Below are 143,383 nucleotides of genomic sequence, written 5' to 3' on the forward strand. Positions count from 1 at the left end.
TGATAGCTAAAGGATCTGCCTCCCATTCTACTTTTAGAGACTCTAGGAACCACCAGCAGACCTGCAGTCTGAGAGCGAAGTGCTCTGTTAGGAACATACGGGGTAATCAGAGCTCTGATATATGATGGAGCTTGATTATTAAGGGCTTTATACGTTAGAAGAAGAATTTTAAATTCTATTCTTGATTTAACAGGAAGCCAATGAAGGGAAGCTAAAATTGGAGAAATATGATCCCTCTTGTTGATTTTCATCAGAACTCTTGCTGCAGCATTTTGGATCAGCTGAAGGCTTTGAACTGCATTTTGTGGACTTCCTGATAGTAAAGAATTACAATAGTCCAGCCTTGAAGTAACAAATGCATGGACCAGTTTTTCAGCATCACTCCTGGACAGAATGTTTCTAATTTTGGCGATATTCCTGAGGTGAAAAAAGGAAACTCTGGAAACCTGTTTAACATGGGATTTAAATGACATGTCTTGGCCAAAAATAACACCAAGATTTTTTACTTTAATACCAGAGGCCAAGTTAATGCCACCCAGATTAAGTGATTGATTAAGAAGTTTATTTTTGGATGACTCTGGTCCAAAGATTACTACAGAGCCCAAGAACTGACACGAGGGGAAAAAAGAGGTAAAGCGTGCGCACAAAATACTAATTTGTTTCCACGAAATATTAATTTGTAGCCACAAAATATTAATTTGTTCCCACAAAATTTTTACTTTGTTCCCACAAAATACTAATCTGTTCCCACAAAATATTAATTTGTGATATAGTGAAGTAATGTGCTGTTAGGATTAGGGGTAGTTATAGCCTTTGCATATAACAATGTAATAAAAGTACAAGAGCATTCTATTCCTAGAATCCAGTTCTGTTAGTGACCCCAGTATCTCAAAAACAGGCAGAGAGGTAAAGCCTTCAGTTACTGGGCTTCATAGCTGTGGATCCAGCTCCTTCTATGGGTCAGAGAGGCAGATATTCCAGCAAGTCCAGGCTTAAAATGTTTTAGTATGACAGAGCCATTCACCTAGAGCCGCAATCCACCGTAACGCATATCCTATATGGTTTCAGTTTGTCATATGAGTAAGTGCCACTCAAAGTTAGCTTCTTGAGCAAAATATTGCCTCCTTCTGAGACGTCTGGCCTGGCGAGCTTGAGAACCAATGGGGTCTAGCAGAGAGAGGAGGACATCCTCTTTTCTGACACAAATACCATGTTGTACGCACTTAGCATACATCCACCAATAACCGTGGTCCTTTCCAGAGCCTCACAGTTGGTCAACAATAAAGTCTATCCCAGCATCCAAGTTGTATATCTGCCGGTGAAGTGACCTGGCTCACTAATGAGAATTCCTTGAAACATCAAACTTCTCAGAATGTCTTTGTAGCTCATCCCCAGCCTAAAATAAAACTCCATCAGGCTATCTTTGTCCATCACGTTTTGTTCCTCTGAGAAGGTGTGCTGTGCAGGAAGATTGTGTTTAGTGTTTTGTGCACACGTTATATATGTTTTGTGGCCACAAATTAGTATTTCTTAGGAAGGAATTAATTTTTCGTGAGAACGAATTAGTATTTTGTGCACACGCTGTGTCTCTTTTTTTCCCCATGTCAGTTCTGGGGCTCCATAATTACAACTTCTGTCTTGTCAGAATTTAAATGCGGGAAATTTAAAGTCATCCAGCTTTTGATGTCATCAAGACATGACTGCAGTCGAAGTAACTGATTGGATTCATCAGGATTTATGGATAAATATAGCTGAGTGTCATCAGCATAACAGTGGAAATTAATCCCATGCAGTTTGATAATTTTGCCAACAGGACAGGACTGCTAACAGGACAAGTACAGACACAAGTCCATTATCTGAGGCCATGAGAATATCATTAGTGACCTTCACCAGAGCTGTTCCAATGCTATGATGAGCTCTGAAGCCTGACTGAAACTCCTCAAATAGGTAATTCCAGGCAGCCTAAGGTGATTTGAATCTGGCCCTGATTTCTTGTGTTACCCTAGAATAATGTTCAGAATCATTGTATCACCGAAGGTTTTCAGAGCTTGATCAGAACCTTTGAAACTACAGATCCCATGAGCCCTCAGTGCTCTTCTCTTCCTGCCCCAGTATAGGGTTGAGAGTGGGAGGAGGAATGGAGGAGCAGAGGGGGAGTTTGGGAAAGAATGTTTGGAATTCATTTCCTGTCGGGCAGCTCTCACAGTGAGGAGACCAGGAGTCATGGCCAAGTTTAAAGCTTTCCTCGGAAGCATGGAGAAGACACAGCGCTGACTCCTTCTACTGGAATACTGCCTCCAGAACTCCTGCTCTAAGAAGAGACCCATGACCGACTTCTGTGTCTTCTATTGGAATATTCACTCCAGGGCTCCTTCAGCAGGAGAAGACACATCGCTGACTTGCTTCTCTTGCTGAAATATTGACTTCAGGACACCTGCACCAGGAGTAGAAACAGGATTTACTCCTGCTTTTCCTGCAGTAATGCTGAATCCATGACTCCTGCTGCAGGAGGAGTCACAGGACTGACTCCAGCTGGAATACTAAAATCTTTACTCCTGCTGCTGCAGGAGGAGGACGAACAGGATGGCCGAACCACTGCTGCGAAGAACCTTCTCCAGACTGAGGGGCAAAGACAGGAGTCGTAGAAAGACAGACCCCAAACTAAGCGGTGAGGATCCCACTTGCCAACACTCTCAGACTGTCATTGAATGCATCATGATGGTCAGTTTAAATCAGAGTTTGTAAAGCTACCATGATGATCAGTTTAACTACTCTCGAGCTTCCCCCAGGGTCAACGAATGCATCTTTTTTGTTGTTAACTTTAGTCAGAGTCAGTGAATGCATCTTGTTTGTTGTTGACTTTAGTCAGAGTCAGTGAATGCATCTTGTTGTTAACACTAGAATTACCAGAGAAGGGTCATTTAACATTTCTACCTTTGGAGCCCAGAGACGGGTCGACTGACCTGAAGGATTTTAATTAGCATCCTATAAGCAGTTGTGAACCGGCGCTTTTGTTCTGTAAATAAGGCCATTACTGGTGCACCAAAGGAAGGGGGAAGCTTAACTCCCTACTAACTGCCAGGTACAGCTGTGAGCAATGACCAGAAGTATTTGTGTTGTTATACTTTAGTCAGAGTCAGTGAATGCATCTTGTTTGTTGTTGACTTTAGTCAGAGTCAGTGAATGCATCTTTTTTGTTGTTAACTTTAGTCAGAGTCAGTGAATGCATCTTGTTTGTTGTTGACTTTAGTCAGAGTCAGTGAATGCATCTTGTTGTTAACTTTAGTCAGAGTCAGTGAATGCATCTTTTTTGTTGTTAACTTTAGTCAGAGTCAGTGAATGCACCTTGTTTGTTGTTAACTTTAGTCAGAGTCAGTGAATGCATCTTGTTTGTTGTTAACTTTAGTCAGAGTCAGTGAATGCATCTTGTTTGTTGTTAACTTTAGTCAGAGTCAGTGAATGCATCTTGTTTGTTGTTAACTTTAGTCAGAGTCAGTGAATGCATCTTGTTTGTTGTTAACTTTAGTCAGAGTCAGTGAATGCACCTTGTTTGTTGTTAACTTTAGTCAGAGTCAGTGAATGCATCTTGTTTGTTGTTAACTTTAGTCAGAGTCAGTGAATGCATCTTGTTTGTTAACTTTAGTCAGAGTCAGTGAATGCATCTTGTTTGTTAACTTTAGTCAGAGTCAGTGAATGCATCTTGTTTGTTGTTAACTTTAGTCAGAGTCAGTGAATGCATCTTGTTTGTTAACTTTAGTCAGTCAGTGAATGCATCTTGTTTGTTAACTTTAGTCAGAGTCAGTGAATGCATCTTGTTTGTTGTTAACTTTAGTCAGAGTCGGTAGATGCACCTTGTTTGTTGTTAACTTTAGTCAGAGTCAGTGAATGCATCTTTTTTGTTGTTAACTTTAGTCAGAGTCAGTGAATGCATCTTGTTTGTTAACTTTAGTCAGAGTCAGTGAATGCACCTTGTTTGTTGTTAACTTTAGTCAGAGTCAGTGAATGCACCTGGTTTGTTGTTAACTTTAGTCAGAGTCAGTGAATGCACCTTGTTTGTTGTTAACTTTAGTCAGAGTCAGTGAATGCATCTTTTTTGTTTTTAACTTTAGTCAGAGTCAGTGAATGCATCTTGTTTGTTAACTTTAGTCAGAGTCAGTGAATGCATCTTGTTTGTTGTTAACTTTAGTAAGAGTCCGTGAATGCATCTTTTTTGTTGTTAACTTTAGTCAGAGTCAGTGAATGCATCTTGTTTGTTAACTTTAGTCAGAGTCAGTGAATGCTTCATCATGGTCAGCTTTAGTCAGCAGAGATTATTTTTATAGAATAGATGGCTTCAGCTCTATCAGATCCAATAAGAACCAGAATTCCCAGATTTCAGGACCTGGTCTCTAGACGTAGAGTCCAGCTGAGGTCAGGTTTTCCTTTCCATGGAGATGTGGCATTCAATGGTGTTTATAAGGAAAACAGCTCAAGATGTTTTACCAACAGACTGATGGTGTAATCTCTGCCCGTTCCAACCTCACGGTGACGTCCAGTGTAACCAGTAGAACTGACAGAATGTGGCATCTGCTGTAATTTCTTCAGTTATCGAGGACTCAGTGGTCCAGATCAAGTTTCTGAGAGGATCCATGAGCCAGAATGAATGAGTTTGACCAGGTGCTGCAGACCCATGAGTGCCTCTGTAGGCAGAATCAGGGACTGGAACTGGGTTCAGGCAGCCATGGTGGAGCTGGGGAGGAAAACATGAGGAAGAGGAGAGGCCCCTTCTGGTTCTGAAGCATCTGGAAGGAGTTCACTTGAATCACGGTGGACTTTGCCTAGAGATGGACGGAATTCTGCATCAGAATCAGAACTCTGGTTCAAGTAACAAGCAGCTCAGAAATGTACTCGGGTCATTGAGTGATGTAGAACATCCTGCAGATGGATTGGATCAGCTGACCACTTCCTGTCATTAGCTGAGTGTGTGTGCTGGGACTTCCTGTTTATGTGTCTGGGATGCTGCTGTTGGCTGGACAGATGGCAGAAATCCAATGGTTCACTGCCACACAAGATTTTGGGTTGGTTCTGTTCACATTAAAGCAGGATTGTTTAACAGTAGGACTGGGTCCTCTGGGTTCTGCAGCTTTAGAGGCACATAGTATTAGGTCAGCCCATCTTCTCAGGAAACCTTCAGATTTGTCCTGGAAAGGTTCCGATGGAGACAAACTGGAAGCGACTGCAAAGATTTTTCATTTCTGACAACAGCAAGAGTCAGAAACATGATCAGCGCTAAGTCACAACCTGACAGCACCAGCAGTGTAATACAGCCTAGCATTTTCTATACAACCCTGCACTGAGTGTGTGTGTGATGAATAGTGAATACTCAGCAGTGTGTGTTGAACACAGAAGCTCCTTTCACATCTGTGCAGCTGTTTATTCAGCCCTCCCCCTCCTGCTCAGCCTCAAATCAGGAACAGATGGACCATTTTTGGGTCTCAAACCCATTTAGATGACAGGAAGAGAAGCCAGCCTCTGGAGAGTGTCACTTCCTGTTTGGTCCTGTTTCTAGCTTCAGGAAGCAGTTGGGCAGAACCATCAGAACCATTAGACGGTTCCCTGCCCACAGCAGAATCGTCTTCTTATCGCAGAATATCTAAAAAAAAATTCTGATAAATAAACAGGAGGAGGAACAGTTTGTAGAAGCTTTGGTGTTAGTCAGGCTCCGTTTTTCAGGATGTTAGTTGGAGTTCGGGTTTAGGTTGGTGATTCAGGGTCAATGAGTTTGAGTTTCTTTTTCCAGTAAGAAACTTCCAGCAGAGCCGAGCTCTGTTGGGTCATCTGCTGTGAGCGGTTCTGGGGTTGAGAAGACAGCTCAGACACATAAGCACTGGTCCAGGAATATGTCCACATTAAATAAAAAGGTAAGGAGTTTGTTAGTAACTCAGCAGAAACCCTCCTGCAAGAAGAGGTCGCAGCTAAACGGCAGGCCAGAAACTTGTTAGAACTTAAATTTTATTATGCTTTTAACAACAGAGCAACTCACACAGTCACGCATAAATGATGAAGATAATAAAAGTCTGAACACTTTATGGTGACATACATAAAGTAAACATTACACCAAGGTGTTTTACAGAGTTACGTGAGGTTTCAGCATCACAATATATTCAGAGCTAGGGCTCTGAGCAACAAAGGGAATGAGAAAGAAATTCTAATAACTTAAATGTACTAATTCTGCCCTCGCTTATATAAAACATCTGCACAGCCCCACTGTAGATTAAAAGTGGGTTTTAATGAATATGTTATCTTTTCCATTTGGTACAGTTCCTGTACTTTTTGGACCCAAATGTTGTGGCTCCAATTGCATCCATTTAATTGTAATGCATTTCAGGGCTGCTGTAAAAAGGACATTTAAAAGATGAGATTTAGGCTTTTCCTGCACAACTGCTGGCTGGGACTATACCGAGTAAAGCAACCGTGACATCCTTTGGTATGACCTGTCTGAAAATCTGATTTATAGCTCTATACACCTCGTCCCAAAAGCTTTGTAGTTTAGGGCATGAACATAAAATATGTGGGATTGGGAACTGCTGTGCCACAATTTCTCCAACACAACCTTAATATTCTAGGGTCCATTTTAGCTACTACATCTGGTGTCCTAAAATGTCTGCTAACAGTTTTCCATTTAAATTCCCACCATGTATTTGAATTAGTAGTTTGATTTACCTTCTCCCACATTTTATCTGATATGTTTTTGGCCGTCTCTGCTTCCATCTTTGTTTTGTCTGAGTGGACTTATGCTGACTTATTGATAAGAATACCTTATATAACCTTGTTATCAATTTCTTATCCACTTCCCCTTTTTGAAATTGAGCTAGGAAGTTTTCAATCAGTGTGGGTCTAATAATCTTTCCTATTCTTTATGTGTTGTCAGAAAAGAGCATAATAGTAAAGAAAGAAATCAGTTTTCTGGAGTTGAAAATGTTTACGCAACTCTTCAAATGATACAAGGTTGTCTTTGTCAATTAATTGATGAATAAATACAAGCTCTGGATTAGCCCATTTAGCAAGAGCCTTGTCTAAAATATTAGGAGTGAAGGATTTCATGTCTAATGCACATACGCTTTTGGCAACTTAAATGCAGCTCGTACATTGTTCCAGATGCCTTTTATTCAAATATCTAAAGATGGCAGTACCTTTAACGGTTCAGGACACATTGCTTGTTCAAAGCTCAGCCATTGTGTGTGGGTGTCACTTCAAATCCATGAGATTAGTGCCTTTAATTGGGCCGCCCAGAAATAATATTTTAGGTTATCCAGGTTTTGATGTCATCAAGTCATGCCGGTAGTCTTCCAATCTGATCGGATTCATTAGGATTCATAGATAAATATAGTTGAGTATCATGAGAAGTTAATGCCATTCTGTCTTATCATTCTGATGAAAATCAACCAGAGGGATCATATTTCTCCTATTTTAGCTTCCCTTCATTGGCTTCCTGTTAAATCAAGAATAGAATTTAAAATTCTCCTTCTAACGTATAAAGCCCTTAATAATCAAGCTCCATCATATATCAGAGCTCTGATTACCCCGTATGTTCCTAACAGAGCACTTCGCTCTCAGACTGCAGGTCTGCTGGTGGTTCCTAGAGTCTCTAAAAGTAGAATGGGAGGCAGATCCTTTAGCTATCAGGCTCCTCTCCTGTGGAACCAACTCCCAGTTTTGGTTCGTGAGGCAGACACCCCGTCTACTTTTAAGACTAATCTTAAAACTTTCCTTTGTGACAAAGCTTCTAGTTAGAGTGGCTCATGTTACGCTGGTCTAGTGTTCTGTTAGCTGTGAAATCATCCAGGGGTGCAGGAGCTTTACTGTAATTGTCTAAGCTCTATTTTATTTTCTGGACCTGAAAACTGGATCAGAGTTTATCCGTTTTGTTGTGTTTCTCTCCTAGACACAACCACCTATGAAGCTAGTCTGCTATCATCTCATCATCCTGGGTCAATGTGAGCTTCTGTGCTTTCTGTGTCTCTGCTCTGTCTTCTCTACCATAGAAAGTACTCCTGGGTCAATGTGAGCTTCTGTGCTTTCTGTGTCTCTGCTCTGTCTTCTCTACCATAGAAAGTACTCCTGGGTCAATGTGAGCTTCTGAGCTTTCTGTGTCTCTGCTCTGTCTTCTCTAACATAGAAAGTACTCCTGGGTCAATGTGAGCTTCTGAGCTTTCTGTGTCTCTGCTCTGTCTTCTCTACCATAGAAAGTACTCCTGGGTCAATGTGAGCTTCTGTGCTTTCTGTGTCTCTGCTCTGTCTTCTCTAAGCCCCAGTGGTTGTAGCAAATGAGCGTTCACACTGAGCCTGGTTCTGGTTCTGCTGGAGGTTTATTCTAACCTGAGTCTCATCAGATGGGTTTTGTTCCACGGAGCTCCACACATCCATCTGTAATTGCTCCATTGGAGATGTAATCCAGAAGGAGGGGCCTTATCAAAAATCCTTGCATATGATTGGATAAACCACTTGTCCGTCATCTTTACTGACTCTAGCCAAACCTGTTCAGGAGAAGGGTGAAAACATAATTTGCACTAACAAACGCCTTCAAAGCCATTCTCTGGTGTTGTTTTAAAGAATTAATATTCGGTAGATTGGACAACGCTGATGAAATACTATCAATGTTAGCGCTTGTTTCCTCGCTGGGAGCCACCAGTGTTCTCTGAATCCAAACAGTCGCTTCTCTGATGCGTCACATCTACGATAATCCCACCCAGCGATCCTGAGAGGCTCGTCCATTTGATGTGGTTTTGAAATCCCTCCCAATGGCAGCGAGTCCAGATGGATGTGTAGCCGTGTGGAGCTAGGCAGAACCACGTCCATCTGGTGCACGTCAGGTTAGGTTTCTTCCTGTTAAAGGGCAGTTTTCCTCTCCATTGTCGCTACATGCATGCTCAGTATGAGGGATTGCTGCAAAGTCAGCAACTCAATGCTAGCAACTTTCTTCTGTGACTGCATGTTCATCCAGGAGGAGTGAATGCTGCAGGTCAACGACTGGATGCAACCTGCTGGATTTCCTTAGAGAGGAAACTTTGACTCAACCTGTCTGGAGGATTTTAATTACCTGACTTTATAACGAGCCTTGAGATGGTGTGTTGTGAGTTGGTGCTACATAAATAAATTGAATTAATTTAACTAATTGAAAGCATGTTTAGTAAAGAGAATAGACCCAAGTACTGAACCCTGTGGTACTCCACAAGTAACCCTGGAGTTTGAAGAGGATTTATGGGGCTCGAAAGGTTATTGTTACGTGAACACACCCTGACTCCTCCACTCACACATTTGTTTAAGATTATCTTAAGCCTGGCATCTACTCTGCAGTTATGTTGGAAATATGTAGGGGCTTATCATTTAACTTTATTTATGTAGCAGGGAATTTCTCTTAAAGGGTCTCCTTTATTTTGTTTGCATATTCCTGGAGGAGAACATCTCTTGAGGAAGTCCTGCCTATAGCCTTCTCTTTTCTTTCCCTGTGTTTAACCTCGTTTCTCTTTCAAACAAAGCAAGGAGGAAGTTTTTACTCCTGGCTCAGAGCTTACATGTTTAGCTGTATCTGGGAGCTACTGCTGTTACAAACACTTTACTTTTCTTCCAAGTAGAAAGTACTCCTGGATCGGATCTTCTTCTTTTTGCCATTTTCTTAAACCTGTATTGAGTTGAGGAAGATACCTTCTCAAACTTAGCCACGTTCTGGTTATGATGGAGCTTTATTTCTGTTAAAGTGGAGTTGTTCCTTTCTGCTGTCACTACATGCATGCTTAGTATGACGAGAGGAGTGCGTCGGTTTATACACATTTTGAGCAAAACCAATTGAATCTAGGATTATTTTAAAGATTACACATTCAGTGTCAACATGAATGTTAAAATCACCCACTATAATAACCTTGTCAGTGTTAAATTCAAATAAGAAGTCTGACAACTGATCCAGAAACTGAGTGTAAGGGCCTGGTGGACGACACAAAACAACAAACAGAAGAGGTTTTATTGCTTTGCAGTTTGGATGAGGGTTAACTGAGGGTTAAATGTTCAGAAGAACTGTAGTTATTAATTGGCCTGGGACTAATTAATAAATCAGACTGAAAGATGGTTGCTACTCCTCCTCCTCTTCCAATATTTAAAAAAATGAGAAATGTAAATAATTAGACTAAATTGATTCATTTATACTTACGTAGTCCTCTTGCTGCTGCAACGTTTCTGTGAGACAAAATCCATCTAATGAAGTAACAAAGCCTTGAAAGAGAGGGAGATGTTCTGTACAGCACTTTGACTCGTCTTGCTACTGAACAGTGCTGTATAAATAAATGTACCTTGCCTTATGTTCAACAATTACGATGTATTATTATTATTATTATTATTATTATTATTATTATTATTATTAATGGGGTAGTGAGAGGTCCAATACATTCGACTTCTTTCTAAGAAAAACTGTTCGACCCAAAGTGGGATGGATTCCACCTGTTCGGGTCAGACCAGGTTTCAGGTCTGGTTGGGTCATGGATGGATGGATGGATGGATGGATGGATGGATGGATGGATGGATGGATGGCAGACATCGTTGCCCTTTATTTTCCTAGTTGGTGAGTTCTGTTCCTTGTTTTTTGGATAACGAGAACAGACTTATGGATCCTTGCATTTTTGATGAAGACCCTCCTGAAATCACACTGGACTTAGTTCCTGATTCCCGTCCAATAAGTTTACATTAACTAGAAATCTAGCTGTGTCTTCAGCTTTAGTCCTCGATAAACTCAATTGTAGAACACGCCCCGCTTACATCCTGCTGGATGCGGTCCAGACCAGTCTAGTCTGATCCAGTACAGATTCAGCCCCACTTAAAATGTAACTATTGATTATAACTTGTCTCTCTGACATGTGGTGACAGTGGAGATGAACCACTGCGTTCAGTTGCAGTCAGAACGGGGAGATTCTGAACCAACCAGAACAGCCCCTAAAGTCTGACTTCCCTCTCAGAAAGTCAGAGAAGGGCGATTGTTGGAACCAATAATGTGCAGCGCTCTCCGTTCTGCACATTATCAGTCTGGCTCTCGCTGAATTCATTCAGGGAAAAGAGGGAATTTCAGCAGAATTCTGTGAACTGATTGGGCGAAGCAACACCTAGTGCCCGCCTACCAAAGGTTGGTTTTAGCCAATCAGGTTCTCAAATGAAAACGTAAGCAGCAGACATCCTGAGAAACCACATGAAGGTCAAGGCGCTTCTTGCGGTTCTTCTTTCAAAAGGTTAACTCGTGGATTCTGGCCAAACAGATGTGAGCAGCAGCTGCATCATGGCGCTGCCATGTTTTGTGCTTCAGCTGAGGTCTCAGCCGCTCTTGCTTTCGTCACACCGGTATGTCCCGCCTTCAACCATAATACTGCAACATGATTGGCCAACCAGTTTTGGGTCGCTTCTTGAACGGTTGAGGCCAGAGCGGGACAAGATGGATTCTTGTGTTTGTGAACGCACAGATATCGGCAGAATTCAGATTGCAGGCAAGGTTATCAACCGTAAGCTGTGTCTATTTTACAGATACCATTGTATCTGTAAAATAGCTGTGTCTAAAATAAATGTTACCTGTAGCAGCTGCGATTCTAAGCCGAACAAATTAAAAGTGGTGTTTGTATGTGGAAAATAGAGCTTTAAACGATGTTTATAAGAAGTACTGCAAACAAACTTCTCCAACCTCTCCGACTGTTTCGGGTTAGGTTAGGTTAACTGGAACGCTGTTGACTTTGGGTGTTGACCATTCCCAGCTCCTAGTTCAGACTTCAGCTCCAGCAGGAGGAAGCAGGCTCAGCGTGAGTCTTGACTGGCTTTCAGAAACTGGGAGGTGTCCAGAATCCTTAAATGCATGAATACTTTTAAGTGCGTGTTTTATTAAACATTTTATTAAATTAAAATCTTCTGATGGACCTAAAAGTAGGTCCATCAGAAGATGTTTTGAGTCCATCTCATTAAGATCCAACAGTTTCTGGGACAACTTCCAAGGTGCATGAAGAAGGTCAACGAACTGGTGGATGAAAACTGCAGCAACACTTGAAGGAGAAGGAGCAGACTTTATTAACAGACCAACGCCTACTTCAGACTTCAGAGTCATTGTTCCATCTGATTAGGAAACTTCCTGAAGCATAGTTTACAACCTGCAGAAGAGCCTCTGCTCTGGAAGACTTCATGTGAAATGAACCGTGCTCTTAGCGCTGAAAGCTTCCAGCTGAGGGTCTCAGAGCTTCAGCTCCCCTCAGATGGAGGCTGTGGAGGGCAGCAGGGACGAAGACGGAGAGCCCCCCAGACTCCTCAGCTAATTGTAGCAGCAGGTGAAGCTGAGGCACATGCTGGACATCATCCAAAGCCCACTGCCTGTAGTCTGTTCTGAAACCTCCACCAAGCAAAACTTCCACCCACTAGGCAGGAACCAGGTTCTGATAGACACACAAGGAGGAGTTGGTATTGTTCCCTATCTTTAAACAAGTTAGCATGTTTTTATTCTGGATTTACCAAAGTTCAGATGGAGATAAACAGACGAACCAATTAGAAAATAGGATGATGGTGTTTCTGTTTCATACAGAAAGATTCAATTCAATTTTATTTTATTTATATAGCAACAATTCATGAAACATGTCATCTCAAGGCAGTTTACAAAGTCAAATTCAATCATATTATACAGATTGGGTCAGATTATACAGATTGGTCAACAATTCCCTATATAAGGGAGCCGCTGAAAAAAAAACCCAAAGATCCAGAACACAGGAACCCAGCGGGCTGAGGTCACTTTCAGCAGAACAACTGTTTATTCATGCAGCTCCGTCAGACACTGTGCATGCTGACTGTCACGAGGATCCCACATTCACAGAGATGCAGTGTTTCTCTGAACTGAGCATGCTCAGAGTACCTCACTTTGTCCCTGGCCCTAAAGAACCAGAACTTTTCCCAAAGTCTGAACCTTCTCAGTCACAACAGAAAGTTCTGACCTCCTCATGCCTCCTTGCTTTTATTGATGGACCTCTTCAATCCTACGGAGCAGAACCTTCACTAGAACTGTTGTTCATGCAGAGCAGAAAGTTAGCCAGCCGACTGGTTCCTGGGCAGCAGAACTTCAACCATTTAAATTCAGTTTTCTGTTCAGTCCAATTTATTTATATAACGTCCACTGAACAGATGTTGTCTCTATCAAACAGAAATTTAAAGTCAGTCCAATCAAACTATCCAAATCCATTTTATTTATGAAGCACATTCGAAACAACAGGTTGAACCAAAGTGCTATGCTGTATTAAAACAGTTCAAACTACGGCACAAATAATGTTTAGAAAATGGAGTGAAAAACAATAAAAGCAGAATAAAACATTCCACAAAAAATGCAGTCAAATAAAAGAGAAACAGAAACTAACCACCTCTCAGAGTTTTTGAAACAGTCTTAAAGTCAGCAAGAGAAAAAACGGTCTAATATTTAATGGCAACTTGCTGCACAACAGAAAAGGTCCGCTCTCCTCAGAGCTGCAGCCTAATTTGTTGTCGCACCACCAGAAGCGTGTCAGCCCAGCTAAGGAACCGTGGAGAAACACCAGGCTGGAGCAGGTCAGACAGGTACCATCAAGGTGTTTAAAAACCAAGAGAAAGATTTTAAAATCACCTATACGCCACACTAGCAGCCAGTTGAGACAGGAGAGGTGTGGTGAGCTCTGTTCTGGTTTACTGGACCGGTTAAAGACCAGCTGCAACGTTCTGAAGGAGTGGAGTTTAATAATATATACTATATAATAATAATAATAATAATAAAAGCTGGATCATTATCTCCAGTTCATGCTTTTGACACAACTGGTATTGCTTTGGCAACCTGCGTAGCTGAAAGAAACGTTTCTGCAGAACTTTGCTGACCTGCTGGCTGAACTTGATCCAGGGAGACACCAAGATCTGTTCCCTGTTGCGTTATACGTGATACCAGATCACCCAAGCTTGAAAGGGGGGGGGTTGTTAATTGTTAGCACTGATTAAAACCACCTCTGTTTGCTTGTCATTATAGCTCAGAAACTTCAGGGCTTTCATGTTGTCCAGGCAGATTAGGAGAAGTTTGATTGGCCATGGACAGTTTGGCTTTAGAGGGAGATACATCTGACAGTCATCTGCATAACGGTGAACAGAGATGCCATGATTAAACCCTAAACCATATAGAAGGGCTGAAGGTTATATACCAGCAGTCTTCAGTTCTGGTCCTTGAGGTCCGGTGTCCTGGAAGTTTTTATGCCCCTTTTCCTTTTATTTGTGTTTTATAACTAAAACAAATACAAATAATGTTTGTATTATTGTATGTGCAAGAATGTCTTGAAAATGTTTTAAAAGCATAAAATAATCAACCGGGATAAATATCTGGATTACAGATCAGGCTAATTTAATGATGCAGGGTTGCTATTTACCTGCCCTGGACAAGGATTGGGATGTGTGAGAGACTGATCTGTTCCAAAATGCCTTACAGAGTTAACATTTAGGGCTTTTTATGTTTATAGGCTGAATATTGGGTATTTGCATTGTGCTGTGCTGATTCGGTGTTCTATGACTCAGATCCACCTCCGCTGTGGTGGAGCAAAGCTCCACAAGGACAGCAACAGCTTCTTCTCTTGGCAGCCGCTGTGGCATGGAGTGCAGCAGATTCCACGCCGCAACGGCTGCAGCAGTGGAAAAGTCCCATGTGTTCTGGTCCAACATTCCTGAATAAAATGGGTGAATTAGCTCCTCAGTCTGCAGTCCAGTTCTCCAGAGTCCTGCTAATGACGGGTTTATTTAACTTAGGGGTGTTGTAGCAGATAAAGGTTGTAGGACACTGTAATCGAGGACCACTGTTGCATACAGTCACTTCATGCCTACTTAAAGGGGACTTATCATGCTTTTTGGTTCCTCCTGTTTGTCTTATCCACTGCAGACGCAACATGCCCACTTACTGCTCGCAGTTTTTTTCTGTCCACGTAATTTAGCGCTCCTTATCTGGAAATCTTTGAAGATCTGGCCCTGAGTTGGGTAAATCAGTTTGGGACAGCATAATTCAACTAATTAGGGTGTATTTATTAAATTAATCGGACTTTCGGAAACGTTCCTTGAACAAATGCCGTGTCATACTTTATTATCCATATTTTCAGATAGGTAACTCTTGTTTGGATTTTTCTCACTGATTTTAACAACTTTCTAGACAGTCGGGCTGCACAGAAAAGATGATCTGCAAAGAAAACCATAGTTTACCAAATGTTCAGTTCCTTTGCTTTGTGGTGAGACCAAGTCTGCGGTGCCACAAGCCAGCTGCTCATGGTGGACCTGGTGCACCATGACAGACAGACAAAGCTCCTCCAACATCTAGCTGATTAAACCCTTCAAGTCTTTGTAGTTCTGAGGACTTCCATCTTTACCGTGACTGTAACAGCATGACTTCTTGAACTCTTCTATGTCATCCATTCTTGTTTCAGAATGACTGAGAAAAGATTAACAGATAGATCAGGAACATACAGCACATAATGCTTTATGGTGTTTTTGCATCATCAGAGACTTTGAACATCATTCTTGTTTTGAATCTGGTCTCAACCACCCTGTCATCACCAGCTTTTACAGACTGGGCTGTTTGTTTTATTGCTTTATGGCCTTCCCTGATCTTCTGGGCACAGAACCTGTTCAAATTTCAAGATATTTCTTCAGAACATCGAGAGCACATGAATACACAAGACAACACTCCTCATATTTCTCCTTACTGAACTATAATAGTGGAAAAACATTGGAAATTATTTAGGACGGTCCATTTTCCATATCACAAAAACCTGGTACTTTAGGCTTTTGAAGGACTCTATGGTCCACATTGTTTTCTAGACGCCATAGAGACAAATGGCAGGACTGGTTGAGCACAACTAAATGACTGCTTCATTACTCCTGTGGATCAGAATAATGGCCTGAGGAAAATATTCATTAGTTTGGATCAGATGTTAAAGCTGCGACGTGTCTAAAACTTACTGAACACTAGCCCAAAGTGACCCATTTTTCTGCAAAGCTAGCCACCAACAATCATATTAGTGACGTTTCATTACCGCCAGCGTGAATAACAATCTAACTGGGTCAGATTCAGCTGCTGCATCATTACCAGAACATCAGTCCCACAGCAGCTCCACTGGCTCCTGGTTAGATTCAGAACAGAAATGGTTCTGAACACATCTAAAGGTGTCCAGAACCTGGCTCCCCCTACGTTTCTGATGTCCTTCACATCTCTCCTCCCTCCTGCATCCTTAGATCCTCCTTCCCTCCTCAGCACCTTGGGGAGCAGAACTTTCTCCCGCTCTGCTCCCAGACTCTGGATCTCTCCCTCCAGACATCAGAACCACCGACACCTTCTACCAGTTCAGGTCTAAACTCTAACCATCAGTTCCAGGATGCCTCCTCTCTGTAACTTTTTAATGAAACTTTTTAATGTGTGTTGATTTTATCAGGATTTATTGTTGTTACCCTCTTGGATTTCTACAGCGTCCTTAGTGCTTTGAGAGGCACTTTTAAATAAAAATAAAATGTAATACTGTATTTATGCTTATTCTTCACCAGCATGTTGGGGTAGGATTTGAAGTAGCCCGGTCTGGGTCTAAGGTTGCTGATGGTGAACCGACAGCTGGGACCTAGAACTAACCTTTCAACTTCACATCACCCTTCTGATTGCCTGAGCTGCGTTAGCAGACCGTCTACAGGGATCTCTGTGTCAGATATTTACCAGGAGAAACAGAGAAGCCATGCTAATGCAAGATATGTCTTGTTTCCTTCAGAGACTCCGGTCTGTTCCGCTGCCATTCAGACGTCTTCGTCTTCGTCATCACTGATGATTACATCCGGTACTGCACCTGTAACCCACCCTGACCCCGCCTCACTTCCTAGAAATCTGATCACAGTTGCAAAGAAACAGCAATGGGCACGACGGGGAGCTTCAGCTCAGCCTCCCTCTCTCCGCTCCACCCACATGACGTCTGACCAGTGGTCCTCATGGATATCCCAGCAGGAATCTGGGCTGACCTGGAATGAAGGTCTGGAACACGACAAGGTATTCAGAGGAAGACGACTCTTCCATGTTGACTGATTCCAGCTCATCACCTTCTGAATAGTCAGTTCCTGTTAGCATCCTCATCCTTCATCATTATTTACCTGTTTTGTTTGGTTCTGGTTCCTCCCAAATACACCATTTCCTCCTGGTGCCCAGAGTTTGGCTCTCCTTTTCAGACGGTCGATCTTCTCAGTTTGGCTTCTTGGTGACAGGCGGACTTTTTCCTTTGAGTGGTTCTAACCATGTGTGTTGCTGTGTTCACAGAACCAGTCAGTGGCTGACACAATGACAGCGAGGGATACAATCAGCACACCCTGCTTTCCTGTCACCACCACACAACAGGAAGACTCTCAGCCATCAGGGGGCACCACTGGTCTTTCTATCCCCGTGGTTAGCACCAAGCTGTCCGGCCAGCGGTCCTACCTGCAGAGCCTGGAGCGGAGCAGCCGGGCATGGCTGCTGTCTTCAGGGAAGTCCCAGGCTGCAGATGATGTATGTGGTCCTCAGGAGGACAGCAGCAGGAACATCTGGTACAACCCCATCCCCGAAGAGGAAGATGGAGGCAGTGCACCCAGGGAGGAGGAGGTATGGAAAAAGAGGAATGAAAAGCTGGAGGTTGCTGATCCTACAGGAGACTGTCCACAGGAGGACACCAATCCAAGTGTCAGTCACAAGACTGATGAAATTAAGGAAGAAATCACAGGTGAGCTGTTTTTCCCCACCTGCTGAATGATTGTGAGGGTTGGCCATTCATTATCTTTCTCTTGCAGACACCCATGCTTCAGACTCAAGTCCCACCTCCCCAAAGAAAGGGGGAGGAGCCGGTAGCATGATGGACAGGTTGAGGTCCCCTGGTACTGTTAGGAAACTTTCTTTGAAGATGAGGAAACTTCCTGAACTCCGGCGAAAACTCAGTCTACGTTCATCGTCCCGTGCTCATCGGCAGGCTAACAGTGGCAGGGAAGATGGAGACGAGCTGACCAATAAGAGCGCAGCGTCATCGCCAATGCTGGCCAACCAAAATGTCATCAGCAAGTATCACCTGGACAGCTCCACGCCCCCAGAACGTCCGCTGCGACGATCATCCAGACAACGCTCTACCAGCAAAGGAGGTCTCCTTCCATCCTTCCATCCTACCACTCATTTCTTTATCCATCCATCTTGGTACCTTGTGAGAAATGTTTAATGAACCTGAACCACTGTTATGGATGAAGCAGGTAGTCCTGCCCTGTCAGCCACCACAGAAATGACAAATAATGTCTGATTTATGTACAGGAAATAGCAACAAACTGCAGCGTTTCATCCTTTGAGAACCCAGTGACCACATGAGAACCTGTATTTTCTCTCAGGGTACCTCAGTGACGGAGATTCCCCTGAGCTGCAGCCTCGGCAGCAAGCTACTGACCTCACAACCTTCCAGGAAGCCCCGTGGGATGTCAGCTCCTTTCGGCTGTACGTGGGGTCAGATCCACCACGATGCAGCCAGCGGGTGACGGGATTACTGACTGTCCACCTGCTGGGCCTGGAGGAGATGAAGAGCAGCAGGTAAAACTAGCGCTCAGTCACACAGTGATACAGCTTTCTGGTTTTCTTGGAGGTCTTTGAGATCCAAAGTAACTTCTGGATGTCGACCATAGAATGAAAAATGTGCTTCAAACTCCTTGATAGAGACATGAGTTAGGAAATTAATAGCAAATGGAGGAAATCAAGAGATTATTGCAATTTCATAGAATGTGTCTCTAACCCTTGTCAGATCTTATTGAGGCCAAAGCAAAGTACAGCAGTTGGGGGGGGGGCAGCAGCACAAAGACTCAGGACAAACAACCATCCACAGACAGGCTTAAATGGAGATAACTGGACTTTCACTCAGTTCTTTCTGAAATGTTTGACACCTAATCCTGGATAGGCGTCGATGGTGGGTCACTGGTTCCGGCCTGGACTGGTTCTGGGAGGATGCGCCTCCATGTCCTTAAAAACAGCAGCGTTCCAACTGCAGGTTGCTCAGAGCGAGAACCAGAACTGACAAAGACTCCTGGATAGGTGTGGAAACGTTTTCAGAACTAAGACAAAGTCCTGCTGCCTCCGATTTAAGCCTGTTTGCTGTTACTTGACACGGATAACTGAGAATTTGCATCGGCAACCATGCAGAGACGCACTCACTTCTGGGTTGGAGAAACTGTTTAACTTCCCAATTTTATATTAAAACTTAAATACAAAGAATAGAAGCAATTAGAATAGTTTACTTTGTGTGATATGTGTGTTTTAGTCCCAGGAAAGTCCGTCTCTCAAACATCTCCTAGCAGAAGCTTCATTGTCTCTTGTTTTGTTCCTAGATCAGAGGACAGTAAAGAGATCTTCTTGGCCATCCAGGTCGATGGGGTGACCAGAGCCAGGACAGCCCTCTTGACCCTGAGAAGCCATGCCCTGCCATTAAACCACACCTTTCACCTGGACTTGGAGAGGGCCCGGCAGCTCCGCATCGTAGTGCTAACACCAGGTACAGGGACCAGCTTTACACTGGGCTGACCAGGGGGACAGACCTGGCACAAGCTCCCAGCTGCAGAAAGCGATATAAACAGCTGGTGTGGAAATATTAACCTGGTCAGAGAACACTGATATTCACAGAAAGAGTAAAATGCCTGCCACTAATAGTGCAACTTAACACAATGAATGCTATTTTCACTAACAAACGCTTCCCCTGAGTAGTTAAAAATACAAGAACTCAAGAACTCACACACCCAGACAGCTCTCAATGAATCAATCCTTCCTCTAAACAATCTCTTGCCGGCCAAGCTGTGTTAGGCATCCACTCAACCTTGCAGTCCATTTATAACAACAAGATGATGCCCATATATGCAGAACAGCTTGGTGACTGAACAGCCTAGCTGTGCAAAGGAAAAATGTGGGAAAGGCAAAGCAACAACAACAGTCTGGTCAGTGCTGGTCTGGGTTTGATAAACTAAAAAAAAGCTGTTGTTACATAGTGTCTGGATAAACTTGTAGAGAAGCCAAAGTTTACGGTCTTAATAATATCAGAGATAGCAGCATCTCTCTGGGTCGCCTGTATGATACTATGAACATTTCAATTCTGTTCATTTATACAGCTCCAATTATAAGGCTTGTTATAAAGTCAGTTCATTAAAATCCTCCAGATGGGTTGGCCCAAAGTTTTCTCTCTCAGGAACCCAGCAGGTTGCATCCAGTCATTGACCTGTAGCATTCACTCCTCCTGGATGCCACAGAGGGTGGTTGCTGATATTGAGCCATTGACTTTGCAGCAATCCCTCATACTGAGTATGCATGTAGCGACGGTGGAGAGGAAAACTCCCCTTTAACAGGACGAACTCTGAAGCCTGACTGAAACTCTTCAAATAGGTCATTACTTTGTAAATGTTTACATACTTGATTAGTAAATACTTTCTCAAGAATTTTAGATAAGAAAAGAAGATTAGATATTGGTCTGTAATTCATTAAATCATCATTAAGTCATCATCTTAAGTAAAGGTTTAATAACCACTACTTTAAAAGCCTGTGGTTCGGGATGGGAAGTGAATTCGGTACTTATAGGTACCGACAGATCCCGTAGGTACTACCGGGTACCGATTCACATAAAATCAAGCAGTACCATGTTTCGGAACCTAAATGCATTGCTGTGACACTGAGGGAGCAGAATATGTTCGGCCGATTTTCCATGCCGAACATGAACACAGCTTTGCACACACAAGAGCGTAATGATGTCAGTAGCCTCAGATTACGCTGCTGTGATATTTGTGAGGGGAAGTACAATGCCAGCGGCATGAATACTTCTAATCTGAGGAAGCGCCTGGTCACTGCTGCCAATTTAACGAATTTCTCACTATATTTAGTAACTTTTCAGATCCATCCAGCGAGTGCTGCTGTGAGCCTTTTCCCAACTTCTCCAGGCCCTTCCTCACAGACAGACTGTGTAGCCTTGCATTGAAACCCTCTAATAGTTGTTTTTGGAAAAATAAATAGTTTTATATGCTGTGGATTCATGGAATGTATTAAAATTAATTAATTATTTAATAAAGTTTATTTGTAGATCCAAACAAGTTTATATAGTGAGAAATAAATGTGTTAAATTTAAACATTTTCAGATTTTATTAATAAACTAACATTTGTTACTATATAAACACACAAAGGTACCAAAAATAGGTACCATTAAGTACCGGTATTGATTCCCAGGTACCAGGTATCGGTACCGTATCGGTTCAAATGTGAATGGTACCCATCCCTACCTGTGATACATATCCATTTACTAAGGATAGATTAATCATGTCTAAAATAGGGCCACTGATCAAAGGGAACACCTCCTTAAATAATATACAAGTAGAAGGTTTAGATGAAGCTAAACTTTTAGATAACTCAGAAAGCTCTACTGCTGCTAAACAGTTCAGACACTGCGCAGGTTCTAAAGATTCCTCCAACGCTGCCTCACTTACTGAGGACGAGGTAATCATGTTTGGGAGGATGCCAATTCTTTTATTTTTAATGGAATCAATTTTATTTATGAAGAATCCCACAAGTCATCAACTTTATTGTCCAATGCAAAACGCAATGAGGAAGTGATGCCGTTAACAAAAGCGACTATTGGTGAAAGGGAAGAAACAAAATTGCTGCTATCTGCTGGGCATTTCTATGATACTGAGGATATTAAAAGGGGGACAGACTGTAAAGTTTGACACAACATTATCTAATAAATATCTACTATAATGAAACCTTCTTTTGGGGGTGGAGAACTCAGTTAAATTGAACTCAAAGATTACTAAAAATGGTCAGATAGGACAGGGTTGTGAGAAAATACTGTTAATTCTTCACAATCAATGTCATATGTCAGCACAAGGTCCAAAGTATGAAGGCAAGAGTGCGTCGGTGTATGCACATTTTGAGCAAAACCAATTGAATTTTGTGTCCTCACATACTGTGGTCAATCAGTGAGGTAATCTACTATCCCCTGGGACAGGTGGTGGTCCACTCCTGACTGCTCCAGCTCTTCCTCCAGGAGGTTGAATGGTGTTGAAAGCAATAGCAAAATCAAAGAACATGATCCATATGATGCTCCCAGGACTCTTCAGATGGGCCAGAGCTTAGTGTAGTAGAGAGATGATGGCATCATCCCCCCTGGTGCCAGGCAAATTGCAGAGGATCCAATTAAGACTTCATCGGGGGGAAGATGATTGAGGAGCAGGTCAAACCTCAGAAAGTGCTGATGTGGCTTATTCACCCAGCTCAAGTTGCCTCTCCTTACCTTGCCTCTTTAATTGTAAAATGTCCTGAGCTGCACCATCTGTTATTAACAAACAAGGCCACACCCCCTCCTCTTTTCTTACTGTTGTCTTTCGTTCTGTCGGTCCTGAACAGATGGAAGCCGTCCATGGCTTTGCTGGTGCTACTACTGAATTTACGCTTAGCCACAAGTTTCTACATTTGCTTATGCATATGCTACATTTATTACACGTAGCAACTCCTTACCATGCCGAGAAAAAAAGTCCCCAAAGTGCAGCAACAGCAAATATGTATTTTAAGCATGCTAATGTGTTATAAACAGAAAGGTGTCATAGTAAAGAAAATTAGGGTCAGATTGAAAGCATCTGCAACGGAAAACGACACACAATACAGCAGCAGAGCACAGGAAGTGGCGCAGTACCTTACCCAATCAGCAGCCAGTCTGTGAGCCATACTGCTGTACAACTCAACCAAATCATGTAAAATCAGATTTCTTTTTAACTCAATGACCTACTCATCTCACAATGATGCATTAGGTTCAGAAGTCTTTGTGTCATCACTGTTTTTTGTTTGTTTCTGCAGCTGCTCTGTCAGCACTGGGCAGAGTTAAAACAGACCAGGATAATTGTTCCAGTGGTCCAACCAGAAACCGGGTGTGTTGCCTGGGTGGGGTCTCCATCCCACCGCTTTTTAAAGGTGGACCACAACATCCTGCCTGATTCCCTTATTGATTATTGAAAGATGATTATGGGTAAGTGGGGGCTGAAAGTATATTTCTGTTTCAGGGAGTCGTAGTCAGCAGCTCTGCTTGAAGCTGGAGCCCAGAGGACTTCTTTTTGTCAAACTGACTCTACAGGAAAAATGGGACACACAGGTAAAAAGGGGTCCTGCAGATACTGCTCTTACAAAGTCCTAAGACCACAGTCACTGTGTGAACGTTTGTGTCAGCAGCCTGGAAGGGATCCCTCAACACCTGCTAATGTGTTTGGGGTTGAACTCCACCACCTGGTGGAGAAAGAAGGATCTGCATCTCCAGTTCCCCTGTTAATCCAGAAGACAGTGGCAGAAATAGAAAGACGAGGACTGAAGGTGATGATAACCCCTCGTATTACTTTGACAGCTCTCTTCCTGGGCACAGGGTACTAACACGAGGCTTAATGTGATTTGGGTTTGGGTCAGGTGGTGGGTCTGTACCGTCTGTGTGGCTCCGCTGCTGTCAAGAAGGAGCTCAGAGACTGCTTTGAGAAGGACAGTTCAGCTGTGTGTCTGACAGAGGACCTCTACCCTGACATCAACGTAATCACAGGTGAGCGAGCACAGCTAGCGACCAGATCCCGTCCTAGTCTAGTCCTAGGTCAGGACCTGAACCTTCCAGAACCTGAACCATCCAGAACCTAGTCCTAGTCTAGTCCTAGGTCAGGACCCGAACCTTCCAGAACCTGGTCCTAGTCAAGTCTTAGGTCAGGACCTGAACCTTCCAGAACCTGGTCCTCGTCTAGTCCTAGGTCAGGACCTGAACGTTCCAGAACCTGGTCCTAGTCTAGTCCTAGGCCAGGACCTGAACCTTCCAGAACCTAGTCCTAGTCTAGTCCTAGTTCAGGACCTGAACGTTCCAGACCTGAACGTTCCAGAACCTGATCTTAGTCTAGTCCTAGTTCAGGACCTGAACCTTCCAGAACCTGAACCTTCCAGAACCTGATCATAGTCGAGTCCTAGGTCAGGACCTGAACCTTCCAGAACCTGAACCTTCCAGAACCTAGTCCTAGTCTAGTCCTAGGTCAGGACCTGAACCTTCCAGAATTCCTTGTGTAGGAATTGGTGCAATATACATAAACTGAGTGAAGCTGAATCTTTGAGTCTTTAATCATCTTGGATGCACCCTGTTGTTGTTGTTGTTGTTTTCAGGTATTTTAAAGGACTACCTTCGTGAGCTTCCATCTCCTCTAATCACCAGGACTCTGTACCAGGTGGTCCGGGAGGCCATGACACAGCAACCCCCACCAGAGACTCCTGACCCTGAAGTGGCCCAGTCTACTGTTAAACTTCTATCTTGTCTGCCAGAACCAGAGAAGGTAACACAGAGCCCTACAGCCATTGCTGCAGTTCAACAGATCAGGGTTTAGACTGATTCTTGCTCTGTTGCTCATGAGGAGGAACCCATATTAACCAGCTTGAAGGATAACTGGCCCTGGTCTACCTATTTATAAAATACAATCACTGTACAAATAAAGGACATCTTCCATCAGTTCTTCACACTGGTTATAATATAAACTGACCTCAAATGTACAAAAACACACCACAGAATCCACACTGTCACTATTTACTGAACAAAGTCAAATCTAAGTAACCTAAGAATAAAACTAAATAAACCCCCAAATGTAAAAAATAAATAAATAAAAAACATACAAAAGACAAAAAATCAACAGAACGTACTCGTCTCATTGACCCTGTAACTAGTTCTGATGAAAGGACAGCTGACCTCTGCGGATGAGTGGCTGGGCTGCTGAAGCTATCCACTCATTTTAGGCAGAAATTGAGACTGTATTCACAGCAGGAAAGTTCTATGGCCCGCTTGTTTGGTCTGGACCAAAAGTGGTCTTTTTCATTTGGTGCGGTTTGCTTTCACATTGTACTTTTTGCAAATGAAGAATAATTTGTAAATAAAGGTGCGTGTCACTCGATGCTCCAGCTGGACAGAAATGACGAGTGTGGGACGCAGCACAGACCCAGAAATGGAGGAAAACTATCATGGAAGGCCTGCATGCAGCACCTCTGTTGTGCATGTTTGTGCTGTTATTACAGCTGATTAATCAACACAGGTCTCCAGACACTTTATTTGGACCAGAATCAGAGAATGCATCTTGCAAATAGGAGTCCCACAGCATGCTGGAGGCGGCATTGCTAAGCAACGGGTATGATTTCAGGTTGCTACGGTGGCTTGTTAGATCCAAAGAGACACATGTTTTCTATAGTTGGTTTGAAACAAAACTTTCGTATTCACACCAGAAGTAAACCGCACCAGAGTCCGTTTGGAAGTGGACCGAGACAAAGTGGGCCTCGGTTGGTTTCTTGGTCCAGACCAGGGTCCACACCTGCACACCAGGTCCGGACCAAGGAGGGAAACAAACTCTGGTGCATTTAAAGTGTTTTCGTTCAAAAAAACAAGGTTGATACACAGACCCTGCATTTTACCTATTCTCCAGCAGGAGGAGGGAAGCACTCTTCTAACACTGGCTGCAGCCAGGCTGAGGCCATGATGATGTGTAGCTAGTAGGGCGAGCTGCAAAAGGGTTTAAAAAGTGTAAATAAAACTTAGGAAGATTAGGAAGTAAAATGTCTAATTTAGATTTATAACATTTGCTTAACCACGAATAGAGCCGTTGTACTGAGTTCATCCACCAATATTGTTTAGAAAACAATGGGGGAGGCTCTGATTTTAAGGGTATTGCTGATGTTAATGCTGCACAACACCTCCTGTCATCCCGTACTGCCAACTCATAGCTGTGCTAGATAACGTTTCTTCTTCTGATTTATAAATGGCCAGAGGTGGTTCATCTCTGCAGGTTTTTTGTTAAAGGCTTAAAACACTAAGAGGTTAGAGATGTTTCTGAAAACATGACTTTGCATCGTAATACAACAACAGCTCTCATAGTTACTTTCACAGCTTTATCCAGTGCATGAGTACATTCATGTGTTCAGTTATTTCTCTTTTAGATTCAAATAAACACTAAAACTGTGCTGGTACCATAGAGTGAGCCATCTGTCAGCAGTTCAGGGCCTTTAGCTTCTCATCCCTGAGGATGATAGTTAGATATTTATTACTGACCTTTTAAACTCTGACAAGAGAGAAATTGTCATCTTTGGATCAGAGTCCTCAAAAATGAACTTCTTAATCAATCAATTAATCTGGATTGCATTAAATTGGCCTGTGGAACCAACTCCCAGTTTTGGTCCGTGAGGCAGACACCCCGTCTACTTTTAAGACTAATCTTAAGACTTTCCTTTTTGACAAAGCTTCTAGTCAGAGTGGCTCTTGTTACCCTGAGCTACCTCTATAGTTATGCTGCTATAGGCTTAGGCTGCTGGAGGACATCAGGGTCTATTTCTCTCTCTCTGCTGAGTTCTCCTACTGCTCTCCAATCTGCATTGTTTGTTGTTATTTCATCTTTTAACTTTTTGTTCTCTGTCATTTTTCTCTTCATAGAAGGTACACCTGGTCTGGTGTTCTGTTAGCTGTGACATCATCAGGGGAGGCAGATCATCCTCTATTACCATCTAACATAGAAAGTACTCCTGGGTCAATGTGAGCTTCTGAGCTTTCTGTGTCTCTGCTCTGTCTTCTCTAACATAGAAAGTACTCCTGGGTCAATGTGAGCTTCTGTGCTTTCTGTGTCTCTGCTCTGTCTTCTCTAACATAGAAAGTACTCCTGGGTCAATGTGAGCTTCTGTGCTTTCTGTGTCTCTGCTCTGTCTTCTCTACCATAGAAAGTACTCCTGGGTCAATGTGAGCTTCTGAGCTTTCTGTGTCTCTGCTCTGTCTTCTCTACCATAGAAAGTACTCCTGGGTCAATGTGAGCTTCTGAGCTTTCTGTGTCTCTGCTCTGTCTTCTCTAACATAGAAAGTACTCCTGGGTCAATGTGAGCTTCTGTGCTTTCTGGTCTCTGCTCTGTCTTCTCTAACATAGAAAGTACTCCTGGGTCAATGTGAGCTTCTGAGCTTTCTGTGTCTCTGCTCTGTCTTCTCTAAACATAGAAAGTACTCCTGGGTCAATGTGAGCTTCTGTGCTTTCTGTGTCTCTGCTCTGTCTTCTCTAACATAGAAAGTACTCCTGGGTCAATGTGAGCTTCTGTGCTTTCTGTGTCTCTGCTCTGTCTTCTCTAACATAGAAAGTACTCCTGGGTCAATGTGAGCTTCTGTGCTTTCTGTGTCTCTGCTCTGTCTTCTCTAAGCCCCAGTGGGTGGAGGCAGATGAGCGTTCACATTGAGCCTGGTTCTGGTTCTGCTGGAGGTTCTCCTCCCTGTTAAAGGGGAGTTTTCCTCTCCACTGTCGCTTCATGCATGCTCAGTATGAGGGATTGCTGCAAAGCCATCAACAATGCAGACGACTGTCCACTGTGGCTCTACGCTCTTTCAGGAGGAGTGAATGCTGCTTGGAGAGACTTGATGCAACCTGCTGGGTTTCCTTAGAGAGGAAACTTTCTCACCAATTTGTCTGGAGGAATTTGACTTTGTAAAGAGACTTGAGATGACATGTGTTTTGAATTGACACTATATAAATAAAATGTAATTGTATTGAATTGATCGGTTCTCTCACTACAACCTTCCTCCTCCAGGCCACACTCTCCCTCCTGCTCAACCACCTCAGCCTAGTAGCATCCTTCAGCTCCTTTAACAGGATGACACACCAGAACCTGGCCGTCTGCTTTGGTCCAGTACTCCTGACGCCGACGCAGGAGGCCTGTAGGGGAGGTGGAGAAAGAGCAGCAGGTAGGGCGGGAAGAGGAACAGGGAAGGCCTTAGGTCCTGTTGAGGACATTGCAAACGCGGTGGACTTCAAACGGCACATTGAGGCTTTGCACTACCTGCTGCAGCTTTGGCCAGGTGACACTCTACCCACTCTCTCTCACAGTTCTTTCAACTAAAATATTAATATTTTACCTTCCTCGTGTTTCTCCTCAGTGCCGACCAATCGGGTCCAGGCAGACGACCCGTCTCCTCCATCCTCCCCGACCCTTACCCAGCATTTTCAGGTTCAACAACACCTGCAGCGCCACCAAGGCTTGAGGCTGGCTCTCCACCCAAATGCGGAGGAAGTGGTGGTGTCACGTCGAGGACGCAGTGGACTGGCCCGGCTGGAGAGTCCACCACCCATCAACCGATACGCTGGAGACTGGACCATCTGTGGGCAAGACCTTCTTTCTGAGTACGAAGCCGACTACGACGAGGTGGCAGGAAGCGAGAGCGAAGGAGGTAAAATAGTGAGAACTAGGGAGGTTCCAGGTTCAATTCATGGCTTCATGTAAAAAAACTAAAATAAAAGGCATCTTTGCTTCAGATGCACTTTATGCTCTGTCTTGTTTCAGGCAGCAAAAAAGAGGAGGAGGACGACAAGGAGGCCTGGTCATCAGGAGTAGCAGGAGGAGGTCTGTTCGTAGACGAGTTCATGGATTTTGATGCTCCGTTTAACTGTCGACTCAGTTTGAAAGACTTTGACACCCTGATCCACGATTTGGACCGAGAGCTGGCCAAGCAGATCAACATCTGCCTGTAGGTGTGGTGGGGAGTGGCAACAAGAGCAGGAACACCAGCAGGAAGGACAAGGTTGTTCATCAATACATTTATAAACGTCAAAGTGATGACCTGGGTCGATAGCTGGCCCAGCTGATCTGCCTGGTGGGTGGGGGGGGGACTTCAGTTTGGCTGCAGTGAAGCAACCAGAACCGTTCTCATTCTCTTGCAAAGAGTTCAGATGCTAACATTTGATTATTTTTCTCAAAGGTTTGAAAGAGTTTTTTTAATATAAAACTTTTATCATGCACTGCTGAAGCCATAATTTTCTATAGCTGAATTGACCAAACTGCAGACGCTGTCTCTCCTGCTGCAGGCGTCACCGAGCCCACCCAGTCCCTAGCAGGCAAAGGACAATTTGGTGTCACAACCAAACACCGACCACATTTCAGTAGAAAGTCATTCCTTAAGACATTAGCTAGATATAACTGTCCTGCCCCCTGTTGCCTGGGAGCTGCGGTATAGTCACGGTTCTGGAGGACAGTGTCTGCCGGATATTCTTAGGGAGCGGGCCGAAAGGCGGGGATTTCAGGGTTTGTCGGTCGGTACAGTTTTTTTTTCACTGTGACTTTGTTCCTTGTTTGTACTTGATATTTCTGGCAGTATTATTTTATTTTGCACGCACTCAGTAAGCACTTGTGTTTTTATAATTATGTTTTTATAAAGGATGTAACCAAAGATTTAAAGCACAGCTGCCAAATAATAAACATTATTATTATTTCTTTATTGCTCATTACATTTTTTATATATTATACTATAGATGAACATGGGTGAGACGTTCATGTCTGACATCACTAGCTGCATTATAATTACAAATGAAAACGTTTGTTGATATTCTGCTAACATCAGGGTCTAAGTTATTTCTCTCACTGTACTGATTTCTACTGTTCTCCAGATTTGCATTGCATTGCATTGAAATGACTCTTGTCATTTCAGCTTTTAACTTTTTGCTCTCTCTCTTGTCATTATTGTGAAGAACTCCTGGGTTCAATGTGAGGCCTTCTGATGCTTTCTGTGTCTTGCTCTTGTCTTTCTCTACCATAGAAAGTACTCCTGGTCAATGTGAGCTTCTGAGCTTTCTTGTCTGTCTCTGCTCTGTCTTCTCTACCATCGAAGTTACTCCTGGTCAATGTGAGCTTCTGATGCTTTCTGTGTCTCTGCTCTGTCTTCTCTAACATAGAAAGTACTCCTGGGTCAATGTGAGCTTCTGAGCTTCTGTGTCTCTGCTCTGTCTTCTCTAACATAGAAAGTACTCTCCTGGGTCAATGTGAGCTTCTGTGCTTTCTGTGTCTCTGCTCTGTCTTCTCTAACATAGAAAGTACTCTGGGTCAATGTGAGCTTCTGTGCTTTCTGTGTCTCTGCTCTGTCTTCTCTAACATAGAAAGTACTCCTGGGTCAATGTGAGCTTTGGCTTTCTGTGTCTCTGCTCTGTCTTCTCTAACATAGAAAGTACTCCTGGGTCAATGTGAGCTTCTGAGCTTTCTGTGTCTCTGCTCTGTCTTCTCTACCATAGAAAGTACTCCTGGGTCAATGTGAGCTTCTGAGCTTTCTGTGTCTCTGCTCTGTCTTCTCTAAGCCCCAGTGGGTGGAGGCAGATGAGCGTTCACACTGAGCCTGGTTCTGGTTCTGCTGGAGGTTCTCCTCCCTGTTAAAGGGGAGTTTTCCTCTCCACTGTCGCTTCATGCATGCTCAGTATGAGGGATTGCTGCAAAGCCATCAACAATGCAGACGACTGTCCACTGTGGCTCTACGCTCTTTCAGGAGGAGTGAATGCTGCTTTGAGAGATTTGATGCAACCTGCTGGTTCCCTTATATAGGACATTTTTGACCAATCTGTATAATATGATTGAATTTGACTTTGTAAAGTGCCTTGAGATGACATGTTTCATGATTTGGCGCTATATAAAAAAATAAAATTGAATTGAATTGAATTGAAGGGCTTCCATAGGATCCTCCTAAAGTCAATCAAGAACGCTGTCCCTGCTGGCCTGGACAGCCTGCAGTTCACCTACAGGGAGAACGTCTCCACAGAGGACGCTGTCTCATCAGCACTCAGCTCTGTCTCACCTGCAGCAGAACATCACCTGTCAGGATGCTCTTCATGGACTTCAGCATCAGCACGGTGCTCCCAGACATGCTGGCTCTGAAGCTCCACAGCATGGGTTCTCCACCTCTCTGCTCCTGGATCAGTGACTTCCTCACCAGCAGACCCAGGTGGTGAGGATGGAGAACATCTGCTCCACTGAAGTTTGTGGACGACACCACTGTAGTGGGTCTCATCTCCACCAATGATGAGTCCCACCACAGGGATGAGGTCAGCAAACATCTATAGAACTACCATAGAGAGATTTTTATGTCTCAGTATAACTGTGTGGTGTGGAAGCTGCACAGTGCTGGAGAGGAAAGACTTCATTTCTCAGGAGTGCCTGATTGCACAGTTCTGTATATGGAAGCTTAAGATTTCTGCTTCGTATTTACTATGCATCATCGAAGGAGCTTTGAGGGATTAATTCATGCAACAACACATCAATTTATATCATTCAAAAAAGAGACTGATCAGACTTGCAGAACTCAGCACAAGTCTTAGCAGACCCTATAACGACTACTTTGCATGCTTAAACTTCTCAGGAAGTGTGTTTGGCCAGTGCAGCCAAACAAAGTTGATTCTGACATGATGGCTTTGATTTGTGTCTGTGTGTCTCATGTTAGTTTAGAGCTGACGTCTCACCAAACAGAGAAAGCCACCTGAGGTTCTGTTGGTCGTCAGCTGCAGTTAGATGACATCAACTAACCCGCCCTCATCATCATCATCATCCACTGCAATCACTATTTAACATGAAAGTGAAAAAAGAGGTGAAATATTTGGGAGTCGTGATTAAGAATAAATCGGTTTCTGATGACAAAAATGTAATTAATTTCTAACTAGATGCACATCTGGGTCTTTGGTAGATTTCTATTTACTAAAATGGATATTCTCTCGAGATTTATATACTCAGCTTGTTCTCTCCCCAAATCAAACAAGATGATTAAGACTGTTAATAAGTTAAACTTTAACTTAATTTGGAAGAATAGATGGCACTATATACATAAAGATGACCTAAGGAAAGCAATGGACTTTAACATTATGAATGGTGTTTTGAAGCTTAAATGGTTAAAATATAAATAATGAGCATTCAATTTGGTTGTGCAAACCCAAACTGTTTTAATGAGATAGGTGGACTTTATCTCCCTTTAGAGTAGATTACCAGTAAAATGTTCATAAACAGGTTCTCCTCTACTGGAAACTCCTTTTTAATCATAATTTTACATCACATGATCCTAGTGTAGAACAATGGATATTTTTCATTGATGAAGTGGTTTTCCCAAGGGTTGTGTGCGGTTTGCCATTTTTTGGACATGTGTAATTATACACTGTTTAAAGTTATTTAATGTGTAATAAACAACTCTCTGTTAAGTATTGTCTGGTGATCAGGACAATGGTTGAAAGGGACGAGCAGAGCAAACTCTGCACACACATAGAATAAGGAGTGACAACTTTTCTTCAAGTTCAAGAATTTAACAACAGAAATAAAATGAACATCCAAGAGAACATCACTATATAATGCTGTTTATCTGAATTAACACTATATTTCAATCAACAAATCCTCTCTACTAGGCAAGTGAACTTAATTCACTACTAAGCAAAATGAAGATTAAACAGAAGCTAAACTAAGGAACTATTTACATGCAAAAGAACACAATTGAATTGAATTGAATTGAATTGAATCGTGTTGTCATCTGATGACAGGAAGATGAAGCCTGGCTATCAAAATAACTAGTACTGAGCAGTATTTACAATAAAACTGATCATGACCAGGAAAATAACCACAAACTTATTTTAGACTAATTATTTGTTTAACTAGAATCATGAATCAGATCAGTTATAGAACTCTGATAGTCGAGTTTAAACATCTTCACTCGGACGTAAGTCTGCATTGCTACAAACCTGATCAGATGCAGTGACTGATATCCAACAACAATATCATATAAAATTTAAAGTTTTTAAATAAGTACTTTGACCGCTGCATTTTTTAAAACTCCTTAACAAAAAGTTTGTGAGAATGGAGAGAAGAGCAAAACAGACGAGAGAAGGTCATAAGCTGGTATAATATTAGAAGTGTTGGAACAGCCACTTATTACCAAGGGGTTAATTGTAAAATATTATTTATATTGAAAAAGTGCCTTAACAAGATGTGTAATTTACTTAGATCAATCAAATAATGCTTGTTTAACCACATGACTTAATGGAGAACACATGCAGGGTGAAGGACCCAGACCCTAACCCAGGTGGGTTGGAGGGGCGCCTGTAATGTGCCCCCCTGTTGGTGGCTTTACTGCATATTTTAATGTTCTGCCTGCCTCAGGCTCAGACCACCTTACGGATAAGCCCCGCCCTCGCCGGCTGTTTTCACTTCAGCTGCTCCCGTGGCGGTGAAAAGCATAGACATAATATAAGAGTAGACGCGTCATTGGGCGGGTTCTGCCTATGCTGCGATGCGTCAGAGCGTCCGCCATCTTAAATGTGGCAAATCTGCAGTTACTCAGTCACTTAAACAGTATCAGAGGGACTTTAATCTCTGAATATACTTTGTATTCGTAGTATTTCTTTTTTGTAATATTACAAGTTTATTTTCGTATCCCTTTAGCTTCATTCTCCTGAATTTATTCTCCTAAAGAATAAAAATAATTAAAATAATCTAACCTGGCCCTATTACTCCAGGAGTGAAATAATTCTGCAAACTGTGATTATTCTGGAAATGTTCCCCCTTAATTCTCATAATATGATGTTTTTATCATAACATTATCACTTTTGTGTTTGTTAGTTTATTTTTACTTTAGGACTTTTTTTTCCTCATATTATTAATTTTACCTCTTTAATACTCACCCAAAAAGTCTGTTCCTAGAGGTTCACATGTGACACGGGTTTATGAAATAATGAAGACCACAATGTTTAGATTTAACAAATTTATCCTTATATTCATAACACATAAACACACACACATACATACATACATACATACATACACATATATATATATATATATATATATATATATATATATATATATATATATATATATATATATATATATATATATATATATATATATGCGTGTGTGTGTATTTATTGCAGCACAGGAATGAGGCATCTTTTCTGATTCACGTTCACAATAACAGAACTCGACTTTTTTCTGCCACATACAATATGGCGGTGACGTTGACGTGCGAACCTGCGCCCTATGACGCGTCTACGTATATGATGTCTATGGTGAAAAGGATGTGACCCAGTCCAGGCTGCGTAAGCGGCTGACGTCTCTGAACCCTGATTGGTTGTTCTTTGCGCGTGTCTGAGCGGCTGACGGGGGCGTGCCGAGGCGCGCGCACAGGCAGAAAGATGGCTGAAACTCAGAAGGAGAGATAAGGGACCAAATAAAGTGCTAATTCTGCCAGAAGGTCCAAGAAGAAAGAGGAGAACCGTTCCTGTTGCTGTTGGGACCCGAATCTGCCGAAATTTAACGAGAAGCACCGGAAACATCCGAACGGAACTTCTCCATGAAACGCAGCAGGTGAGACACAATGTATCTGCGCCACAACAGAGCCTCTGACCTTAGAGCAGACCCAGTTCACCCTGACATCCAGAACCTCCGACCCAGACTGCACTACCCGGATCATAGGCGTGATGACAGCATGCATTGATATAAAGGAACTGGATCACTGGTTCTGGTTCTGCTTGGGTTCCTGGAGGCTGTTCCTCATTTGGACTTTTGACTCTGGGTGTTGGACCAGGGCACCATTTAAAAGCTGCAGGACTCAGACATCTGCTCTAACTTTATCCAGCTCCATTGCTCAGCTCCATATCTCATCCATCAGAACCAGAATTCAGAGTTTAAACGGGTCACGGCAAGTTGGACTTTACCTGACCCAGGTATCATTTTGAGCTTTCTGTAATTTTTTTCCACCATCACAGTTCAAGTATGAGATGTTTTCCCAGAATGTCTGGCTTAGGGTGTAATGATGGTTCTGACCCGGTAAACTATTCAGACCCTTTTGGGTTTTAGGTAGTTGCTCCATCCAAACGTAGGTATTTCTGTCTCCTTCCAGTCAAGGTGTCTCCCAGTGCTACAGCATGTCCTGTTTTCTGTCCAATCAGAGCCCAGAGTGCAGAGAGACCCGCCCACATTGTCATTCACTCCCTTGAGATTTCGCTTCTGGATGGTTCTGTAGAAACTGGACCAGGAGGTTCTATTTAATGGGCTATATTGTCAGGTTTGATATTCCTAACAGAGAATCCCCTCATTCACTGTTACTGGATCCTTATTGGACTGGTAACTGAGGTTCTGCCCATCCTGGCCCACTGTCATTTCCTGCTTCACCAGCCAATCAACACACAGCCTCTATAATTAGCAGGACCAGCTGGTGTCTGATTGGTTAGTTGTGGTGATCAGTTCATACGGCTCTTCTTTCCTACAAATTATTCTGGATTTAACCTTAAACAATAGTCTGGCTTTCCAGAACCAAGACTCACTGCAGAGAGGAGGTCCATCAGCTGAAGCTGTATTCAACATTGATCTCATTTTGAACACCACAGATTCAAAGAGGATCCTTTTGGACCCCAGGAGACCCAGAAACCGCTCAGGTCCAGAACAGAACCACTCTCTGGGACTAATACAGAGCGACATAATGTAGTTTGCCACAGTTTGTTTCTGGAAAACTGATCAGGTAAAACAGGACAAATAGCAAAAGGAAAAACAGCAGCAGAAATAACAGATACATAAGTAATAAGATACATAAGATAACAGAAGTAATCAAGTCGTGAATTCATCTAAAGTTGATCTTATTGATCAACTAATGAATAATTGATAAGGGGGAAGTTTTGTCTCATGTCACGAGGGTCTTTCCAAAACGGTTTTATAAAATATCATTATATTTTAACAATTATTTGTGCCACCTGCGTTAAAGCTAAAGCTGGTAATCCTGTTCAGATACACTTTTTATTATACAGGGTGAAATGGTCCTTCCATCCTGACAGTAGTCAATACATTATGTATTCACAAGAAGGAGGTTAAACATTTATTTCTGTGGCGCTGCAGACCTGTAAAAAGAGCAGGGATTGGTCAGTTTTGTTCCTGTTCTCTCCCCCCTCTGTTCCTCAGGTTCTGGAGGAATCTCCTCATCTCCAGGTTGTCCCACCCACCATCATTCTGACGCGTTCACGTAACGCCAGTGTTCGTGCTCGTTCCTGGGTAGTTTCTGCTTGCTGGCTGCGCATTTCTAATGTTTATGTATCCGGTTAGCTTAGCGGTTAGCTTAGCGGTTAGCTTAGCGGTTAGCTTAGTGGTGAGCCGTTCATTGTAGCTCCGCTGCTCTCACCGTAGACTCTGAACATGGCTAAGAGTCACAAGATGCAAACCGCGTTCATGTTTATGAGGAGAAGAGGAAGGCCCCAGTAGAAAGAAATAAGACCAGAGAGAATTTGGGAGATTTTTATCACGCGATCCCCCTGGAGAGTGAAAGAGCAGGTATGCTGGTCTTGTGCAGCGGTTATTCAAAAAGGGACTTGGGAATCTTCTGGAAAAATCGCAGGCCATAGCTTTAAATACCGACTGAATAAAACAAAATATGCGAACAACACTTATAATCTTCACCGACCTTGTCTCATGGCAGCTGTGGCTACTAACACAGCTCACCACCGTCAGGGTGTAAATGTGTGAATGACTGATTGTAATAAAAAGAGCTTTGGGGTCGTCGGAGTTGATAAAGCGCTATACATGTGCAAGCCATTTACCATGTTTTTTCCATTTCTGGTGGCTGCTTCATGATTATTTCCCTTACTTAAGAATGATGGATGATGGCCACATTACAACACTGAGAGACGGTCTGTCTAGCAGAAGTTATCAGTTAATAGGATGGAACAAACTTTAATCAAATAAATAATTAACCAACCACTAATCGTAAGTAGATTGTTGGTTTCCATCTCTAGAATCAATCCCTGCAGAGGAACACCAGAACCAGGACTCAGCATAACTGAAGGGATGAGCTGTGGGTTTTATCTGGCCAGAATGTTTTCTGCCTCAAAAACACAAACTCGGAAATTTGTGGAGTTTTTTTTTCACGGTTCCTTTTTTTAATATTTTTCTTTTTTTGTGTGTGTCCTGTCTGGCAGTGCAGCAGTAATTGTTGTCTTAATGCCAAAAAGAGCCCAACAGGTTTTTCTTTCACAAGTGGAGCCTTACTGCTTTTACCATAGTGCTCCACTTGATTTATATATGCAAGAAGCTTTATTAGAATTTATTCTGGAACTATCCATCCATCCATCCATCCGTCCATTTTCTAACACGTCTATCCCTTGTGGGGTCCTGAGGGGTGCTGGTGCCTATCTCCAGCTGTCAATGGAAGAGAGGCGGGGTTCACCTGGACAGGTCGCCAATCTATCGCAGGGCAACACAGAGACAAACAGGACAAACAACCATTCTCACACACCTAAGGAGAATTTAGAGAGGCCAATTAACCTAACAGTCATGTTTTCGGACTGTGGGAGGAATTATGCTGGGACTATTTCATGTTAAATGGACACTGAAACAGGAAAGTAGAAAAAGGAAAAAAGGAGGGCCCTGAGGAGGGCGGAGCCCCTGACCGAGCCGTGGGGGGGGGGCCAGGCCCCACGGAGCAGCCCCACGGAGCAGCCGCCAGGAGCGAGACGGTGCCCGCCCGAGCACCCAGCCCTGGACACCGAGGACCACCAACGAACCAGCGGGCCAAGGCACCAGCCATCAGAGGAGAGCAGGATGGGAGAGATGAGCTCCACACTTAGTGGATATCTGAGATGTCCTGGGAGAGGGGATGGTACAAACCCAACCTGACAAATAGACAAATAGAAATCCACCCACAGAGTCACTTTCACTCATTCCAGCCCCAGTGCCCCCACACGCAGACACTCCTACAAAAAAGAAAAGGAGATGCAATGCACACATTCGCACTCACCTCACACATCCTACACTCCCAGGTCCAGATACCGGCACCCCAGGGGGGATCCAGACCCTAGACCCAGGACGTGAACCTAACATCAAGATGGGTGGGGAGGGGGGAACCACCACAACCCGACCTACCCAGTTGATACTCCGGTCCTAACCCCCCATCCTGGTCTCAGACCAGACAACCCACAGGCCCACCCACCAACATGAACCGAACGGGCTAACCAACCAGAGCCCCTCCCCCCCAATATTCCAGAAGCCCCAGCTGATGTGGTCCGCTCCTCCTCCAGGCCTCAAACGCTGAATGCCGATTGGAGAATCGGACCAAAGACGTCAGAAGACAGCGGGCTCAGGAAATCGTCCCCATTCCCCAGCGACAACTTCACTCACCAAGGTCCTACATGTGTGGCAGCGTGATGGAGTAGGCAGATGGAGGGAGGCGTACGGGGATGGGGAAGAAAAGACTTGGGAGCCACGTGCCCTCCCAGGAAGCCAGCTCACCAGCTGACTCCAATAGGCACCCCTGTTCTTCAAAACCCACCCGGAGAGGGGGGGCATCACTAGCAGCACAACCAAAATATGTGGGGTCCAAGACTAGAGAGAAGTGCTGAGGCCTAAGAATCAACTGCAAACCGGAACCAACACCCCTCACATACCTGCACGCCTGATATAACAGTTTTCTTTCCTTTTGCATTCTAGCCTATCATGTAGGTTATTACTAGTCTCTACATCCTCCCAACCAATCACAATGCAGACCTGGGAACACTCCACACCCTTCAGAGAGTTCAGAGCACGCATTCTTTTTTTCTTTTTAAAAAGTTCCTCCTAAAGGAGGAAGAGACAGAAGCAGACTCGCTAGAGTGGCAATCTTCTGGACTTCCTGGTGATAAGAAAGGAGACACTTCTATGTAAAGACAAAATAAATTTTAAAACGTTACTATAGCACTGATGGTATGTAACAGATGATGGAAAGCAGCAGCAGAGCTGTTCTCTCATCATGTGACCTTCCTATGACTCCGACCCCAACAGCCTTCATGTCTTACCCTAATCCCACAGATAATGATGTGTAACAAGTTGTTGTTCTGTTTTCAAGACTCCATTTCCCATCATGCCTGTTGACATGGCCATCAGGATCTGCCTCGCCAGCTCTCCGCCGCTTCACTCCTTCCTCAGTAACCATGACAGCCACCCGTACGCGCCCGCTGGCGTGTCTGCGAGCTGCCAGCCGCTGCGTCCGTGCCTGTCCTCCGGATGCTGCAGCTCGGTCTCCACAGAGAGCCAGGCCTCTGCGGCGGAGCTACCGAGGAGAAGCCTGGGCAAGAGGGTGGTGTTCGCAGACTCTCAAGGTCTAGCGCTCACCACCGTTTACGTCTTCAGCGAGGACGAGGACGACCCGCTGGCTGAGCTGCAGTTCCACCTGACGGAGTTGGAGGGCGCCACTGAAGCATTGTGCTTGGAAGACATCAAAGGTAAGGAACAGCTGATCAATGACATAATCAGTCGGTCCGAATAAGCTCAACATTATTAATGCAGATGTTCCTGGAGGCAGTTCTTTGTGAGTTAAATCCTGTTTCCTGGTGTGTTCCTCTGGATCTATTCTCTCAAGACCTTCTGGGATCAGTTTGTCCAGTTTAGGCTGATTCCTAAACCCCCTCCTGATGGAGGAAGTTCAAGTAATCTGAAGTTCCTCCAGGTTCAGAACCTTGATCATGAGCTAAATTGATCCTCGGATCCAGGGATCTGGACTTCCAGATCCTTGGAGTTGTCGTGATAATCCACTCCGCAGAGGGAGAAACGTATAAACCTCCACCTGTGTGTCTCTGAGGATCTCTGTTGGGTTATTCTCGGAACATCAGTTATTATCCACTACCCGAAGCAGTCTTCATGTCAGGGTCTTGGAACGCAGATATCCTGACATGAAGACTGCTTCAGGACCATCCTAGTCACCAGTTTGTGTTGCTTCCTGAAATACAGGAATGATGGAATGACCAAAGTAAGCTGACAATCCCAGAAACATCTTCATCTTTATTTGTTCTGACAGAAGTGAGACTCCAAGAAAACATGAAATCTTTGAGTTTCTGCCCAAACCTTTTAGTTTGCTCCTGAACCCAGATTAACTATCGGGCAAAAACATTTGGAAACCGGGCTTGTCCCAGGCAGTTCCAGGTGAACAATCAGGTGCATGACCTGGCTTTCAAACATGTTTTAATGTTAACAGGTTGGGTGTCATCCTCTGTAGATCAGTACCATCACCCATTCTGCCTATCTTCATCTACACAACATCAGTCACCTTCGTCCCTCCTCATCACCTCCCGCATTGACTACTTTAACTCTCCTGGCTTTGGCCTTCCTCTAAAATCTCTATCAACTTCAAGTAGTTCAGAGTTCAGCTGCTGCATTACTAGCTGTTGTGCCATAAAATGGCCGATGAGACTACGGCTCCCACCATGCAACATGGTGTTGAACTCAAAGCCCAGATACCTGTGAGACCCCGCCCCTGCGATGATAAAACCACGGTGCGAACAGAGCTCGCCTCCTTCAGACAGTCGGCTGTATGGAAGAGACCTCGTCTCAGCTGAAGAGTCCTCTCGTTGGAACAGGTGTTGGAACACCTTGCCGGACAACGCCGAACACCGCCTTTACCCCGTTGGTCGTTGGATTGACAGAGGAGGTCCTACGACTTTATTCAGGTTGAGCGCCCAACCAAAGGAAGAGCAAGGAGTCTCTTGTCGCCTTTACTGTTTGTAGCCGGGCGTTCCACAAAGACCGCAGAGAGCCGCCGGTCGGAGCGACGCATGTCTGCCTCCACTGGACCAGGACAGAACCTGATTTATTCCCTATATAGAAACCGATCTTTGCCTGGCCAGAATTTCTTTAGAAAAAGGTTTAATGCCGATGTTTCTACTCCAGAAGGAGTTGTTGAAATGTCTTTGAATGTTTACATGCTATGACTGAAATCAGGCAATAAGCTGAATGCCACCGTGTCAATGGATGACTGTTATTGTGGATTTTGTCATTCTGGGTGGGCAGCAGCATCAGCGCCAGCTTCATTCTGAACTTTATTGTTAGAATCCCGATCGCCTCTTCTTTCCTTTTTCCTCTTCTCCCTCTCTCTTCTGCTGCTTTGGGTTTTTGGGCAGATTCTGTGTGACGCATTTGTTGGGCCGGCTGGTGGCCTTCGGGTTTAACCGGGCCTCTGTGACACCATTTGGTGTCTAAACTGTATATGAGAATATATGAGACATTATTTTCCTTTGCTTGTGGTTAATGATTAAATATAATCAAAGGCTATTACCATTTACTGTGGTCAAGTCTACTTCAGTCTTACAACTGACTAGACATCATTTTTTTATGGTAAATAAGTTTAATAATAGTTAAGTAATAAATCCAATTGCTAGGCAGAATCATTAAAGGCTGTTGGCCCTTAATCACAACCATTTGAAACATTTGTCATAATAAAATCGGTTAAAGTGCTCAGCATACCAGAACCCCTGATTTCACAACATCAGTCCCACAGCAGCTCCACTGGCTCCTGGTTAGATTCAGAACAGAAATGGTTCTGAACACATCCAAAGCCGTCCAGAACCTCGCTCCCCCTACGTTTCTGATGTCCTTCACATCTCTCCTCCCTCCTGCATCCTTAGATCCTCCTTCCCTCCTCAGCACCTTGGGGAGCAGAACTTTCTCCCGCTCTGCTCCCAGACTCTGGATCTCTCCCTCCAGACATCAGAACCACCAACACCTTCTACCAGTTCAGGCCTAAACTCTAACCATCAGTTCCAGGATGCCTCCTCTCCAAAACTGTTTAATGAAACTTTTGAATGTGCGTTGATTTTTATCAGGATTTATTGTTGTTACCCTCTTGGATTTCTACAGAGAGGCACTTTCAAATCAAATGTATTGTTGGTAGTAGTAATTCACACTGTTCTCTGGCTTTGTTTTGCTTCCAGACTCAGCAGAATCTGGTTCTGGCCTGGTTCTGGACTTTACTCCACCATCTGCAGACTACCTGGACCTGAGAAACCGACTTAAAGCACAGCAGGTTTGCCTGGAGACCTGCTCAGTACAGGACCACCTCCTCTCTGGTACCATCCAGGTCAGGAACATCTGCTATGAGAAGTCTGTCGTGGTCCGAATCACGTTTGATTCCTGGAACTCCTTCCAGGACTTCAAGTGCCAGTACCTGAACAACGTCTACGGCTGCCCCGACACTGACACCTTCACCTTCTCCGTCTCTGTACCGCAGGACCTGATTTCCTTCGGTGGAGTGGAGTTCTGCATCAAGTACCAGACAAAAGAGCACACCTACTGGGATAACAACCTGGGGAACAACTACCGGTTAACTACGGTGGATCCCACCGGCCGTCCAAACTGGATTTCTGAGAGGAGCACAGGGCAGCAAACTCCTAGGGACAGACAAAAGATGGACAAGATGGACTTTGATCCGTTTGGAAGTCCCAGGACATCAGCAGGGATCTTCCCTGAGTGGCAGAGCTGGGGGCGAGTGGAGACCAGTGCCCCCTACTGGTGAGACGTTTTAATTGGACTGATTTTTATCCTGCAGATATTCACCAGAGCTGACACGTTATACTGTAGACCAGAGCACTGCTTTCACGCCATTCCTTCACATGCTGAAGTTTTGAACCGCATTCAGAGGACTGCTGACCTCTGCAGTTCTAACTCCGTAACCTGGAAGGCAGCAGAACCACTAAAGGAACCTGTTCCAGAGAAATGCTGCTCTAGGCTGCCACCTAAAGATGCATCAGAACCAATACAAGACCCTCGGGATGAGTCCAGTTTCAGAGCCGTTCTACACTTGGCCCTGATGATACTGGAACAGGACCAATGCTGGATTCTCAGGAGCAAAATCTTTGGCATCCCTTGGTTGGAAATATGCAAATAAAACATTCTGGGGACTTTAGGAGAAGACCTCAATGATCCATCAAAGGTCCAAAGTGAGTTTGAGAGCTCAGAACTCCACGCTGTTCAGGAGAATTTCTGAATTGGACTTCAGATCCTCAGGACTTCATCCAAGTCTAACTTGTGCTTCAATGAAGCGTTCTGAACCAAGACTCCAAAGATCCATACTATGTTCTCTTCATGATGTCACGTCAGCTGGTTTGTGATCATCTAAGACCTTGGCCTCATCAGCATTGTGGATCAGAGCAGTCTTTTTGGGTTCAGGGTGCCAGGAGAACATCTTTGTGTCCCTTATCAACCTTTTAGAGGTACATCGTGCTCACCTTTGACTTCACACAGTTGGGCTCTACAACGGTCCTGATCCAAACCTAGCAGACACATTTCCAGTGAGGTTTGGGTCAGGATGCTGGGCATGTTTTTAAATGTTCTAGCACCAAACCTGCTCCAGAACCAGGTTTTGGGATTTTAAAAATCACTTTGGACTCTTATTGCTGTTTTGGACCATGAGTGTATCACAAGTTCACATGTTGGATTTTAGCTGATCCTAAAAAGTTAGTGTTGGTGTACTGATGTGGGTTCTGGTTTCCACCGTGACCAGCAGGTCTGTTTGGACTCGACTTTTATAGAAAACTTTGCAGTTTGAAACTTTTTATAGTGCAACTGTTTCTGGGAATGCTGCAATTTTGACCCATCAGGACTAAGGAGAACCTGTAGCTTTAATGTTTTAGATTCATCAACCACTGTGGGTCAGAACCAGCAAATCAGAACCAGTCAGAACCCCTCTTGGGGTCACAACCTGGAGATCAGAACCAGTATCTGTGCAGAAAGATTTGGACTGGTGGTCCAGGTGTTGCTCCACAAACCTCGTTAGATTTAGCTCATTTCCTGTTGAAGCTCCATTCCTTGCTGTCATGGTAACTACTGTACCTCACCTTCCTGATGCCTTTAATACCTGAAAACACTGCAGTGCTCTTACCTGGAAACGTGCGTGGTTGGGTAACGTTAACCTTTTGCTCCGCCTGCAGACACAGAGATGTTCAGGAGGGCGTTGAATGCCTAGTGCTGCGTTCAGGTTCCAGCCGCTGCAGCTTCAGGATGGGCAAAGTCACAGAATGTAGCACATGGATGACGTTTAACTTTGAGTTAGTTTTGTCACTGTAACAGACTGAGTATGATGAAATAATGTATTTCCTGTTGTAACAGGAAGTGATGACTGATCCTTTTGTTGTTTCTCCTTTCAGAGTAAAAGTTTAATAAAGTTGATTAAATGTCACTCCGATGTTCACGTTTTATTTCCTGTACAGAAGATTTGATTTCAGAAAACAATCTGTCAATGAACTGACTAGTAAACCTAGCTAATCAGTTAAGCTGTTAAACAACCACTCAGTTAAACCATTAGTGAGTTAGAAAATTAGCCAGCCAGCCATCATTTAGCTTGCCAGTTAGCCGTTGTATTAGTTAGATTAGATTAGATTCAACTGTATTGTCATTACACAGGTACAGGTACAAGGCAATGAAATGCAGTTTAGGTCTAACCTGAAGTGCAATAGCAGCGAGTGCAGGATAAACAATGGTTCCATAAGTACAGGACATGGATTATTATTGAAGAAATATAGATATATGTGTGTGTGTGTGTGTGTGTGTGTGTGTATGTATGTATGTATGTATGTATGTATGTATGTATGTATATATATATATATATATACATATATATATATATATATATATATATATATATATAATATTTTTTGTTGTTTTTTTGTTTTAGTTTTATTATAGACATAATTTTACTGATCGATTTGTCCTATGAGTATAATATATAGATAACTAGTATTGTGAACTAAATTTACAGCTGGATATGTACCGAGTATAATATACAGGTGGATATTACTATGAAGAGTTTTACAGATATTTACAATAACATAATATACAGATGGTTATTATAACAGAGTTTACATGTACTATGAATATACGTATATATGTAAACAATTGTGAATAAACAGCAGTGCAAATCAATATTCAGTCATAGTTAGTAGTGCAGGATGCTTGTGAACAGTTGTTACAATAGTAACAGTCAGAATCAGATATACTTTAATAATCCCAGAGGGAAATTGCTGTTTCAGTACCATTACATAAACATCACAAACATTTCAGGGGGGAGACGGTTAACTGAGGCAGTGCTGCCAAGGACAATACTGTCCACAAGGCGCTGCCCTTATCTGTTGAAGGAAGATTACTACAACATGGGGGAAGGGGAGGGAGAAAAAAAAGACAGATGCTTGACAATTTATGCTCTCACAAATAAAGAGTCAAACAACCGACAAAAAAAACCCTCATTGCACACAAAGCACAAATAACACAAGACACATATATGCAGAAGGTAAACATTTGAGACCCGTCGCATGTGAGTAAGTTCATCAGTTTTATGAGTATCAGTAATGTGTGTCTGTTTGGGTGAAAGTGTTTATATCTCCGTGAACGCTCTCCAGAGGCCATTGTCCTTGATGTTATCAGCCGGCCCAGTTCAGAAAAGCATCCACAGGTGTCCGCAGGGAAGGGGGGTAGCCATGGGCTTTTCTGAGCATTCTCCGCCATAACAATCCAGGAGTAGAGATAGGGAGGGCATAATCCAAATATGTTATTTGTTATGAGACAAGCTGCACTGCCTTTCCTGTCAGCTTTTAAGTCTTTTAATGGCTCCAAATGGTAAATCCAATTTTCCGAATTGTTGGGCTTTTTCGCGCTTCACTTCCAGATTTTATCCCATCTCCACTTGAGTTCAACCACCAAAGCCAGTCTGTGTTCCAGCACAGCCAGCCTTCGGCTCTGCTCCTTCACCTTCCAGGTCTGTCCATTCACAGCCATAGTGAGCGCCTCATTTGCTGCTGGCAGCCTGATCAAGGCCAAATGGCTACCAACATCCGCTGTATTTGCTGATACTTCAAAAATCCACAAAAACCAATAAGTAAATGTAAAAGTTTCAAACGTCCAGGAATGACAAAGTCGAAAGACGCACCGTTTTCCATCCAAGAATATAGGGTGTATCCCACAAAATGAGTCAAACCAGGACCGGACAGGTCCCCCTTTCGTTGCCTACCCGTCGAAAACAATGTATCAATAGTATTGAGAGACCAGCTTACCAGATCCATGTTTTTCAGCGTTGGGTTGATATGAAGAAAGTGCTCAGAAAGACAAGACAGCAAAGCAGGAGAGGGGTGGGGGGGGGGGGGGGGGGGGGGTGGGGTGGGGGGGATGAAAAGCTGCAGAGAGAAAAGACACGAACGACCTCGAAGAGAGATAGAACTGAAAGGACTGCAGGTGAACATTACAGTCTAGTAAATAACAGAATAACAAAATGGAGGTAGGTGTGAGGAGGGAGAGGAGAGTCTATCAGTGAGGGTTAGAGTTCAATAAAGAGACAGCTCTGGGGAAAAAGCTGTTCTTTAGTCTGCTGGTTCTGATCCGGAGGCACCTGAAACGCCTACCGGAGGGCAGGAGAGGAAACAGTCTGTGGGCTGGGTGGGATGAGTCTTTAAGGATGCTGGGAGCTCCATGTAGGCAGCGTTTCTTCTGGATGTGCTCAATGGTGGGTAGTGGAGTCCCAGTGATGTGCTGGGTGGCTTTCACCTGCCTTACGCTCTGCAACAGTACAGCTCCCATACCACACTGTTGCACAGGTGGTCAGAATGCTTTCTATTGAGCAGCGGTAGAAGTTCACCAGGATAGTCGAGGAGAGCTGATTTTTCCTCAGTGTCCTCAGGAAGAAGAGGCGCTGGTGAGCCTTCTTGACCAGGCAGGAGGTGTTGGTTGACCAGGACATGTCCGCTGAGATGTGGATCCCCAGAAACCTGAAACTGGAGACACGCTCAACAGCCGTTCCATTGATGTGGATGGTGTCGTGCGTGCCTCTTGAATCTTTTCTGAAGTCCATGATGAGCTCCTCCGCTTTGGTGGTGTTGAGGAGCTGGTTATTTTCAGTGCACCATGTGGCCAGGTGCTTGATCTCCTTCCTGTAGGCTGTCTCATCGTTGTTGGTGATGAGACCAATCACCGTAAGGTCGTCTGCAAACTTGATGATGGAGTTGGATGCGTACACAGGCTTGCAGTCGTGGGTGAAGAGGGAGTAGAGAAACGGGCTTAGCACACAGCCCTGTGGTACACCAGTTTTGATGGACGTGGAGGAGTTGGAGCCTGATTGGACATTCTGGGGTCTGTTGGTCAGAAAGTCCAAAATCCAGTTGTACATTGAGGTGATGATGCCCAGGTGTCGAAGTTTGGCTATTAACTTAGCCAGGATGACAGTGTAGAATGCTGTGCTAAAGTCAACAAACAGCATACCTGCATACGTGTTCTTATTGTCCAGATGTGTGAGCACAGAGTGCAGTGCCATGGAAACTGCATCCTCTATGCTCCTATTGCTGCGGTATGCAAACTGGTGTGAGTCCAATGTGGATGGTAGCGAGTCTTTTAGGCGTGCCAGGACCAGCCGCTCAAAAAACTTCATTACGATTGGTGTGAGTGCTACAGGGCGGTAGTCGTTAAGGCACTTTGGGCTGGAGTGTTTTGGCACCAGCACAGTGGAAGTGCATTTGAAGCATGTTGGTACAGCTGCTTGGGCAAGAGACAGGTTGAAAATGTCTGTAAAAACCTCAGCGAGCTGCTCTGCACATGCCCTTAGCACGCGTCCAGGGATGTTATCTGGTCCAGCTACCTTGTGCGTGCTGATCCTGCTCAGTGCAGACATCTGTGGAGGAGAGAGTGATTGGCGGGTGGTCGGCTGAGGATTTGAGCTTGGTGGCAGTTTCACTGTTGTCTCTTTCAAAGTAAACATAAAAGTCATTCAGCTCGTTCAGGAAGTTGACATCAGTGGCTGCAGAGGTGGAGTGAGTGGGTTTATAGCCACTGATGGCCTTAATTCCCTGCCACATGCGTCAGGGGTCAGTGTTGGAAAAGTGTCCCTCCATCTTAAGCTTGTAGCAGTTCTTGGCCTCTTTGATGCTCCTTTTCAGATTTGCTCTGGCTGAGCTGTAGGCTTGTGCATCTCCTGATCTGAAGGCAGTGTTGCGTGTCTTCACTAGGAGTCGCACCTTCCCGTTCATCCATGGCTTCTGATTTGGGTATGTGGTGATCTACTTCTGGGTTGTAACATTCTCAATAGTGGTATTAATATAATCCAGTACAGAGGAGGCGTAACAGTCAATGTCTGTGTGCGAGCCACTGGTGGCTTGAGAAGCAAACATCCTCCAGTCTGTGTGTAGAAACCTTTCCTGAAGTGATGAATCTGCTCCTGCAGGCCACACCTTGATGGTCTTCACTGATGGCTTCACACGATTGATGAGAGGTGCATATTTGGGGGTGGGGAACAAAGAAAGGTGATCTGACTGACCCAGGTGGGAGAGGGGTGTCGCGACGTAGGCTCCAGCCACATTTGTGTAAACGTGGTCTAAAGTTTTGTTTCCTCTGGTGTGGCAGGAAACATGCTGGTGAAATTTTGGTAGCATTGACTTTAAATTTGAATGATTAAAATCACCTGTGACAATAAACGCAGCTTCAGGGTGAATGGTCTGTTGTTTACTGATGGCTGTGTGAAGTTCTTTCATAGCAGACTTAGCATCAGCGTCCGGGGGAATGTAGGCTGCAGTGATAATAGTGGAAGTGAACTCCCGTGGCAAATAGAACGGTCTGCATTTAACCATGAGAAACTCAAGGTTAGCTGAGCAATGTCTCTCAACAATAGCAGAGTTTGTGCATCAAGCTTTGTTAATGTAAATGCACCTTCCCCCACCTCGGGTCTTACCGGAGCCATCTGATGTTATGTCCGCCCGGAATGCATGGCGCCCCGCTAGCTCAATAGCATTGTCCAGTATTCCGCTGTCTAACCATGTTTCCGTGAAAATTAGGACATTACAGTTCAAAAGTCTCTTGCTGCATGTAATGTTGAGTCGGATCTCCCCCATTTTGTTCAGCAACGACCGTACATTGGCAAGGAAAATGCTGGGTAAAGAGAGCCGGTGTGGTGTTAGCTTTAGCTTAGCTCTTAGTCCTCCGCGCGTCCCCCGCCGTCTGGAGCACTTCCGGCCGGCCGAGCTGAGTGCGAAGCCTCGGGTGTTCTGGCGATCTCAGGAAGGAGTCGAAGGTTGTCTACAAAACTGTCAGAAGTTTGTAATCCAATAACCAAAAGGGTGTACGATGTAAGGGAACAACTGTTCTACACGAACAGACCCGAAATGCGCAGGAAAAACACTGCAAAATTGCAGAACCTGGAGAGACCCTGAGCCTGCGATCTACTCGCGCCGCCATCTTGGTAGTTAACTAGTCAGCATGCAATCAATCCAGCAACTATTTTACAGCCAGGAAGCCAATGAGTGGTCAGTTACCCATCAGCCAACTAACCAGTAACAAGCTAGTTGGCCAGCCAATTAAACGACCAATTACCCAATCAAATGTTCAACCTGTTGGGTTTTAGGAGTCTGCCATGTGTCTGTAGAGCAGAATCAAACATCTACTGAACAGAACCACTGGAACTAGTTCAGTGAGAATCTGTCAGGTTCTGCTGCCCGGATGGAATCTGATCAGTTCTCTGTAGAACCACCGTCACACCAACCTGTTATGGGTCAGTACCAGCTCAGAGGGGAACAATCCACACACCTGCACTCATTCCCTGACCCTCAGAGGACGATTTCAGCGGTCCTGGGCTGAACTTCCTCATGATGATCAGTAGTTGAACAACTATTGATATTTCATTCAGTGGTGTTCCTTAGAGCAGTGGTTCCCACCCCTGGTCCTCAGGAACCCCTGCGCTACATGTTTAGATGTCTCTGGTCCAGCTCACCTGATTCAATTGATTGTTGGACCTCTGCAGCCATCCAGTGCTGCAGAAGCCTCCCAACCATCCTTTCATTTAAGCCAGGTGTGTGACAGCAAGGAGACACCTAAAGCCGGTAGTACCAGGACTCCCAGGGACCCAGAGGCCATAGGAATGAAATGCAGCAGGCAATAAAAGTGTTCTGGTCTGAGCTCTCTAGTTTCTGCTCACGTTGACACGGTAGGGAAAAAAAGGTGCAGAGTGAAATCAGAGGACTGTGAGAAAGACAAGTCTAGAGACGAGCTGGAAGGACAGACCTGAAGCTGGAACTAAATGCTTGAAACGGGTCAGTCTGAGCTCCAGAACCTGAACCAAACTGCTGGAAAACAGCAGAACTCCGGGTGGAGTCGGTGCGAGCGACAGGAAAACAGCAGCTGCAGATTTCCAACCAGCAGATTAACTTTTTAATCCTGCAGCATTCTGACCTTCGCCTCCTAATCCTGTCTCTGTTTTCAGATCCCGGTTACGTAACCAGTAGAGCGACCCGGCAGCAGGATTATCAGGTGGGAGAGACTCCGCCTGCCTGCATGAGTGACAGAACAGGAGGCTGATCCACTGCTCGGCTTGATCCTGGAGGTCACGTGACCTGGTTTACCTGCTGGTTCTGATGATGGATCATGATGTTTGTCCTGCAGCTGCTCTGATGGGGAACCATAAAGTGACCCCAGCATTGATCCGGATGTTGTGTAACTCCAGAGAAGCAGCGGACCCTGCAGGCTGGTCATGTGACCACGGATCGATCAGCAGGATCAATTTCTCTCCAGGATCGACCACCAAGCTGCTGCTGGTCCATGTGAAGCTCAGAATTCTGAATTTACTGGAAGACTTAAACACAAGGTGACCCTCCTGCTTTGGTCCAAATACTTTTAAACAAACGGATATCTTTGTGTTTCTATTTAATCTTGTAAATTGATCATAGGGTCTCCTGAGGAAAAGAGAAAACAGTTTCTACTTGAAGCAGTTGTTGCTTTTCTTTGCCATTTCTGTTTTAATGGATGGTTTGTTAAATCATTTAAATTATGACACTGATAGTTTGCTGCCATCATCACAGTTTGTGACGATGTTCTTCAGGCGTGAGTTGGCAGTAAATGGGAAAGGTTTTTATGGGCTGTGGCGGCTAAGTAGGCCCTGATGTGTCCGAGGCTACATCCGAAGATAAGGACTCTTTAGCCAAAGCAGAAGTGAAATATAATGTATGTATACATATGTTAACCTTAAGATTAAACTCTGATTATTTGTTCATGTTTTTTACATCATTTAGCATGTAATCTGTATTCACCATTTCTTGTTAAAAACAAAACTTATTCATAACATTCAAACAATTAAAATAAATAAAATTTAATCATTGTTTTGGGTGGAGCTAAAGCCACAACAATGGTGCCTATACCTCCACACAGGATCACTGTTTTACCCATCATGGCGGAAAGTTTACATAGACCACAGATTTTGAGAGGGGATAAAATGAGGAAACAAATACAGTACAATGACTGGAACACAGCAATGGTTCATGTAATAGAGAACTAGGATTCATCCTATAAAGTGCTGTCAGAATAAGACTTATTTTTGGGCTGTTTTCACATGTACTTGTTTGATGCAAACCCATAAAACATACTTTCCAGAGGACACTGAACCATATGATCATAACAGGTGTTTTCCTAAGGTAAACTCATTAGGAAAACCAATTATCTTTATATATAGATAAAGATATATATATATATATATATATAATATATATATATATAATATATAATCTTTATATATATATGTATATATATATATATATATATATATATATATATATATATATATATATATATATATATATTAGATCTATGCTTCTGATTGATTTAATTAGCATGATATTAATTTCCACTGTTAGTGCTGATGGACACTCTATATATAATTATAAATCTTTAGAGATATATGTATGATAGATATATATATATATAGATATAAAATATATAATATATAATACTTTATAATATATATATATATATAGATATATATAAAAATATAGACTGATATATCTTTATATAATATATATATATATATATATATATATATAAAAAATCTATAAATATATACTCTTTATATATGATATACTATACTATCTATATCTATATCTCATTCTACTATCTATATATCTATACTATATATGCTTCTGATTGATTTAATTAGCATGATATTAATTTCCACTGTTATGCTGATGATACTCAGCTATATTTATCCATAAATCCTGATGAATCCAATCAGTTACTTCGACTGCAGTCATGTCTTGATGACATCAAAAGCTGGATGACTTTAAATTTCCTGCATTTAAATTCTGACAAGACAGAAGTTGTAATCTTTGGGCCAGAGTCCTCAAAAAATAAACTTCTTAATCAATCACTTAATCTGGGTGGCATTAACTTGGCCTCTGGTAATAAAGTAAAAAATCTTGGTGTTATTTTTGGCCAAGACATGTCATTTAAATCCCATATTAAACAGGTTTCCAGAGTTTCCTTTTTTCACCTCAGGAATATCGCCAAAATTAGAAACATTCTGTCCAGGAGTGATGCTGAAAAACTAGTCCATGCATTTGTTACTTCAAGGCTGGACTGTTGTCATTCTTTACTATCAGGAAGTCCACAAAATGACATGAGATGACATGTGTTGTGAATTGCTGCTATATAAATAAAATGTAATTGAATCGTTAAGAACAGTGTGGCACTGCTTACAGAGTACATTTTTTTCCTTCTTTTGTTCCCGGCTTACAGTGGAATCCAAAACGTGTCCAAACGTTGGCTTTTAGCATTGGTGGAGTAGACTTGAACGGAGTGCTACTGTCCGCCATCTTGCTGTGCATCATGTACAATGCTGAATGTTCTCACTAGAGTGTTACCCATAGCACCACCGCTGGCCGGGGATCTGAATTGATTTGTAGGATTTCATGAATCGATATTGAATTGAGGAACAAATAATTGCAATGCATTGATCAATCGATATTCTTGCCCAGTACGAACAAATATGCACTAATCTTTCAAAAATAATAACCACGATATGTAGACAGTACTATAAGACAACTATGTTAACAGTTTATTGGAAAAAAAGTTGATTTGGGAGTGATTTACCCTTTAACAGAACATTTTAGTATGGAGGACCAATCCTGCCATAATTAAAAATACACACAGAAATAAATGAAGGACTTAATAATATAAAATGGCTTAAGAAAAGTGTCTAATAATATTAATTTGTGTGCCATTTAATGTGACAAAATAATAAAAATAAGATATTTCTTCAACAATTCATCAATTATTCATCAAAAAATATATATTTTAACTTACACTTTTATTTTTACTTTTCTTCTTGCTTTTATGCTGACTTATTTTTAACCCTTGTATTTCTGAAACAATCATTTATTTCTGCCTCTAACATTTCTAGCTGTTTTTTTACCCAAAGGATTTACTCCTGCCCTTTTATTTCCTTTTCCCCTTTTTCCACTTTGTGTATTTCTAGTTCTTGTATTTAAAGCAACATTTTTAAAGCATGTTTTTACTCCACCATAAATATTTCTTTGTATTTTATTTTAAACTTATATTTCTAAAACATATATTTATTTCTGCCTCTAACTTTTCTAGCTGTTTTTTTACCCAAAGGATTTACGCCTGCCCTTTTATTTCCTTTTCTCCTTTTTCCTCTTTGTGTATTTCTACTTCTTGTTTTTAAAGCAACATTTCTAAAGCATGTTTTTCCTCCACCATAAATATTTCTTTCTAATTTATTTTAAACTTATATTTCTGAAACAATCATTTATTTCTGCCTCTAACTTTTCTAACTGTTTTTTTACCAACCCAATTTTTGCCTGCCCTTTTTATTTCCTTCTCCCTTTTTTCCACTTCTTGTATTTCTACTTGGTGTTTTTTTACTTCCTCTTTTTCCACTTTGTTTATTTCTACTTTGCGTTTTACTTCCTCTTTTTCTACTTTGTGTATTTCTACTTCGTGTTTTTTTACTTCTTCTTTCTCCACTTCGTGTATTTCCACTTCATGTATTTCTACTTGGTGTTTTTTTACCTCCTCTTTTTCCACTTCGTGTATTTCTGCTTCGTGTTTTATTACTTCCTCTTTTTCCACTTGGTCTGACTGCAGCTGTTAATGTTAATACGATGGCAGGGAGGGAGGGGGGAGAGGGGGGCGGTGTCACCGGCAAAGCTTCACAACTATTGGCTAAGGCCTGCCTCCCCGGAAACGAGCCTGCATCAGCTGGCCGCTTTCCCAGAATGCACCGCGGCCGCAGCTTGCTTATGGACAGCGCTAACAGATCACAGTGGTAAGTTAAAAATTACCTTTTCTGCTGCTGTTGTTCTTTAAAAGTACGTTTGAGGCGACAGCATTATACTTTTAAGCTTCCCTATATGGCCTGTTTACAGAGTTGGTGTGTAATTAAAAAAGAAAAAGTCCGACATGAGTGGACCACAGTGATCTGCAGATTCATTCGGGAGCGTCAGAAAGCTATGGTGCGTTCAGGAGCATGGGACATTTCATATTTACAAGGAAAGAGGCATAAAACGGAACAGAACTTCACTCATACAATATTGTGTCTATCCAGAAACAGTGTGGGCTTTCTTACAATACTGAATGCTCTATAATTGTATTTCTGTTATTTTTTGATTATGCACACCTGCTAGCTTTTTATTCTGAAAATTCTAATGTCCCATGCTCCTGAATGCACCATAGCTTTCTGAATGCGCTGTGCTGTGTAGATAGATGCATGTCTGATCTTTCGCTTAAGACAAAGCTTTGCAGTTTCGAAACTCATGTCGGCTCTCACGGTTTACTGTTGTGTGAATGACAAGAGACCACAACAAATAAATCAGCCATTCCTCTAGGGAACGCGAAAACCTTTGCGAGGGAACGCAAAAGTATTCTGAGGTAACGCAAAAAAATATATATTTTCCCCATGTCCCCTAAAGGGCTCTGTATACACTTCCCTCGGCCTTGTCGTGTGTCAAGTGCTGCTGGTTCTGATGACGTTTTTTGTTGTTTTAATTCGGCAAAACGTTCATTTGTTTTGTGTTTATCTCACTGACTTGAGTTGCTTTGCTAGCCCAACTGTGCCAACTGGTAGTCATTTTAAGATTAACATGCCTAATTCCTACTTTTATCTTAAAAAAAAAAACATTGAGGATGGTATTGAACAAGTGATAAGGTTGAAATTGTGACCATTTCTCTATAACTCATGGATAAACGAAAACAATTTTAACATAACATTGCAGGGTTAGGGTACTTTGTTGTACCTACTGACCACAGCATTGATCATTAAGATAGGAAAAGTCATTTCTATGTCTGCCCACTTTTGCAGTGATTAATCTATAAATTATGTGCAGTTAGTTCAGTTCATTCTCTTAGTGAAATGGCAAAATTAATCAATACATCTTACAATGAGAATCTGTACATTATAAAAACACCAGAGAAGAGAAGCCATTTGTTACATTTGCTATACTTGACTAGTTTTACAGGACTATACATTTTACTTTTTCTTTCTTGAGAACTATATTAATTTACATGTTAACCAGGTATAGTTTTATGATATGAAAAGGTGAGAAATTAAAAACCAATTATGGTAACATTTGGCATTTTTTATTTACAGGAAGAAACACCAACAAAACATGTGAGGATAAGGAGAGTGCTGGTGACCCTCTTCTGGCTGGCCGGCGGTGCATCCAATAGGGAAACAGCCGACATCTTTGTGATGCCCTTGTGTGCCAGGTGGTGCACAGAGTCATGAACTCCTTGATGGGGATCATTAAAAAAAAAATTTCTTCCCAAAAAGACAAGATTTGGAGGGAGTGGGTGCTGGTTTTGCCCGCCTTGCCCGGATCGAGGCGCTCAAAGGAGCAGTCGGTGCCATTGATGGTTGACGTGCGAATTGTTCCACCTGCAGAACCACAAAAGAAATGTTATTTAAACAGAAAACTCTTCCCTTCAATCATCCTGCAGGGTGTGTGTACGACGGAGTATTAGGGCCACACATGAAAGGAATTTTTTTTTTGCCATGACAAGATTAAACTCGACATGTCGACTTTAAAGTCGCCATGTCGACATTAAACTCAACATTTCGAGAATCTCAAATTCAGAACTGCGAACCCGGGTAAGCATCACTAGGGAAAGACGTTACGTTATTGGTAGGCCACCGCTTCCAGTGATGATTATACAGTTGCAGCACGGCAAAGACTACCTTCACACTTAATTAAAACGCAGAGACTGCAGCTGTGGAGCGCGGTTGCTCTTTTCTCCAAACTTTGGAATGTCGAGATTAAAGTCGCCACGATATATCAACTTTATTCTCGAAATGGCGACTTTAATGTCGACAGGGCGACTTTAAAGTCGACACGTCGAGATTTAAGTCAACATGACATTTCAACTTTATTCTCGAAATGTTGAGTTTAATGTCGACATGTCGCCTTTAAAGTCGCCATGTCGAGTTTAATCTCGTCATGGCAAAAATATTTTTTCTCTTCATGTGTGGCCCTAATACTCCGTCGTAGTGTGTGACGCACGGGGAAAGATTTTGAATGTAAAATCATTTGTATAAAATAAATGTCTTTTTTTACACTGTTACAATTGTTTTCTTTCCCCTCTCAATTCTTTGTGTCCTTGCTCAAAAGAAACTCACTTAGATAAGAAAAACATTTATAGATTTTATTTAAAACTTGTCAAGTTTTTCTAAAAGGGACAAATATTTATTGGCCCTTTTGGTAGCCAAAATCTCACAAAATCACTAGTTGAATAGAAAACAAGTTTAGTGTCACAAGAGCTGAACATAAACATTTAGGCAGACATAAATAAAAATTACTTACTGCCATTCGGTTTTGGAGGAGTTCCTCCTGCCTGTAAATAGGCCCTCATTGGGAATACGCCAGTTGATGAGGGCCTGGGTTCCTTCTGTGGTCCCTGTTTAAAATATAAATGTCAATTATGTAATACTTCATAATAAAAGATGAACAGACAACAGAACCCATGTTAAACCTAAAAGCTAGGCAATATTACGACTGCTTCTGCTATGTGTAACTAACATGACACTCGCAGACCGAACATATTTTGTAACCTATATAATAGCTGATAACTAACTGCTTCTGCTTATGCGTTTTGTCCTTAATGCTGCTGTCGTCCTTGGGAGACATAATTTATTCCAGCAAGTATTGAGTTAATAAAGCAACTCAAGTCAGTGAGATAAACACAAAACAAATGAACGTTTTGCCGAATTAAAACAACAAAAAACGGCATCAGAACCAGCAGCACTTGACACACGACAAGGCCGAGGGAAGTGTATACAGAGCCCTTTAGGGGACATGGGGAAAATATATATTTTTTTGCGTTACCTCAGAATACTTTTGCGTTCCCTCGCAAAGGTTTTCGCGTTCCCTAGAGGAATGGCTGATTTATTTGTTGTGGTCTCTTGTCATTCACACAACAGTAAACCGTGAGAGCCGACATGAGTTTCGAAACTGCAAAGCTTTGTCTTAAGCGAAAGATCAGACATGCATCTATCTACACAGCACAGCGCATTCAGAAAGCTATGGTGCATTCAGGAGCATGGGACATTAGAATTTTCAGAATAAAAAGCTAGCAGGTGTGCATAATCAAAAAATAACAGAAATACAATTATAGAGCATTCAGTATTGTAAGAAAGCCCACACTGTTTCTGGATAGACACAATATTGTATGAGTGAAGTTCTGTTCCGTTTTATGCCTCTTTCCTTGTAAATATGAAATGTCCCATGCTCCTGAACGCACCATAGCTTTCTGACGCTCCCGAATGAATCTGCAGATCACTGTGGTCCACTCATGTCGGACTTTTTCTTTTTTAATTACACACCAACTCTGTAAACAGGCCATATAGGGAAGCTTAAAAGTATAATGCTGTCGCCTCAAACGTACTTTTAAAGAACAACAGCAGCAGAAAAGGTATTTTTTAACTTACCACTGTGATCTGTTAGCGCTGTCCATAAGCAAGCTGCGGCCGCGGTGCATTCTGGGAAAGCGGCCAGCTGATGCAGGCTCGTTTCCGGGGAGGCAGGCCTTAGCCAATAGTTGTGAAGCTTTGCCGGTGACACCGCCCCCCTCTCCCCCCTCCCTCCCTGCCATCGTATTAACATTAACAGCTGCAGTCAGACCAAGTGGAAAAAGAGGAAGTAATAAAACACGAAGCAGAAATACACGAAGTGGAAAAAGAGGAGGTAAAAAAACACCAAGTAGAAATACATGAAGTGGAAATACACGAAGTGGAGAAAGAAGAAGTAAAAAAACACGAAGTAGAAATACACAAAGTAGAAAAAGAGGAAGTAAAACGCAAAGTAGAAATAAACAAAGTGGAAAAAGAGGAAGTAAAAAAACACCAAGTAGAAATACAAGAAGTGGAAAAAAGGGAGAAGGAAATAAAAAGGGCAGGCAAAAATTGGGTTGGTAAAAAAACAGTTAGAAAAGTTAGAGGCAGAAATAAATGATTGTTTCAGAAATATAAGTTTAAAATAAATTAGAAAGAAATATTTATGGTGGAGGAAAAACATGCTTTAGAAATGTTGCTTTAAAAACAAGAAGTAGAAATACACAAAGAGGAAAAAGGGGAAAAGGAAATAAAAGGGCAGGCGTAAATCCTTTGGGTAAAAAAACAGCTAGAAAAGTTAGAGGCAGAAATAAATATATGTTTTAGAAATATAAGTTTAAAATAAAATACAAAGAAATATTTATGGTGGAGTAAAAACATGCTTTAAAAATGTTGCTTTAAATACAAGAACTAGAAATACACAAAGTGGAAAAAGGGGAAAAGGAAATAAAAGGGCAGGCGTAAATCCTTTGGGTAAAAAAACAGCTAGAAATGTTAGAGGCAGAAATAAATGATTGTTTCAGAAATACAAGGGTTAAAAATAAGTCAGCATAAAAGCAAGAAGAAAAGTAAAAATAAAAGTGTAAGTTAAAATATATATTTTTTGATGAATAATTGATGAATTGTTGAAGAAATATCTTATTTTTATTATTTTGTCACATTAAATGGCACACAAATTAATATTATTAGACACTTTTCTTAAGCCATTTTATATTATTAAGTCCTTCATTTATTTCTGTGTGTATTTTTAATTATGGCAGGATTGGTCCTCCATATTTTAGCAGTTGTTCAATAAATGTTGGCTAATTGTTGAATAAAAAGCCACTTCGCCAAACTAATAAAACCTGACATGAAGTTTTCCTTTTCAGTGCTGCTTTCTCTTCAACTGCTGTTATTTTTTAAACAACTTTTACTAGTTGATCTACAGGTTCCTCTCATCCCCTGGTGTGCTGGTTCCCAACAGAACCGTTTGTTTCCACTGTGGAGTTCTGATGAGAACTCGCCCACCACCCTGCCCTCTGACCACCGAACACCAGCAGTGTTTGAATCATAATCTGAAAGTCTTCTCATATTTCAGATTCAGCAGCATGTTTGATATTGTCTTCAAAATATTCAACCTCTGCAAATGTCATCCACAGAAATGTCCACCTTTTATTTCCATCTATTTGGACCCTGAACAGACTGATCATGAAGTGCTTCCACTGCCCCCTAGTGGCCCAGAGAGCAGCTGCAGCATCAGGCCTCAGCCTGGCTCTAGCGGTGCTCTCCTCCTCTTTTGGTGAGTTTTTCTCTCTCAGAACCAATCCAGGGCCATGGGGTAAAGTTCGGTTTCCGTCACTTGGAAAATGAGAGCAAAAATAGATCCAATTGGTTCCGTTTCGACATTTTATTCCAGGTATTAAACAGAAGCCACTCTCAACCAATTGAATCTGGCAGAGCAGGGATATTAGCCAATCAGAAGGAGAGTAGGGCGGGTCTTAGCGGACATCAGCCAGTCTGACGGTGTTCCGTCATTTTAACGTTTGATTGGAAGAAAACTTTAAACTGGCCACAGATGGCGTGAATGAAAGTAATGAAAGTAATGGTGAAAGGTTTCCTTTGGATATAAGCGAACCGGAAAGTGGAGCGGAGAACTTCTGAGAACAGCTTCCTCGGTAAGTGTGTCTATAGAAGCTCCTGCGGCTAAATTAACGAGTTATTTCCACCTGGGCCACCTCACCTGTCGCCACCTCACCTGTCAGCCTTTATTCCCTCCACCAGTTTAGCTGATTAGCGCCGGCGACCAACCAGGTGTCTCATCGGGGTTTGCTGTTACGTTTTTATTTAAAACAGGAAGAAGCTCAGGCTGTCTTTCTCTGCTTAAAGAAGGTATTCCATATAAAATTATTGAAAGGAAAGGGGATTTGGAGTATGTAGCAATTGAAATATGGGTAGAAGACAAGGTAATATTGATTATAAATTTTTACAATCCTAGTAAGAAGCTTGAGATAAGTAAACTTGACGAGATGGATATGAAAGGAAATATTATTTGGTGTGGACATTTTAATGCCCATCATTCATTATGGGAAAGTGAAAAAGTTGATTATAATGGTAAAGTTTTAGAAGATTTTTAGATAGTAATAATCTTGTATGTTTGAATAATGGTAAGAAGACAAGAATTGATATTAATTCAGGTAAGGAATCTGTATTGGATTTAACATTTGTTTCTAGTTGTTTAGCTCCATTATGTGATTTGGAAGTTAAAAATAATTCTTGTGGTAGTCATCATTACATTATGACCAGCAATTTAAGGATCGGTCAGGTACAGAGTCCTGAAATGATAGGAGGAAAGCGGATATTTGGGAAAGCAAATTGGGAAAAATGTAATAACTTACGTGAAGGTAAAATTTTAAATGTTCAGAATGATTTGAGTATTGAAAGTATGAATCAAGAGATCAGTCAGTGTATTTTAGTAGCTGCTGAGGAGTCTATTCCAAAGACATCAGGGAGAAATAGGAGAAAGTTCCATGGTGGAACGATGAGTGTAAAAAAGTAATCAGAGAAAGAAATAGAGCTTTTAAATTAGTTAAAAGGTCTCATAATTTTCAACATTTAATTGAATATAAAAAATCCCAGGCAAAAGTAAGAAGAACAATAAGAACAGCAGCAAAAAGAGCATATTGGAGAGATTTATGTGACAAAATTGGTAATAGTACAAAGATAGGGGAAGTTTGGGGAATGATAAAAAAAAAAATGGGAGGAGATAGAAGAGAATGGAGTTATCCGATAATTAATAAAAACAATATTGTAGCAGTAACTGACAGGGAGAAGGCTGATATTTTAGTAAGTACGTTTGGGGAGATTCATAGTGGGAAAAACTTGTCAGTTAATGAAATACAGGGAAGAGAGAAAACTAAAAGGGAAAATGCTGAAAGTTTAAGAAGGAAGGAGAGTAATTCTCATTATTTGATGAATTATCCTTTTCTCTATTGGAGAACTGAAAAGAGCTTTGGGTAGAACTGAGAATAATGCTCCAGGTAAAGATGAAGTGTGTTATATTATGCTAAGACATGTGAGTGATGATGTTTTAAATAAATTATTAATTGTGTACAGTAAGATTTGGAAAGAGGGGAGATTGCTGTGTAAATGGAAAGAAGCCATTGTTATTCCGATAAAGAAATCTGGGAAAGATCATAGTAATCCTGGAAACTACAGACCGATTGCTTTAACATCTAATATGTGTAAATTGATGGAAAGGATGGTGAATGAGAGATTAATATAATATTTGGAGTCAACAAATAGAATCTGTATTATGTTTAGAAGATGATATTAGAAAAGCTCAGATTAATAAGGAAACTGTAGTTGCTGTGTTTATTGATGTGGAAAAAGCGTATGATATGCTATGGAGAGAAGGGCTAATAATTAAATGACATCAGATGGGGATAGGAGGTAATATGTTTAATTGGTTATGAGACTTTGTATGTGATAGAACTATTAAAGTCAAAATAGGACCTCATGTTTCACAATCTCGTAAAATAGAAAATGGAACTCCTCAAGGATGTGTGGTAAGTCCAACATTATTCTCAGTTATGATTAATGTCATTTTTAAGGACTTATCGATTAGTTTTGGCAGATCACTCTTTGCTGATGATGGAGCATTATGCAAAAGGGGAAGAAATATAGAACATCTTATTTTAAAGCTCCAGGAAGGCATAGATAAAGTGGGTAAGTGGGGGATAGAGTGGGGTTTTAAATTTTCTACTGAGAAGACAAAAGTAATGTTTTTTAGAAATAATAAAAAAATGGGGTTGATTAAAAAGTTGTATTTATATGGGAATGAGTTAGAAAGGTTGATTGTTTTCGTTCTTTGGGAGTGGTTTTTGATAAGAAACTAACTTGGGGAAATCATATAGAACATGTTATTGAGAAAAGTAAAAAGGTTCTTACCATTATGAGGTGTTTAGCAGGGTTAACATGGGGTGCAAGTTTTGAATCACTTAAAAATGTGTATGTATCACTAATTCGGTCACAAATAGATTATGGGAGTGTGGTATATGGTGCAGCGGCTAAAAGTAGGTTAAAAAAATTAGATGTTATTCAAGCTAAAGCATTAAGAATTTGTTTAGGGGGAGTTAAATCAACTCCAGTATGTGCTTTACAAGTAGAATCAGGAGAAATGCCATTATGTATCAGAAGACAACAGATAATGGTTAATTACTGGATACATTTAAAAGGACATAATGAAGATCTTCCAGTTAAGAAAGTATTAGAAAGTTGTTGGGAAAGAGGAAAGGGTTTAATAGTTTTGGATGGATTGGGAATGATAGACCAAAAACATTTAATGTATATAACAAATAATTCAGTCTAGCAGTATTGTGGCCTTTAAGACCTACATGGAAATATATTAATATAGATAGATCATTATTAAATATTAAGAAAGGAAATATGACAGATATCTGCCATGAATTTTAATAATCAAATACAGATTAAATATAATTATTTGCAAATTTATACTGATGGTTCGGAAAATCCAAAACATGAAGCAACTATTGTAGCAGTAGTGATTCCTGAATTAAAAATTAATATTTCAAAAAGAACATCTAATTATCTTAGTATATATGCAGTTGAATTATGTGCTATATTATTAGCTTTAGAATGGGTGGAGAATACTAATATAAATAAAATAATAATTTCTAGTGATTCATTATCTGCATTATTAAGTATAGAAAACGGATGTACAAATAATCATAAAAATATATTATATGAGATCATGTCTGTTCACAGAATATGTGAACAAAATAAAAATGTAATATTATTTTGGACTCCTGCTCATGTAGGTATTTTGGGAAATGAAAGAGCAGATAGGTTGACTAAGGAGGCTATTAAAAAAGAAGACATTGATATGTCAGTAAAGTTATAAAAATCTGAAGGCAAAAGTATAGTTTGGACAGAAAGTAAGAAGATATGGAAAATTAGATGGGATAATGAAATAAATGGAAGGCAGTTGTATAGGATACAAAAAACAGTTGATGTAACAAGGATTAGAGGAATAAATAGGAGGGAGGAGATAATCATAAATAGAATAAGAACCGGTCACAGTTTATTAAATGACACTCTTTTTAAGATGGGGAAACATCTTCCTGGTTTTTGTAGTAGGTGTAGAAATATAAAAACAATGGAATACGCTTTTATTAGTTGCATAAAATATGTAAATCATTAACATTATTAAACATTATTAAAAACAGAATTAGGTGTTAATAGGGAATTGAAATTTGAGAATGTGGTTGAAAAGTTAAATAGTGTTGAGGGGAAGAAGATTTTTCGTTAGTTTTTTTTTTAATTCTGGGATCATGATGAGGATTTGAAGGAAATATATTAGGAACCAATAGATGGCAGTAATGCAACAACAATGGATGCAAGCTGCCGTTAAAACCTAAAGAAGAAAAAGAACAGCTCAGGCTAACGCTTTTTTCTTGAAGGGTCGGATATATGGACCGTTGACGGTGGTGTTGAGAATAAACGGAGGCTTGGCTGAGAGAAACGGACACGCAGGCGTGTTAATAATATGTCACCAAATTCCACCTCCTCTTTACCTGTGAAACAGCATCAGAACCGAAGCACCTGCAGTCATGGCCGACCGTGTTTAAGCAGAAAGTTCACACCTGGTCTGTAGTCGACCTGAGCTTCCCCTCAGGATGCCTGAGCCTCTGGTTGACCTGATCAGGGCTAGAAACTAGAACTCTGTCAGTATCAAACATGCACCTGTAGCATGGCTGGCCAGTATGAAACACTAAACCGCACAAAATGAATACAAAGCTACACATCTATAGTCATTCATTTGTATGATAAAATTATAAACTGTCAAACTAGCAAATAGCTAGAAAAACTATTCAATTTGAACATGTTAAAGGAAAATGGTTTTGAATCATTTCCCGTTGTCTTCAGTATTTCAGTAGTGTAATTCTCCTTTTATTGTAATTTTATTTATAAGCACCTTAAGATCACCCTATGGATAAACATGGTACTAAATAAAATAATAAAAAGACAAATGGCAAATACTTTGAACTTGCATTCACTTAGACAGATATAAAGTCAGAAATTTACTAAAGACAAGGTTGTGGTTGGCCTGAATGTGACAGGGAGCCAGATAGTTGATGTAGAGGTGGGAAGTAGATGATGTAATGATGCAAGCTACTGTCTTTTGTTCTAGCTGCACTTTATGGAGGTTTTCTGGGGGACAGGAAGGGAAGGAACCAGTTTGCAGCATCAAGTTCTCCATTCTCACTTTTGACAAATATGAAAGTTAACCAGGTAATGTTCTGGGTGTGGAAAGTGAAGGAGATGATGGAGAGGGATGACGCCAAGGCTGTGAAGCTGAAAGGTGGGAGACAGACAGGAATTGTCCATATTTTTAAACTGTCAGATTTGGTTAAAGCCGACTTTGCACAATAAGCAGGTGTAATGTGGCATGTCGTCCACGGCCCCGGGAATATATGGGCTGACTAGAGGAATGTTCAGTCAAATTGATTATTTGTGCTTTAAGCCCCGTTCAGGGGGAAGTTTAACGTTTGTTGATGAAGTAGTTTGTTTTCACGCTGCTGGTGTCAAAGCCTCCGATGAATTTACTCCGATGAATTTATTTAATTTTAGTAAAGGCAGGCATCATGTCTTTGAGAAGAGCATCTGCAGAACCAGATGCTGCAGATTCTTTCTAGGAACTAGTTAGGAGCAGTTTCTGTCCTGTTTGTGGACTTCAGCCCTTCCTGAGGAGATTCTTTGAAATAGAATATCAGTGAAGGTCAGATAAATGGATCAGTCAGAACCAGATGAGGGTGAGAGCAGTTCTGAGAATAAAGTTGATGTGGTCCAAAACACAGACAACTGGATCGCTGCTTGACTTAAAAGGCACAGTTATACGATCTCAAAAGGGTCTGAATTTATCTCCGCTGGTACTGAAGTTTTTAGAGGAAATAATAGTCGTGTGTCCTCTGGGTGTCACCTGCAGAAAGAATTTACCCATCCAGAAAATGTAGGGCCAGTGGGGCCTGATGTCGCTGTGGAGCTCTATGTTCACAATAATCGTTCTTTATAGAGTAATATTGTAAAAAAAAAACAGATTCCCTTATCAATAAAATTCTGTTATAAACATTTCTGTCTATATATATCTAAATCTGCCAGAAGACTAACAAGCTCAGCAGTTAAATCCTCCTGAGACGTCTTGATATTGGAGCCGGTCCACCAACGTTTGTTTAAATATTGAACATCTGGAATCTCACTGAGCATGCTCAGTACGCTCTCAGTAGACATAGTGGGGCACAAATCCTACAGCCCCACTGTCAGATCGTCCAATCAGAACGCTGGAAATGCAGACGTTGCGTTTATGTTCTGCTGGATAGTGTAGGACAATCTAGTGTTGGTTGTTCTTGTTGACTCATTGAAGGATTGATGTGAATATTTTCTGTTCCATAAATTAACTTTATTAGTGAGCCTTCGTCTGTAATTTTATCTATAAAAATTAAATTACATGTAGCTTAAATAAATAGGCATTTCTAGTGTGGTTTATGCTAATTCATCTGTTTCATTTAAAATTGATCAGTCAGGTTGTTCTAATCACAGAAAAATGAGCTGCTGCTCAAAGCTGACTTTTTGTACTGAACTTTTTAAACAGCGCCCCCATCTCTTATGGGACAATATTACAAAATAATTCAAAGAACACCACAAAAGAAGAATAAGAGAAGTGAATTTAGTCGTTCTGAGCAGACCCAGTTGTTTTCTGGGTATTTACAGCAGACATGCGTTGAGGTTTGCCATTAGAACTAGTTTTTACTAGAACCTGGTTCCAAAGTTCTTCCTGAGACAACCTGACCCATTTTGTTCAGGTGGACTGGACTTGCAGCTGGACCAGTCCACAGATAACTTCTTTGTTTCCAGTGAAAGAACATTGTTGGTGGATTCTCTAAGAATCCATTTGGGTTATCTATCATATTTTATAGAAGATGGACGATGAAAGGAATCTTCTGAACAAAGATCCAGTTTGGCTCTTTGCAGGTTTCAGTTTTAAAGCTGTTTAATGATAATGATACATTAGTTATTCTGCTTCTTGCTCTGAATCGGATCCTTTCAGTTCTGTTTCTAATTGAATCAGGGATCCAGAATGGAGCCACTCAAACACTCAAAGCAGGATCAGAGTTTGCTGGGATCTGTTCTGGTGGACTGGATCCAAGGTTCTTCTGGCTTTCTAAAGGTCTGTCAGAGACTCTCTCTGGACTTCCCTCAGGTTCTTGTACTTGACCGTGACTTGATGTTGGCACTGAGGGGAAACTGGACTAGACGTGGAAATGGTTTCAGTTCAACTTATTCTTTCCAGCAGAGTAATTATAGCTGCAAAGCTGGATCCAGTTCCTGATGGAGGATTCAGTTGGTTCCTCTACTTTGCCTTTATATTTGGGTCTATGTATGTGCTGTGACACGATCCATGTCTGCTTTGTCCCCCAGCTTTTCCCAGGTGATGGGGGACCCTCGGCCCTTGATGGAACAGCTGCTGGCTCTGGTTCAGCAGAGGATCAATATAGAAGAGAGCAGCATGGCTGTAGAGCGAGGTAATGTGACCATTCCCTGTTCTGGTGAAGTGGGCTGGTTCTGAGGCAGCCTTGTTCTGATGACTCTGGTTTCCCTGCAGAGTTCTGTGAAGTGGTGAAGAACTTTGAGGCAGTGAGGAAGAGCTGGCAGCAAGCAGAGCTGGAGCTGAAGAAGCACAAAGAGCTGCTGGTGAAGTCTGACGTGGCCAAAGCTACTCTAGAGATCAAACTCAAACATGCTCGGAACCAGCTGGACGTGGAGATGAAGAAGCGATACAAGATGGAGGCTGACTACCATTATCTGGTGAGAAATGAGTCTGTGCAGGAGGTTAAATGGAGACATGGAGGGGACTCTGATGGCTCTGACTCCTCTGCTTGCAGAAGAGGCAGATGCAGCTCATGTGTGACATCGTGGTCCAGGACAGGAAATCCAGCGCCTGTCTGAATGATGAGCAAAAATCCCTCTTGGCCACATTGGAGCACCGAGGAGGCAACACCACACTTCATAGAAACAGCAAGCGGTAAACCAGCCAATCACAGGGCAGGGTCGGGGCACAGCAGGCAATCACAGGACAGCGCGGTGAAAGATGAATATGTCTAACTTTCTAAAGTCTCCAGATTAAAAGTGAAAACATTGAGGGGGATTACAAAGCTAAATTAACTAATGAATATGTTTAGATATGATCAGTTAATGTGTTACATGTGTGTTACAAACACATAGATGGTTAATCATAAGCAAAGTTGGGCTTATAAAAGGTAGAGTTGGAAATTTTCTGGAAATGTAGGAAAGAAACGCCAAAGTCCCTTTTTGAACAACTGCGCCAGACCGTCTTACCTGCTCTTCAAGGGGATCGCGTGATAAAATCTTCCAAATCCACTCGGGTCTTATTACTTTCTACTGAGTACTTCCTCTTCTACTCATTCACATGGACGTGGTTCACTTCTTGTGACTCTCAGCCATGTTCAAGGTCTACGGAGAGAGCAGCGGCGCGACAATGAACGGCTAACACCAAAGCTAACCGCTAAGCTAACCGGATACATAAACACTAGGAGTGAGCAGCCAGAAAGTGAAAACTCAGAAGGAGCGATCATGCATACTGGCGTTACGTGAACGCGTCAGAATAATGGCATTTGGGACAATCAATGGCTAAAGTGATACTCCTGGAACTGGAGGGACAGAGGGGGGGTGGGGGAGCAGGACATGACATGAAGGCATCTGATTGGTTCTTTCCATTCGGATTGAATGGCAGAGATTGGTTTTTACAGGCCTGTGGTTCCCAGAGAGATCAAAATTTTTACCCTCCTTTTTGTGAATACGCTATGTATGTACTACTGTCAGGATGGAAGTACGATTTCACCCAGTATAACAAAAAGTGTTCAATTTTGTTCATATAGCATCAATTCACATCACATCATCTCAAGGTTCTTTCCAGAGTCAGCTTCCATCAGATCCTCCAGGTTGGTGAGAAAGTTTCCTCTCTAAGGAAACCCAGCAGGTTGCATCAAGTCTCTCCAAGCAGCATTCACTCCTCCTGAAAGAGCGTAGAGCCACAGTGGACAGTCGTCTGCATTGTTGATGGCTTTGCAGCAATCCCTCATACTGAGCATGCATGAAGCGACAGTGGAGAGGAAAACTCCCCTTTAACAGGGAGGAGAACCTCCAGCAGAACCAGAACCAGGCTCAGTGTGAACGCTCATCTGCCTCCACCCACTGGGGCTTAGAGAAGACAGAGCAGAGACACAGAAAGCTCAGAAGCTCACATTGACCCAGGAGTACTTTCTATGTTAGAGAAGACAGAGCAGAGACACAGAAAGCACAGAAGCTCACATTGATCCAGCAATCTGTTCTACATTAGATGGTGGTAGCGGGTGATCTGTCTTCTCTGGATGATGTCACAGTTAACAGAACGCCAGACCAGGTGTACCTTCTATGAAGAAAAAAGAGAGAGAGCAAAAAGTTAAAAGCTGAAATGACAACAGTCATTTCAATGTAATACAAACTGGAGAACAGTGGAACTCAGCAGAGAGAGAGAAATAGACCCTGATGTCCTCCAGCAGCCTAAGCCTATAGCAGCATAACTATAGAGGTAGCTCAGGGTAACATGAGCCACTCTGACTAGAAGCTTTGTCACAAAGGAAAGTTTTAAGATTAGTCTTAAAAGTAGACGGGGTGTCTGCCTCACGGACCAAAACTGGGAGTTGGTTCCACAGGAGAGGAGCCTGATAGCTAAAGGATCTGCCTCCCATTCTACTTTTAGAGACTCTAGGAACCACCAGCAGACCTGCAGTCTGAGAGCGAAGTGCTCTGTTAGGAACATACGGGGTAATCAGAGCTCTGATATATGATGGAGCTTGATTATTAAGGGCTTTATACGTTAGAAGGAGAATTTTAAATTCTATTCTTGATTTAACAGGAAGCCAATGAAGGGAAGCTAAAATTGGAGACATATGATCCCTCTTGTTGATTTTCATCAGAACTCTTGCTGCAGCATTTTGGATCAGCTGAAGGCTTTGAACTGCATTTTGTGGACTTCCTGATAGTAAAGAATTACAATAGTCCAGCCTTGAAGTAACAAATGCATGGACTAGTTTTTCAGCATCACTCCTGGACAGAATGTTTCTAATTTTGGCGATATTCCGGAGGTGAAAAAAGGAAACTCTTTGGAGTTGTAATCTTTGGACTCTGGTCCAAAGATTACAACTTCTGTTAGTTCAGTTTTCTCCACCTTTTTCTTTCTCCATTTCATGTCGGTCATTTTGCTAAATCCAGGCGATCCCAGTAAAATGCTGACAGGTGAGAGCGCATTAATATAAAAAAGTAGTGAAATGACTGGTGAGTAAAAATAAATAAGCAAATCAAAATAGTGAAGTAAAATAAGGTGTGTTCATATATTTTAATGCTGTGTGACAATCAGTTTGGCTAAGATCATTACCACCACTACTCTTGAAAGAAAGCGTTACGCTGAGCGAGGGGTCTTACTCTGATGAATTTCTCTGTCGTCTCCTTCCTCAGTCGCTCTGAAGCTCCGACTCCTTGGTGGAGTTTTAGGCTCAGATAGCAGCTCTGAGAGCCTCTGAGGATCTTGGTGAATACGGCCCTGATATTTATCCAGTGAATTATTTTATCCTTAAAAACATTAAGACATTCTTGCATTTACATTGTTTATATTTTTTGTCTTATTTTTATTTCTAATAATTTCTTTGTTTTTATACTAGCCTTTCTCACTATATTCAGAGTTAATGCCACACAGTAATGATCAGTAGCAGCAGGGGGAAACCCCCTCACTGGGTCTGGGAGCCTGGGCAGGACCAGTAGACGGGGCCATAGAAGGCTCCCCTGAGCTGCCCCGGACCGGGCTGTACCGGCTGTGTTGGACAGGATGGTCTGTGTGTCTGAGTCAGTTCCCACCAGGCAGATCGAGTGGCCAACACTGAAGCGGTGTTTCAGCCAGAGCTGTTTTCCTGACATCATTTGTCATGGAGGGCCTGGCAGTGCGGCATCATCACTGCAAGGATTTGTTGCTGTTCGCTGCAACAAATCCATTTAATTGATATTGTGGTGAACTGGTCTGTAGTGATTCCTTTTAATGAACAGATTGCACAGTGCAGGGCTGTTGGCAGACCTCTGAACTCCTTTAATGGTCCCAGAATGAATCACCTGAAGTTTGAGCAGTTGTGCCTGCAGGAGCATTGAGGCTTGCTGTGCATCAACAGCTACTGGACGTCCCCTTTTTGTCTGGGCCAGGTTCCACGGGGTCTTTAAGCTGCCTCTGTGCTTTTTGCTGGTCAAGCCACAGTTTCCGGTTATTGTTATACGTCTGATGCTCCTGTGTTTACAGCAGTTCTGAGTGTTTTTATGCCTCATTTAGGAGTGACTCCAGCTCACCATCTATGAAGTTCCTCCTTCCTCCAGGTGTGATCCTTCTGGCTCTCACCTGGAGGGCCTGGCTACATCTGTCTGCATATTGGAGTGCGTTCCAGTGGAGGACTCTTGTGTTGCCGTAATTCTACAATGACTGGAATGTGCCAAGGAGAAAAGTTTGGCCCCAGTCACCATTTCATACATGTGGAACTTGTATTAGAAATCCACACAAGTCTCTGTGCATGAGGGACCTTTGCAGAATCAGAACAGATTCTGATCTGATCTACCCTTTGGATGTTGTCCAGTTTTATCTCAGATGAGTCGCATGCCAAGGTCGACTGTATCAGACAGAAGAGGTCAAGCATAGAGAACGCTGGGGAGTCAGCTGTGTCCAGGAAGTGGGTTCTGACTGTTTGGGAAATGAGTCGTTCTGAGCCGAACTCTGATAACACAAGTGATGTTTATGTGCAGTTACATGGAGAGATTAAAACTGGATGAGCTTCCAGAACCAACAGCAGACACGATGACGGAGAACCATGTTTTAATTCTCCAGAGTCCTGAAGTTCACGTGCAAAGACCGAGTTCAGGTTGCAGAAGAATCTCTGACTTGGTCAGGATCTTTGAGTTTTTATTGTTCCACTGATTCGCAGCTCAGTCTCAATCCTCCTCGGTCAACCTGGACAGCAGGTAGGGATCAACTTCCAGAATCACTTTCTGCAGCGTTCTCCTTGGATCCAGGCTGGAATAACTGTGTTCCTTGGATTCTGCTTTAAAGTGCGTTCTCACGTTTTGAGTTCCTGAAGTCCAAAGTGTGAGAGGTGAGAAGGTGAGTTCTGCAGGTAACGTCAGCTCCTGTCTCTAATCAGCCTCCACCCATAAACTGGTTCCGGTGGAGTCAGGGCGCAGAAAAACAAACCATGAGGTAGAACCACAGTTAATGCTGCTGGTTTCCAAACAGAACAACTTTACTCAGATGAGATGTAGTTCCCAGCTCTGAGGTCCAAAAAGGTCTGACTGAGCCAGCTGCCAGTGATCAGGTTAAACGTGTCTCCCAGCAGGCTGTCGGTGATCGACGAGTCGTCCTTCCTGTCTCACTCTGACATCAGCTACGATCGTACTGACGACGACGTGGTAAGACGAATACGGACCCAACCGCCCAGCTGGGTCAGCTCTCTCTGACAGAACCTTGTCTTCACGTTTCAGGACTTGGACACAGCGATGATCAAACCTCTGAGGTCTCGAGCCCGAGAGCGGAGGGTGAGTCCTGTTCGGTAGTAAATCAGTGATCCTGATGTCTAGAACACATCTTTGAAGACGACTGTCCTTCAAACATCTGACGAGTTTCTGGTGTCAGTTGCTCACTTTCTGTTTTCGTTCTCCTGATGTTCTCCTGTCCTCATCCTGCACTCTCATGATGGATTCTCTTTAGGTTATTGTCCTGTCGGTGAACTCAGTTTTACTCGTTTCTTTCTCTGTCCTCTTGCTGCTTCCTGTCTGAAGCGCTCTTCCATGGGCCCGGGGGTTGGAGGTCCATTTGTGAAGCGGAGCAGAAGTGGAAATGTGTCTGCAGAGCTTCATGAGAAGAACATGGTTGAGAAGGTAAGAAGAACCTAAATTGGTCTGTTTTTCTGCTTGATGATAAATGGTTGATTCTTAAAGATTTAAACTCAGACTGGAAAAGAACTTCCTGAACACCAGAACTCATGAAAGCTCTCGTCCTGTTCAGCAGAACAAAGAGCATTGGCACTGACTGGACAGAACCAGCTTCTAGCTGTTGTGAATTGGTGCTATATGGAGTTTCTCCTCTCTGCTCGCTTTGCTCTGACTGCGGGCGGCTTTCAGGATGAGGCAGCAGCTGCCTGTGAGACGGCGCTGAGGGAAAATAGGAAGAGGCAGACAGTAGAGAACCATTGGGGCTTTCGCTGAACTTGCTCATAAGTCACTAGATTTGTTGACGGGTTGTGTTTTTAGAAAATGTTCATGGGAAGAATCTCTCAAAATATTTTTCATGAAATGTTCTGTCCTCAGTCTCAGTTCATTAAATGCAGCTGTGTTTAGGACATGCTCTTTATTGTTTGTGGAATAGTTTTGTTTTTACATGAGAATCTAGAGAGGTTGAGTTTGGGCTGGAAACTGTCAGCTGTAGCCACCCTGCCAGTGAAGCGCAGCACACCATGATTCAGTCTGATCCATTTATCCTTCTAGGCAACGCCAGGCTGCACATGTCAAGTCCACTGCTGTGACAAAATGACACCATAAGCAGCTGGACTGTCCATAAACGGTAGTCGCAGGCAGCTCACCCATTGCTTCTGTTCCCTAGCCTAGCAATACGCCATTATGCTCAACCAGGCAACCCTAAAACTTATAGGCAGTAACTGACTGGAGCTCTTTCAGCACCTGTGGCATCTCTGCATCTGGGGCCAGTTTGTCCCCAATAGACCGCGGCAGTTGGATCATCTGCAGCAGCAAAATTTTCATTTTATTTCTATAGTGCCAGTTCACAACACATTATTATCTCAGTCTCTTTCCAAAGTCAGCTTCCATCAGATCCTCCAGGTTGGTGAGAAAGTTTCCTCTCTAAGGAAACCCAGCAGGTTGCATCAAGTCTCTCCAAGCAGCATTCACTCCTCCTGAAAGAGCGTAGAGCCACAGTGGACAGTCGTCTGCATTGTTGATGGCTTTGCAGCAATCCCTCATACTGAGCATGCATGAAGCGACAGTGGAGAGGAAAACTCCCCTTTAACAGGGAGGAGAACCTCCAGCAGAACCAGAACCAGGCTCAGTGTGAACGCTCATCTGCCTCCACCCACTGGGGCTTAGAGAAGACAGAGCAGAGACACAGAAAGCTCAGAAGCTCACATTGACCCAGGAGTACTTTCTATGTTAGAGAAGACAGAGCAGAGACACAGAAAGCACAGAAGCTCACGTTGACCCAGGAGTACTTTCTATGTTAGAGAGTAATGGCAAATGGTGTCACAACTAACAGAACCAGGTTCTGACCAGAACATGCAGAAAATGGATTTAGTTGAAGGAATCCAACAGATGAACTGGGCTCTGATTCACAGGCACCACAAGGTTTTACAGCTACGTATCAGATTAACGTTGTTTCTGTGGGCTCTGTGTTCTGAATAAACTAACAGAACCCAGCTGGAAAATGTTGGTTCTGACTGATCTGAGAGCTCTGTCTCTCTCAGGAGGTAGAGTCCACTGTGAAGGCATCCGTGACCACTCCACATAGAGGACAGATCCACATGGTTCTGGGAATTACACAGGAGAGTCCAGAAGACCCGGTTCGATCAGTCACCCAGGAATGTGCCATCTCAGTCGGGGGAGGAGGAGGTGAGATGTTCTTTCTACATTTGGGTCACATCTTTAGATGTTGAGAAGGCGCTATGCCCACAGCTGCAGATTCTAGCATTGTATGAGAATTATTAGAATTGGATGTGTTTGTCTGCTGAAATTCCTTCAGATTACATTTATTGTGATTCTTGGCCCTTATTAACAAGTAGAACATCCGGAACCGCAGTAAACCCAGATTCTCTAAACTGACCTCTACCCATCAACTAGCTGCTGTAATGTTAGTTTTCCAACTGGTGGGTTCTGGACCAGCAGAAGAGTGCATTAAAATGTTGTGCATGAAAACAACCAGCAGCATTTGTGGAGGAGAGGAACTGTTCTAGTCAAAAACTGTGTAGTTAAAGATGACTGTGGCAGAACTCAACATTGTAGTCCAAGAAAAGCGTAAATAAAGGATTCTAAGCAGCTGTTGTTTATGTGAAACATTTTGACCAATCATGGAGCTGTGAATATTTCCCAGTAATCTTTGGCTCCAATAGTTAGTTAATGGTTTCTGGGAAGCACATCTGGAAAGTGCCTAGAAAACAGAGTTATCTCTAACTGGCAGCTAAGTGTTGTCTATCAATTATCTATTTGTCTCACTCTGAGTTCTCCTACTGTTCTCCAGTTTGCATTGTTTATTTCAGCTTTTAACTTTGTTAAAAAGCTCTGTTACTCACTATTTTAAGTTATTTAATGTTTAATAAATAACTCTCTGTGTGTTGGGTATTGTCCAGTGAATATCAGACCAATCAGCTGATATCAGAAAGGAATGATTCAAGCACTGGCGATCTTTTAAAAGCAAACTCTGCACACACATAGAATAAAGGAGTGACAACTTCTCTTAAAGTTCAAGAATTTATTAACAGAAATAAAATTAACATCACTATAGAATGCTGTTTATTTGAATTAACACTATATTTTAATCAACAAATCCCCTCTACTAGGGTAGTGAAACTTAACTAAAACTACAAAGCAAAATGAAGATAAAAGAAACTATGTACACACAAAGAAAGAGACAAAATAATAATGGTTGATCATCATCAGAATAATTCGTTAAAGAACCAAAGTTCGTATTAAAAAAGGTAGAATGAGGTTAAAGCATCTTAACTAATTCAGAACATCTGGTATGTGATTTAACCCATTCACAATGCAAATCCTAAGTTAAAGAATGATTTGCTCAGTAACATCAGTAAACTTTAGAATGCTTGATTTTATTAATGCAATTATTTCTCTAGGAAGCTAGGGGTCTCTGTAGCGATCGGCCACTAAATGGGTTAATCCTGAAGTTATACAAAAACATCGACATTAATGCGAAAACACTCGTAGAACTATCGAGCAATGGCGACGTGAAATGAAACAAACTTTATGTTTGAAACAAACCGTAGTTGAATGGTAGCCCAAATGATAATGGCACAGGAAACCAATAGCATTAGGCTAGCGGACATTCGGCGCTAATTTTAAAAAGCTTAGGCTTTATTTTGGTCATAATGAGCAGAGCGGATAACACAAACATTATCCTATCAATGCGTAAAACCCTTATGGAAATAATTGTTATAACCGTAAAACACACTCTAATTACATTAACATGGTTTCGAAAAATGCTAACGGGAGCTATGTCGGTTAGTTCCACATGTTTTAAAAACGCCATGAAAACGCATTAAGTAAACCATTCTAAATAAACCATTTAACTTTCCCTGTTTTTCTCTACCAAACCTGCCATTGCCTCTGTGTCAGTTCGGTTCACTTTGGGGATCCAGTTGAAGCAGTTGAATTACTCCAAGGCAAAGCTGGTTGTCTGATCAGCAGCATGCGGCTGGTGGGCGGTTATGCGACTAGCCGAAAGGTGACGGTTGGAAGCAGCTCTGGTAGCTGCTCTCGTGAGTCTTTGTGCCGGTTGCAGTGGGCGATTTCAGATCAGCTTGGCCTGGCCGCAGGCGAGGAGACCGCTCCGCGCCGTTTCCAGTCAACTTTCCTGCAACAGCTGAGCCTTGCCAAAATCACAAGGCTGGTTCCGGCATAGATGGATTCTTGTAGTTGGAGTTTCCCCTCCCTATTCTGCGTAGCAGCCAAAAATGAGAAATATTGTCTGTGGGAAGCAAGCCTTTAGACAGTAAGACGCCCTGCTTACGAGGTCTTTGCTTACAACTCAGTCTGAATTTTCCTCATGGTTTGATGGCACAACAACTTTGTCATTTCTCTCTTCATAGAAGGTACACCTGGTCTGGTGTTCTGTTAGCTGTGACATCATCAGGGGAGGCAGATCATCCTCTATTACCATCTAACATAGAAAGTACTCCTGGGTCAATGTGAGCTTCTGTGCTTTCTGTGTCTCTGCTCTGTCTTCTCTACCATAGAAAGTACTCCTGGGTCAATGTGAGCTTCTGAGCTTTCTGTGTCTCTGCTCTGTCTTCTCTAAGCTCCAGTGGGTGGAGGCAGATGAGCGTTCACACTGAGCCTGGTTCTGGTTCTGCTGGAGGTTCTCCTCCCTGTTAAAGGGGAGTTTTCCTCTCCACTGTGGCTTCATGCATGCTCAGTATGAGGGATTGCTGCAAAGCCATCAACAATGCAGACGACTGTCCACTGTGGCTCTACGCTCTTTCAGGAGGAGTGAATGCTGCTTGGAGAGACTTGATGCAACCTGCTGGGTTTCCTTAGAGAGGAAACTTTCTCACCAACCTGGAGGATCTGATGGAAGCTGACTGTAGAAAGAACCTTGAGATGACGTGTTGTGAACTGGCACTATAGAAATAAAAATTAATCAAACACAGTATCATCAATCAGGATCTTGGCAGATTCAGCATTTCCAAACTCCACTTCAGGAAAGTCCCACATACTGTTTTGACAGAACATTAATTCTTTGTGAGCTTCATAACAACGTCCCTTTTATTCTACTGCAAGGTTGGTGTCACAGAAACACAACAACCAGTTAATTAGCCTGTTTGGACCATAGGTAGCAGCTGTTGTTGCAAAGGATGATTCATAAATACCTAGGTTCAGAATCCAGTTTTTGCTAGTGACCCAAATTGCTAAATATTGGTACGCCTCATAATGACTTATTGTTCACTGAATATTAAACAAGGACAGATCTGGTTCTGATCCTCAGCACTTTGAATCTGATCAGCTAAACTGGTTTCTGCAAACAAAAGCAACAGATGCTTTAATGGAGAAACTGTTTAATCCTGATGGATCTCTAGTCTTCCTTAAAGAAATCAGCTCAGTGCTGCACAATTTTACACGTGTTGATGATCTCCATTAAATGATCATTGAAACTCAGGACTAGCCTGAAAGTGCACGGCAACGAGGCTCAGTAGCTTTCCTTCCTGGTGAATTCTGGCACATTTGATCAGAACTACAGGTTTGGTCTACGTCCTTCACCTGATCTGCTCTGTCCTGTCTGTAACTCACCTGTGATCCTGCTGGAACACAGAATAAACAGCTGATGGAAAAGTGATCGTCTGTCTGTCTTTCTGCTGGTGAGAAGCAGCTTCTGGTCTCTGACTGATCCTTCCTTCTCCTTAGATAAGACGTCCTTGTGGAGTTCTAACAACGAGGCCTTGGTGGCGCTTGATGTTCCTGTGAAGGACCGAGACATTTCAGCTATCGCTCCACAGAAGATCTCCGCACATGTGTTTCTGTCTAAAACGGTACAGAAGCTTTACCAGACCTGGGATCTTATTTATAAAACTGTGTGTAGAATCCATACTAAAGGAGTACGTATGCCAAAAAAATACAGATTTATAAAACAATGCACATGCCACTTCCCATTATAGATCACAGCTGTACCTGGTTCTGCCCTCCACACCCAGATTCAACCTTAAATGGTCGATGCGACGCACCTCATGGATGTTACTGTAATTAAAATGGGTCAGCTGATTGGTTTTTCAACTAAAACTGAAAAACAAATCAGAGGTTTAAAGCACATGTTCACATTAAAAGAATATTAATAGTGAATAGTAAACCTGATTGCAGTTTTTAAATCTGAATGAACGCCTCACACTGAGCTCATCTCAGGTGGTGCATTCAGCTCAACAATCTATGGAGGGCGGGAGACCAGGGCTAATTTCCCCGCCGATGACAAAGCTCCATCTTCCCACAGAACCGACCTTCCACCGCATTTGTCTGTCTACAGCAATTAGTAATTTCCTCACACCTTATCACAATAATCTGTTACCAAATTTTTCTGACCTTAAGGCGCACTAAATATTCTTACCAAGTGTGTAATATCACGCCGCCCCTTCACGTACGCAGCTCTCTGAACAATGAGTGAGCCTTTATTTATAATTTTAAGTATACAAATTTAATTGCATTTGGCTTATATAAACTGGATTTTCTAGTGTGTTGGTTTATGCTAATTTATGTTTTTAATGTAAAATTGATCAAAGTCAGGTTGTATTAATTACAGAAAATGTGTTGCTGCTAATAGGTGTTGACTATTTGTGCCCCACTTATCATGCCAGAGACGCCACTGGTTGGGAAGACTTTATTTAAGATGGAAGTTGGCTTATGGCCATTTTTAAAAATGCATTTATGTGAAAGGTCCTTTTGTTTATTTAAGTGTCACCACTGTGAATAACACCAGGGTTTTCAATCGTTAAGACTACCGTCTGATAATGAGTGAAATTGAATGTCTGAGGAATCAAAATGCAGTTTGGCTGCAATTCAGCACCATGCGGGTCACTAGTTCTCCTGTCTACAAAACGAGAGTACTCCTGGGTCAGAGTTGCCGTGACCTCCGCACATTTTCCTGTCAATTTCTTCTTTTTTGGGGGGGGGGGGGATTTTCGCAGCTCTAGTGGCTCGCTTTTTTTTATGAAAGTAGGCTGACAGGAAGGGGTTGGAAGAGGGGGAGAGACATGCGGCAAAGGACCGGGTCGGATTCGAACCCGGGTCGGCCGCGTCGAGGACTAAGGCCTACATACATGGGTCGCTCTACCCGCTACGCTACGATCGCGCCCCCTGTCAATTTCTTTTTAAAATAGATCCCAACCTTTTGGGTGGAAAGTGACGTACGCAAGTTTCTGACCCCAATATGTGTGTTAGCAAGCTTTAGAGGCTTCCAGGGGTCTTATTTCTGTTTCTGACCATCCTGTGGCTTCCTTCCAGGTGATCCGGACAGAGACATGCGTGCCGTGTGGAAAGAGGATTCGCTTTGGGAAGATGGCTGTGAAGTGCAGGAACTGTCGCCTGGCTGCTCATCCAGAGTGCCGACAGAAGTTCCCAAATGGCTGCTCTCAGGGGCGGTCCTAGCCTGCTGGGCGCCCTGGGCCAACAATACCCCCTCCACCCGCTTCGGCATCACAAACAAATAAAGATAGAGATACTTTTAATGTATAAAATAAAAAAAATTTACACAGATGACATAAAAAACAAGGCATTTCTAAAATCTACCAATAAAAAGCATTTATGGAAATATGTATAATGTCTTATCCGTCATTAAATAAGTGACTATTAACTACACTATTGCTTTTTAACCAAGAAATGCAGATTAAATTGTACAACAGCTTAAATGTAGGGGCCTCCTACCTTTTATTAGTGGAAAGGTAGGAGAAGCTGCCCTCGCCCAACAGATCAAATGCGAGAAAGAAACCCGTGTAAAATTACAGCTAATTCTATTGTTAGAGACCTGTTTAAGGGTTTATTGAAAAAAATAGACTTAAAACCGCTTCTTTTCTGAAGCCGTAAAGTCATGGATCTCACTGTAATTAGACACTGGCATCCTTTTTCACCTTCACACACAAGATCAATCTTGAGAGAAACAAGCACAAAATAAGCCCAACGAGTAAATAACCACACTGTAACACTAAGGTTGCTTCTAATCATCACAACTGCAGGTCTTTAGCTGCCATTTATACACACCTGGACTTTTCCTGCTCGTAAAATAGTTTTCAGGGGTTGGACTGTGCTAGCCCCCCCCCCCCCCCACCCACCACCACCCTTTTTTTTGGCTCAGTTTTAAAGCACTTGAAAGTAACGTGCAACAACACATTTGAGCAGGCGGAGGCAGGCTCTGGGTGTCTTTCACAGCCCTGTTCTCACCCCTGCCACCCGGAGTCTGAGGCCTGGAGGAGGAGCGGGCCACCTGGTCCGGGGTCTTGGCTGGCGGTGGACGTTTGGTCTGGGGGATCAACTGGGACTGGTGCTTTTGCTCTCCCTGGAATGCAGGGGGGCCTAGGTATGGAGGGGGGTGGGGGTAGAACCTCAGGGTTTGTGGGGCGGGGTCTGGTTGGTTAGCTCATTCAGTTCATGGTGGCCCCATCTCTAGGTGAGAGGGCCTGTGGGTCATCTGGGATTGGGGTGGGGGGTTAGAACCAGAGCATAGACCGGGTAGGTCGGGTTGTGGTGGTCCCCCCTCCCTCCATCTTGATATTAGGGTTCACTTTACAGGTCTGGGGGCTGGATACCCCCCTGGGGTGCTGGTATCTGGACCTGGCAACATAGGATGTGTGTCTGCAACCACTATTGAGCATTTTTGTTATGGATGAACCTCACAGACACAAGGTCACTCTCTCAAACTCCTACAGGTGGATCCAGGTATTTACAGATTCCCTTCTATCCAGAAAACCCCTGTTATTATCTTTAGCTGTCACTTTCTACATGTCGTATTAATTAATCCTGTTATCTTTAGCTGTCACTTTCTACATGTCGTATTAATTAATCCTGTTATTATCTTCAGTGATGGTATCAAGGCTTTGTTTGTTCCTGTAATACTCTATCAGCTGGTTCTGCTGTTCTTTATATCTCTCTCTGCAGGTGTAGAAGCAGACTCAGAGGATGTTATATCACTCTCTACCTTTCCTCTCCTATTTCTCTTTCACCTTTTCTCCCTTTTAGCATATTGTCTCATATATTTCTCTCCTTTTTTCTCTTCTACCTTCTCGTTCAGTGTCCATATAACATGAAATATTCCTTGCCTAAATTCTAATAAAGCTTCTTGCATATATAAATCAAGCGGAGCTCTATGGTGAAAGCAGTAAGGCTGCCCAAAAATGTGACTTCATGTTCAACGACTCATGAAAGTTAGAAATAACTTTAGAAAATAACAAGCACAAAGTCACTTATAATAAGCAGACTATGCAACACTAAAGCTTACATGAACAGCCCTCACAAATTGTTGGATGTGTTTTTTTTCGCTGAGAAAAAGCCACAAACGTCGCTTTGCAAAGACGCTGCAGTCGCTGGTATTAGGTCTGGACAGGAAGTGTTGGCTCCTTATCACCAAAGTGTGGAGAGCACCTAGGTGTCTTTGGTCAGATTCCATAGTAAAGTCCTCTTGTTTATGTCCAACACTGACACACAACACTGGGGTTTTGGAAAATCAATGAAAAAACTCCCTCCATTGGTTACAATCATATTACGAGTCAGTCCGGCAGCTACAGGTGGACAAATCAAGTTGGCCAAATTCAATCATATTATACAGATTGAAGTTATAAAAAATATTATTCTGAAGTCACTATGGCCTCACACCACTCGGACATAGGAGGCCTGCAGACATGATGGGTGTGTATAAGATCCACTGTTTGCTGATTGCAAGGCCAAATGCTGCAGCTGCTGAGGGATTCTGACTGTCTACGATAGACTGTCTTTGTTTTGTCTCATGGGAAGGCCACTGTGCAGTATTAGGGGAAGCCCGAAAAGTGAGACAGGCAGAGACAGGGCAGACTGCAGTGGAACCGTGGGGTGCGATTACTTTCCATCTATGTGATCTCTGCTCTGTTTCTCAATAAAAGTGCTGGAACTTCATCACCACCGTCTTTTCATTTAGTAATGATGGAAATTATTGTTTAGAATTCCATCCACATTTGGCGTCAACAAAGAAGATCTCCGACCGACGGGCCGGGGAGTCCGGGGACAGGAGCAGCTTTGGCCGGCCCAGAGAAGTTATCCGGCCTCTGATACCCTGAATGGATTTTTAAGGGATGTGGAGGAGCTCCTGGTCTCAACGCGTCTCTGGGCGTCGGCGCGAAGATCCAAACCTTTCTTTCATGAGACGGTAAGGGGATTATTTTCCAGCTCTTTTGAAAAAACAAACGCAATTGCTCAAAAATGCTTGCAAGCTTTTGAAATTTAACCCCCATTTAAAGAATACCTTAAATTTAAAAATTTAAAACTGTAAACCTAAAAGGTGTCCTGGTTTTTAGATGTTTTGCCCACATGCAGATACGAACATGGAGCCAGGCACAGGTTTAAAGATGTTTATTGAAAGAACAGCGACAAAGAAATGGCGTGCTGCACGAGCGAGGTCTGAACGTCGGGGCTGGAGTCACTGCGAAGAGAGAGAGGTCTATGGCTACAGTTCTTCAAGGTGGATGGAGAGACAGTCTGGTCCAGCAGCTTTCCCGGGGTTCTGTCTTCTGAAGAGTTTAACATCTCCTCCAGCGTTTCGCTGCGTGAGCAAAGGTGAGCGCACCTTTTGACCAGAATGTCCAAACTTTCCAGTGTAGGAAGAAGAAAAGTGGGGAATGAATCCTCTGGTGATGTTGCCCTGATGTTCATGAGCTCTTCTCTGGTGAAAGAGCTCCAGGTATCATCCAGGTATCATTGCAAAACTTAAAAAGTTAAGTTGTAAAACAAAAAAGTGTGCACCAACACACGGTGGCTGCCGTCCGTGGCGCCATCCTGTACGCTGCTCTATCGCTCTCTCTGTTCTCTCCTGTGTTTTTCATCTATGCCAGCTCATTAATCTGCTCGTCAACCTACTCTGTCTGATAAATGCACAGTGAGCAGCTCGTTATCTCGGCTCTTAGCTAGCTTGTTAGCCAAACCAGGCTACGGTTTGTTATTGTGTCGCCTCAACGTTTCGTCATGTTGCTTTTCTGTCTCACAGCTGCCTTTGGATTCCTGTTGATTTGCTGATGGAGCAATAGAGCTCCTCCTGGGTTCGTTTAGCGTTAGCTCAGAAATAACCAGAGCTGAGCTCTCTAACCAGCTTTAATGCTCCACTCTTCACTGCCAGATAGACCAGATCAGGGGCAGAAGGTTCTGATCGACATTTCTGCTAAACATGTCCTTTTCTATTGATCTGATGCTCTGAGACACTGAAGTTTGGGTTTTCATTCTCTGTACACACAATCATCAGACTTACAGGAAATAAAGGCTTATTTTTATAATATTTCACTCAGTGTAATGAACCTATGAGCTTCACTTTCTGAAATTGGGGACAAAAAATATTTTACAGGTGTATCTAAAATGTTCTAATTTCTGACCAGGAAGATGTGGCCAAACAGTCCTTAAAGTTCTGCCTTTTTTCTTTTAAAGTTTTTAAAGTTTAAAGTCTTTTTTCAACAAAATGGGTCATTTTTATTGGCTTTTCGGGTTAGACAAATCAATTCAAAACCGATGAAACAACAAAGTCCTTTAGAAAACTTGCTAACTTGACATTTTTACCTTTTAAAAAGAGAAACCTCTTAGATGGAACAGCCACAGATCTCAGGTCAGCTGAAGAAGTGGAACGCATGGAAAGTTTCCTGTTCTCCAGGATTCATTCCTGGTTCCACCTTCATCCGGTCCTCCAACAGGTTCCCCTGGAAGCTGTTCACCTGTTAATGGTTGGAAGATGGCTGCTTCCTTGCTTCCCTGGAAATATTCCTGGAGCAGGATCACTGGGTCAGAACGGCTCTGCTGATGATCCCCACTGTGGTCTGCAGAAGTGCTCAGTGCTCACCTGAGTCTTCTCAACAATGCCTAACCTTTTCATACAGCTCCTGGGCTCTCAACCTACTCTGAGCTGATGGAATACAACACTTTGGTGCCACCCAAGAGCTGCTGATGAACCAAAGTGGTAAAGGAGGCCTGGCTGGTGCCATCAGACCTTCCCCAGAACATGACCTGCCCAGAAGGGATCCTCCTTTTTCAGAGGCTGCAGAAACTTCTCTGCAGAGAAAATGTAAAATAAAGGATGTCTCACTCTGTGGCTTTTCCTCTTCACCCTTTATTCATGCAACTGTCATTACAACTACAAATTACATCCATCACAAGACCTTCTACATCACAGGTGTGGTTGCTACTTTCCTGATGGTCATTCACTGGTGTTTATGATCACCAAGCAGAAGTGAGAGGACCAGAACGATGACCAGAAACCACCAGCTGCTGTGTTGGACAGCCTGCCAAACTAATCCTGGTTAAAAATTCAGGTAACCTGGGATTAATTGGTTTGAACCTGAAACTAAACTGAGCACCTGCTGCTCTGGTGAGCAGTGGACTTTGTGTCAATATAAAAAAGAACGCTTATTAAAAGTTGGACTTCCTGTTTAGGACACGTTTCCATAGCAAGGTGGAGCTGGTGCTGGCTTCACTTCAGACCAGGTGACTCCACCCACCTTAGTGTTCAGCCAATGGTTGCCCTGCTTTACAGAGCTCTGACAATGACCTCAAACTCAACATGTTCTTAGCACACTGACCGGCTCAGAGAGGAAGCACCTAGTGGGAGGATGGAGAAGTGCTGAGGGCCATGGTCATTGAGTCCTGACCCAATGCCAGGTCCACCAAACCCAGAAACCAAGTTTCTACTGAACACCAGTTCCACCAAACCCATAACCTGACATTAGAACCAACATTAGTTCCCACCACTCCCCCAAGATGCGTGAAGACTGCATCTGTTTTCCTGCATCCATCTCCTCCGATGCGCCATGAATCTGCTCAGGTGTGAACCTGGACTGGGACCGGGTCAGGTGAGAACAATGGGTTCAGTCATTAGTCTGTTGTAAAAGGTAAGCGGATCTGGTCAATGCTATCACAAATGGATTCAAAATGACTCCATTCAAAATGAGGTCAATAATTGGACTAACATAAATTGAACCAATCACAGACAAGGTACAAAAACGGTAAATTTACAAAATTATCCCAAACTCTTACAAAACACCACATAAAAAACGTGACAGACATCACAGGCTGTGGGGTCATGTGATGTCAATGAATCTCTACCTGCAGGGTAAGGCTGTGAACTCTGTCCCTCTGGGACAAGCCCTTTCAAATTAAAAGCCCTCAGCAGTTGATTGCAGGAGGCTTCATATGGGATGCTAATGATTGGCTACAGCTGTGTGATTTAGCACCATCAGCAGTCAGGAGAGGAGAACCGAGAGCTACCGCTGATTGGCAGAATGAGTTGATGAAGTTACTTTAGAGCTGGGAGCGTCTGAACATGATGAATGACCACGGTTCTGGGATAATCTAAATTTCCCCCAGCGCTGCTACCAGGGCTTCGTCTGGCTAAACTGAAATGATGAGATGGAGGCTTTGTGTTTTGTAATACAGGAGCCAAAGGCTGACCAGGATGGGAGCAGAACCAATCCTGGGCCTCATGGGGAAGCAAGTGTGCTAAAATATAATTCAGGCTTTACTTTGAGCTGTTATGAGACCTTTTTTATCTCACTCTACTCCTCAAAATGATTTTTAAGTCTTGTTTATACTATAACATCCTACAGCTGACTGGTTACACAAACCAACGTCATCACTGCATAACTCCGACGACCTGCAAAGCCCGTCTGCCCCAATAAGTCAGCTGATGACTACCTGGTGGGTCAGGGGTCTACCAGAGGCCGGCTGACTTCAACCACCTCACTGCATCGTTCCTTTCACATAATGCATGCAGACGGCCAAAAGATGCCAGTGTTTTATGAAAGGTGCTCAGTTGAGGCCTGATTGGTGCATTAATTCAGCGTTAGTGATGTCACAGCGGTATCACTGTCTGGTGTGCCTCTGTGAGGTCGCAGCAGATGACATCGATCTACTCACAGGCTGCTTCTGTTGCTGCTGTGGTGGTTGGTCAGGTGACGTCGCTTTATAGTCTGGTACTGAGGAAGTTGGTGGGATGGATCCAGTTCTTATGGGGTTCAGGTTACACAGGATGAATTTACGACTAAGAACTACTGGAAGGAATAAAGGACTGCTACATTCAATACTAAAGTTCACAGATATGTTGCACAAAGAGTTTGACATGAGCTCAGGAGACGCGGTGCATCTTATAGTATTTCAGGTGAAGAATTAAACTAGAGCTACAGATCAGGGTTACAAGGGGGTCAGTTTCAATGTGGAACCACCGGGAAGGTCCACTGATTTCAGCTGTATCACGTAGAAACAGTTCCTCAAAACTTAGTAGGAGAAACAAATTAAAACATTAATGTTAAGACAATGATGTAATGTTGGAACGTCCTCCAGGTGGCGCCACAATCCTCTGAGCAGAGCGACGGGGAATGTGATCATCAATCTGAGCCCCTAAAAGATGAAAAAATGATTGGGTGCCATTGTTTACCCATAATGCATCACATCCAGCCAATCATGACTAAGGATCAAACAGAGAAAACTACAGATGCCATACCTGCCAGGGTGAATCCCGATTGGTGGAGATTTCGGGGGCCAGTTATGGTTTTAGGGCCAGTAGGCCCCCTGGTGGTTGGAGTTGGTGGGATTGATTTGGTCATACTGATGACATCATGGACTGGCCCATCATAGTTTCCTCGGGGAACACCGCGAGCCTCTGCCATCTACAACATGGAAATCAAAACATCAGCAAACTTGGTGCCAAATCAGGTAGAGATTAAAACCCTCACATATGAACACCTGACAAACCCAATAGCATTGACTCTGTTGGCTGTTACGGCTTTGCCTCTGACTGAAGACCAGGATACTGTTTGATAACGTATCGTTAGCTGGTGGAGTTGGACCGTAACTGGTTAGAGTTTTAACCTGTTTCTGGTTGTTTCTGTATAGTTCACCAGGTACTGGTAGAGTACTGGGGTCCGTTCTTCGTACGTCGCTAACTCAGTTAGCAGGATTTCATTGTTGACGATTTGGCATGATCTTGGATCGTTTGGTTCTTCGAAAGACTTCCTGCACTTGTTGTCATAGCAACAAGTGCGCCAGCTTGAGCCTGCTCCAGAGCAGGCTTATTTCATGTAAACAAGATTAGATCACGGCTGTATAAGCGGAGGAGATAGGGAAGTCTGCCGTAGCCATGTCCATTTTTACGACTGCAACCTGTTGCGGAAGGTGCAAAAATAATTTGCAGAGTTTTTCGAATTAATCGCGTATTGCGCAATAGACAGGATCCTTTAGAGCAGCGCGACAGTGTAATTGTAGAGAGATTTCTCTTGGTGGCTATTATAAACAGACAAACACATCATTTAACAGTGGCTTTTAAAGAGGAAAAAGTGGTGTTGGAGCCATAAATCTAAAATTTTAAGTTATTTGTATGGTGGTTTGCTTTTTATTTTTATCCTATTCAGTAAGAAGATTTGTTCGGGCCATTTTATTGTGAAGTTTAGTTTTACTTTGAAAGGCTTGCTTCCTGTCGAGCCGTATATTGTATTAGAAAAAACTATGGTTGGATTATCTAGACACGGAGCAATACAGTTTTACCGTGTAAACTGTGGATGACTAGGAAAAGGAAGATTTTCATTTTTTATGGATAAAGATTTTTTTTTTTTTTTTGTTAAAATTCCCAGTTTGCACGTGTCCTTTACTTCCCGTGTCTAAGGAATGACACTGAAATTTGGATCTCTTGACATAACAAGTGCTTTTTAAAATACAGTATAATAATTAAAGGCTACCATTTTGTAGAATATTCTTGTATTTCACTTTTACTTGTCCCCATGTTCTAGTGGGTCCCGTGGAGGCTCTGATATAAAAGAACAAAGTAAATATGAAATTATTAAAATGCAAAAATTAATACTGTAGAAAGTGATAGAAACATCTACCATGGACAGTATTTACGCATTAATTTATCTGCTGCTTTTTGCCAGCCCTCTCTCCTGGCTTTAACAGATTTTTAGGTGTTTTAATTAATGACTCAAATTCGGCATAACCTTCCATTAAAAGCTTTTGTTCTGCTGGGAAAAAAACTGTGGGCGTTCTTTGGCCATGCTGAACAGCCAATAGCAGTGTTGCTGATCAATGTTTCTACTATCGATACATTTCCCCTTTTAAACAAACGCATGAACGCGCAGTTGTCTCAAATAACTCAATCCAGTGATACTAATCGTAAACAACAGGTGTGTTCGAAGAACCCAATTAGCCGGATCATGATTAGCCGGATGAAATCATCTTGGATGTTTTAAGCAACGTACGAAGAACGGACCCCAGTTCTAGTTTTCACTGCAGATTAGTTGATCCAATCTCTGCCTACTCAGTTGCCTTTTAGCTGGTTACTGTGTTTGTAGTACGTTTAAAGTATAGTTGTCCCTGATTAGCGGTTTCACCTGTAGTTGACAGGACTGTTGTGCTCATTGCTGCTAGCTACCTGGTGGAACTGGCAGTTATCGTGTTATACAAGGAACCAGGCAAGCCACAGACAAACTTACCAAGCAGATCAAGGCAGCTAAGTGAGAGAAGCTACGGTGCGAAGCTGGAACACAGCTTCCCAACAAACCTGAGAATGTCCTGAGAAACATCACATCCTACAGCAGCCCGTCCCAGAGACCCAGTCTTAGTTGAAAAAGCCTTGTTTGGAAATATTTTGCATACAAGGCAAATAAAGAACCCTCACTACTGAGGGTAGTGAGGGTTTGCTGGGAACGTCTGGCGGAGTCCCCTGTGAGGCGGAGCTTTAACTCCCACCTCCGGGAGAGCTTTAAACACGTCCCGAGGGAGGCGGGGGACATTGAGTCTGAATGGACCATGTTCCACGCCTCTATTGCTGAGGCGGCTAGTCGGAGCTGTGGCCGCAAGGTTGTCGGTGCATGTCGTGGCGGCAACCCTCGAACCCGCTGGTGGACACCAGCGGTGAGGGAAGCCGTCAAGCTGAAGAAGGAGTCCTATCGGGCTTTTTTGGCCTGTGGGACTCCGGAAGCAGCTGATGTGTACCGGCAGTCGAAGCGGCAGGCGGCTCGGCTGGTCGCCGAGGCAAAAACTCGGGCGTGGGAAGAGTTCGGAGAGGCCATGGAGAAAGACTTCCGTACGGCTTCGAAGCGATTCTGGTCCACCATCCGGCGTCTCAGGAGGGGGAAGCAGTGCAGTACCAACACTGTTTACAGTGGGGGTGGTGTGCTGCTGACCTCGACTCGGGACGTCGTGAGTCGGTGGGCGGAATACTTTGAAGACCTCCTTAATCCCACCAACACGTCTTCCATTGAGGAAGCAGAGCCTGAGGACTCTGGGTCGGGTTCTCCCATCTCTGGTGCTGAGGTTGCCGAGGTTGTTAAAAAGCTCCTCGGTGGCAAGGCTCCGGGGGTGGATGAGATTCGCCCTGAGTACCTTAAGGCTCTGGATGTTGTGGGGCTGTGTTGGTTAACGCGGCTCTGCAACATTGCGTGGACATCGGGGGCAGTTCCCCTGGATTGGCAGACTGGGGTGGTGGTCCCCCTATTTAAAAAGGGGGACCGGAGGGTGTGTTCCAACTACAGAGGAATCACACTCTTAAGCCTCCCTGGTAAGGTCTATTCAGGGGTTCTGGAAAGGAGGGTCCGTCGGATAGTCGAATCTCGGATTCAGGAAGAGCAGTGTGGTTTTCGTCCTGGCCGTGGAACACTGGATCAGCTCTACACCCTCAGCAGGATTCTTGAGGGGGCATGGGAGTTTGCCCAACCAGTCTACATGTGCTTTGTGGATCTGGAGAAGGCATTCGACCGTGTCCCCCGGGGGATCCTGTGGGGGGTACTCCGGGAGTATGGAGTACCGGACCCTTTAATAAGGGCTGTCAGGTCTCTGTACGACCGGTGTCAGAGTCTGGTCCGCATTGCCGGCAGTAAGTCGGACTCGTTTCCGGTGAGAGTTGGACTCCGCCAAGGCTGCCCTTTGTCACCGATTCTGTTCATAACTTTTATGGACAGAATTTCTAGGCGCAGCCAAGGTGTTGAGGGGATCCGCTTTGGTGGCCTTAGGATTGCGTCTCTGCTATTCGCGGATGACGTGGTCCTATTGGCTTCATCAGGGCGTGATCTACAGCTCTCACTGGAGCGGTTCGCAGCCGAGTGCGAAGCGGCCGGGATGAAAATCAGTGCCTCCAAATCCGAGACCATGGTCTTGAACCAGAAAAGGGTAGAGTGCCTTCTCCGGGTTGGGGAGGATGTCCTGCCCCTAGTGGAGGAGTTTAAGTATCTTGGGGTCTTGTTCACGAATGAGGGGAAGATGGAGCGGGAGATCGACAGGCGGATTGGTGCAGCGTCTGCTGTGAAGCGGGCGCTGTACCGATCCGTTGTGGTGAAGAGAGAGCTGAGCCAAAAGGCAGGGCTCTCGATTTACCGGTCGATCTACGTTCCTACCCTCATCTATGGTCACGAGCTTTGGGTCGTGACCGAAAGAACGAGATCCCGGATACAAGCGGCTGAAATGAGTTTTCTCCGTAGTGTATCTGGGCTCTCCCTTAGAGATAGGGTGAGGAGCTCAGTCATCCGGGGAGGACTCAGAGTAGAGCCGCTGCTCCTCCACGTCGAGAGGAGCCAGTTGAGGTGGCTCGGGCATCTGGTCAGGATGCCTCCTGGACGCCTCCCTGGAGAGGTGTTCCGGGCACGTCCCACCGGGAGGAGGCCCAGGGGAAGACCCGGGACACGCTGGAGGGACTATGTCTCCCGGCTGGCCTGGGAACGCCTTGGGGTTCCTCCTGAGGAGCTGGCCCAAGTGGCTGGGGAGAGGGACGTCTGGGCCTCCCTACTGAAGCTGCTACCCCCGCGACCCGACCCCGGATAAGCGGAAGACAACGGACGGACGGACGGACGGGCAAATAAAGAAGGGAACCCCAAAGATATCGACAAACTTGTGTGCGCACTCTGCTTTAAAGTAGTGGCAACAAATTGGAGCAGAACAACAAACTTGGCCAAGGACCAACATGCTGGCCTTCATGATGAATCTCAACAGCTTAGTAAATTAAATTTCCTGTTCATAGTTTAACTTAATATATTATATATTACTGATGTTAGCGTGACCGGTGATCTGCATTAACGCTGTGTGATTAACTGTGGCTAGCATAATACTTTTGGTCCTGTTCTTGGTGAAGGCGGTCCCTTCTCTTTCTCCTCTCCCTTCCCGTATCTGCCCTGCTTCTATCAATCTTTTTGGAGCCTCCATTTACATATCCTCCAAATTTTAAATTATGGATCTGGTCAGCTGGACTCTCGACGTAATTGATTCTCAACGAGAAGACTGCAGCTGGACACGCGGTGGGCTCCTGGGAGGAGGATTGTGTATCTGTCCGTTGTGTCGGCCGAGGATGTTGAAAATGCTTTCATAATTGGATTTCTGATAACAGGATTTCTGATTGTTGGAGCTGGTGGTTATGTAAAGAAGACGCTCTGTGACGTTTGTGACCTGGAACAGAGCGCTACTGAACTGCCTGATAACATCAACGCTATCGATGACTATGACAGCAGGTGCTACTGAACCGTGTCACACATAGACATATATACGTAGACGCGTCGCAGGATCGCACGTCAACGTCACCGCCATATTGTATGTGGCAGAAAAAAGTTGAGTTCTGTTGTAGTGAACGTGGATCAGAGAAGATGCCTCATTCCTGTGCTGCATGGAAATGTATTCTGGCTGATTTCACTACTTGTATCTGCCTTCTATAAACTAAGGCTGCACCATGTTGCAAAACTGGACACACTAAAGCTGCAGAGTGGCAACACAGGCTATATACAGGAGAGTTGAGGTGCACATTTAATTCTGCCGTGATTTGGGGAGCCGTGGTTTTATGTTTTTTGGATACAATCCGGGTTAGCACCCGAACATCCCTTTCAGACAGCTTCCTCTTGCGTCCACAGTTAATCCTGTTGGATGTGGTTGGTCCTTCTTGGTGGTATGCTGACATTACCCTGGACACCGTGGCTCTTAATACATCACAGAGACTTGCTGTCTTGGTCACAGATGCACCAGCAAGACGTGCACCAACAATTTGTCCTCTTTTGAACTCTGGTATGTCACCCATAATGTTGTGTGCATTGCAATATTTTGAGCAAAACTGTGCTCTTACCCTGCTAATTGGACCTTCACACTCTGCTCTTATTGGTTCAATGTGCAATTAATGATGATTGGCCACCAGGCTGATCCAATTTAGCCATGAAACCTCCCACACTAAAATGAGAGGTGTTTCAGTTTATATATATACATATATATATGTGTGTGTGTGTATGTGTTATAAATATAAGGATCAATTTGTTAAATCTAAACATTGTGGTCTAAATTATTTCATAAAACCGTGTCACATATGAACCTTTAGGAACAGACTTTTTGGGGGAGTATTAAAGAGGTAAAATTAATAATATGAGAAATGTCCTAGGTCAATAAAGTAAAAAAAAAAAACAACACAAAAGTGATATTGTTATGAGAAAAATGCATATTATGAGAATTAAGAGGGAATATTTCCAGAATAGTCACAGTTTGCAGAATTATTTCACTCCTGGAGTAATAGGGCCAGGTTAGATTATTTTAAATATTTTTATTCTTTAAGAGAATAAATTCAGGAGAATGAAGCTAAAGGGATACGAAAATAAACTTGTAATATTACAAAAATACTACCAATACAAAGTATATTCAGAGATTAAAGTCCCTCTGATACTGTTTAAGTGACTGAGTAACTGCAGATTTGCCACATTTAAGATGGCGGACGCTCTGACGCATCGCAGCAGAGGCAGAACCCGCCCAATGACGCGTCTACGTATGTCTATGTTGTCACAGACCTACACTAACATACATGATAACATGGAACCACACACAGCGGCTTTGCTGCGCTCTCTCGTTTCTCTGCTGATTTCTGTTTTAGCTGTAGTGTCAGAACGGTCAGATTAGAGATCTTAAATTGTAGCTTTAAGGAGTTACTCCGTTTCTTTTTATTACAATGGAACAAAAGTCTAGTTAATCATAGGTCTTAGAAAAGTTGGACAAAACTACTTTAGATCAGAAACCCCCAAGGATTTACTTAGTTTGTTTCTTATTATGAATAGAAACAATTAGTGATGAAGCTTGTTCCAGTGTAATTAAAGAAGTCTAGTCAAGGATTTACTCGGCTTATTCCTTTGTTGATGTCCTTTACAATATCTCCCTCTGTAATGTTTTTCTGTTCATGTACAGCACCTTGAATCATCTTGTTACTGCTAAGTGCTACAGAAATAAACCTGCCTTGCCATGGCTAGCATGCTTTAGCTAGCTAATGTTACTAAAATGTGTTGTTTTCCTTTAAAGCTGCAGAGTAAAGCAAAGAAAACTTTTCCTGCTGCTGTTACAACGAAGAAGAAGCACGCACAGCCAACTCGACAGAATTTTTCGAGACCCAACAGTACGAGACGGAGACCAAGATAAAAGGGTCTGGAGACTTCCAACACTGGTGAAAACCCTAATATATACAGTACATATTTACATATGAAAATACATATGTATATTTTTCTTTTTTACATACTTAAAAATGTTCCTTAAGAGCAAATTGGAACCAAAGTCAAATTCATGTTTGTGTTACCAACTTGGTGATTGAAGGGCCTTTCATAGCGCTGTGCTGTGAAACCCATTGTTTTCTTCGGCTTGCTCCGCTCAGGAGTGGTTTACACAAAGTGCACAATGTTGAACATAGCTGAACGTTGACCACGGCACGTAGTGACATATACACGCATGGCCAATAGAAACTATTGGAAGGACCAGGAAGCACACCTGGGGACATTTCCCTGAACTGTATGGTCCAAGTTTGAGATTGTATGGCTGTGGAAACGGAGCTTTTTAACAAGCATGAATTCCCAAACTGATGCCTGGACCTGAGCTTTGTGCACCACAGCCTCTTCTTTGCTGCTCCTTTCCTCCTACCTAGCAGGGCTAGTGCTAGTGCTTGCTAATTATTACTGGTTATGGCTTAACCATGTACCTTACCTGTTTAACTGGCGACTGGTTACTTGGTTAAACTGGTGCTTAAACTACAAGTTCTGACTTATCTGTTTGGCCTACCTTGCTGCGGGCTTTAATCCTCTTGTAGACGGTGTCAGGAAAAGCCTTTCTTGGGATAAATCTTCCGGAGCCTTCAGTCACGTTCAGCTGTCCATCTTCCACAACAACTCGACCGCCACTGATCACCACAGTTGGAACACCTCGAAGCTCCAAACCCTCCAGGATGTTTATCTCCACAGTCTGCACACACAAGTACGGCGCGTCTGTAGTTATTGATCAGTTAGGACTAATTGGAGTAATTGAGAAATCAAACTAATTACCAGGTTGTGAGTCTTTGCAGAAACAGTTCGAGTCTCTTTTGGGTTCCAAATGACAATATCAGCATCAGATCCAACAGCAATCCTCCCTGAAGAGACAGAGAGAAACACTCGCTGCGATCACTAATTACTAAAATCTGATCAGTGCTTTCCTGTAAAACATCTAGAAACAACACAGCTGCAGCCATTTTCTGCTTAAATAGCAGCCTTCATTCACCTCCTCTTCCTGCTGCCTGCCCTGTCTGCCACTTTCACACATTTAACAATAAATCTTTGAAACAGTGTCGCTTTGAAAACCGGGTTGACCTTTATAAGATGGTTACATTGCTGGCATGTATTGACTTTTTGTCCCAGGGTCAATGCATGCAGTTATTTATGGATGCTAGCAGTAAAAGATAACCTAATCAGTATTTAATCCTAACCAAGCTGTGCTTCTGGAGCTGTAGCTCAGGTTTGTCTGCTATCGGGAACAGTAGGTTAATAAACTATTAAAAACTCATAGTGTCAGATGGTAGTTCTCTGTTTTTTCTGTGCTTCATTGTGAAGATGATTTGGCTTTAACTTTATCCTCTGTGTGACTCAAGACCTTAAAGTTGAAGTGTGCATAACGTCCATTATTTCTATATACCCAAAAAGCTTCCTATGTGGCCAGTAAACCGACTCATTGGAGGCTTTCATGTAAAGTCAGTGGCTCGATCCAATCAGCGCTTCTTAGATGGAAAGCTTTTCCCATCGAGCCTAACTGGTGCTCTAGAAATAATCTGAATTCAGGGGACCAGTCCTGGGTACCCCCCCCCCCCCCCCCCCTCACCCACTGACCGCTGGAGACACCCCCCAAGACACTGCACAGATAAGCGGGTGTGGATGGATAGATGACTTGAATACCTTTGCGAGGGTACATGTTGAAGAGTTTTGCAGCGTTGGTGCTTGTGACTGCCACAAACTCGTTTTCATCCATTTTTCCTGTGGACTGCAGACAGAACAGAAAAAGATAGAAAAGATTTCAAAGATATTAATAAACAGAGGTCAACTCGCTCACACGCATCTCAATCATTTTTACTGTTTTGTGCTGCTTTAGCTTGAAACATTTCAAAGCTTTTATATATTATGTGAAAGGTCAGAATCCCCCCACCCTCACCCAAAATCAATAAAATTTGTGTCAGAATAATTGGAATATCTTTGTGCTTCTAATCTTTATTTCCGCTTAGCGAAGGTTAGGCTTCAGGGAGTTGCTCTTGCAGGCTAGTAAGCCAGATCTATGAAAGAATGTCTGATTGATATTAAATAAAGCTCCAGGAGAGAGAAAATGATTGGATGAATGTAGCATCAGTGAAAAAACCTGATCCATCAGAATCAACAGGTATCTGCTCAGATGTAGACTAACTAGACAACTTTTCAGGGAATGAATTAGTTGCTGTAGAAGCAAGCATTCTCATTAAAGTTAAACCAAAATTCAATCTACAGTATCTTTCTGGACTATAAAATCCTTACATTTTCTCAAAATTGATGGTGCGCCTTATATGTGATTAAAGTTGTGCTCACTAACTGATTTTATGTGGTACAATGTGCTAAAAAATCTGTTAAAATGTGTAAGTGGATATTCGCAGCATTACAGTTCACTGTGTCTCTCAGCACCCGGAGTATGCACTAGCAACAATAAACCTAGTAAGTTAATTCAATATAAAAGTTCTGTTTATTTTGGCCTTATGTTAGAACCACGGCTACTCTGTCCTCCCCACTGAGACGGATAGAGAGCTGTGGACGTGGAGGAGAGATATTACACACTTGGAGGAATATTTAGTGCACCTTTTATAATCTGGTGCGCCTTATATGTGGACAAAGACGCACATAGACACATTAATTCACTGTGCGCCTTATAATCTGGTGCACCTTATGGTCTGAAAAAAACTTTTGATTATTTTTTATGGTTCTCCATCTCTGGTGCTGAGGTTGCTGAGGTTGTTAAAAAGCTCCTCTGTGGCAAGGCCCCGGGGGTGGATGAGATTCGCCCTGAGTACCTTAAGGCTCTGGATGTTGTGGGGCTGTGTTGGTTAACGCGGCTCTGCAGCATTGCGTGGACATCGGGGGCAGTTCCCCTGGATTGGCAGACTGGGGTGGTGGTCCCCCTATTTAAAAAGGGGGACCGGAGGGTGTGTTCCAACTACAGAGGGATCACACTCTTAAGCCTCCCTGGTAAGGTCTATTCAGGGGTTCTGGAAAGAAGGGTCCGTCGGATAGTCGAATCTGGGATTCAGGAAGAGCAGTGTGGTTTTGGTCCTGGCCGTGGAACACTGGACCAGCTCTATACCCTCAGCAGGATTCTGGAGGGGGCATGGGAGTTTGCCCAACCAGTCTACATGTGCTTTGTGGATCTGGAGAAGGCATTCGACCGTGTCCCTCAGGGGGTCCTATTGGCTTCATCAGGGCGTGATCTACAGCTCTCACTGGAGCGGTTCGCAGCCGAGTGAGGAGCTCAGTCATCCGGGGAGGACTCAGAGTAGAGCCGCTGCTCCTCCACGTCCAGAGGAGCCAGTTGAGGTGGCTCGGGCATCTGGTCAGGATGCCTCCTGGACGCCTCCCTGGTGAGGTGTTCCGGGCACGTCCCACCGGGAGGAGGCCCAGGGGAAGACCCAGGACACGCTGGAGGGACTATGTCTCCCTGCTGGGAACGCCTTGGGATTCCTCCTGAGGAGCTGGCCCAAGTGGCTGGAGAGAGGGACGTCTGGGCCTCCCTACTGAAGCTGCTACCCCCGCCACCCGACCCCGGATAAGAGGAAGAGGATGGATGGACGGATGGACGGATGGATGGACGGATGGATGGATGGATGGATGGATGGATTTCTCCAGCACCATGTTTTTAAACTGAAGCAGCACGAACATCTTCACTACAAAAAGGAACAAAGATAGCAGAAATGATTGACAGGCAGGGGTGGGGCAGCGATGGGGGTGGGGGGACTTTTGCAAAATGTCCTTAACATGATTCAATTCAATTCAGTTTTACTTATATAGCATCTAAATATAGCATTTAAATTTACTTTTTTTAATTGACCTATAAGTTAGCCATTGTTGCTAATCTAGCAGTAAACCTAAAATTCTAGCAGCAGAGCTTGCTGGATGCTTTCTAATAGATCATGGAGCTGAGGAGCATCTGAAACAGTGCGTACCTTGGAGGTGATGTCACCTGTCAGAGCAGCCTAAGGTGAGGGGATCTTACCACAGCTCTGTCCCACACCACCGACAGTCTCTCCTCGATGCCGTTGGTTCCTTCTGGGATCAGAGTGAAATCGTCTTTACCGACAGCTTTCTGAGCTGTGGAGAAGCAGGCCTGAGCGCTGGAGGTCACCTGGAGATCTCCGCTGGAAAACAAACACCTGTCAGACTCACCTGTTGCTTGACTCAGGTGGACAGAGGAAAGTGCATGCTCACCATGCTAACAGAGAGGTCAGGTACTGGGGCGTAGAAGGGTCCGGGTTTAGGGGGGGGCTCATCACAAAGGCAGCCGCCGTGGCCCAGTCTTTGGACCAGTAGTGAGATCCATCAGTGACCAGACCAGCTGTGATTGGTTCCCCATACACAACCACACCTGAGGACAGACAGAAGAACAGGTGGATGGAGCAGGTCTGGGTTAGTATAACCTGGACCCAGCATCAGGTCAGAACCTGAGTGTGCATGCACCAAGCTGACTCCCACAGGTGAAACATTCACTGTGACCCCAGATTCTCCAGTAAGTCACCCAAAGGTCAGAACATGAGATTCTTCTTCTTCACCCAGAAAACCAAAGGTGGCACAACACCTGTAGAAGCTGGTGTCAGGTGTGACGTGGTATGTTCACCTCCATCAATGCTCTGAAGTCACCACCAAACCTAGAGAGTAGCGTCACACTGAGCAGCTCTGAAAGGACATCAGCAAACCATCACCTTTCTTCCTGGCTTTGGCGATGACGTCAGCGGCAGACTTGCTCATCACCTTGGTGACATAGAGTGGGCAGTTTGCCTGTTTGGCGATGGTGATGGCTCGGTAGACCGCCTCGGTCTCCACCTGAAACCCAAACCAAGCAGCAGTCAGACACAGGTTACCAGGTGGGGTAAAGCTGCTCATCAGGTAGATACTTCTTCACAGAAAACCAACCATCCAGAGCTGCTCAAACTATCACCAGGTTTTTAGAAACAACAATCTTTAACAGGCAGAGCGAACGCTCCAAAAGTCCCAACGAGCCAGAACAGAACCACTAGAACCACACAGGACGGGTCCATATAGGGTTCAGGTACTTGTACCTCTTCAGGGTGGGATAAAACATGGCCTTCAGGTCCAGTAATGCCAACACTGAGAAGTTTCTTCTGCTCCTGCAACACATGCCAGTTTGGACCAGTTAGAACCAGGTTGAACAAACTATTTCTGGTTTTCTTGTTCCTGAATGAAGCGTCCGATCTCCAAGGATATTACCTCATCAATGATGTCACCATTCTCAGCATGGACCTGAGCGACAGCTCCAAGATCCCGGAGGACCCCAAATGCCTCATAAAGCTGAGCCCCAGAAAGCAGGCAGGAGTTAGTTAGGATTAACAGGAAGTAGACAACGACAGGAAATACCAAACATGGTTAAACGTTTCACCTGAGAGTCAGAGCTTTGGTATCGGTCTTTGTAGGCCATAAAGAACAGGAAGGAGTTCACACCTGAAACAAGAACCACAGTTGATACTATATTTATTACTACATTCCTTCTTAGAGTTTTACAGTCTGTACTACAGTCGGTGCGATGGTAAGTACCAAGGTCGGTACTACAATAAGCGTTGATGTTCTTCTGATGTTCCCCCAGATGTTCCTAAGGTGCTGGCGTTCTGCTCTGTAGCTCCACTGCTCTCACCGTAGACTTTAAACATGGCAGAGAGTCGCAAGAAGCAAACCGCGGTCATGTTTATGAGGAGAAGAGGAAGGCCAAGAGGATTTGGGAGATTTCATTCCCGCGATCCCCGTGAAGAGCAGAAGAGCAGGTAAGACGGTCTTGGGAAGTTCTTCACAAAGGGACTTGGGGAGACTTCCGGCAAAAATCAGCGACCCTAGCTTTAACGCTCTTCTATAAGCTTTAAGGAACAACCTTTCCCAGCCGTTCAGAAGCTTGTAGCTTCTCTGTTGTGTTGATGTGCAAAACAGACTCAGCTCTGAGATGTGAGTGGAGGACACAACGATGATGATGAGGATGAACTGGGAAGCGTCTCTGAAGAGTTTGCGATGTGAGCTTTAGGATGGATGGTGAAAAAAGAGCTTTGCAGCCCTGACTCTGAGATGTTCTGAAGTTCGATTCTAAACCCAGCTAGGGTGATGCAGCTGATCATCTCTATCAGGTGTAGGAATCATTTCCAGAGTCCTTCCTAGAAGTCCCCACATATTACTGGGATGCAGTTTGAATGGCACCTGTCTGAATATTCACTCTGTTCACTCTTATGCTGCAGTGATTATGACACATGAATCATGTGACATGATATAGTCACTCTCCTGCAGTCACTTTTTATAACCCTTCTCTTTAACCTATATTCTTCACCTTTATCTTTGACGAGTGTCTCCAGCTCCTCGTACAGGCCTTCGTGCCATCGCGTGATGTCCAGGTGGAACGAGAAGTCGCAGCACGCCCTCTGCTCTGCCGTCTCCTTCCACTGATCGAATGCTGACAGTAAACTAGTTCCTGGGTCCACCAGCACGTGGTCAACTGCAAAAAGAGACTATAATGAGTACTTCCAGGCAGAAGGAGGTATTGATAGATTATTGAAGGTCACTGACTGATGGTGGTGGTCCCTCCAAACAGGGCGGCTCTGGTTCCCTGGTAGAAGTCATCGGACGGGTTCAGGCCTTTCTGCGGACTCTGTAGGTTGGTGTTGGCATCGATTCCTCCAGGGATCACCAGCTGACTGTACGCATCCAGCGTCTTCACACCAGGTGGGACAATCAGGTTCTCACCGATCTGTCTGTCAGGAAAGAGGAAATTGGACCATGTCAGAGATTATCACATTGACACCTGGTGGCCAGGTGAGATCATTCAGTTGCAGGAAGATAGACTAAACAGTTACCTGATGGTCCCGTCCTCGATGTAGACGTCTGCGTAAAACGACTGGTCATCATTGACAATCTTTCCTCCTTTGATGATCAGACGGTCACCCTGGAAACAGAGAGGTTGCTGGGTAATGGTAAGACAGAGGAGCTCCGGCAGAATAGGAGGAGATGGCTGCTGACATCCAGGATTCTCAGCTCAACTCAATGTGACCCGAAGGAACACTGGTCAGATCAACAAATCAACACAATCAGACTGAACAGAGCACAACATATGAAGCTAAGCTTGGCTAAACACAACCAGGTTCAGCTCATTTCAACCCAGTTCAGCTTAACGTGATCCAGATCAGCTCAATGGAACCCAGTATGTGGTGTGTGCTATGTAGAGTTAAAGGGTAAAGATGAGACTATTCAATTCAACTCAATTTTATTCACAAAAAGAGAACAAAAAGTTAAAACATGAAATAACAACAAGCAATGTTGGAGAACAGTAGAACTCAGCAGAGAGAGAGAAATAGACCCTGATGTCCTCCAGCAGCCTAAGCCTATAGTAGCATAACTATAGAGATAGCTCAGGGTAACATGAGCCACTCTGACTAGAAGCTTTGTCACAAAGGAAAGTTTTAAGATTAGTCTTAAAAGTAGACGGGGTGTCTGCCTCACGGACCAAAACTGGGAGTTGGTTCCACAGGAGAGGAGCCTGATAGCTAAAGGATCTGCCTCCCATTCTACTTTTAGAGACTCTAGGAACCACCAGCAGACCTGCAGTCTGAGAGCGAAGTGCTCTGTTAGGAACATACGGGGTAATCAGAGCTCTGATATATGATGGAGCTTGATTATTAAGGGCTTTATACGTTAGAAGGAGAATTTTAAATTATATTCTTGATTTAACAGGAAGCCAGTGAAGGGAAGCTAAAATAGGAGAAATATGATCCCTCTGGTTGATTTTCGTCAGAAACTTGAAACAAATTCCTGAACTAAAGTTGATTCTGGTCTCTAGTTGTTTGTTTTTTTTAAATTGTCCTCAGGGTTCAGCTATTTGCTGTGATCTCCAACTAGTGACCCCACCCAAAAAAAAAAAAAGAGTGTTATCCCCAGCCATCCCTGGATTAAAGAACGAGAACTTCCTAGTGGTTTCCTTCATTGTTCTTAAACACTGGATCTTATATAGTCCGGGTCAGATCCAGGACCAAACAATGTCCTGGGTTTTAAATCTGGACCTCCCATCAGACCCAGAGAACGTGTTTTACTCCTGGAACATCTGCAGCCATCCAGTGACTTTTTCCCTAACATGTGAATGAAACGCCTCAGACATCCCACCACATGGAAACCTCGTAGTCAACGTATTGCTCCAGAACATCCCGGTTATACGTGCAGTCACCATGAGCCCAGAACAACTGAAAGGTTCTCTTTGGATTCTGGAAAAAAGAAAAGCTTGGATAGCTCATGTTTGGCTGTGTCTGTGTGTTATGTGTAATTATGTGCATTCTGAGCAGGTGTCTGCCTTGTCAAAAATGCCTTTATGGAGACACAATGGCAATAATTATTCCTGAATCTTTAAGCAGTCAGATGCTGTTCACCTCTTCTTCAAACCTAGATACAACCTGAACGTCGCATTGACAAAACCCAACAAATCACTGGAGGACCGAACCAGCAGAACCCAAAAGAAGGACGGAAGATCTGCTTTCACTACAGGAACGTGAAACGTCCCACAGCCCTTAAACGCAGCACGCTGCAGACAGCAGACCTCCGCCGAACCCAAACCGAACCGAACCGAACCGAGCTAAGGTGATTTGTGCTCAGCGGCTCAGCAGCTGTAGACACCCTCTCTGTTCGGTTCGGTTCGGTTCGGTTCGGCTGGCTTTGACTCGGTGCGGTTCTCCTGCCGGCAGCTTCCTCTCAGACAGGCGGAGCTTCAGCATCCCCGGCCCGGTTCATCCTGGGTGCGGATTGGACCTACCGCGGCTCGCTTCTTCTGGAAGGACATCCTGCGGGATCTGGGTCGGTCCGGATCAGCAGATTGATTGCAGCTCTCAGCTGAACGACAACTATTGTTACTCCACACGCCTATGACGTCATGCTCCCCACAATACGCACAGACACCGCTTCCGGTGTGGAACTTCACAATAAAGGCTTCGGGACAACGGTGTTACAGTTGCCACGGTGACGACGTTGCCCATAAAACCTAGAGCCGCATTTTGTTTTATTTTGTTTTTCAGTTTTTTTCCCCTCCAACTTAATTTTACAAAAATAACATTACAGGACCTTCAACACAATTCCAAAATAAACATCAGCATGGGCAATCAGTCTTTACAAATACTATTTTCTTGACAAAAATGCCAAAAAATACATCCAAATAATATAATAAATGGACCGTTACAACAACCGAAAATAAAAAAAGAAGAAAAAAGGAGAAAGAGTAAAAAAAAAAAAATAAACCACGGATCTCCTTATGAGATAAAGTTACATTTCTGAAGAAGAGTTCTTGATTTTACAAGTTTCTGACTGTTAAAATTAAGTTTTTAAACAGAAGCAGCATTTGTTTTAAAGTCTGTTTCTTTAAAATTATTAAATGAGGGGATTTTTCCATACCATTTCATCTTGTGAACATATTTTGCTTGGATTACAATTAGATTTACTATACATATTTCATCTGAACAAAAGCCTGACTTGTTAAAGATTAGCAATACTTGGAATTTTGATGAAACAATGTACTTTTTTTTCTGTAAGGAGTCTTTGCAAATCCAACCAAAGTCTTAAAACATGAGATCTCTACACAAATGAATGTTCAATACTTTCGCCGTGATACTTTCTCTGATAAAACAAGCAATTATTGCTAACATTTGGAGAGAATCGGCAAACATTATGTTTAACTGCATAATATCTATGTAAAATCTTAAATAAAATTCTTTGATCCTATTACTAAGCACAGATCTCAGGAATATCGCCAAAATTAGAAACATTCAGTCCAGGAGTGATGCTGAAAAACTAATCCATGCATTTGTTACTTCAAGGCTGGACTATTGTAATTCTTTATATCAGGAAGTCCACAAAATGCAGTTCAAAGCCTTCAGCTGATCCAAAATGCTGCAGCAAGAGTTCTGATAAAAATCAACCAGAGGGATCCAATTAACAGAAAAACTCCAGTTTTTCTGTTAATTGGTTTCTGCGAAAGGACTGGCTAACGGCAAGTGTAGCTAAGAAATCTCTTTTCTGCTTTCTGTGTGTGCTGTTTGGAGGAGACACAGCTTGGACTCAACAAGGAAGTGTCAATCTAAAACATTTATCGTTGAGCAACTGGACAACTGACAGAGGCTCTGTGTAACATTGGTTCTTTGGTTGTTTTGGTGGCTTTTTATTTCAAGTTGCATGCTTCTGTTGTTGAAATCCAGTCTGCAGCATTTTACTATGTATAAACAATTATCTCTTACAATTATCACCATCGGCCGCCACTTGTGTGGATACTGGATTTGGGGTGGAATCCACCACGCATGGTCAGTAGCATTCGTGTGTTAACATCAGTGGTCCGGATTTCCTTCTTTGGCCAACCCCAGCAGGGTATCTGATTACTGGCAAGGCACAGCTGTCCCCTGGATTGGCAGGCTGGGGTGGTGGTCCCTTTATTTAAAAAGGGGGACCGGAGGGTGTGTTCCAACTACAGAGGAATCACCTTCTTAAGCCTCCCTGGTAAGGTCTATTCAGGGGTTCTGGAAAGGAGGGTCCGTCAGATAGTCGAATCTGGGATTCAGGAAGAGCAGTGTGGTTTTCGTCCTGGCCGTGGAACACTGGACCAGCTCTATACCCTCAGCAGGATTCTGGAGGGGGCATGGGAGTTTGCCCAACCAGTCTACATGTGCTTTGTGGATCTGGAGAAGGCATTTGACCGTGTCCCTTTTGCTGCAAAGTCATCAACAATGCAGACGACTGTCCACTGTGGCTCTACGCTCTTTCAGGAGGAGTGAATGCTGCTTGGAGAGACTTGATGCAACCTGCTGGGTTTCCTTAGAGAGGAAACTTTCTCACCAACCTGGAGGATTTGATTCAATTTGACTTTGGAAAGAGCCTTGAAACGACATGTGTTGTGAAATGGCGCTATAAATAAAATTTAATTGAATTTCCCGTTGCCCTGCGACAGACTGTTGACCTGTACAGGGTGTACCCCGCCTCTCGCCCATGGAATGCTGGAGATAGGCACCAGCACCCCCCTCAAAATGAGAAAGATTTATGCAACGTAATTTTCTCGGTGGTATTTAAGCCAGAAACTCCACCCACAAAGGTAGAAGGTGGTCTCAAAATGGCTGCTAGCATCCGATCATCATTAAATCGTAACTCATGGCCAAATCAACTTGTTTTGCCAATAAACTGTTTACAAGGTGTTCTACGGTTTGCAGTAAGGCGTATTGTGTCACTTCCTGTTGTCACAGTGTCAATCATTGTCTGTTACTTCAGACTTTGTTACTTTTATCTTTAATCTCTTTGCTGTAACATCTGTTTCTAACACATAAGCACTTTTAAAAAAATTTCTTTTGCTGCACATTGCGCTCAGGAACTTGGAGGCGAGGGTGTCAGAATTGGAGACCCGGGCCGTGCTGTTGAAAAACCAGCTGATAGCCGCCCCTTAGCTAGAGCGGAGCCACATAGAGTAACTTTATGTAGCGGTCCTCCAGTAGCACCCGAACAGCCGGGTAAGCAGGCTGGCTGGGTGACGGTTCGTAGGAAGCATAGCTCTAGATTTCAGCCCCCAGGTCACCACCAACCCGTCTGCGTTTCTAACAAATTTTCCCCACTCAGCGACACACCCGCTGAGAAGCCGACCCTGATTATTGGGAGCTCAATAGTCAGAAACGTGGCACTAAAGAAACCAGGGACCATAGTTAAATGCCTGCCAGGGGCCAGAACGGGCGACATAGAATCTTACCTGAAACTGCTGGCTAAGGATAAGCGTAAATACAGTAAGATTGTTATTCACGCTGGCGGTAATGACACCCGATCACGCCGATCGGAGGTCACTAAAGTTGGTGTTGCTTCGGTGTGTGAGTTTGCTAAAGCAATGTCGGACTCTGTAATTTTCTCTGGTCCCCTGCCTGATCTGACCAGTGATGACATGTTTAGCCGCATGTCATCATTCAACCGCTGGTTGTCTAGGTGGTGTCCTGAAAACGACGTGGGCTACATTGATAACTGGCTAACTTTCTGGGGAAAACCTGGTCTGATCCAGAGAGACGGCATCCATCCCACTTTGGATGGTGCAGCTCTTCTTTCTAGGAATCTGGCCGGATTTATTAGTTCTCCTAAATGCTGACAACCCAGGGTCCAGACCAGGAAGCAGAGCCGTAGTTTAACACACCTCTCTGCAGCTTCTGTACTGTTACCCACCCATTATCCTATTGAGACGGCGTCTTTCCCACAGCCAAAACTTAACAGATCAAAAATTTATCTAAAAGGAACAAATCATAAAAATCTAATAGAATTCAATACGGCTCACCTTGAATTAAAAAAATAAAACAATTAAATGTGGTTAATTAAATATAAGGTCTCTCCCTCCAAAGACTTTGTTAGTTAATGAATTAATTTCTGATGATCAGATTGATTTATTTTGTCTCACAGAAACCTGGCTATAAGAGGACTACGTTAGTATAAATGAGTCAACTCCCTCCAATTATTCAAATTTCCACATTCCCAGATCTGTGGGAAGAGGAGGAGGAGTGGCAACCATCTTTCAGTCTGATTTATTAATTTGTCCCAGGCCAATTAATACTTATCATCGTCCACCGGGCCCTTACACTCAGTTTTTGGATCAGTTGTCAGACTTCTTATCTGATTTGGTGATAAACACTGACAAGGTTTTCAGTCTGATTTATTAATTAGTCCCAGGCCAATTAATAACTACAGTTCTTTTGAACATTTAACCCTCAGTTTCCCTCATCCAAACTGCAAAGCAATAAAACCTCTTCTGTTTGTTGTTTTGTATCGTCCACCAGGCCCTTACACTCAGTTTTTGGATGAGTTGTCAGATTTCTTATCTGATTTGGTGTTAAATACTGATAAGGCTATTATAGTGGGTGATTTTAACATCCATGTTGACACAGAATGTGATAACCTTAGTGTAGCCTTTAAAACTATCCTAGATTCAATTGGTTTTGCTCAAAATGTGCATAAACCGACGCACTCTTGGCTCCATACTTTAGACCTTGTGCTGACATATGGCATTGATTGTGAAGAATTAACAGTATTTCCTCACAACCCTGTCCTATCTGATCATTTTTTAATAACATTTGAGTTTAATCTAACTGAGTTCTCCACCCCCAAAAGAGGGTTCCATTATAGTAGATCTTTATCGGATAATGCTGTATCAAAACTTAAAGAGTCTGTCCCCTTTTTAATATCCTCCGTATTGCAGAAATGCCCTGTAGATGGCAGCAATGTTGTTTCTTCCAATTCACAAATAGATGTCTTTGTAAACGGTATGACTTCGTCATTGCGTTCTGCATTAGACAATGTAGCTCCCTTGAAAAAGAAGGTGATTATTCACAGGAAGCTTGCTCCTTGGTTTAATTCAGAGCTGCGTTCCTTGAAGCACAATGTTAGGAAATTGGAGAGAAAATGGCGCTCTACACACCAAGAGGAATCCTACTTAATCTGGAAGAACAGTCTATTGTTGTATAACAAGACCCTTCGCAGAGTTAGAGCAGCATATTTTTCATCATTAATTGAGGAGAATAAGAATAATCCTAGATTTCTCTTCAGTACAGTTGCCAAACTTACCCAGAGCCACAGCTCTGTTGATCCATCCATTCCCTTAGCTCTTAGCAGTAATGATTTTATGGGATTCTTCATAAATAAAATTGATTCCATTAAAAATAAAATAATTGGCATCCTCCCAAACATGATTACCTCATCCTCAGTAAGTGAGGCAGCATTGGAGGAATCCTTAGAACCTGCGCAGTGTCTGAACTGTTTAAAAGCAGTAGAGCTTTCTGAGCTATCTAAAATTTTAGCTTCATCTAAACCTTCTACCTGTATGTTAGACCCAATCCCAACCAAGTTGTTTAAGGAGGTATTCCCTCTGATCAGTGGTCCTATTTTAGACATGATTAATCTATCCTTGGTAAATGGATATGTACCACAGGCTTTTAAAGTAGCTGTTATTAAACCTTTACTTAAGAAACCATCTCTTGATCAAGATGAGTTAGTAAATTACAGACCTATATCTAATCTTCTTTTCTTATCTAAAATTCTTGAGAAAGTAGTTGCTAATCAACTATGTGAACATTTACAAAGTAATGACCTACTTGAGGAGTTTCAGTCAGGCTTCAGAGCTCATCATAGCACTGAAACAGCTCTGGTGAAGGTCACCAATGATATTCTCATGGCCTCAGATAATGGACTTGTGTCTATACTTGTCCTGTTAGATCTCAGTGCTGCATTTGATACAGTTGATCACAATATTCTCCTACAAAGACTTGAGCATACTGTAGGGATTAAGGGAAAAGCATTAGGCTGGTTTAAATCTTATCTGTTGGACAGATTCCAGTTTGTTCATGTTAATAATAAATCTTCCTCAAACTCTAGGGTCACTTGTGGAGTACCACAGGGTTCAGTCCTTGGACCAATTCTATTTACTATATATATGCTTCCGATTGGCAAAATTATCAGACAGCATGGGATTAATTTCCACTGTTATGCTGATGACACTCAGCTATATTTATCCATAAATCCTGATGAATCCAATCAGTTACTTCAACTGCAGTCATGTCTTGATGACATCAAAAGCTGGATGACTTTAAATTTCCTGCATTTAAATTCTGACAAGACAGAAGTTGTAATCTTTGGGCCAGAGTCTTCAAAAAATAAAGTTCTTAATCAATCCCTTAATCTGGATGGCATTAACTTGGCCTCTGGTAATAAAGTTAAAAATCTTGGTGTTGTTTTCGACCAAGACATGTCATTTAAATCTCATATTAAACAGGTTTCCAGAGTTTCCTTTTTTCACCTCCGGAATATCGCCAAAATTAGAAACATTCTGTCCAGGAGTGATGCTGAAAAACTAGTCCATGCATTTGTTACTTCAAGGCTGGACTATTGTAATTCTTTACTATCAGGAAGTCCACAAAATGCAGTTCGAAGTCTTCAGCTGATTCAAAATGCTGCGGCAAGAGTTCTGATGAAAATCAACAAGAGGGATCATATTTCTCCTGTTTTAGCTTCCCTTCATTGGCTTCCTGTTAAATCAAGAATAGAATTTAAAATTCTTCTTCTAACGTATAAAGCCCTTAATAATCAAGCTCCATCATATATCAGAGCTCTGATTACCCCGTATGTTCCTAACAGAGCACTTCGCTCTCAGACTGCAGGTCTGCTGGTGGTTCCTAGAGTCTCTAAAAGTAGAATGGGAGGCAGATCCTTTAGCTATCAGGCTCCTCTCCTGTGGAACCAACTCCCAGTTTTGGTCCGTGAGTCAGACACCCTATCTATTTTTAAGACTAATGTTAAAACTTTCCTTTTTGACAAAGCTTATAGTTAGAGTGGCTCATACCTTGAGCTATCTCTATAGTTGTGCTGTGATAGGCCTAGGCTGCTGGAGGACATCAGGGTCTAATTTTCTCACTCTACTGATTTCTACTGTTCTTCAGTCTACTGTTCTCCAGTTTTGCATTGTATTACATTGAAATGACTGTCGTCATTTCAGCTTTTAACTTTTGCGCTCTCTCTTTTTCTTCATAGTAGGTACACCTGGTCTGGCGTTCTGTTAACTGTGACATCATCCAGAGAAGACGGCTCACCCGCTACTTCCATCTAATGTAGAACAGATTACTAGATCAATGTGTGCTTCTGTGCTTTTTTGTTTCTCTTGTTGTGTCTCTGTTCTGTCTTCTGTAACCCCAGTCGGTCGAGGCAGATGACCGTTCATACTGAGCCCGGTTCTGCCGGAGGTTTTTCCTTCCCGTTAATGGGTGGTTTTTCTTCCCACTGTCGCTTCATGCTTGCTCAGTATGAGGGATTGCAGCAAAGCCATGTACAATGCAGATGACGCTCCCTGTGGCTCTACGGTTCCCCAGGAGTGAATGCTGCTTGTCGGGACTTTGATGCAATCAACTGGTTTCCTTATATAGGACATTTTGACCAATCTGTATAATCTGACCCAATCTGTATAATATGATTGAACTTGACTTTGTAAAGTGCCTTGAGATGACATGTTTCATGATTTGGCGCTATATAAATAAAATTGAATTGAATTGAAGGTTATTATAGTGGGTGATTTTAACATTCATGTTGACACTGAATGTGATAACCTTAGTGTAGCCTTTAAAACTATCCTAGCCCTCTGATGCATGAATTATGAATAATATTTTTTTATGTGTTTTTACTCTTCTTAGGGCTTGAAAAAAACAAATATGAACTTTTTTTTTTTCAAAAATTTAATTTTTCCAGGAAGTTACAGAAATGTCCACTACAGTGGACTACATGCGCCTGAGCACTCAACACAAAACATTATGAATTTATTCTAAAAACAGAACAATCTTGTATTCTGTTGTAAATATGCAAACAATTGTTTAATTTTATGCTTTGAAAAAAAGAACGTAGGACAGTATAACCAAGTCCTTTTATTAGCATGTTGCAAGAAAACGTGAACTGTCATTTTAGTCTCTGCATCTCCTAACACTTTGATGGTCATCACACCTAAGCTGTATGAATGTTTGCAAAGCACCCAGGGCACAGTGACACACAGCATTGCATGCAAATGTATTTGGTCTTCCATGTGCATGCAGCATCATGGCCTCTGTTTGCATTTTTAGAATTTTTGGATGGAATTTCTTGGACTATTCTGCAGGTTGCCTTATTCTTCGCTGTGTTTGAAGTCTACAATATAAATAATTGGTATAGTTACACAAACTACAGCTAATCTGCACAAAATATACACAACGTATAAACAAAATATACTAAAATGTAAATTTTAATGAATAGCTTATATGTGTTATGTTTAAAACACTGAATTATAAGCAAAACAAAAACAAGCCAGTAAAGCAATTATATGACTTTTGTTGAAAAAATGTAATGGGAGATGCATGACGTCCACTTCAGTGGACACATGGTTAATCGTATTTTTCTAAATGTTGGAGAAAGAATTTTATATTTCAAACTGATAATATCCTTCTTTAGATGTTACTGTAAATCATCATATTTTTTTTTACCTGTTGGGCTCTTCTACTATAGAAGGATTGAGGATTGTTGACTTCCTTTACTATCAGGAAGTCCACAAAATGCAGTTCGAAGTCTTCAGCTGATCCAAAATGCTGCGGCAAGAGTTCTGATGAAAATCAACAAGAGTTGTATTTCCATGGCTTTGCAGCAATCCCTCATACTGAGCAAGCATGAAGCGACAGTGGAAAGAAACACCACCCATTAACGGGAAGGAAAAACCTCCAGCAGAACCGGGCTCAGTATGAACGGTCATCTGCCTCGACCGACTGGGGTTACAGAAGACAGAACAGAGACACAACAAGAGAGACAAACAAGCATAGAAGCACACATTGATCCAGTAATCTGTTCTACATTAGATGGAAGTAGCGGGTGAGCCGTCTTCTCTGGATGATGTCACAGTTAACAGAACGTCAGACCAGGTGTACCTACTATGAAGAAAAAAGAGAGAACAAGGTATTGGAATTAAAGCACTAATAAAAAAATCATATGTTTATCATATGTTTAAAGGATCTGTGAATAGCTTTTTTCATTTGATAACATTCATAATGCTAAATGGAACGTGCTAAAATAACTCTTGTTTGGTTTAGATGAATGTTGTAGCCAGATGTGATACTTGAATTACTTGAGATCAGAAATACTGCGTAACTGTTGTATATGAAGCGTGTTCAAATCAGAAGAAGAATAAATCCTCCTGTTTGATGCTAACAGAAGCTTAACGTGTGTGTCTTGTCTTTTGTATACCTCAGCCTCACATGTTCAGAGAGGAAATCACCATGTCACCTGCGACCCATCCATGGCTGCAGGGCAACATCCACACTACAAATTAATCATGATGTACAAAACTGCCGGTGATCCCACCTGGATTACAAAGCAGGAAATAAATACTGTCAGGGTTCTCTGTGTTTTGGCTGCTCTAACTCTACTCCTCAGGTGTGTCTAGTTGGCTGAGGAGGCGTGGTCCACACCTGCAGCTCGTTGCAGGCGGCTTCCTCTGGCGTCTTAAGCAGAGCGCTGACAGATGGAAGACGCCGGAGCCTTAACCAGTCGTGGTACGACGTGGCCTCAGTCCCAACTCTCGGAGACCAGCTTGTGAGTTTTTTTGTTACTCTTCATTTTTGGATTAATTTTTGAACCTCTCTGTTGCTTCAGATTTTGGTGCTTGGATGCACTCACCTGTCTTGACGTCTCGTCCGAAGAAACAGACCAGCAGAACCGTCTGCTCGGATTTTGCTCTGGCGCTCCCCTCATACTTCCTGGAAGTTACCCAGCGAGGCCTGAGATCCCCTCTCCCGGGTTCTGTTGGTTCTGTGCTCACTCTGGTCAATCCATCTGTCAACCGTTGCCGATGAGGCTCGCTCAGGATTCCTCGCCAGCTACATCAACCGCCCTCAGCCACTAGCCGCCTATCTCCAGCAGAGTAGTATCATAGAGTTCTCCTGACGCTACTTCTCCCCGGTTAGGTCCGCCCAGCCTAATGGTAAGCAGCGCTACTTCTGGCAATTCTCCGGGTTCTTCCTTCAGAGTACTCACTCACTCTCTCTTGCAGACTTTCCAGCCGTGACGTTCTGACCCAGCCGATTCACCTGTAGTTCCGTCCGTAGACCTGCCTGTTTTCCAAATAAAATATCTTAAAACTGTGCATTGCCTCCCGTTCGTATCTGCATGTGGACTCGTCACCTGAAAACCATGACAAATACGATAATATAACTGGATCAATCCTGTCCTCCATTGCCTCTGCAGCGCCTGCTTTAAGCAACTTGAGCAAGCCTGGTCATTTAAGGGTCTAAAAGTAAAGGTTAAAATGAACTCTAAAATGTACCGGTAGCCAATGTAAACAGATTATAAACTGGGGTAAGGTGCTTTTTTTTTTTTGTGTTGGTTAAACGTCTTGCAGCAGATTTCTGCACTAACTGCAGACGGGCCAAGATCTTGCTTATTCGAACATATAAAAAGGCCTTTACAATAGTCAAGACGACATGAAATAAAATCATGAACAATCATCTCTAATTCAGCCTTTGAGGCCAAAGTTTGAATCCTAGAAATATTTCTTAGCTGAATAAAGCAGTTTTTGATTAATCTGTGAGAATGACATTTGCAGGTTAATGCACAAATGCCTTTTTGCCGTAGTGATACGGCAGAATCAAAAATTATGCCAAGGTTTCTGTTATTTGGTTTTAAGGGGCAATGAAGAGTGTTTCCGTCTTATCAGCATTTACCTGCGAGTAGTTGTCACAGAGAAACTGTTTAATGTCATTAACACAGTTTATCAAGCAGGACAACTTAAAATATTCAGTTGGCTTAAGTGAGGTATTGTAAATCTCTACAATATAAGAACCGAAAACAGGGAAAACTTTTTAAACAATATGGCAGGGAGGATGCCATTTGGGCAAGTAGAAATTTTTAATTTATCAAGTGAACCTGAGATGTGCTCTATAGTAACTGGATCAAACACATTCAGAGACTGGGAAGGTGGAGAGATGGAAACAAAGGCTACGTTCACACTGCAGCATGAAGTGACCCAATTCCAAATTTATTGCCCAAATGTGACCTGGATCTGATCTTTTTATGACAGTCTGAACAGCACAGGTGGGATTTTTTCAAATGCGACCTAATGCGACAATAAGGAGAGCAGTCAGTGGACGAAAAGCTCCGGTTAGAAAATAAATGAATAACCGCAAAATGTGCGCCAGCATTATAATCCATGTTTACTTCCGCAAACACTGAGGACGCTTTCTACGTGTGATGTCATCGCGTCCTCGAGTGCGCATGCGGGACACTTAAGGTGTATGAATTCAGTTCACACAGGAGATCACATACAAGTCGCATACATTTGGAAATGTGAACAACCACGCAAAAAAAATCTGATTTCTCACAGATTTTCACGATCTTGCCTTGCCCTCGTCGGACTTCTCTATTTTCTGGACAACAACCCTTTTTTTGCTCCTGCGGAGAAACAAGACCTTTGGCTCCCACTACATACGGACTCTGAGAAAGTTAGTGGCTTTTTGTTGGTTACACACATTTTTAACACAACTCCTTTAAGCCACTAACCAGCATCTCTATTCTAAGTGGTTCCTGATCCATGGTGGATATATTCCTGAGTTCAGACCCAGAATAAACTGCTTTTGTGTCTCTGGCTAAAAATGTGGGTCCTCTGTCTGGATCTTTACATTGACACCTTAAAGGACAAATGCTCCCTGTTAGATTATTGAATTTCATCACAAAACATTGATGAAGTCATCAGTCAGCTTCAGAGGACACAGGTATTGTAGGTGTCACAGCTGAAACGAGGGAGCTTATTGTTTCAAACAGCACCTTAGAATTGTTCTTATTTAAGGTAATAAGATTAGAGAAATACTTAATTCTGGCTGTTTTTATCAGTTCATTTAAAGAAATCCAAAGTTCCCTCGTGTGGAGCCTGTGAACCTCGAGCTTAGTGGATTTCCACAAGAATTCAAATTTGTGACACTTGTAACCAAGCTGTTTTAAGGCTTCTCTTTCATTTTTCCATTTCTAAATTTCCTCCATCAGGCTCCAAGTCTGTAATCTCGCGAGAGTTGCCGCGATATTTTCCCACGTGATTTTCCCATGAGACTTCCGGTGAGATGTGAATAAGTATGGCCGCTCACTGTTGTTGTATTTAGTGTGGGCTGGTGACTGCATGGAGCTGCTGCAGGTAGGCAATTAGCCAACTTAAAGTAACGATTTTCCATCTTAACTGTTATAACACTCACTGGTATGCCTTGCAACTTTTAGATACTTCTACTACTGAAGGTCGGTGTATTTTGTGAACCTTGTGAAACTCACTAAGGACGGAACTGGTGAGTGTTACCTTGTTTGTAGCATGCTAATGCTAAATACCCTGTGGTGATAATGTTAGCTTAGCGCAGGCGCTAGCTGTACTTTCTATTGGTTTCCATTGTTCCAGAATCATGGCTAACAACTATATTGTCTAGCTTCCACAGTTGTAATGTTGTATTAAACTGTTATTTTGTTTTCATTTGGCCAACTGGGTTAAAATTAGTTAACCATATTTCATGGTTATTGGCTGAAAGCCTTTACATGTATAGGTAAATTGAAATGCATTTCTAAAGTGTATTTATGTACGAAACCATTTAATGTGGTAAAGAATTGTTAGAGTACTCTGTGAATAATTGTTTTGTTTATTTTTATTTAACAATTAAGAAATCGTGTGTGTATATATCTCTTAATTGTGATATTGATACTAATTAGGGATTAAGCATTGTTAATCATTGTGCTAATTATTGCTCATGTTTATACAGGCCAGGTTCCTTTGTTCCCATGTATTGGGTGGTGAGCTAGAGACAGGCCTCGTGCCTCAGCCCGGAAAGAAGCCGACTGCAACTCCCATCAGTGCGGTAGGAGGCACTGCAGCTCGCTTCCCCCAACCCACATACATCCATATACTAACTTTTCAATACCATTCAGTCCTTTGCTCATAATCAACCTTTTTGGACAATAATACAGCCTTGTGGGGCTATATGAAGTGGAAATTGCAGACCACAGTTTAGTAACCATTTCTGTAATTGTTCATTTGGAAAAAATTAACTGGCTTGTTTGTACTTATTGTGTACAACTGTAAATATTGTAAATATTTTTCTTTTCATATATTACACTTTTTTGCACCAGTATTCTGTGTTGAGTCTTATTAAGCACATCTTCAACATTCTTCCAGAGTTGAACTTAGACCTTCTGATGATTATAACTTTTTTTTAATTTATTCCTATGACATTTTCATAAAGCAATGCTACACACTGTCTTTTGAATTTCCGAATTGACTTATTTATCCAGGGATAAGCTATTTTTGAGTGGTACAGTAGCAGTTCTCAGTGGAACTACTACATTAACAATATCTGAACAATGATTATTAAAACACTCAGTAGCAACATCCGCATCAGTGCCGTCCCCCAGACATGACGGATCAATCAAATCACTAAAATTCTGAGCAATATCCTGAGGATTAACTCTTTAAAATTCTACGTTTGGTCCAGATGGGTCCAGAGGAAAGCTAAGGTTAAGAAATATACAGCAGTGATCACTCACAGGCATATCAGTAACACACAAATTACTGATATTTACGCCAAAGGTAAAAACAAGATCCAAGGTGTGGCCTTTGGTGTGTGTAGGGCCAGAGACATGTTGAATACAACTAAAAGAGTCAGTGATAGATAAAGTCAGTTACTGTAACCATGTATGTTAAAATGCCCAATCAATACAACTTGTTGAAGTTTTATGATGGAAGATAAAAGGTCTGAGAAATTAAAGCTCCAGCAGGGCCAGGAGGATTAAAACACAGTAAAATATGTTCATCGCCTGAGACTCGAAGGAAAGAAAAGTCTCAGAATCCACTGAACTGCATGAGAAACTGTCTCTATGCACTGTGGCGGGTCTGCCACCATGACGGCTCAAGCAAAGAGTCCCTTTTAAATGAACAGCCAATGGGATGGGGCTCATCTATGTGGATATATTCCTGCTCTCGTTGCCTTGTTTCTGTCAGAAACATAAAATCCATGCAGTTACTGGAGAAGAGCTCATTCAGAGCAAGTGACTTGTTCATGATGGAGCAAACGTGGAGCAGAGCAATCCGAATCAAAGTTGACAGGCTGACGTCATCAACAGGTGATCGTGAAACTGATCTGGAGCAGTTACGCTGCCATGTATCGCCAACGGCTGCAGAACGGTGGTCCAGCACCACATTCAGAGGCCAGGGGTCCGTTCTTCGTACGTCGCTAACTCTGTTAGCTGGATTTGATTGACGATTTGGCATGATCTTGGATCGTTTGGTTCTTCGAAAGACATCCTGCACTTGTTGTCATAGCAACATGTGCGCAAACTTAAACCTGCTCATGAGCAGGCTTATTTCATGTAAACAGGATTAGATCGCAGCTTTATAAGCGGAGGAGATGGGGAAGTCTGTCCAGCCAGTGCACTTGCACCACCTAGTGGCAGAGAACGGGACAGAATTGTGGAACACCATTTTTTTTTTTTAATGTTTAATAAAAGAAGAAACAAATAATGCTTGGTTCCTGTTATTTTATTTAAACATTTTTTTAAATAAGGAAAAGACGGCAAATCATCTTGTCTGCAATAAGAGATAGTTATGTAAAGTCAGCAACACTACTGTCAAATGGTGTATTAGAACTTACTCTGAACGTCCTTTTGAAGCAACTCGATCTCTACTGCAATTTTTCTCTTCAAGTTGTGGCGTTCAATTTCTGTACTTTGTGTTTTTTCTTTCAGGTCAATTTTTTTTTTTTTTTTTTTTTATTTTTTTTTTTTTTGGAAGCCGTTTATATAGGGAACGGATGGCACCCTGTGTCATTTTGTGAAAGGAAAAAAGGGTGAATCATGCAACAAAAGTAAAAAGAACCTGGGGGCGGGGGGGGGTTCTGCCTTTTTCTTGGTGGCTGTTATAAACAAACACATCATTTAACAGTGGCTTTTAAAAAAAGAGGAAGTTGCTTTTTAAAATAAACTATAATTAAAGGCTATCATTTTGTAGAATATTCTTGTATTTCACTTTTACTTGTCCCCATGTTCTAGTGGGTCCTGTGGAGGCTCTGACATAAAAGAACAAAGTAAATATGAAATTATTAAATGCCAAAATACATACTGTAGAAAGTGAGAGAAACATCTAACATGGACAGTATTTACACATTAATGTGTCTGCTGCTTTTTGCCAGCCCTCTCTCCTGGCTTTAACAGACTTTGAGGTGTTCCCTGTTGTTTTAATTAATGACTCAAATTCATTATAACCTTCCATTAAAAGCTCGTGTTCTGCTGGGAGAAAAACTGGGCGTTCTTTGGCCATGCTGAACAGCCAATAGCAGCGCTGCTGATCATTGTTTCTACTATCGATACATTTCCCCTTTTAAATGAACGCGCAGTTATCTCAGATAACTCAATCCAGCCATACTAATCATAAACAGGTGTGTTCAAAGAACCTGATTAGCCGGATGAAATCATCTTGGATGTCTCATTTGATCTTGGATGTTTTAAGCAACGTACGAAGAATGGGCCCCTGGATGATGAAAACGAAGCTGAATTCTTCTCTATGCCCTGAAGGGAAAGTGGAACCAGGAACTGGGTGCGAATTCCACCGTGAAAGTAGCTGAGGCCCTTCTGTAAAGCGTGTTTCACTTTAGACTCAACCCTGCAGCCCTCCTTTCCAGTCTCATTTTCCTGTTCCACGCCCCCGGGTACTTGCTCAGGGCCATGATTAGGAACAGGTGAGCAGGAGATGAGGGAGAACAAATGGAGGAGGAAGGAACTGGTTTGCTCCACTGACCGATGATGTTCAGCAAAGTGTCAGTGGAGATGTCACATAGCAAACATCATAATGTTTTCAAAGTGCAGAATTCGAGTGCTACTCATTATCAGTCTGGCTCAGCAGGTTACATAGATCCACCCCCCTCCCCCATATCAAAACCCTAATTGATTGAATTAATCTGCCAAAAAACATCTTTTGACAACTTATCAGAATCAGAAATACTTTAATAATCCCAGAGGGAAATTGTTTCAGTACAATCGCCATAACAAACAAACATTTCAGAGACCAGTCGCATGTAAGTTCATCAGTTTATATGAGCATCAGTTATGTGTGTCTGTTTGGGTGAAGGTTTTTATATTTCTGTGAACACTCTCCAGAATCCATTGTCCTATACAGATAAGAAACGTGTTAATATAAATACAATTAAAAGTAGCTCAGTTGTTCATATTTTAATCCGTTTTCTACATTGATATGGGCTGGACTGAGATGAGCACTCCCATGACGGAGGAATAATGTAGATGCGGGGAAGGGGGGGGGCACTGTTGTCTATTTGCTCTCTGAGGGAGGCTAACTCCTCTTTTTGAAAACCCCCATGTTAGCTAATTGGTTATAAATGTGTTTATAAGGGTTAGGGTTATTTTTGATAGTTAACAATGTGAGAAATAATTCTGACACATTCATAAACATTTATCAATGTGACAGAAAAGCAGCAGAAATCTCTCTGAGGGTGAATATTTTTCACATCACTGCAGGATGAAAACTTCCTGTGAACCAATCGGCAACTAGGCTGTAAAGACTTGACTCTCATTTGACTGACTGATTCAGGTGCATTCTTCCAGAACATGCAGCCGAGGTTCTGTGTGACTCTCTGGGTTTTTCTGTCTAATCAGCCTGTAAACATTGTGTAAACTATTATCTCTGTTCTCTCTAAATCTGTCTGGTAAAGATCAGTAATGCAAACCTCTTTCTTGCCATGGTTCACCCGGGTGGGTCCAGATGGAAAAACTACGGACTGGCCTCCTCCTGCTGTGGCTCCTCCATGTTGCCCCATTTGGGTCAGAGTTGCTCCACGTCGCAGCGCCCGAGGACTGAAGGACTCAAAGTTCAGAGTTTTGTTCTCAAAAGCTCCTTCCACGTTACAGAACATTCCTCCAAACTTCATTCGAGGACGAGGAGAGTCAGAACCGAGTCGGGAAAGGAGCGAGGAGCAGTCATCCTCGTTACAGAACCTCTTCTCAGACATGTTGCAAACAAGTGATCCAGTTAGTGAAGAGGAGGAGGAGGAAGAGCGGTGGCTGTCTTATGACTGGAGGCATAAACCAAGAGACAGGAGGAGGAGGCAGTGGAGGAGTTGGAAGCAAACATGACCCAAAAGAGACCCAGAGAAAGTAATGAGAGGGAAAGCCCTCGTTAAAACCTGACAAATAAAAGTCCTGAGTTTCTGGTTCTGATCTTTCTTCATGACAAACCTTGAGACTGGAGAACTCTTCTGAAGAAGCAGATTATTAATCTGATCTGATGGTTATTTCTTGTTTGGAAAAGAGTTCAGACTGATGTTGCATGACCTCGTCTGTGTCAGCTTCACTGAGCAGGAAGATGTAACACACACTCTCATTTAACCCACTGATGCCACTGTAAATCAGACACTGTCACACACACAGGTCATGTTTCACAGCAGCTAGTCCTCCAAGACGCTGCAGGACCCCAGCAATAGAGGAAGGCTTGGGCTGATGGACCTCACAGAGAAAGGAAAAGAGGGTCAGTCCCTCTTCCTGCTGATGCCGAGGCGTTCCTGCAGCCTCGTCTGGAGCGCCTCTTCTGTCAGCTCTCCTTAAATCACAATAACTGAGTTCTGACTGCTGCACATCTAAAATTAACTTACCGTCTGGATCACTGTAGTCTGCTCACTTGAGTTGTCTTAGTACTTTTTATTTAATAAGACATTGTTTAGCATACAGAAACTCAGGACCGGGGGCGCTGTACTAAAAGAAAATGTACAAAGTGTTGAAGCTGTTTTTAAAGAAAACCATTTTGTCCAGCATTTACTGAATGTGTTTCCTTTGATGTGTAGAAAATATATCTTTTCCCTAGATTTTATCTCCTTCAGCAGTTAGGTTCTGGTTTCCCTATTGGTCGTTATCTTCTATATCATCAGCACTACTTAAAGCGCCTGTGACGAGAATGTTTTAAGATAAACTGAATAGAAAGATAATATTGACAAAAGTGTTGTCGGGACGAGTCTTAGTTCTGTAGAAAAAGCTCAATCACCAATCAGCTGACTGATGGGGACTCACTATCAGAGGAAGTAGAGTCAGAAGAAGAAAGTCAGCCGAGGGCGGATCAGGACGGTGCTCTAAATGGACACGCTTTGGGAGCTTTGCAATCAACCAACGCATTTTCTTAAAGGGCACTGTTTGCTCTAAGGAGACGTGCTGCTATACACGGTAGTGGTGCCGTTATTAGGTGTACAGGCACAGAATAGTGAGAATCAAGAGTGCAGATAGACGAAAACACGAGTCCACCAAACTATCCATTGCTGGCTTAGTTAACAAGTCAGCTGCTTCAGTACGTGGGCAGTTGGCTGGATCAAAATGCTCATCGACACGATGGTTAGCACTCTTGCCTCACAGCAAGATGTTTGTGGGTTCAAGTCCAAGGCTCGACAGAGTCTTTTCCGTGTGGAGTTTGCATTTTCTCCCTGTTTCTGCTTAGGTTTCCATTAGTGGCTCTGGTTGGCCATTAGTGGTGGCAGCTCAGGCTAACTCTCCACCTCTCTATGTAATTTTGTCGTATGTACCTTATGCCTAAATGCCAGTGTTAACTTTAACACCAAAATAGTTTCTATATGTGTCCACACTAGCTAGTGTTAAAATAACATTTATTAAAGTGTTAATAGACTGACACCCAATTTGTGTTAAATTTACACCAGCTATTGTTGATTATCCAACACTACTGGGTGTGGTATTAACTTTACAATAGGGATTGTGTTAAAATATAATGTTAAAATGAACACCAGTGTGGTGTTAAAGGAGAAGTCCAGTCAAAATCAGAATTCAAACTGCTGAAAGTACTTTAAATATAAAACTACTACATACTGTGCAATAAATTATACATTTTTTAAATTAAGAATAATTTTCATTTAATCATGTTTATGTGGAGGAACCCATCTTGGTCAAGAATAGTACTGTCACCTCCCATTTTGTGATGTCACTCAGTGGACCCGCTGTTGAGCAACGATGCACTATTTTCCAAGATGACAGCGACTGGTGCTCTGTACGAACCACAGAGTGATGAAGTACTTAGTGACGGTGATGGAAGCTCTGTGGAGCTATCATCATCATCTTGACAGAAACCGGACTTTTGACGGAATCCAGCCGTACCTATTTCCAGTGCAAACTCAGTCGGGCCCCCCCAAGATATATATATATATATATATATATATATATGTATGTGTATATGTGTGTGTGTGTGTGTGTGCGCTCCGCCGCAGCACGGCTTTACCGGCGCTGCAGCAAAGGAGAGATCGCGCTGAAGTGACTTGAGTTATATTTGCCCCCTAGTAAATAGGGCAGGGGATCATTATTATATAAATATTAAATATAAAAGCGTTCCAGCACATGCTGGGCGGAGGGATACCACATCACATGTGGTATCCCTCCGCCCCTCTGGTCGTTAACCATCCGCGTAAATTCTAAATTAAAAATTAAAAATTTAAAAATAACTTACCGAAAATCCTCGCTCTCATGTCATGCTCAAAACATTCTTCTTCAAAATGGTCGCTGCATATGACGTGTTTTCTCTCTGGCCAGAAGTTAGATGGCAAATCCGCTCTCCTCAAGTTGGCAATCCAGCAATGAGCCCGGTGGCTCATGAATCAGAAAGTTGAAATAAGCAATGTTTTTTCTACTTTTACCAGTTGTGTTGGAACATCCAATGGCCATGTACGTGAACATTGTTGTTGTAACAATAGCTCTCTGAATGTCAGCGGTGAAGTCCTCTGGAAATCTGAAATAATTGTTGATGATCGCAGCTATGTAGAACGGCTCCTATTGACTTTGCTTAGAAAGAGCGGAGAAATGATGTCGGCTCTCCCGCTTTTCCACGTCACATGATGTGATGTCAGACGGCCCTTACTGCCCATATTTGGGCAGTAATGGCAGCCCCCATACACAGTGATTCAGATGACAATTTATGTTTTTATTTTCTCATTGATTAAAGATAAGTTCATTAAATAACCACAAACGTATTAATTTTAGTTATAGCTAAAATTCCCTGATTTTTCCTTGTCCATTTTCCTTTTACCATTAAAAATGTCATTTTTAATGGTAAAGAATGGACTACTTAGCATCTCAGTACCAAATATAATGGGGGGAAAAAACGAAATATTCAAAACAATGCACAGAAATTCAAAGTTTAACCTTTTTATTAAACTGTTCTCCTTCTCAATGACCTCAAACAATGCACAGCTCATATAAAACAGCAGCAGGGCACAATATAATCCAGAGATCTCTTCCCCAAAGAGCCTAATGAAGTCCTGCTCAATTTTACACAGAAAAACAAATCCCATCAAAAGGAAATTCAACACAATAATTAGTTAATCAAGTTAATCAAGCCTGGTGTATCCAAGAATCTTGGGACGTGATCTAAGATGAGTGATGACTGCGCCAGATCATGCAGCATTTTCTGTCTATGCTGAAATGTTGCCTTCATTTTCTCCTTGATGACTTCTGGCTTTGACCAATGCTTCATTATGGATTCATCCCCAAACAGCTGTTCAGATGTTTCTGTCTGCCTCAGACTTTTCGGGCCACTCTGACGAGCAGACTCAGAGCTTCTCTTGAAGTTGTTTGCAGTGTTATGCTGTACGGTTTTCAATTGATAGGCCAGGTACTCCTGTCCACTTTGACGATCTTAGTAATGCTTCTATCACAAAAGAGAATACACAAGACAAATTGTCTACTGCATTCCATTCAAAAGGATCTTCACAGTAGGGTTACAAGTCATTGTCAAAAGAAGAAGACAATAAGAAATAGTTGCTTATTAACCCGTTTTCTGCAATTATCACTTAGACATGTGAGTCATCTGTAATTTTCTGTGGTTCATTCAGTTGTGTGTAAACAATATGGTGGTGGTTGGTAAAGCAGTCTGATCAGTTGAAACCTCAAGCTATAGTGATTGAAACAGATGGCTGTTATTTTAACCATTTAAATTTTGAAACCATTTTTGCAGGTGGCTTTTTACATAATAGCTTAGCTTATAGTTTGCCAAACATTAGTAGTGTGTGATGCCAGCGTTTTATAATACACCATTTTAGGCTATACATGCAGACGCCTTGAATATGGGGTAAAATGACAACCAGTACTGACCAACTATAACACTAAAATTAAAATTTTACCTGTCTGTTAAATTTTGGCAGATGGCAGGATCTTTAGTTTGTTGAACTATCTGTTAAAATCAATGCAAAAAAATTAATTACTTTTATTAAATTTGTCTAGACCATCAATTAAAAGCATATTTTCATCGAAATGCTGTTCGTGTCTGGGCATTTATCTTACCTTTTTTAAATAAATTTGTCCTCACTTTTGCTTTGCATTGGAAAAGAAGATGGCGTCTCCTTCGACAAAAAAATAAGGTTATACCGTTTGCAGGCGTTACGTAAGGGCATGGTTTAAACTAAACAGCAACCAGTTAACGCTCCAATCTAACAATGTAAATATGTCACAAGTTACACTGGCAATGTAACTTGTTATTTTATTGTTGTGTATTGTTAATACAACACCCACGCTATTTAATTAACGCTACACCTAAGATTTAAACACTGGTATTTTTTCTGTGTAACATGGGAAATAAAGCACTGCATTGCCTGCTGGTGGTGGTCAGAGGGCCCCGTGGCGCCGGTGCATGGCAGCCTCACCTCTGTCAGTCTGCCCCAGGGCAGCTGTAGCTACTAACACAGCTCACCACTGCCAGGGTGTGAATGGGTGAATGACTGATTGTAGTGTGAAGCGCTTTGGAGGTCGTCAAGACTAGTTAAAGCGCTATACAAGTACAAGCCATTTACCATTTCACTTTAGCATACATGATTATCTTGGCCCAGATGCTGTTGAGGGAATGGATGCAGAGTTTCCACCTCTGCATGTGACAACCTCCAAGCTTACATGATAATAAGACAACCAACCTTTCAGAGTTGGCATTGCTTACCTCTCTCATAAATAACACGTTAGATGTGCTTATTACTACGGCAAAGGAGGCAATTAAGGACAATTCTAAACAAATGGAAGATATTGTGGAGAAGTGGAAAAGGACAAAGGAGGTAGGTTCAAACATTTCTTTACCCCAACAAAGAACGGTACAGAAAACATATATATATATATATATATATATATATATATATATATATATATATATATATATATATATATATATATATATATATATATATTAGGGCTGTCAGTCGATTAAAAAAAATAATCTAATTGATTACATACTCTGTAATTACTCTAAATTAATCGCATATAATTTTTACTGTGAAAGTATTTTAAATATTTAAATTCAAATGATTCAATGAATAATCAGCATTAGATACATTAAAGTGCTGTTTTCAACAGCAGACAAACTGAACTAGACAGATGCCAATGTCAAACTGAACTCACGTCAACAGGAGACATTAACTGAAATAATAATAAAAAAAGATAACCTGAATTTAACAGACGTCAACATATTCCATATTCCAATCTACTTTTTAGGCTAATAATACACAATTTAGACCTATTGCTATTTTATTAGTTGTTATCTCTTATCTGATGTATTTCTGATGTTTGGCACTTTGTTTAGCCTCGTGTTAAAGTGCTCTTTAAATAATGATGACATTCATGATGATTATTAACAGAATAAACTGCTCCATCACCTCCCAGAAGCTGGAAAGAAAAGAGGCAAAAACATTTTGTCTCTTTTTCACACCTCACTTACTAACTCTAATATTTTAGTCTAAATACATTAGCCTAAATATTTTAGGCTAAAATATGACACTTTTTATTTGTTTTTCTTCAATCCCACGGTGATGTTTAGTAATTTCTGCCAAAGGCTGCAGCATTTTGATTTAATTCATCTAAATGCAGTATTTGCAAGCCATACTCTGACTGGATGAAAAAAACCTGTCTGTGATTGGCTTTAACTGCCCAGCGAGTGCACAGCTGGTGTTGAGCTTGGAACGAGCAGGTACGCGCGAGCAGAGATGGAACTCACCGCGAGGACAGTGGGTTGAGAAGAGTTTTTCAGACCGTGCCAGACCGGTTTTGAGCGTTGAGAGATGTTTCACTGCGCGCTTGGATTGGTTCCTGCGCGCTCAAACAGAAGGCACGAATAGTTGAGCGGCAGCGCTGTCTTCTTCTATGTCTTCTTGCGCCTCCCCTGTGACTCTTTGGCGCCCCCGCAGGGGAGGCGCGCCTCACAGATTAATCTGCGTTATTTTTTTTAATCCGCTATTTTTTTTATTAATTAATCGAAATTAACGCGTTATTTTGACAGCCCTAATATATATATATATATATATATATATATATATATATATATACACACACACACACACACACACACACACACACACACCGAACAAACATATTTTCCTATCACTCATTCTCTCCACTGAGTGAGAGTGGAGCCCCCTAATGGTCCGCCATATACGCCCCCCCCCCCCTCCCCCTGAACACTCAGTAGGGTCAAAAAACTAATCCAGATCCTTGGGTTTTAACAAACGTCCAAAACGGCTGAACTTGGACCCTGGAGAATGATCCTGTGACATCCATGCCTGAGGACGAGGGCGACAAGGAGGGGCTGACCAGGGGTTGAGCTTCGACAGATGAGGATCTCTGAAGGGAGAATGGCAGTCCATTAAAACAGTGGAGGGGGGTCTCCCTCTACGAGAAGCTAGGGCTGTTACCACCTGATCGTTCGCCAGGACATGACCAGGTTTCAGCCTGTCAATACAGACAGCTTCTTTACACCTTCCCAAATCTAAAAGAAAATGTTTAGGCCCTGGTTCAAGGACTCTGAAAGAGCCATCATACAAAGGCTGTAGTGGTGTTCTGTGTGCATCGTGTCGAATAAAAACAAATTTAGAGGCCTCTAACTTCTCAGCAACAAAGGACTGGGGCAAACACTGGAGAGCAGGGGTAGGAACACGAAAGGAGTCTCCCTGAGGGAAAAAATGTTGCCCAAGTGGGTTGAACTGTGGCGTAGGGGAATCAGGTAAAAATGACCCAGGGACATGCAGGGGCTGACCAAAAACCAGTTCAGCTGTGGAAGTGCCAAGGTCCTCTTTAACGGCTGAACGCAAACCAAGCATGACCCATGGAAGGCGGTCAACCCAGTTACAATCAGTGAAAGAAGCGCAGATCGCAGCTTTCATTAGCCTGCGGATTGTACACAGTGGTGCGGTGGATCTTGACCCCCAGACCATCGGCCATGGCGGACTAAAGCTCTGAAACGAACTGTGGACCCCTCTAAGAGTGGGGGCCAAAACGGGCAACCCAGGTTGACAGAAAGGGCCGGGCAACCGCTGCTGACATTATGGATGACAGGGTAACCACTTCCGGCCACCGGATGGTATGATCGATCATGGTCAGGAGATATGTGAAACTCTGTGATGGGGGGAGGGAATGATCAAGGTCTACATACACTTGATCAAACCGCCTATTTGGGATGGGAAACGGTTCCAAGGGTGCTTTGGTGAGCCTTTGGACCTTAGCACGCTGGAATTGGACACAGGCTGAAGCCCATTCTCTAACTGTTTTGTTTGGGATGCGAGAGGGAGTGTAAAGTGTCAAAAACCCGCCGATGCCACAAAACAGGGACCACAGGACGGAGACAGCCAGTAAAAACATCACAGACCAGAGGAGAACCACCGCATCTTGCGGCGTTTGGCGCCGCACGGTCTCTAAATATTCCATATTGGCAAACTCCTCCCGCGCAATAGCCAGCTTTTCTGCGTCAAGGCGGGAACGCTCGAACACCGTGTTTGTTGTGGGGATATAATGCTCTATCCTGTGTTTTGTGTCGGTCTTTGAAAAATTGGGAACAGTCAGTGAAGGAGACTGACAATAAACACTGGAAGACATCCCCTGAAGCTAAAAAATTTAGCATGTACTAATGGCCCAGCTCCTCGCGCTATACAAGGTGGTGAAGGAAAAGACACAGCGTCAATTAAACGCCTGTTAGCGACATCCACCAGCAGGCCGTGAGCACAGAGGAAGTCGGCTCCTATGATGGGGACAGAGCTCACAGCTACGACAAAGTTCCACTGGAAGTCTCGGCAGTTGACCAACCTTTCTCCGAATGTTCTGATGGGAGAACCGTTTGCGGCGGTCAACTGGGTACCGCAGCCCACAGCGAGCCTGTCGGAGCCAGCCGGGGGAACGAGGCTCTTCCGCGAACCCAAATCCACCAGAAAACGTCTCCCCGATTGGGAATCCTCAATGAAGAGCAGCCTCTCCTTCTCACCAATGACCTCCTAACCCCAAGAGAGAAAGCAGCTTCTCGGCATGTTCTGCATCGGAGAGGGAGTAACAGCGGAGAAGCAGGTGCTTGAGGGCACTGTATTTTCCATCTGCCGGAGGATTACGGAGTCATTGCGCGCCTGGTGGATGGCGGGTCCAGCGCTGAAACCACATAGAGCAAACTGTGCTTTAACGTGGAAGAACCATGATTGCGGATCATGCAGCCAGAAATCCAGAATCTTAACGGCCACAGCAAAAGAAGCCGGAGAAGCCGGTGGAGGTCCACCAGAAACGGCGATCGGCTGTGAGGAGCTGGGTACAGCATCAGATGTGGACATGTTGGCTCACAGGAGTCACCAATGTGGAGGAGTGGAAAAAGACGAAACAAGGTAGGTTCAAACACTTCTTTACTCTACTCCAACAAAGAACAACGGTACAGAATATATATATATATATATATATATATATATATATATATATATATATATATATATACACACACACACCACCGAACAAACATATTTTCCTATCACTCATTCTCTCCACTGAGTGAGAGTGGAGCCCCCTAGTGGTCCGCCACAATATAAGCGAATTGGAGTTCATCTGTGAAAGACATGAAAAGCAAGGTGGAATACGATTCTCATCCACAATGTGCATAAGAGTCGTATTACCCAACGGGAAGCCTACTCACATCGCCTGAACATGAGGCTCTTTGGCCTGAAGGAAAAAGAAAATCAGGATTGGAGGGAGGATGTCACTAAAATCTGCCAAGCCTTGCTCCCAGATATGAAGGAAGGACTTCCTCACTCCATCTGTCGTCTTTGTCCAAAATTGGACAAAGAAGACAGGTTTAAAAGGGGTATGAAGGAACCCATTTACGTTAAGAGAGAAAAACCAACCTTAAACAGAGGAGGAGGAAGGTTGATTCCTTCCAATTTTCACCTAAATCCTCACCTCCATACAGGTGATCACAACATCGCTCTTGTAAGCCAGGCCAATAACGACACCTAACCCTTTAGTTTTGCTTTGAAGACCTCTACAAAACATTAAGGTAGTTCTCTGATCTTCACACAGCCCCTGCAGCCTAACAAATACACTGTTGTACACATTGGTTGTTCCATCTTTTGACAGAAATGTTAAGCAGCAGGTTTGTAGCATGTCGTAGGAAAGATATGTCAAGATGTGTCGTAGGCTACAGTGTGTTTATTCATCTGTCTTTGTTCACGTCTCTCCCATCTTGTGTCCGTGAGACACGGCCCCTGAAAGTCGAGGGTTTGCCTTTTTGAGGCCCTCTAAAAGTAGACAGAAGTGTAACAGAGAGGTGCTTCTTGTCTCAAAACACTGATAGCTCTCACCTTAATCACTTCCTCATCTGCTGCAGCTGCTGAACAAATCCTGAAGTTATGTGACCCTGATCTGGGCTTGGTGTTTGTTTCCATAGAAGCTGTACTAGGGCTGGACAATATAGAAAAAAGCACATTGATAATATAGAAATCATATTGATTTATATCGATAATTATAAAAATTTTCAAATCATATATTTTAAGTACAACCCTGGCCATTTTATGCTGTTGCGTTATGACCTATTTTTAAATAAAGAACACTGAATTCAAACACATCCCTTTATTCAACCAACATTTTACCTAAACTGTAAGTCTTAAAAAAGACAAAAAACCAAAACAAACAGGTGCTATTTGAACTCTTGGTGCGTTCCTGGGTCTGTGTTGTGATTGGTTAGTAGGATGTAATGACGGTAATATTAACCTACATGGTGGACGAGAGTGCAAAAGGAAGTTATTCTGTTATTCTATGATAACATATTATTCTATGATGTTATTCTATTTTTTTATTGACCCTATTTATTTCTATTGAACCACACGTCTATCCACATATATATATATATATATATATATATATATATATATATATATATATATATATATATATATATATATATATAAATAATCATCTATATAAGCCGAGAGATAGATAGATAGATAGATAGATAGATAGATAGATAGATAGATGTTAATAACCCTTCACAGTCAGTTATGATGACATGTTTTGTCCAGCAGAGGGAGACAGATATCAGAAGGCTGGGCTGAATCACACTGAGGGATGCTGGGAGGAGAGGAAGAGGATGGGATGATGTAAGCAGAAGCTGCAGAGATGCTAACTGTGACAGAGTGACAGATGAATCCACTGTAACGGAGCCCAGCACATCACATCACCCACAGACCCAGCATCTCCAGGGTGGCAGGGAGGCAGCTGGAAAGGAGGCTGATGCAGCACTCACACACTGACACACACTCTGACACACACAAACACACACACACTGCAAGCTGCAGTGGAGCTAGCGGCTGGTAGCATGCTGCATTGGAGCCTGATCAGCACAAACAACGATGTGGTGTCTGAAGCATCCTGCTGCACGGTAAGTTCTGCATCTTTCTGCTGCTGATGCGGACAGCTGACTCTGTTACCATAGAAACAATCAGTCTCATTCTGTCACCGCATCACCTGCCCCTAATCACACAGAGTACAGATAAAATACTACACAGATTAGTACTGATTACTACAAGGAACCTACATGAGTACTGCTGATGCATAAATGATTTAGCTCACAATATATCCAAACCTTGCTACTACTCACCTGTACTGCAACTGAGATAACTGCGATCTCAGAAATACTACTAACATTATACCTAAACCCTACTTCTACAAATTCATTAAATAAACACTTCACAGACACAGTTATCAGGATGTGTCAGTAGTATTCTGTCTACTGGCATCATAGACTGAATAACTACACAAATTCTATAGGGACATTAGTACAGCAGAGATATCAGAAATAATATAGACTTTATACACAAAACTGCTATTACATACTAGACATATGCTACTTTGATGTTTCAGACTTTCTAGTACTTTGGATATTTCTAGAGAGAAACTACAGCTGAGACAATATTTGCAGACTGAGCTGCTCTACATACACTAAACAAATAACAAAGAAACAAAGCTGGAATACTTTGGAAATAACAATTATTCAATCCCCAGATGATTTTACAAATCAACATAACATTATTTTATGGTGGTTTATCAGACCAGATAGGGTTAGGGTTGGGGTTAGGACATCAACAAAAACACTCAAAAAGAAAAAGGTTATAAATTCATTTGTATTTGCTGCATTATAAGAAGTATTTTATCCTCAGGCAAAACATGGTTTTATCCATGTTGCTGAAGTCCAGTTGCAGCACAGATGCTGGTCACCAGGTTTGTTGAATTCTCTGGAGGAATTTTGGTCGGTCCATCATTACAGAAGTGCTCCAAATCTTAAAGGTGTTGAGGTTGTTTCTTGATAACTTGTAGTTCCAACTCTCTCTACAGATTCCCCAAGGAATTGAGGTCCAGAGACTAGCTAGGCCACTCCAAGACTGTATATTGATTTTTCTTTAACCACACCTTTTCCCCTTATGTTTTGGCTTATTGTCATGCTGGAAGTCTCATCCACAACCAATCTTTAGAGTTCTGAATGTAAGAGGTTTTTTTCTTCTAGTTTATTGTACAAGGTCTATGTATTGTTCCCTCAATGCAATTAAATCTTCCGGTAAGGCAAAGTAAGTTACAGCACATTTCAGTACAAGGACAATGTAAAGTGCTTTACAGGATTAAAACATAGGAGAATAAAAGCAAGTAAAAAACAGCTAGAATAAAATCGGGAAAATTGAAACAAAATAAAAACATAGGAAAATGGAAAGTATAAGCAAATATTAATGATTTTAAAAACAGTTGGACTACAAACTTGAACTAACAATGTTTCAGTAAAACATTTTAATTAGAACAGTCAAAGGCAATCCTAAACAAATGTGTTTATAATCTTGATTTAAAGGAACTCAGGCTTTCAGCACTTTTCCAGTTTTCTGGGAGTTTGTTCCAGATCAGTGGAGCATAGGAACTAAATGCTGCTTCTCCATGTCTGGTTCTGGTTCTGGTTCTGCAGAGCAGGCTGGAGCCAGAAGACCTGAGTGGTCTGGAGGGTTGATGCCCTGATAACAAGTCTGTGATGTATTTAGGTGCTAAGCCATTCAGGGATTTATAGACTAACAGAAGGATTTTAAAGTCTATTCTCTGAGATACAGGGAGCCATGGAAGGACTTCAGAACCGGGTCCATGTTCTCTACGTTCTTAGTCTTAGTGGAAGGACTTCAGAACTGGGTCCATGTTCTCTACGTTCTTAGTCTTAGTGGAAGGACTTTAGAACCGGGTCCATGTTCTCTACGTTCTTAGTCTTAGCGAGGACTTCAGAACCGGGTCCATGTTCCCTACGTTCTTAGTCTTAGTGAGGACTTCAGAACCGGGTCCATATTCTCTACGTTCTTAGTCTTAGTGAGGACGTGGGCAGCAGATTCTGGATCAGCTGCAGCGTTCTGATCCACTTTTTAGTGGTTCTACTAAAGATAAGCATGGATTCGTTTTTCCACATCCTGCTGAGACATCAGTCCTTTAATCCTGGAAATGTTCTTCAGGTGATAGAAGGCCCACTTTGTAATTGTATTTAGATTTATTTTGGAGGTTCCTGTACTGAGCAGAAGAACAGATCCAAATTATGTTTCCATGCCTGACAGTAGAGATAGTGTCCTTTGGTTCATATTCAGCATTTCTTTCCCACCATGCCCAGTGACACTTAATACTCAAGAGCTCAGTTTTTCACTCATCTGGCAAATACCATTCTTTCAAGCTTTCTCTAAATGAGTGGTTTGTCTAAATGAATTCTTGTCCTCAGGATCCACTGTCCTTTATGTCTGCTGAGCAAACAATGCAGTCATTTGGTTCAGGTGGTCCTGCAACATTGACATTTAAAACATGTAGGACAGTAGGTCCTGAGGACCGGACTTGCAAACCACTGCAAGTTATCCACATGTTTATCATTAAATCAGAGTAAACTTTTTTTCATGATGACAGTTCAAACTTTCTTGAGATCATTAACAAGCTCATTCATTAGAATGTTGACATAAAATGTCTCCTTGTGAAGATTCACCATGACCACATAAGGTTAGATCTTGGATCATAAGGGATGTGTCCAGCATTAGGTGTGTGTGTGTGTGTGTGTGCGCGCGTGCTTCACCTCTTCTGATTACATATTCTGATTGGCGGGTGTGTCTACACAACTGGAGATTGTTTGGGCATTTTACTTGGAGCTTAAATAGGAGTGGATTTCTTTGGACACACCCCAGATATTTTGCACTCTAACAGTGGTAATCGGTCATTTTACTCACCAGCTTTCAAAGTCTCAAGATCTTTAGCTTACCTCCTTTTTTTATGTCGGTAAGTCACAATGTACCAGTTTGTTCTACTATCCTGGTCTCCACCATACTGCTACCTCATGTCTTGGATGTCCTTGGGGGGTCTCACTCTTAGATATCCCTTTGAAGTCTCTTAACCACATCCCTTTATACAAGTCGTCTGGGATTGTAGCACTAAGAATTGTTGTCTTAATGACAAAGACAGCTCAGCAGATTTACTTTCACAAGTGGAGCATTTCTACTTTCACCATATTGCTCTGCTTAATATATATATGAAAAAACTTTATTGGATATAACTTTGAAAGAAAGGGAAAGGGCAAATGGAAAGAAAGGAATAGGAAACTATGATGCAAAAAGTTTAAAGGAAGAAAAGGAAAAAGGAGAACAAGAAAACATCGTTGGAGTCTGCTTCTACACCTGCAGAAAGAGATGTAGAAAAAAAACCAAAACAGTATCCCAGGTAAAAACAAACCATGCCTTTGATAACATCACTGAAAAATATTTCAGTGATGTTATCAAAGGCACTGAAAAGTGTTGTTTGATACAATATATATTTAGTGACAGCCAAAGCTAATGATAGGGTTTATCTTTATCAAAGTGTATCTGTAAGCAGGCCAGCTGACAGCTTTGCTAGGGCCCGGGACAACGCAGTCTTTTTGCCCCCCCCCCCCCCTCTACACCTGCCCTCACCACACACACGCACCAAAAAATAACATGGCCTTTTGTTGACCTGCTGTATATTAGCCAGTCCCTAAGCTTGATGTATCATGAAACTGTTGACCTTTCGGGTTTTGTGAATTGTATTTTATTATTACAATTAAATAATAATAATAATAATAATAATGTTATGTTCATAGTGTTTTTTTCCTAATCCACCTCTTATATCTTTCAATCCTGTAATTTTCTCTGTGTTGTGTGCACCTGCCTGTTGCTTTAATCCTATAAATGTCCACGTCGTGGGATAAATAAATCATTAGCTAATGTTACCTTATCTTAAATAACACTTTTTAATAGGATATATGTACTGGGTTCTTTCAAGGTCTTAATTACATTTTCTGTGTGGGCTCCAGTAACATTATAGATAATATCTACTTTGAAAGTTAACATGAACTGCTGCTGAAGATGACCACTCTGATCTACCTGGATGTTCTCTGGAGGACTGAAACGCCTCAGTCAGTGACGTCTGTGGGTCTGTCGGGGCAATGACAGAAGTTTCGTCTCCTCTCTCCGTTTCTGTGGCTCAACGTTTTCTTGCTCATGGTTTTTCACGTGCTTAGATAAATTTGTTGTGTCTCCACTAAATTTAACCGGCTTTTTACAAAACATACAGCTTGATTTCATTTACGGTATTAAAATAGAGTCAAATGGCGCTTCTTTCCCTCTTCGTGTTTTACCGCTCCTGTTTTCTCTTTCTCTGAGTTTGAGCAGCGCAGCGCGGTTGTTTCTGAGAGACACCAGAGAGCTTAGTGGGCGGGTCAGGCTGAGTCTGCGTGCTGATTGGCTGGCGCCGCTGAGCTATGTACGAGAGGGGAGGGGGAGCAGCAACGTGCCGTGACACAGACGGGGATACTTTTGATGAAGCTGCGCACTCACTGACACTCTGACAATTTTAATGGTCAGTCAGAGTGTCAGTTTTGGGCCCCCCCTCTGTCCTGGGCCCGGGACAACTGACCCGTTTGTCCCCCCCCCCCTGTTGGTGGGCATGTCTGTAAGCACCCAGATCCAAGCACATGTAGGTGTTTGTAAGAGTGTGCTTGTGTATGTCAGGTTTATTCATAAGAAAATGCTCAATAGTGGTTGTGAGGAGCCAAAGGGCCCCTAGAGCACAGGAGCCCAGGACCAACACAGGAATAGCTGCCTCCCCATCCCAGGAAAGAGCCCCAGAAAATCCACCAGCAGCCACAGCACTAGGGTTGCCAACTTGGCACCGATAGAATACGGGAAAGCATTGGTGGTGGCGATTGGAGGGGGGGGGGGATTAATAAACCTTAATGGAATATTTCTCGAATGACGCCGATCATTTTAGAATAGAGAAACCCAGCGTAGAAAGGCTTAAATGTAGAGCCTTCAAAATGAGCGAAAAATAAGCAGTATTATTAGAAAGGTAGGAGAGGCTGTCCTCTCCTGTCACAACGGATCAAACACAAGGAAGAAACTGGCTGAATCCTCGTAGAATTACAGCAGATGCTAAGAAAAAAATATATTATTACAGACATACAGGACTGTCTCAGAAAATTAGAATATTGTGATAAAGTTCTTTATTTTCTGTAATGCAATTAAAAAACATGAAATGTCATACATTCTGGATACATTACAAATCAACTGAAATATCGCAAGCCTTTTATTGTTTTAATATCGCTGATCATGGCGTACAGCTGAAGAAAACTCAAAAATCCTATCTTGCTCAAAGGCGGAGGTAGCTGTCCTGCTGCAGGGTTATTGCTCTTTTACGGCCTCCTCTACGTCTCCAGATATACTGGCCTGGCTCCTCCATGCTCTGGACACCACACTGACAGACACAGCAAACCTTCTTGCGCATTGATGCTCCATCCTGGATGAGCTGCACTACTTGAGCCACCTGTGTGGGTTGTAGACTCCGTCTCATGCTGCCCTTAGAGCACCACCAACATTCAGAAGTGACCAAAACGTCAGGACACTACCTGCAGAACCACTACTTTATTGGGGGCCTTGCTAATTGCATTTAGTTTCCACCTGTTGTCTATTCCATTCACACAACAGCAGGTGAAATTAATCTTGAATCACTGTTGCTTCTTAAGGGGACAGTTTGATGTCAGAGAAGTGTGACTGACTTGGAGTTACAGTGTGTTGTTTGAGTGTCCCCTTTATTTTTTGAGCAGTATATATATACTGGGTGCGATTTGATGGGGGGGATTTACCCCCCCCCCCCTCTGTTTGTGATGTCCCCCCCTCTGGTCATTCATGTTTTATCCCTGGGGGGATACATTCCTCCCCCCCTCTGGTCTGAATAAGTAATATTATGGATTTTTTAAAATGTTTATAAATTAGGGATGTCAGTTTTAACGCGTTATTAACGTGTTAACTTTGTTAGACCAAAGTTAACGCCAACATTTTTTTGTCACCGTTAATTGCGCGTCAAAACACACACACCGTTCCCTCATGTTTTTTCCCCGCCGCGCTCTCCGCACTGTTTCTTTTATCCTCGGCGCTTTCCGTAGTTTCAAGAGAGATAGAGACTGTAGCAAAACAGACCCGCGGTCACTGTTGCACAGACTGTTTATTTCATGCGACTTTGGGCTTGTTTTATTCTAAAGGCGCTTGTAAATTTCATGAGTCACAGGTTGCGTTTTTTGGGCACGTTTCTGAAAGTGAAGTCGCTTATTTGGGCTCTAAAATAAGTGACGAAACCACGGTTATTGAGAGACCTGCCTGCACTAGACACTTTGTATCCAGCTGAAATATCCCTCCGCCATAGGCGCCGACGGTAGTAAAGGCAGACAGAGCAACTCTGCACGTATTTTCTGCAGTTTACGGTGCAATAACCGGTAATAACTGCTGAAAGTAGATTACTTGGTGCAGATCACTATTTTGAGCAGACATTGGTTCTGAAGACGAGTTTTTGACATGCTGATAACATTGCAGAAAACCAACCCATAAACCGTACTTTAATGCTTATTAATTTGTTTTCTCTGTATTTGACAAACTAAGGCTGAATTACGTTGCCAAATGAAGGACCTGGAGTTACTAATCAGTTGCTAAACAGTCTCTTTCAGGGTATTAAGCTCCTGCAGTTGCAAGCAAAGTGTAAGACTGGAATGACCTGGAAATTTAAAACCTTTTTCTAGGCTTGAACTCTATGAATATGGATATAAACAGCAAGCAAAAATATTGTTGTTGGTGTGAAAGTTCAGAATTAGATGTGTGTGTGTGTGTGTGTGTGTGTGTGTGTGTGTGTGTGTGTGTGTGTGTGTGAGTGAGTGAGAAACAATAAAACTTGTGACTTTATTGAAATGTAATATTTTTATTAATTTATTTGTATATGCCTAATACCATGTCTATCTTTGTTTAGGAGGCAAAAAAATATATTGCCATGAAAATAAGTATTTATTTACAAATTTATTTACACGTTGTGTAAACATCAGGGCGTCATGATTAGTCATTTAGCCATCATAGTCCAGAGTTTAACATTTGGCACTAGGATGTTTTCATTCCAATTCTGAAAAGTGCTTGAAAAATCACAAAAATATTTTCTGTACAAGCATGTATTTTATTAGTGCCATTTATTGTGAAATTGCATATTAAAATGCCCAAACAGGCTATTACACTTTCAGAAATAAAAGGATAAAATGTGCGGTTAATTTGCAATTAATCTGGAGTTAACTATCGACATTATTTGATTAATCGATTCAAATTTTTAATCGTTTGACAGCCCTAATATAAATACATGTCTTGTGTCCTTCACATTTGTTAATTTAATTTTTTGTTGTCTGTTTTTAAAGAGTATTAATACGTTTTCTGCTCGAAGCGGTTAAAGTAAACTAATACCCACTCCCGAGTCCAGACAGTAGATGGCGCAAGTTTAAGAACAATAGTCTAACCTACTGGATCTAGCTATATACCTGAAAGAGCAGCTGCTAGCTAACCAAGTAATGAATGAGAATGTGTGGCAGCATGGACATCAACATATGACAAGTATTTTGTCATATTTCGGCCTGAAAAATCAACAGAAAAGGTCAAGAGTAGATGACGGGACAAACAGCCATGGTAATGTTACAGGACAAACTTTTTGTGGATGATAAAGATTTGCAGGCAGCGTCACAAGACAAGAAGCAGCAGCAGCCGATTTCTCCACCCTACCTCCCAGGACAGGTTACATGCTGTCTCCAGCCAGACAGCATGCAGGCCACATAACCTTGTTGTTATGTTCATTTATAAAACACTTGAAATGATCCCCCCCCTCTGTTTTTTTTTTTTTGCAAATCGCACACAAAATATATATATATATATATATATATATATATATATATATATATATATATATATAGTCTCATCATCAAAGAAAGACGATGACAGATCTTCATTGAAGCATCAGAATAAGTTATTATCATTACTATTTTGGACTTCTTCCATGTTTGTCTTATTTCATCCCAGTCTTCTTGGCTATAGTCTTGAAAACCAATCCGGTCTTGTCCAGGTCTACAACCTTGTCTCTGACTTTAGAGGTTGTGCAGAGGTTGTAATACAAAAGGCGGATTCTATCTCATATACACTTGATTAGTTGTGTGTTTTCTTCAAAATGCTAATCAGAATATAATTCTAATTAAATGTTTTTGCCTGTTTTTTTTTTCATCTTCTTTTGAAATACACCTACCATAAAAGACCAATACTTTCTTAGTAAGGAGTAAAAGAAGATAAGATATAATTTTCCACACAGTATCAGAAATATTATTGAAATGATGAGCTACAAAATTAATACTAAATACCCTGCTGAGCTACACAGACACTGAAATGATACAATTTCTAAAGCTGTACTTCCTGGGTTTGTGTGTACACAGGTGCAGATGTAGTCAGAATTCAGGTTGACATTTAGTTGGAGGAGGGTGCGGAACCAGCGGGTGTTGGTTATGTCAAAACGAGGAGTAGGAGGGCGAGGGAAGGGAGAGCGACCAGACGCCATGGCAACACTTCAAGCAGCCAATGAGGAACTTAGAACCAAACTGACAGAGATTCAGATTGAACTCCAACATGAAAAAAACAAGGTAAGGACTACAAATCCAAGTGTACCACCATGACAGGACCACTACACTACCAACCCTCACACCGTCAGCACTACTACTACTACTACTACTACAACTACAGTACAACCTTCGGAGGCCAAACCACACTATAGTAGCTTCAGTCGTGCTGCTATAGTCACTGCAGGACATTGAGTAAGACAGCAGACTGTAGTACATTATATATAAAATTTAGGCTACAACAGTTATTGTAGCACTTTCTGTAGTCCCACTGAAGTAGTGTCTTACCGTCAGTAAGACAAATACTGTTTTTGTACCTTAAGTAGTACTATATGTGTAATGCAATTGTTATTTCTGGCTACACCAGGTGAGCCGTCTGGAGAGGGAGAAGAGTCAGGAGCTGAAGGCAGAGCATAACCGTGCAACCGTCACCCTGACGGAGCTGAAGACCAAACTCCATGAAGAGAAGCAGAAAGAGCTGGCGGTAACCAGGGAGACGTTGCTACGCCAACATGAGATGGAGCTAATGAGGGTCATTAAGATCAAAGATGGAGAAATCCAACGTCTGAATGCACTGGTCCAAAATCTGAGGGATGGATCCACAGACAAGGTGATCAGCAGCTGATCATCAATAAATCATGACTTCCATTATTTTGAACTATTTGTCAGACATTCTCGTCCATTAGTCACATCTATGTCATCCATCCCTTTGTTCATCTAACCATAATCGATGATACATCCATGCTGCTAATGTTCATTTGTTCCACCTGATGTAGCTTTCATCAAAAAAAATATTTTGTGCAGTAAACATTAACAAACATTAACAATCAAACATTAGGATAACCTTAGATGATAAATTAATTGAATTGAACTGATTAATGTCCCAGTAGAATAGATTCCTACTTGCTGGAGAAACAGCATATTCTTCCTGGCCTGGGAATGCTTTAGGATTATCCAGAATGAACTGGAGTGTTGCTGGGGAGAGGGTTGTCTGGGTGTCCCTTTTCCCAGCAAGTGTAACAAAAAGACTTATTGCTACACTTGTGAATGGATGGATGGATGGATGGATGGATGGATGGATGGATGGAAAGCCCTAAAAATGTTTAATTTTGTGTTATAAAAATAGTCGTAAGTTTTCATAATTTTCAATTTGTGTGTTTAAGGAACTTGTTTGGAGGGCTGAACTATTTAAATGTGTATAATATTTCCTAATATATTAGAGTATCTGTAGCCTATGAGATTAGTGCATTAACTGTATTAGTACTGTCAAAATCAAGAAAGTTGAGTAGATCCTCTGGATGGGTCTTTCTTTGTTGAAACATTTCTCCAGTCTAAGGAGTTTCAGGTTAACTCAGCCTTAATCAATACCTTTGCATAGTGAACCACAAGTTGAACTATGACAATCAAAACTGGTTGCTCACATGCAAGAGAGGACCATCAGCCTAACAACCCATCATCAGTGCTCTGATGGTCACTGATTGTTCCCAGGGGGCTGAGTCAAACTCACAATAACATCACTGTAAGAGAGGGAAATTGGACTCAGAGGCCTCCATCTCTATTTAATGACAAGTGGTTTCTCCTCACAAAAATGGCTTCCTTCGCAACTATTTATTTATTTATTTTATTTTATTCTTTGCGTGTCCTGTCTGGCAATGCAGCCTTCAGAATTGTTTTCTTAATGCCAAAAAGAGCCCAGCAAATTTTACTTTCTGCTTTCGCCATAGTGCTCCGCTTGAATTATATATGCAAGCTTTATTAGATTTTATTCTGGAATGATTTCATTTTCAATGGACACAAAAACAGAAAGGCAGAAGAGAAGAAGAAAATTAAAATATGAGACAACATGCTAAAAGGGAGAAAAAGCGAAAAAATAGAAGAGATGAAAAGTCCTAAAACCCCACCCCAATTCCAGCCCAGGTGATCCACGGGCCCATCCACATCGCTGCCTCCCCAACACCCTGCCCTCCATACACCGTACCCCATAAACCAGACCCCCATATTCCGGGGGAGAGCAGAAGAGCCAATCCCCAGGACCCATTGCCCAGCCCAGACCCTGACCAGGTGGCCTGCTCCTCCTCCAGGCCCGGATGTCTGGGTGGCAATCGGAGAACCGGGGTGTGAGAAAGACCCTGAGCCTGCCTCTGCCTGCTCAAATGTTGTGTTGCTGCATGTTGTTCTTAAGTGCATTTCAAACTGGTAAGGCGAAAAGATGGGTGCAGGCCCCCCCCCCCCCCCCTCCGGAAGGTAGCAACCCCCCCCCCATGCACACACAACCCTCAATGTCTAAATGTGAATGGTGGCAGAGGAAGCCACCAGGGGTGAGGCCTACACGATCACCCCCCCCCCCAACCCCCCAGATGCCTTACCCCTCCCCAATTCTTGCACTACATGTATGCGAGAATGTTATTAATTAAAGTGTCTAAGACCTACAATAAAATTTGGGCCAAGGACGTCACAAGACAGCGGGGCTGGGAAATCCTCTCGCTCCCCAGCCATGACCCCACCCCCCAAGGTCCTACATGTGTGTCAGCGTGCCGGAGCAGGCAGCAGGAGGATGGGAGGAATGACTGGGAGCCAACATGCCCTCCCAGGAAGCCAGCTCCCCGGCTGACTGCAATAGCCACCCCCATTCTGCAAAAACTTACCCGGAGAGGGGAGCACTGCTAGCCGCACCACCATAGTCTGTGGGGCCAGAGATTAGTGGCGAGACCCGAGAGCCAACCGCCTACTTCCAGTGGCTCGAGGCAGATGGCCGTTCACACAGAGCCTGGTTCTGGTTCTGCTGGAGGTTCTCCTCCCTGTTAGAGGGGAGTTTTCCTCTCCAGAAGAATCAGAGTCAAGTTTAATCGTCAAGTAGGTTTGCACTTACAAGGAATTTGACTTGGTGTTGATGGTGCAGACAAAAAATAAAAATACAATAAAATAAAAAGGATATATATACAGAAGCTATATACACTCAGTAAACTGTGCGTTAATGTAACGCAGAAGCTTGTAAGTCCTGAACGGGGGAGAGAGAGAGTGTCCAGAGTCACAGGCGGCTCTTGGCCTTGTTCATAAGGCTGGTAGCAAATGGAAAAACTGTTCTTGTGGCGTGAGGTTGTGGTCCTGATGGAGCGCAGCCTCCTGCCAGAGGGAAGTGACTGAAATAGTCTGTGACTGGGGTGAAGGGATCAGCCACAATCTTCCTGCACGCCTCAGAGTCCTGGAGGCGTACAGGTCCTGGAGAGATGGAAGATTGCAGCCAATCACCTTCTCTGCAGACCTGATGACACGCTGCAGTCTGCTCTGGTCCTTAGCGGTGGCACCAGCGTACCAGATGGTGATGGAGGAGGTGAGGATGGACTCAATGATGGAGGAACTGCACCATTATTGTCCCTGGCAGGTTGAAGTTCTTCAGCTGCCTTCTTCAGGAAGTCCATCCTCTGCTGGGCTTTCTTGGTGAGGGAGTTGATGTTCAGCTCCCACTTTAGGTCCTGGGAGATGATAGTTCCCAGGAAGCAGAAAGACTCCACAGTGTCCATGGTGGAGTCACAGAGGGTGATGGGGGTAGCTGGGGCTGAGTTCCTCCTGAAGTCCACAACCATCTCCACTGTTTTTACAGCGTTGAGCTCCAGGTTGTTCTCCCTGCACCAGGTCACCAGATGGTCAGCCTCCCACCTGTAGGCGGACTCGTCACCATCAGAGATGAGTCACATGAGAGAGGTGTCGTCAGGAACTTCAGGAGCTTGATGACTGATGACTGGAGGTGCAGCTGTTGGTGTACAGGGAGAAGAGCAGAGGAGAAAGAACACAGCCCTGGAGGGAACCAGTGCTGATGAGCTGGGAGTCAGAGTCATGTTTTCCCAGCTTCACCTGCTGCTTCCTGTCAGACAGGAAGTCTGTGATCCACCTGCTGCTTCCTGTCTGACAGGAAGTCTGTGATCCACCAGCTGCTTCCTGTCAGACAGGAAGTCTGTGATCCACCTGCTGCTTCCTGTCTGACAGGAAGTCTGTGATCCACCTGCTGCTTCCTGTCTGACAGGAAGTCTGTGATCCACCTGCTGCTTCCTGTCAGACAGGAAGTCTGTGATCCACCTGCAGGTGGAGTCGGACACATTCAGCTGGGAGAGCTTCTCCTGAAGCAGAGCTGGGATGATTGTGTTGAAGGCAGAGCTGAAATCCACAAACAGGATCCTGGCGTAGGTTCCTGCAGAGTCCAGGTGCTGGAGGATGTGGTGAAGGGCCAGGCTGACAGCGTCGTCTGCAGACCTGTTGGCTCTGTAGGCAAACTGTAGGGGATCCAGGAGAGGATCGGTAATTTCTTTTAGGTGTGAAAGCACAAGGCGCTCAAAGGACTTCATAACCACTGAGGTCAGAGCGACGGGTCTGAAGTCATTAAGTCCTGTGGTCCTTGGCTTCTTGGGAACAGGGATGATGGTGGAGGATTTGAAGCAGACTGGTACGTGACATGTCGCCAGTGAGGTGTTAAAAATGTCTAAACACTGGAGACAGCTGGTCAGCACAGTGCTTCAGGGTGGATGGAGACAGAGTCTGGTCCAGCAGCTTTCCGGGGGTTCTGTCTTCTGAATAGTTTGTTAAAGGAGAAGTCCGGTCAAAATCAGAATTCAAACTGCTGAAAGTACTTTAAATATAAAACTACTACATACTGTGCAATAAATTATAAGTTTTTCAAATTAAGAATAATTTTCATTTAATCATGTTTATGTGGCGGAACCCATCTTGGTCAAGAATAGTACTGTCACCTCCCATTTTGTGATGTCACTCAGCGGACCCGCTGTTGAGCAACGACGCACTATTTTCCAAGACGGCGGCGACTGGTGCTCTGTACGAACCACAGAGTGATGAAGTACTTAGTGACGGTGATGGAAGCTCCGTGGAGCTATCATCATCTGATAGCAATATGGATTTTTTAGAACATCACATGTGGTATCCCTCCGCTCTCTGGTCTGTAACCATCCCCGCAAATTCTAAATTAAAAATTCTAAATTAAAAAATAACTTACAGAAAATCCTCTCTCTCTTGTCATGTTCAAAATATTCTTCTTCAAAATGGTCGCTGCATATGACGTGTTTTCTCTCTGGCCAGAAGTTAGATGGCAAATCCGCTCTCCTCAAGTTGGCAATCCAGCAATGAGCCCGGTGGCTCATGAATCAGAAAGTTGAAATAAGCAATGTTTTTTCTACTTTTACCAGTTGTGTTGGAACATCCAATGGCCATGTACGTGAACATTGTTGTTGTAACAATAGCTCTCTGAATGTCAGCGGTGAAGTCCTCTGGAAATCTGAAATAATTGTTGATGATCGCAGCTGTGTAGAACGGCTCCTATTGGCTTTGCTTAGAAAGAGCGGAGAAATGATGTCGCCGTTCCGCTTTTCCACGTCACATGATGTGATGTCAGACGGCCCTTACTGCCCAAATATGGGCAGTAAGGGCCGCCCCCATACACAGTGATCCAGACGACAATTTATGTTTTTATTTTCTCATTGATTAAAGATAAGTTCATTAAATAACCACAAACGTATTAATTTTAGTTATAGCTAATGTTCCCCTGATTTTTCCTTGTTGACCGGACTTCCCCTTTAACATTTCTCTCCTGTATGGAAAGAGTTGTCACTGAGGAGGAGGTGGAGGTGATATGTTGGGTGGTGTCGTGGGGGGGTGACTGCAAGACTGTCCCTTTGTCTGTCGAAACGACAGTAGAAGTTGTTCAGGTCGTT

General features: G+C 42.7%; 5 protein-coding genes and 3 long non-coding RNA genes across 17 annotated transcripts in view; 7 read left to right on the forward strand and 1 right to left on the reverse strand.

Moving 5' to 3' along the window:
- Positions 1-2,148: 2,148 nt before the first annotated feature.
- LOC105929349 (rho GTPase-activating protein SYDE1) lies at positions 2,149-29,318 on the forward strand. Of its 2 annotated transcripts, none has more exons than XM_036132045.1 (14): positions 2,149-2,668; positions 16,785-17,056; positions 17,321-17,759; positions 17,827-18,168; positions 18,406-18,601; positions 19,390-19,553; positions 22,886-22,999; positions 23,089-23,177; positions 23,252-23,392; positions 23,483-23,609; positions 24,209-24,375; positions 27,638-27,905; positions 27,984-28,274; positions 28,388-29,318. In XM_036132045.1, exons 1-14 carry the CDS (start codon positions 2,584-2,586, stop codon positions 28,573-28,575), a joined length of 2,883 nt encoding a protein of 960 aa, XP_035987938.1. In that variant the 5' UTR covers positions 2,149-2,583; the 3' UTR covers positions 28,576-29,318. The 2 variants fall into 2 exon arrangements, with proteins under 2 accessions (XP_035987938.1, XP_035987939.1); XM_036132046.1 differs by having other exon boundaries at positions 2,157-2,668; positions 23,255-23,392.
- Positions 29,319-33,961: 4,643 nt separating this feature from the next.
- LOC105929369 (protein phosphatase 1 regulatory subunit 3C) lies at positions 33,962-43,796 on the forward strand. 2 transcript variants are annotated; one of them, XM_036132058.1, is made up of 4 exons: positions 33,963-34,198; positions 38,697-39,072; positions 41,554-41,699; positions 41,850-43,796. In XM_036132058.1, the coding sequence occupies exons 2-4, from the start codon at positions 38,712-38,714 to the stop codon at positions 42,132-42,134; spliced, it is 792 nt and encodes a 263-aa protein (XP_035987951.1). In that variant the 5' UTR covers positions 33,963-34,198; positions 38,697-38,711; the 3' UTR covers positions 42,135-43,796. The 2 variants fall into 2 exon arrangements, with proteins under 2 accessions (XP_035987949.1, XP_035987951.1); XM_036132056.1 differs by having other exon boundaries at positions 33,962-34,198; positions 41,554-43,796.
- A 9,858-nt stretch (positions 43,797-53,654) lies between these two features.
- Positions 53,655-55,174, forward strand: LOC118560725. Its single transcript, XR_004929555.1, has 2 exons — positions 53,655-53,696; positions 55,017-55,174. It is a non-coding gene; the product is annotated as an uncharacterized LOC118560725 (long non-coding RNA).
- A 4,097-nt stretch (positions 55,175-59,271) lies between these two features.
- On the forward strand, positions 59,272-78,921 carry si:ch1073-416j23.1 (rac GTPase-activating protein 1). Of its 7 annotated transcripts, none has more exons than XM_036132118.1 (10): positions 59,272-59,407; positions 66,228-66,331; positions 66,412-66,614; positions 66,692-66,831; positions 71,228-71,303; positions 71,376-71,429; positions 71,673-71,771; positions 73,367-73,511; positions 77,031-77,155; positions 78,615-78,921. In XM_036132118.1, exons 2-10 carry the CDS (start codon positions 66,241-66,243, stop codon positions 78,756-78,758), a joined length of 1,077 nt encoding a protein of 358 aa, XP_035988011.1. In that variant the 5' UTR covers positions 59,272-59,407; positions 66,228-66,240; the 3' UTR covers positions 78,759-78,921. The 7 variants fall into 7 exon arrangements, with proteins under 7 accessions (XP_035988011.1, XP_035988015.1, XP_035988014.1 ...); XM_036132122.1 differs by having other exon boundaries at positions 71,228-71,300; XM_036132121.1 differs by having other exon boundaries at positions 71,231-71,303.
- A 2,557-nt stretch (positions 78,922-81,478) lies between these two features.
- Positions 81,479-93,356, forward strand: LOC110368794. The gene is made up of 3 exons (XR_002428417.2): positions 81,479-81,501; positions 81,650-81,908; positions 92,619-93,356. It is a non-coding gene; the product is annotated as an uncharacterized LOC110368794 (long non-coding RNA).
- Positions 83,420-118,401, reverse strand: dpysl4 (dihydropyrimidinase like 4). Of its 2 annotated transcripts, none has more exons than XM_036132127.1 (15): positions 118,120-118,401; positions 99,685-99,773; positions 99,398-99,582; positions 99,162-99,326; positions 98,235-98,296; positions 98,066-98,146; positions 97,897-97,965; positions 97,540-97,660; positions 97,049-97,205; positions 96,837-96,978; positions 94,508-94,592; positions 93,626-93,711; positions 93,366-93,545; positions 85,825-85,990; positions 83,420-85,721 (listed from the first exon to the last, which is right to left on the reverse strand). In XM_036132127.1, exons 1-15 carry the CDS (start codon positions 118,399-118,401, stop codon positions 85,630-85,632), a joined length of 1,962 nt encoding a protein of 653 aa, XP_035988020.1. In that variant the 3' UTR covers positions 83,420-85,629. The 2 variants fall into 2 exon arrangements, with proteins under 2 accessions (XP_035988020.1, XP_035988021.1); XM_036132128.1 differs by lacking the exon at positions 118,120-118,401 and adding an exon at positions 101,625-101,732.
- On the forward strand, positions 112,676-114,534 carry LOC118560731. Its single transcript, XR_004929559.1, has 3 exons — positions 112,676-113,543; positions 113,624-113,688; positions 114,151-114,534. It is a non-coding gene; the product is annotated as an uncharacterized LOC118560731 (long non-coding RNA).
- A 10,377-nt stretch (positions 118,402-128,778) lies between the features above and the next one.
- The window catches only part of LOC118556328 (janus kinase and microtubule-interacting protein 3-like), a gene marked incomplete at its 3' end in the record, with an annotated part of 55,335 nt that continues 40,730 nt past the window's right edge, over positions 128,779-143,383 (forward strand). Inside the window, exons 1-3 of the mRNA XM_036132129.1 lie at positions 128,779-129,083; positions 137,487-137,690; positions 138,034-138,276. Coding sequence (XP_035988022.1) covers positions 137,556-137,690; positions 138,034-138,276 — 378 coding nt within the window. The remainder of the gene's footprint in view (positions 129,084-137,486; positions 137,691-138,033; positions 138,277-143,383) is intronic.

This window comes from Fundulus heteroclitus, unplaced genomic scaffold, assembly GCF_011125445.2.
Source record: "Fundulus heteroclitus isolate FHET01 unplaced genomic scaffold, MU-UCD_Fhet_4.1 scaffold_47, whole genome shotgun sequence".
In the NCBI taxonomy this organism is placed as follows: domain Eukaryota; kingdom Metazoa; phylum Chordata; class Actinopteri; order Cyprinodontiformes; family Fundulidae; genus Fundulus; species Fundulus heteroclitus.

Excerpts from the sequence above, each read along its gene's own strand:
- LOC105929349 (XM_036132045.1), top strand. The coding sequence starts at position 2,584 with ATGGCCGAACCACTGCTGCGAAGAACCTTCTCCAGACTGAGGGGCAAA. Across the intron at positions 2,669-16,784 it reads GACAGACCCCAAACTAAGCG|AGACTCCGGTCTGTTCCGCT; the intron begins GTGAGGATCCCA and ends TGTTTCCTTCAG. Across the intron at positions 23,000-23,088 it reads CATCCCACCGCTTTTTAAAG|GGAGTCGTAGTCAGCAGCTC; the intron begins GTGGACCACAAC and ends TTTCTGTTTCAG.
- LOC105929369 (XM_036132056.1), top strand. The coding sequence starts at position 38,712 with ATGCCTGTTGACATGGCCATCAGGATCTGCCTCGCCAGCTCTCCGCCG. Across the intron at positions 39,073-41,553 it reads GTGCTTGGAAGACATCAAAG|ACTCAGCAGAATCTGGTTCT; the intron begins GTAAGGAACAGC and ends TTTTGCTTCCAG.
- si:ch1073-416j23.1 (XM_036132118.1), top strand. The coding sequence starts at position 66,241 with ATGGGGGACCCTCGGCCCTTGATGGAACAGCTGCTGGCTCTGGTTCAG. Across the intron at positions 66,832-71,227 it reads CTTCATAGAAACAGCAAGCG|CAGGCTGTCGGTGATCGACG; the intron begins GTAAACCAGCCA and ends CGTGTCTCCCAG. Across the intron at positions 71,772-73,366 it reads AGAAGAACATGGTTGAGAAG|GAGGTAGAGTCCACTGTGAA; the intron begins GTAAGAAGAACC and ends TGTCTCTCTCAG.
- dpysl4 (XM_036132127.1), bottom strand. The coding sequence starts at position 118,401 with ATGTCTGAGAAGAGGTTCTGTAACGAGGATGACTGCTCCTCGCTCCTT. Across the intron at positions 99,774-118,119 it reads TGAACCATGGCAAGAAAGAG|GGTGACCGTCTGATCATCAA; the intron begins GTTTGCATTACT and ends CTCTGTTTCCAG. Across the intron at positions 98,147-98,234 it reads ACCAAAGCTCTGACTCTCAG|CTTTATGAGGCATTTGGGGT; the intron begins GTGAAACGTTTA and ends TCTGGGGCTCAG.